This window comes from Perna viridis, chromosome 2 (genome assembly GCF_037379345.1).
Source record: "Perna viridis isolate PV_CMFRI_1.1 ecotype Kerala chromosome 2, ASM3737934v1, whole genome shotgun sequence".
NCBI classification, from domain to species: Eukaryota; Metazoa; Mollusca; class Bivalvia; order Mytilida; family Mytilidae; genus Perna; species Perna viridis.
Genome location: NC_142446.1, coordinates 52,526,070 through 52,670,030, shown reverse-complemented (window position 1 = coordinate 52,670,030; position 143,961 = coordinate 52,526,070). Strand labels below are relative to the sequence as shown.

Genomic DNA, 143,961 nt, shown 5'->3' with positions numbered 1-143,961 from the left:
ACTGTCATGGGAGCCACAAATGAATTAATTAGTGTAGGAAGGTATGTTTTTGTTCTGATCACGGAAGATATCAAGCTATGTCACATGTGAAAATCGGCTTTTAGTATGGTGAGTTTCAGGGGGTGGGGAAATATGTTTTCATAACATGTTTCTAAGCAACTACTAGTCGGAGCTTGGTATCCAGGATCAGATACGTGTCCCATATTGTTGGATTCGACTTCAGGCTTGTTGGACACAAGACATTGATATCAAAGAACAACCAAAATTACTTACAACATATGGCCCATCTATATGAAGCCAAACACAAAATTTGGAATCAAACCTCAACTTGGGAGCCAAGATTTTTGGGATGAAAATTTTCTCAACTATTCCAAATATTGAAAAAAAACTGGGCCAAAGTTGCTAATATTGTTCTCGTAATTTCAGTACTTTACATTCAATTTAACATGACATTTTATTCTACATTTTAAAGTAAAAACTGGTTTTATATGGCACCATGGAAGATTTAAATGGGAAACTGTCCATTTGTGATAATTTTTATCTCTAATTTGCAGTTTCCTTTTTAAGGGAGAAGTACCTGTGAATCCTATTGATATTATTCTCTCTGTCTTCCGGTGTTATTTCTGCTTCTTTATTTATTTCCTTCCTACTGTGTGTGGATTCAATATTGGTCAGTAATACCAGAGTCCTCCAACCAAAAATGGTCTTTTTTTCTTGAATTAGGAAAATGACTTTTTTTATCATTTATTTAAAGTCTATGCATCAGGTTTTTTTTTTTTTTTTTTTTAAATATATTCAATTTGGCTTATATTTGCTTTTTTCCAATGCCAATGGCCATATATGATATACTCCAGTTACCATGTACATGTATGGAATGAACTAAACCTAAGCAGAAATGACACATTGTATGATCAGCTGTGCATAAATCATCAAGTAATATCTTGTATAGTCCTCCTAGTGGTGGTGCCGGACAACATCTAGGTACATGTAATTTTCCATCAATGTTTCGTGGCAATATCATATCACTTGCTGCTCTGGGCTGGGTTTCATAAAAAAATCATGTTGAGAATTTCTTTATATCCTCATTGGTTGAAATTTTAGTTGAGGAAGGATTTGAGGAAAATCATAGTCTGAGATTCATTGTGAAACGGTACATTGAATTTATAGTTGTTGGTAATATTATGACTAGATGGCCAAAGATCATGCATTATATATATGTATGTTCCAATTAATACATTACCATAGACATGATTAAACATGTTTTTCTATTGTATTCAGAATGTTATTAGAAAGAAATCAAGATTATAGATTATTTAGAAAAGAAATTGATTTAATAAATTACATTTTAATCAGATTTTTTGATACCTAATGATTACAATAATTACTTGAAAAATATATTTGATTAAAGCTGACTGATTAATTGGTGACGGATTGATAACCGATGACCGATCTGTCCGCAGTTTTTGTTATGTAAAATGACGGATGATCGGTTCATGTAAAATTAAGAATTTCCACCAGAACGAATCCAATATACTACCATATTGATTTTACACTAATTCTAATATGTAAAATTCATATATTGTTTTTTCTTCTTACTAAAAATAAAACAAAGTTAAAATAAAAGTAATTAATGAATGTTTACACTCCTTGAGACATTTAGGTTTCCTGCACGCACGATACCCAAACGCTCACCAAACGCGCGATAAACAAACGCTTCTATCTTGCGTTTAAACAAACACTCTTATCATGCTTTTAAACGCATAATAAACGAACGTTCTCAGTGTGCGTTTAAACACACGATAAACAAACGCTCCTATCGTGCGTTTAAACGCATGATAGACTAACGACGGAAAATAATAATATTGACATATGATAAAGACAAAAAACAATTAAATTAATGAAGTTATATAAATTGCTAATAGCAAAAAAAATATCAGAATTTCAGTTAAATAAAGGAAATAATCAAAGTACAAATATAAACAAACGGTTCTATCGTGCGTTTAAACGAAAGCTTCTATCGTGCGTTGAAACGAACCCAAAAGGATGTGTAAGTGGTAAAATGGGAAACGTGTGAAAAAATGGAATCCGTAAAGTATATTGACCGCTCAGTGGTCACGTGATGTGATCACAGGTTTACTGATTGCAATTTTAGTCACACGTATCAGTTCAGGTACTGCACCACATTTAGATTTTAGATTTACTTGTTCCTACAGTTGCCATTTTTTAGCAGTTTATGCTCTCTATTACTTCAAGAAAGGTAAACGCACATTTGATAAGTGTTTATAAATATATTAAAAATTTATGTGCTGACAAACATGTGACAGTGATACAGGTCCAGGCATGTATTGGTCTTACTGGTGTTAAAAATGTTGATATATTGTAATTTGCACACATTTCTTGCCATGTATGTGTATCCAGTGTAAAGTTTTTGGTTAATTAATATCTATACCTTATAATAATGATTTTGCAAAAGTGTTCAATGGCATTTAACTTTTATATTTTTTCTAGTCAGTTTTATTTGTGTTCATTGAAGCATATTTTTCTGCTATCTCTTTGATAATTTTTAAAAAGGGAATTTTTTATACATGGAACTCTTTGTTAGACAAAAATTATTGGTTTTTGCATTTATTTATTTTATACTTTCGAATCACAATGATGTTAAGTTTTGTTATATTGATGGGTGCTTTTTTTAACCATAAAATTTGTAACATCGGCACCATTTACTTCATAATATTCATGCATAACATGAAAGCATTCCTTCATAAATAAAGTTACAGATTACATTGGGAAGATTTAGTTAGCATTTTAGATGCTACTGGGCACACCACACTCATGAAAATCATGAAATAATGCACATTTATTTTAGGCAAAGTTGTCACGCATGTATTAAGTATAATCTTTATTGGTTAAACTTAACATATTGATTATTTTAATAGCTCATCTGTACCTTGGTTGTTTATCTTTCCTCATTTTTTTATGATCAACTCCTCAGAAACTTCAACTAAGAATTTTATCAAACTTGTTCTGAATTGTAATGGAAAGTTTTCTTTAAATGCTACGCTTTTGTTCCTATGTCGGCTTCTGGTGTGCAAATGTAAAAAAAAACTCCTCTGAAACTGTAGGGGTCAATATTTGGAACATTTTACATCGGGAAACTCACATTGGCACTTTGCTTTGCTGAGGCAGTGGTATCCAAACTTGACAGAAATGTTAGACAGACTTACTCACATGATGTACATTTATAATTACTTCATCTTGGCAAGATGGCTAGATTTTGAAATTTTATGGAGTTGTAATTCTTAAGTATACCTCCAATGAACAAGTGAATAGTATGTTGGAATCACCCTATCCATCTGTCTCCATATTGTCTCATTAGTTACGACTTCTAATGGGTGGATTGATGACAAATTTAGTGTGTGCCTTTTTATTAATAGTGCATACGATGTAAGTGGTTTTGAGTGTTTTCCGATATCAGCCTCCTGTATAAGTTGAGATATACCTATCTGGATGTGTGCACCGTCATGTTCTTTCTACAAACTGTCTATTTTATGTGTAGCTCAGATAATTCAAAGAGTGGCTTTTTTCATTCCAAAGTTTCCAAAGAAACACTGATGAAACCTTTTTTGTCTTTACCTCAGGTAATACTGAGCCACTTGAATGAATCGAAATACTTTTGCGTTTCCTATTTTGAAGATCATATAAACATTTTGATGGCAATAGTTGCTTTTTCATGTGCTTAATTGTCTGAAAAATAAGTTGCTTGCTTGTCGTTTGAATTGTTTGAGTGATTTAGGTTTCCTGAGTCTTTCAGATAAAACTTGTTTGGAATGAGTAATCAAGGGAACCAAGGTTATAGCGGTTATCAAAATAATGTAATCCATGGACAAAGACCAGACAGGCATACACAATAAAGAACATAAAGTAACTAAATTCATACATACAAAGTAACAAAAGCAAATGAGCGACTCGGACTCCACTAAACACTGGGAGTATGGACCAGGTCCACCGGTAGGGTAAGCGTCCTCTGCTTTTCTAGAAACACCCGCCGAGTTGCTCATAAAAAGTCAAGTCCGGGATAGACAAACAGATGCCACAGATGAAAGGAAAGTTGACAATTCTGAATGAAAAGTCATCACGTTTGTCGTAAAGTTTCGTCCATAGTTTTCCTTTACCATCGATTTCAAGTGTAGGTCAAAATATGAGGTTGACTTCACAGTGTCTGTAGAATCCTTTATCTCAAGTTCTTTTGGATAGATGCGATGTATCAAATCCCCGAGAATTCGGATTGTTTAAAGATAATACGTCATCTATATAGCGGAAACTGAGATTGAAGGATCTAGCCAAACGATAGTCTTTCTTTCTGTCAGCCTCATAAGAGCGAAGGAATATGTCAGCAAGTAAAGGAGCACAATTTGTTCCCATTGGAATGACGACCGTTTGTTGAAAAACACGTTTACCACACTGGACAAATATGTTGTCGATTAAAAATTCCAGCATTTTGTAAACATCTTCGTCTCTATATTTGGAAGATGATTTGGAATTATTTCTTACAATGTATGAGGAATCTCTACCAAGAACTATATATTTGTATCTATGTACCATCTTTTTTGGAAAAAACATAGATGCATAATGTTTTTAAGTCGGGATTTTAACTGAGTGTGGGGAATAAAAGTATACAGTGTTGAAAAATCATAGGTTTTAATGCTATTATATTCAGATAATAGCCTTGAACTAATTGCTCAAAAAGATCTTTCGAATTTTTCAGGATCCACATTGAATTAATACTACTACGGGAGTAACAAGTATTGTGGTAGGACTGCAGACCCTCTCTGACAGTTGTGTGGTAGCAGTATAGGTCTTATCACTGCTATTATTTTCTACGTCTACCTCTGATAATAAACATTGGATGTAAAACGTTTTGCAGACAAAAACAATGTTGTTTTGGGCTAAACTCATTTAATAGTTTTGGGAGTCTGAAAGGGCATGTTTTTATTATTCACTTCTTCACTATTTATTTAAACACTAATCCAGATAGAATAAAGACATTGCTTGTAGTGGAGGTTATTCATTGTATAGAAAAATCCCACCATACAAAGGATGCAGTTTGCGTCTACATACGCTGCATTTCATCGTGACATTCCTTCCTATATTCCGATCTGTATTTTTGTGATAGTCATATAATTATGTCGGACTAAATTCAAATTTACCCTAGTAAAAAACAATAATATTAGCAGAGTACCAATTTCACACACAATCTATATAATTTTTATATCAAAAGTGCAACTACCAATTGAAAAACTATGAATGGTTGAATGGTTACGTGAATCAGCTACTGTTTCTGAATAAGAAATACGAGTGAGTTTGGTGGGTTTTTGACATGAATGATCACTTCCTGTCTGATCTTACAACGACTGCTATTTATATTTTGGGAATGTTATTACTGTGTTACATTGATGTTAGTGTGTTAAAAGGAGCAGATCTAGTTATACCAAAAATCTGTATCAGATGTAATATGTACATTTATGTGTGTTATAATGTTATTTATTTTTGCAAATGATTACATACCAATTTGTACAATAATGCTTAAAACTTGTTTTGGTATGCGTGTTTAAAAGCATGCTTAAAGGTTTTTTCTCTTCAATATTTTTATGAAAATGATATTTGGGTACATAAATATCTTAAAAAGGTCACTGTAATGCATGTACACATATTTATTATTTCATTATGCCAACATTATTATTTTACACCTATAAAAAGTATTACACATGTATTTTATGTAAGCTATTGTACTCCAATTTCAAGTATTACTCTGTCTAAGAAGCAGGCAAAATATGTGTATGGTGTACTGAAAAAAAAAAATTATTTTGCACTAACCAGGTATTTTTACCTCGTAACCTCCAGAGTGTTTGTCAAGTTAGCCTTTTAAAGATATTGGTAGGTCAAAAACAATATGGTTAAATGGCAAGGAAATTTTCTCACACTTTTCCCTATATAAGCAGTAAAAAATATCTTCGTCACAGATGCTTCTTGATTAATTTAAATAGCTTTTCAGTTGATTTTTAGATGCATTTGCAGCAAAAAAGAATTAATTGAGTAAAATGATGTGCCATCTGCCGGATTCTTACACACAATTGTACTTAAATCCTAGTACCCAGTTTGCCTTATGCTATTTTAATTATACACTGAGTTAATATATCAGGATTATGGAAGTTGACAGCTGCGGCTTCATTTGTACTCACCTATTTGACCAAATACTCCATCACCTCAGTTTTCTGCCCTGGACAACCACTTTACTTTTAGATATGAACAGGTTTTTCAGAGATATAATATTAACAGCCATTGTAACATAATCTTCAATATCAATGTCAGTGATGATAATGATGAAGTAAAAAATGTGCATAAGTTTTAGTTACGGTAAATCATACGTAATGTCATCTTGCAAAGTCTAACAGACTTATATATTTTTTTTATAAACTAATAATGTTTGAAACAATGTACAAATAAATTGTAATTATTTTAAATAATTTAACATAAACTCGAATGATAAAATTAAAGACATTTTTAAAAGCCTCTTTCAAGGGGAGATAATTTGCAGGAAATTGTTTTATTGAAGTGTAAAGGGAATTTTTAGGTTTTTTTAATATTGGAAGAAAAGAGTTCACTGACCCCATTTTTTGTTTTCAGATATGAAAGAAAATCAGTTGAGTGTTCTTAATATAAAGTTATAAGAATTTTTAGGAGTTCGTGAGATATTGAAAATTCCTTACAGTATTCATATGGAGTGTAAAAAATGCTTTAAGAAGTTCAGTTATTTCAGTTAAATTCAATCTATGTTTTCAAATTAATATTCTATGATTACTGGTGCAAAGAACGCTGGAGGATTGAACTCGTGCACAGAACAAGTTCTGCACGCTCGTCAAATCTAGTATTCCCCAGCACTCAAGAAAATATTTTTGTTATTTTGTTATTCCCTCTTTCCAATTAGTTATCCTATTATTATCTACTAGAAATAAAAGAAGTGATCTACCTCAATTCCTTGTCTTTGGTTGGAGTTAAACGGTTAATGTGGCTACTTTTAGATAAAAATCACCTGTACAAATCTAAATAAGAGTTTACATAAGACAGCTTGAGCTTGAGTTTAAAATGATATAGGCACACACATAAGATACAGATTGACGTTTAAGAGTTATCAAGGGAACCAAGCTTCTAGCAAAAATCAAGAGAACGCAATCCAAGGCAAATACCATGCAGACAGGGAAACCAGACACACAAAGAAAATAAAATAACCAAAATAATACGAACAAGTAAACAAAATTAAATGAGTAACTCTGAATTAATGTTCTTATAACATGATTATTTGAAGTGAAAACTGAATTGTCCAAATAAAATGAAATTATAAATAAAATTATGGACATGCAACAATGTAATATGAAACGAGAAGATGGTGTATTTCTATGTATTAACCAATTGATAACATTATGGGTACATTTGCCTGTTTTTTTTTATAACAAATACTGTGCATTATTTTCTTGCCATTCCATTGCATTGTAAGCAGGTTAACATTACTTATTATATCTTTCCAGTCCATTATGACTTACGCCATATTACATAATTTTGTAAACAAAAAGCAGGTGCAAATGTAGGTATATTAGTTTCAAAGTATAAATATAATTTCCTGTTAACGCATGGATTTTATAGTTATTACATGATATGGGAATAAACAAAAAATATGTTGCCATTACTTTTCGTTAGAAAATGTATTATCCGTGTACATGTCAAAAGACTGTCATCAATTTTTAAAACTGGTAAATAAATGTATTAAGAAATGTGTTTTTCTTCAAAATAGACCAGTTTTATCTCCTGGATCAGTTACATTGGCACTTGGAAGACTGTGATAGTCCTCACAGCATTGCCTTGGGCCATAACCATCTTTCTTTTGTCATTATTATAGAACTTGGATATATGAATGGTCCATTATAGAAAACACTTTCATAGGACTATAGTAAAAGAAATATATTGAAAGGACAGAAATGTTAATATAAATTCTTATTGTCTCTGTATTTTTCAACCTTGATGTTTGTACTTACTGCAGTGGTTGGTCATAGGCAGCTTTTTGTTAGGTTTATGTTGTGTTATGCGTGTTTTAGTTAAATAGTATGCAATGTATGTGTAATCCAATTAATACATTTAGCGAGAATGCGTACCTTTGTTTGCAATTAAAGGAATCTTCTTAAAGTGCTTTTATTTATTGATTACTTGTATCTTTCAATCACAATACTGCGTATACAAATCAAAAGAATAATATAATTTTCAATTTTTTAAAACCGACGAGCGAACCAATATTGACCAGTTTATGTTAAATCTTGATAACGTACGTACATTATGAATTACACACTTGATCCCATGCGACCTCGATGCTTAGATAAAACACATTTTTTTAAACTTCACAGCTTAAATTGATGTAACAAAGCTTTTAACCAACTTTTTAATTGACATATCATGAAAATATTGAAGATCTGGTTGATATCGCTTCAAAAAGCTAAAAATGAGTGAAATACAATATAGTCTTATAGATTGTGTAGGAACATTGTCTAATCTATTGGCTGGTTGTAAACGTTGTTGCAGTGATGAAGTTTTTTATCTAAAGGACCATCGTACGTAGATTTTATGCGTGTGCATTCTGCGTTCAAATTTTCAACCATCATACTCTCTCTTATCTCAGCGTAAACATCGCCAACTTCAGGATTAGATTGGGGTGAGGTATCGACCCCTATAATGAAATATTGCTACATTGTACCTATTATGTTATTGTTAGTGAAACAGTTCATTAGTGTGGAACTGATCAATATCAAAATATTAATAGCACCAATTTTTCTTTTCTTTAGGGCTTTATTACTACATGAAAAGGACACACAGAATCTTTTTAAACGTGTGATATTCGACCTGCAGATTTGATTTGGTTTGTTTAATAGCTTTTTTACTAATACAAAGTATTACTATTGGTGTTTTTTTACTAATACAAAGTATTACTATTGGTGTTTTTTTACTAATACAAAGTATTACTATTGGTGTTTTTTTTTTACTAATACAAAGTATTACTAATGATGTTTTTTTTACTAATACAAAGTATTACTATTGGTGTTTTTTTAAACAGTTACAAGATTTAATATCCACATGTCAAAGTGAGTTCTACAGTAGACATAAGTGCAATTACATACCAACATTTCTTTTTCTTGAAAGATTGCTGCTCTGACCGGCACGCTTTTTCCTAGAGAATAAACAATTGGTTGGTGCGTCAGTCAATTGCTTATGTCAGTTGGACTTGTTTAAGTAGCGGTGATGAGCATTATAACGAGAATGGATATACTGATTTTGCCTAATTCATCCTCGTTATGGGGATCATCAGCTCAAGTAACGAGAAACATGTGTGCTTGATTTCCCACAAACAAAAGCAATTACTAACTTTCCAACCGTTTATCTAATAAGTAATATAAGATAAATTATTGAAACAATGTTATCGTCTCCACTCGTGAATGTTACATAAAACGCGCATACACACATTCAGAATAAGTATATGATTTAGTAACTAATGAGCTATGACAATGCTAGATCGAATATAAGAATATATGCTGTTAGTATATAGCACTTATAATTTCGTATATGTGAAAGTATTGCAACTTTGAGGTAACTGAAATTTTGAGAAATGAGATTTATTGCAAAGTAACAAATTGTCCAAGTACATGTTAAGCTATTGCTAACGAATCGTAATGTCTCAGTTATGAAAAGTATGAACTGTTATACTTTTAATCTAGAAAACCTAGTTTTTTTGTTGTTTTTATGTATTGACATGGTTATTATAATACGTAATTCAAATTTCAAACCAAATAATAAGTCCTATGGCTGTCACTGTAAATATCAGCAGAATGGGCAACACTACAATCACTGCAATATTAGTATTATGAATACTTTGACCTCCATTTGTAGAGTCTAAAAATATATCACACTATTTATAAAATAATACCTTCAAAAGTTTTTCACATCGCCTTTAATATGTTTGTGTGCGTATGCACTCTTAGAGTCATTTACTGTCTGTACTTACATAATGCATTGATATATCGCTTTTATATTGGTTATGTAACATATCAAAGTAATTAAGGGAACTAGGATTCGAGCGGTAATCAAGAGAAGGAAAAACACAACACATGAAAAAAAGGGTAGGCGTCCTCTGCTTTTCTAGAAACATTTTCCGAGGTACAAATATAAGTATAAGCATTGACCAATTATGGCTTCATTGGCTTTGAGCCATTACCGAGCGGTATTAAAGTTACCCGAGGCCAACGCTTATAAATGACATGTTACCCCACAATTTTATTGATACTTTTATTAACAATTTCATCTTGCGTTCATTCTTAGTTCTTGTAAACAAAATATATAGTTCAACCATAGTTAAATAACAAAGTGAAGTATTTATCTAGAGTAGGAACAAAAAAGCCCGCATTGAAAGTCAACACAGAAATACTCATACCTCATACGATTTTTCACATACGGTTGGAAATAAAGTCTTTTGATAATGACCCTGAGAGGATGACATGCATTTTTTTACATTCGTATGGTGGTGATTCATAATGGCTGTAAGTTTACCCTATGAAGAGGTATCACCCGGTTAGCAAAGACTTTATTTTTTAAATAGCCTAAAAGGCCTAGTGGTCTAGGCATTGAACTTAGCCTGGACTATAGTGTCAATGGATAAACGAAAACCTTGCTTTGCATCACTGTAAACTTTCCAGACCCTTATATGCAAACGTTTCTTCTATGCATTATTAAATGATCCTATGGAGCAATGTAGCAAATATAGAGGTCAACATTCTGTAACGTATATGATAAAACGTGTACCTTTGTTAGGGCATCCAATTTTCCTGTTGCATCTGCAAAATAGTTTTGTTACTTTAAACCAATTAACAATGCAAAATGTGAAGATTGTTTCTGTAGTAAGAAACTAGCTTAAACAATAATTATTGGTTGGTGTATCAATCATATATAAACATGTATTTGTTGAACAAAATTTGATGTATTTCAAGTCAGATTAATTTTTTAAAACATGTGTATCTGTCATTCTGCTTCAAACGCTTAAAAAAAGGATATATTCAAGCAACAAATACTCTTTGAAGAAGTGTCTCACTACAGGCATTATTTGTGAACAATAAAATTTTACTTAACCACCAGCATATTGTCATATGTTTGCAATCGTGATAGTTAAACGTTTTGTTTAATACTGCAGTACTACCGATAAAAAATCCTTATTTCAACTCACTCCAGTGAAATAGATTTGTGATACATGATATTCAATCCTGTGGATTGAAAAATGTTGAAGACTGAAAGAAAACTGAGTCCAAATGTTTGGTGGAGATGTTCGATCGACGATAGGGAATATAAAATCAATTTTTTTTTCAATACATTGCATTTTAGTTCATGTTTAAGACGATTTACTTGTTTTCAGAATGTAATTATAAGTTTTTCTCTTGAGATGACATGATCAATTTGGACACCCAAATTAACCAAAAGCCATCTTGAAGACATGAAAAGGCGACTGACTATTAAGTAAATATAATTTAAGTTGCATATAATGAATTGTGTCTCATCGTTGAAAGTCAAAACCTACCATTTGGACCCGTAGAAACAAAATATGCAGATTATTTTTCTCTGGTTTTTAATTAAGTCACATGCATGTAAGATTAAACATTCTTATGTTGGAAACAATATTTGTAAAATCTCACTTGTCAGTGGTACAGTTGCACTTGTTACGACACATCTGTCCATAATATCCTTCTGTACAATTATTTTTGCAGTTTATACCATGGGTTCCATTAGGACATACTTTAACAAATTATGAAAATATCCGTCACGTCATACATTATGGTTAAAGATCAAACTAATTTATTTTGAAAAAAAAGTGAAATTTTCAAATCTATTATTGTTTCTTCATTCAAATTAGTCTTGATCATGCATGTGGTTTAAATCAGTCTAAAGGTGTTGACAGCTTTGTTTCCGCTTTTTATTCGTATTTTTCACCTTTTTATTATATTCATATATACACTATTTTTCGATGTTCCTAATATTTGCGAATTCTGCAAAGTGGACATATTCGGTATCAAAACTTAGCGTTAAATATGGTGAAAAATTTCACTGATACATTCTTTCATTATTCTGCCCAGGGATATATTCATTATCAGCTTATTCCTCCCGAATTGTAAGATATCACATGTCCCTTTTTCCTTCCTCTCCATCCCGTTATTATATTTTTTCAACGACGCAACCATGTTTGTAATTGGCACACCGAAAGTAAATTGTTACGAGAACATAAACTTCCGTAGAATTGCAAAGATGTCTTTACAGTTCATATCGTTTACAGGACCACTAGGTTCAACTAATGATAATTACCCAAATCCCTGTATTCCTCAAAGTGGGATCTAAAATACCAAAAAGGGGGGCAGTCTGTAAGTCACCGACATCCGGTCAATTCTGGTAGAATTGTCGTAAGAAGAAGTTGGTTCTGTTGAGCTTCATTTGACCACTGAGTGCCACCAGCTCACCGGGAGAAAAATCTAGCGACCCGTACTATATTTTTGGGGATTTCTGTTATATCTCGGGCTCAAAGAAGCTACGGATTGAATGTATTATATTGTGTTATTTATTAACACTTGCCAATTGAATATATTTATGTAGTACCTGAAATTCTTTTTGTTTGTGTAAAAAACAAATATGTTGATATTTTCGTTTAAAAGGCCTCGCTACCAATGCAACCAGTTGAAGTGAGGTACCCAATACCACGAATATTAACAATGCCCCTTGAAATATGTATTGGACGTCACAATACACAAATGGCCGCGTTCTAATGGACGAAATCATACATGTACCAGCCATTAGTTTATGGTAATTACCAACACTCATTATTACAAAACCAATACATATCTGGACCTACGTCACCGTCATATTTGTCAATGTCATTATGCATATAGACACTTAGCAAATCTAAAATTAAAAACCGTATTTGTTACAAATTACATGTACCATGTGTAATATCCTACTATATACTAGCGAAGAAATGGCAACATGCTAAAAAGTTAAAAAAATATAATGATAGGAGGTGAACATATTAATTATGTAAAAACTGTGAAAAGTTGAAATAATATTGGTTCAATACTTTTTAAGTTACAGATGACATCAAGTTGGCACCGTTCACAATTTAAAGTGAGAAATATTTGCAATTTCCACATGCCAAATGAAGGAAAAAATTAATAAAATTTCTCATAATAGGAGATGGCATCTTCAATATGTATATAACCAATGTGCAAGGTTTGAGTAATATTGTTTAACCGTTTTTTTTAGTTACAGATTACACAATGTAATTACCTTCACAACTAAAAGTGACAGAAATGGCTAAGTCAACATACTAAACACATTATATTTCTCAATGATAGGAGGTGAACATTATCTTAAGAAATAATCAAAATTTGGGATGATAAATATTGCCAAAGTAAAAATTATTTTCAAAATGTCAAATGCTTTTCTTCCTTGAGGCGGACGTTATGAAAATATTCCAAATAAATATATCCAAATAGTTAAGCTAGAAATATACAAATCATATCTTTATAACTTACTTGCCATATTGAAAAAAAATGAATTTCTTCATAAAAAGAGGTATACATCTTCAATATGTATATAATCACAGTGTAAAATTTATATAATACTGGTTAAATGCTTTTTTTTAATTACAAATTACACAAAGTATATACCACCAAGCGTGACAGAAGAACATATGCACTCACGCACGCACCCACGGACGGAGTCAAGCGGCTTATAGACCTGCTGTCACCGTTGGTGACGCAGGTAAAAGTACCAATAATAATAATCGTACACATACTTACTCCTACAATGGTCTTCTGAATCTATTTTCACTATGTGGTAATCTGCGCAGCATACTCTGATTTTTCTAAAGAAAAAAACAAAACAAAACAAAAAAACAAAAGCTAATTTCGACTATTTCTTAGGATAATCATAGTTCTTTTTTTTATATATACATTATTTCACATGTTTTAATTATTATTGAAAGAGAATCCAAATTACATCTATCAATAATGAAAAAAAACATACCCATCTTCATTGCTATGACAAACTCCTGTGTCGTTTACGTTCAAAGCTGTCAAACATGATACACATATAACAATTAACTTTCTACTGATAATATGTATCGCCATTCAACAAAAATTCTAATTGATTGTTATTGCGGACATTATAGAACTATTCCAAATAAATGTATCCAAATATTGTGGCTAGAATCTGTTAAATAAACATATTCTTCCTTTTTAAATTGACAAATTGACACCAACTACAGAATGTTATTCAAAAGTGTCGATGGTTTATGAATAACATAATTGGCTGAATTACTTCCCTAAACAATTTTTATATGCAGGATAGCAAAAATAATTCAATTTTTGATAAATATAATACACATATGTTAGTAATATATGCACTTCTAACAATATTTCAGTGATACCGTGTTCAGAACGTCAAGGACACTAACACCTCCAAAAAGGCAAGACGGTTCTTAAAATAGCTAAACAGCTAAAAGATATAAAATAAAGAAGAATATTTTGGTACAGAAGTACTTGGGATAATATGAAAATCCGTTATGTATTATCTTTTTGTCAGAAACTGGTATTTGAATATAGGATATAATTTTTTTCAGACATATTTCTCAGCTCAAGCAACCGCAACAATTAAAGAGTATAAGAGGATAAGTAATCGATGTAATGATTCATCCAATCAAAAGATGTGTGATACAAGACTACAAGGTTATGACATAAGTTGTCAGCTGCAACATCTTGTTGAAAACACAACCTAAAATTATAGTACCAATGGCATTGGAGATGCACAATGATGAGGTTACCGATAATTCTACAGTATGAAGATTATAGGAAGATGAACCAGAAACCAGTAAACTTGCATAAGCAAAAAATAAAAATAAAAAAGATAATCATTATAAACTTGATATATATCAAAGGACCGATCTAGATTCCAAAATTCAATATGATATTTGATTCGCCAGCACTGCATAATCACAAACAAAAGGAACGTTTAATGACTTTTTTGAGACTTATTAAGTGAACAATTAGATTTGGAAAACTCAGGTAGAAATAATACTTGACACACAGAAAACGCATTGATTTAGAAAAGGAGACGACGCTTACCCTACCAGTGCACCTGGTCCTTGTTCCCAGTTTTTAGTGGAGTCCGAGTTCCTTCTTTGTTTTTGTTACTTTGTATGTTTTATTTTAGTAACTTTATGTTCTTTTTGTGTATGTCTGTTTCCCATGTCTGGTCTTTGTCCCTGGATTGCATTCTTTTGATTTCCGCTAGAACCTTTGTTCCCTTGATTATACTTTAACATTATTTTGTCATAAATAATACCGCCAATATGTAACTAAAAATAAATACATGTTTATCCTATTGTATAATCGAAACTCAAGAACATGACAAATATTTTTCATGAACATTAGACGTTAATCAATATTTCCACAACTTTTTTTTTCGAGATATACCATCAGTATTTTTTAATGTGAATAGACATTTATAAACATGTAACTGGAGGGTGATGGCACGAACATTCATTAACAACATCCGCTAAATAAAGTAAAAACTTCCTCGTCGTCGAGTGGTCTTCAGGAAAACAAAAATTGATTTGAAATTGAATCGTGGAGGGAGTTTACATTATTGATTAGTACAAGCTAGCCAAAGATATGATAAGGAACAAAAACAAGTTATGGTAGTATCAAACAGAAATAACACTATTTCCACTTATTGTGAAAAAAATATTTTAAAAAGAGTCTTTTAAAATTAAAAAAAAACCTTTCCATGTCAAAATTTTTTATTTGATAAGTGCATTATTTGAAAAAAAGAATCAATTTGGCACAAAAAGCCCCCATACAGTTTTAAACATATAGGGCAAGCTTAAATTCAACAGACCTCTAGGGAATGTGGTACAAAATTCCTTAGATGTAATTTTACTGATAAGATTTGAAAGATTATCTCAATAATTAATAAGGCGGTTAGCAATATTGATGTTTTAGCAAGATCTTAGTCCAAAATATGATTGTATACAAGAAGTACTAAAAATCAATACTGTCGAAACTCAAATGTTTAATTTCATGTAATTAGGTTGACCTGCAAAATGGTTTAACCAAAAGCCCAATGCCAATTAAACCAGATGTATTTAGATGCAATATTCGCTTTGTCTAATAAAATGCCATTGTAACTTATGCCTTTGACCGTCTGGTGACGTATGGTAAAAAACAAGATCATTCAATTTTGTGGCATTCATAATGTTGTCCGGTGAGTCAGATACGAGTCTGATAGGTACCATCCCTAGTCATGATTGAAACATGTCAATGTTGTATATTCTGTTAAAAGACGTTATATTAAGCGACATTTTAATGTTATTTCGTATTATTTTCTAAAATTTCCTCACACATTTTAATAAGGCAACTCGGTTTTTGCTTTTCGCGATATGGGGAATTAAAATGTAATTAGTGAGGGGGAGACAGATTAAACAAACTTTAAATGAACAAATATATAATACACGGAAATAGTTGTCCCTTCATTGTATCTACATCTTTATATTTGTGGTAATATTTTTTCCCTTCTGAAGTTCTCATAGCTTATCTACCTTTGTAGTTACGAAATGTTATAATGTAAAAACCTAGTTCATTTGTTGTGTAAACGATAACCGATTTGTTGCTCCTTGGTGATAATTCGATATTTTCGTACTTTTTGAGTCTATTACATACAGCATGACTTTCTGAATCACAATTAACCTCCTCACTGGCATCTTGGTAGTGTGTTTTTCGGAAGATCGTTGGTTCAATCTGCGGCCGAGTGAAACTACTAAATTGAGAATTAGTATCAAAAGCTTCACCGCCAGGAACGCGGCATATTGTAAATAGAGTGGGCGACCCGTTGTCTGTGTGGGAAGATATTATTGCATGCATGAAGTTGCAACATAACAATCATCCCCTTGAACTAGTACTAACCAGGATTTGTTTGATTGCTTAAACGATCTTGTCCTAAAATGAATGAAATATCTGCCATAGGACGTAAAACACTAACTGATCAATCGCTCAATACCATTTCATTTTATCATTTTGGCTCCTAGCAATGCAAGTCTCTGTATAAATACTATAATCGCCTGTGTGTTGAATTAAAAAAAACCCTTCTAGGATTTTGCGTAGAAGACCAAAACAACAAGCCATATTCCTTCAAATTGGGTATAAAGCATCGAAGTTATGTTTATTTTTTTTTACAATATTATCTCCCTTTTAATGGGTCAAGAGTAAGTAAATATTTTGAAACTAAGTATTTATTTACTCTTTTTTCTGTATCAAATAATCAGTTCATATCTTAGTGAAAATTGCTTTGTCGTTCAAGTATAATGATAAATGTTTTGAAATTACTATTATTATACTAACTTAACCTATTTATTGAACCGTATTACTGAAGTTTGACACTATTTGTTAAAAGCAAACATACCGGGCGAATTATAAATGTCTTTGCCGTATGATTCTTTTGATCAAAAAGCGCCTTTTTTAACAAGCCCCTTTTCTTTTTTTTCACATAAATTTCGGTTGCAATACTGCTTTTAACTATCTCAAAATTACTCTTTTCATAAAAATGTTGTCCAGTCGTCAAAAATATCTGAAAAGCAGTCTTTTAGTCAGCTGCTCAAGTACATTTTATTCCTTTTATTCCTCTTTTGTCAAATATCTTATATTCGGTTACGTTTCAAACCAATATTAGTCCTAGTGTCATGTGGGAAAACATTGTTTCTCCTTGCCACTAGCAACATATGATAGTGATTGACGAGACGACAATTCTGTAAATTTTAGGATTGGTGTCTTCGAGAATATAGTGTGACAATATTTATTTTTTTAAAGACTTTCATAATGCTGCATTACAACAAAACAATTATTACAACATGTATCAAAGCCTATTTTTTAAATGTTTTCAGAGTGTGTATTACTTATAAACCTTATCTGACCAAATAACAGTCCAGATTACTATTATTATCAGCAGCACGATGAACACAACAGGGATTACACTACCAATAATATACCAACGTAAAACTAACACATTTCTATTTTGTACTGAAACTGTTCTGTTGTAATAACAGTATTGTCATTTGCAGTAATGCTACAGTACTGTCATTTCCAGTAATGTTACAGTACTGTCATTTACAGTACTGTTCCAACACAAAATTTTACAGTACTGTTCCATTACTAAATTTTACAGTACTGTTCCATTTCTGTCATTTACAGTACTGTTTCATTATTGAATTTCACAGTACTGTTCCATTACTGAATTTTACGGTACTGTCCCTTTACTGAATTCTACAGCACTGTTTCATTACTAAATTTTACAGTTCTGTTATATTACTGCATTTTACAGTATTGTGTCATTACTGAATTTTACAGTACTGATCCATTACTGAATTTTACAGTACATATTCAGTACTGTGTGTGCGTAACAGTATCGTTGTAGAAAGTTACATAATTCAGTACAAGTACGGCAATACATTTCACTAAGTTGTAGGTCTATCTATACACTGTGTATTTATCAGATCTATCAAACACTGACATAGTATATTTGAAGATCGCATAGACATTTTTAGAAATACATATTTGACTTTTTTAAAATGTGACGCCACAATGTTTGGAACGTCATCAACTCTTTGACGTAAACCATGAAAAGAGTTCAGGAAAGGAAATAGAAATAATTGTTTTGTGAAAAATGAGATTGTTTTATAACATCGGGAAAAGAAAAATAAATATATTTTTTTAGCATATCATAAGATATCCTTCGATATTTATATGCCAAAAAATGTGCACCGTTAGGGTAAGTGTCCACTGCTTTTCTGGAAACACCCGCCGAGTTGCCCATAAAAGTCAAGTCTGGTGCACACGAATGAGGAAAGGAAAACTGACACGTTAAAAACAAATCTGTTTTCATGACCCCATGATTCGGGAACTGGCTAATGTTCAATGCTAACCGATCATTTCATCTTTAAATGAAATGATCGGTTAGCATTGAACATTACCCAGTTTCCGATTCAGACACAGGGGCTCGTTACAATTGACTATACAAGTCATATACATTATCAGGGCCCCGATATCTATCTATCTATCTATCTATCTATCTATCTATCTATGAGGCCGAGCGTCAACTTAAAGACGACCGTTTTTATATCAAATTAACAACAGACCTCACTCAATCCTTTGCGGACGAAATAAACACTGAGTTAAACAAAATGTACGATAATAACCACATTGACATTAAAACTCTTGAATATCTCAAACCTGAAAATCATAAACCTGGTCGATTCTACCTACTCCCCAAAATTCACAAAGTTAACAACCCAGGTAGACCTATAGTCTCTGCTAACGGCCATCCAACAGAGAAAATTTCGGAATTCGTGGACTTAAATCTACGTCCACATGTTGAAAAACTTCCATCATTTATAAAAGATACGACTGATTACTTACAGAAGATGCAGGCTCTGAATCCCCTTCCACCAAACACCACTCTGGTCACTATGGACGTTACATCTCTCTATACCAACATTCCCCACTCTGATGGTATCGAGGCTTGCAGAGAAGTATGGGACTCTCGGGAGGTCAAAGTTCCACCTACTGACTGCCTAGTCACTTTGCTCACAGTGGTTTTAAAAAAGAACAATTTTACTTTTAATGGAGACCATTACTTACAAATAAATGGCACAGCTATGGGTACCAAAATGGCTCCGTCTTATGCCAACATTTTCATGGGAAAATTTGAAAAAGAACTACTTGAATCCTCTTTAGAAAGGCCTCTGTCCTGGTATAGGTTTATTGACGACGTGGATATGAAGTGGACACATGACGAAGAAGAACTAAGCAATTTTATCGCTCGTGCCAACAATCAACATCTTTCAATTAAGTTGACTCGCGAAACATCTGCTACTAGCATCTCGTTCCTCGATACCTCCAGCACCTTATCGGGGGAGAGCTCTCTAAGGACCTATACTCAAAACCAATTGACACACATCAATATCTTATGCCTAAGAGCTGTCATCCATCTCACCTGACTAAGAGTATACCATTCAGTCAAGCTATCAGGCTAAGACGCATTTGTTCAAATGACGAATCCTTAAAGAAACGTCTAGGTCAACTGAAGAACAATTTAAGAAGAAGGGGATATAGATACAAGACCATCATAGAAGGGTTCCAAAAAATTCACAATATCCCAAGAAGTAGTCTGTTACAATACAAGGCAAAGAAAAAATGTAAAAGAACCCCTTGTGTTCTAACATACCACCCCTGCCTTAAAAACAGCCAAAACACCATTCGTGAGCACTGGGCCTCTGTCGAGAGAATTTCAACATTATCCAAAGTCTTTCCCGAACCACCTATGATTGCTTTCAGACAGCCAGACAGTTTGCGTAGTCTACTTGTGAGGGCTGAAATATCTAAGCCCAACTTGACTCCAGGCGAGAGTCGCTCCTGTGGTGACAAAAGGTGTAAATGTTGCAACCAAATGCACCACTCGTCATCATTCACCAGCACAGTCACGGGGAAACGCTACAAAATATTTTGCAACGTGCACTGCAAGAGTGCTAATGTAATATATTTGCTCCACTGTCCCATTTGTGGCCTTCAATATGTTGGTGAATCTAAACAGCCTTTTCACAAGCGCTTGAATGGACACAGGAGCGACCTAACAAAAACGCCTTTACTCCCAGTCAGTCAACACTTCAGATTACCTAACCACTGCCTCGATGATTTCAACAAAATGAAAATCTTCATCGTGGAACAAAACACGATCGTTGTACAATCCTTTAGAGTTATATAATTCTTTTTGTGCTGCATCGTCATAACTGGACGATCCGATACCCATTAAGTTTGCTGGTTGGCAGATTCCATTAGACTTTATATATATATATATATATATATATATATATATATATATATATATATATATATATATATGAAACTGAGATAAAACAATCTAGCCAAACGATATTCCTTCTTTCAGGTCAGATCAGTTATAAAGTCAGCCTCATAAAAGTGAAGGAATAGGTCAGCTAGTGAAGGAGCACAATTTGTGTCCATTGGAATGCCGACCGTTTGTTGAAAAACACGTCCGGCACACTGGACAAATATGTTGTCAATTAAAAATTCAAGCATTTTCTAAACATCTTCCTCTGTACATATGGAAGATGATTTGGAATTATTTGTTTTCAATGAAGAACTATATATTTGTACCTAGGTGTACCATCATTTTTTGGGAAAAAAACAACGATGTATAAAGGTTTTAAGTCAGGATTTTAACTGATTATGGGGAATAGAAGTATACAGTGTTGAAAAATCATACGTTTTAATGCTATTATATTCAGATAATAGTTTTGAACTGATTGTCTCCGATCTTTGAGTAAATACCACTACGGAAGTAACAAGTGTTTTGGTAGGACTGCAGATCCCCATTGACAGTTGTGAGTACAGAATTTAAAAGTTTTGAAAAAAAAGGTTTGGTGGTACATTTTGCAGATCCATTTTGCAAATGAATTGCCAATTTTAATTGAAATAAGAATCTGTTTTCGATAAGTTACATGCGATATGTATACAGAGGATGTTTTTTTTATATTCAGTAAAAAAGAGATACATCGACAAAGTAATTTTAAGTGATACCTCATTGGTATCAATATAGAAAAAAAGAACCTCGTGCATATCTAAGTAATATACTCGCTGCCTAGATGCAACCAACTTTTAGATCATTAATTCAAATTAGTTGTACTTGTAATATTTGACCAAGAGACTGACTTTTGTCATATTTGATTATTCTTAATTAAAAAAAAACTTGATGTGAATATATATATATACTTCTGCAAATACCTTGTTGTCTGCCATTTTTTGTCAAAAGCTAATCAAAACTCCCTGCGTAATTATCCATGTACATATTACACACACTTTACTTTGATCCGTAAGGTATTTTGAATATATTTGTGTCATATAAATTATCTTGATGGAAGTTCTAGCCACACTTAGATATAGCACGAACAGTGTTGGGCAATCCGTGACACAGGTGTATATTTGGGATATAAAGACAGGTGTACATGTAGGATTTCATATTGTGCAACATGAATATACATTTATGTTATTAAGATCATAACACAAAATGCAAACAAAAATGAAACGACACGACATCGCATAAACACACGTGTCTTAAGAGAAAGTAGGCAAAGTTGATTTGTCGTACACAAAATATTTTCGGGGATTTCAGTAAAAAATATGATTTTCCAAAAAATACTCACAGGAAAATGTGAATTGCAAGACCATAACTCTCTATGTTAATTATTTTTATTTTTAATGATTGAGGACATGGGAAAAAAGGAAATGCTAACTGGATTTTCATATAATTGGATTTCCATTGTAGAATGTGTGCACCTGTATTTTTATAACACGATTCCGTAAATAAACGTCATCTTTAATTTACTAAACTCAGGTTGTAGACGAATTGACCCTCCAAAAATATATATACCATGATAATAAGATAAAATAATGCTAAAATAAATAATTTAATAAAGTTTAAAACTGCAAGGGTAATTTTTAACATAGTTATCACGAAAAAGTGCACGTAAAATATATTGGAGGTCAAAGGGAGATAACTAAATTAATATTTCTGTATACTGAACCATACTAAACAGACTCTTGTTTACAACCTAAAATAGATAATTTTATTCACTTAAAATTACTCAACGGCTACTTAACACACTGAACGTTTTACTGAAAACACAGAACTCGACTTGAAATAATCGCATTATATTTGCACTGAATTACTGAAAAATACATTAGATATTTGTGTTCAGTTAATTTCAGTTATGTTTAGAGCATTTTGGCCGTTTCAGTACATATTTGGCTTACAAGTGTAATATATCATTATTTTGCAATTGAAAATGACAACATACAACAAATCAACAGGAAGTGATGCTTTTTTTAAGAAATGCTCGTTGTTATTGAAAAAGAGATCAGAACGTATTTACGAACAACCAGGAACGCTGATGCATATAACAGAGACGAGCAGTGCGGAGATATTTACAAAAAATGATAGATATACATGTGATAAGATAACAATGAGTCTTATTATCTTTAGTTAATATGTAATGATCGGTATTACATACGATGCAGTTATCATAATCGTAGTGAAACTTTGACATGAAAAGTGAAATATACCCTTAGTCTATAGTATATATGCAACGAAATTTAATAACATTTGAACATTTTATACATCCTTATATAATGAAATATGTTGTTAACTATCAATCTTTGTCTAAGTGTGTAGAGCACCTTAATTCGGATTTCACAAAACATAAAGTTATATACAGCCAGTGTTATGATTCTGTTCTAGTAAAATTTATATTTAACATAAACACATTATTTCCATTAAAGTTGAAGGAGTTTCCAAAAGAAGCTTTGATGTAATTCATGCCAGATCTGGATCAAGTGTTCTGTTGCCCATTGGAAATAAACTTCAATACTGTGGGTACTTTTCAAACAAATAAATAGTTCATGGAATTATGCTGGAGTTGTTAGCACAGAGGGAGGATTTGCGATCTCCAATGTGACAGATGAACAAGAGGGATGTCATATGTTAAATTGTCCTCCGCATTTCAGAGGTTATGTCATCAAGTTATATGGTAAGAGTTGTTTGCCCGGTTAGTTTATTAAAACCATGGCAATAATGACTGAAGGCAAGAAAACTAAATCATTATAGAGTTTTTTTTTACGGCACAACAAGTCGTTGCAAACATTTATGTTTACTAAGTATTAAGTATATTATATGAGCAACTAGGCGGGTGTATCTAACAAGCATATGACGCTTACACAATCGCTGTAATTGGACTTTGTTCCCAAATTGCAGTTGAGTCCAAGTTGTTCATTTATTTTTGTAACTTTGCATTTTCTAATTTAGTTATTTTGTATTGTTTATTGGGAGTGTATGTTTTCCATGTCTGGTCTTGATATGGATTACATTTTTCTTACTAGTAATGCACATATGAAAATGGCATTTGTGATTTATATCTGTATGTAAAAAAAAGTGTATGAAACAAATAAAGCCGCAATATTATAAATGGAGAATATGTTAGTAAACAACAGATGCAATAAAATAAACATGGAATATCATTTTTTCCCTGTGAAAGATGATGATTACCTATACAGGATCGTTTTCACAAAAGATATATGAGAAAACTTCATACTTTAATTTCTTGAAATGGTCTATATATCAATATATCAGTAGACACAAAATAGTGGACGTATAAAAAAAAACAGATAAAACCCATAGTTGAAAAACAATAATATGGAAATACTTTTATCTCAAATATAAGAACCTGAAAAAAAGTATTGTTCAAGGATCGTAGTACAGAACATCATTAAGTAATAACGTAAATTAATATAGTTAAAAGAAAAAAAGATAATAAGTAAAAGAAAAAAATAATGTGAGGTAGATTTGGGTATAGCTTGTGAAGTTTAACGATGTAAAACTATTGAACCAGATGCAGGTAATTAGTAAGAATGGGAAAGAATTGACAAACACATTGTGATGTTTATGTAACTAATTGTAATACAGCAATAAAAACAATACAAATACATTGTAAGAAACAATTCCTTGATTAAAGTCTTGCAAGTCGTTATTGTAACGTTTTTGATAATTCAGTAAGTGGTAATTGGTAACATCATTTTCATTACATTTACACTACTGGCTAATGTAATGACTCTTTTTTGTGCCTGTAACAGTCGAATCCTTATTGTTAATGACAAACTGAAACTTCAATAAATTATTATTTTCAGATATAGAAATATTGATAGATCAATACGCAGTCATGTGCGTAGAAAAACCTACCGAATCTGGTTTAATCAAACGCCTTGAACACTGGTATGATGGTTACCTTGTCAGGCAGACTGAAGCGCTTGGGAATAAACCAGTCTCTTTACCATTGCAGCCAGTATCTTTCTGCAATAACGGTGTTTATCGGTGTATAAGTTATATAGACAACAATAAATCAGCAATATCACAGAACAAATCGCTTGTATATCAGTACAAAGGTTAGTATAACACTTGCTATTGAGTAATAAGGTTAGTTTTATTATTAACTAGTATTTCAAATGTGTTAAATTTTGTTTTGTCAAACAAAATGTTAATAGTACTTTGTCATTGCTTTCTCCAAAGTAACATATTGTAAATATCAAACGATAACAGTTGTAGGTCTTAACAAAAAACACGTTTCATATAGTAACATATTGTAAATATTGAACGATAAGAGTTGTAGGTTTTAACAAAGAACACGTTGTAAATAGTAACATATTGTAAACATTAAATGATAACAGTTGTAGGTCTTAACAAAGAACACATTGTTTTACGTATAGTGTAATTTGATAAAGTACCTTAATCAATAGTGTTATGTAATCACTTACACTACACCTTAATTGAATAATTTGCAGCATGTTTTGCCCCTTTTAAAGACATTACAATATTTCTTTTTACTGTCGTGTTCTGACTAAGACTTGTGCATTTAGTGCTGAGTTATTCATATTTCGTAGTGTAGGTGCATTCTCGTTATTAATGATATACAATATACCATTATATTTAAATGTCCTGTTGATTTATGTAAATATGTTTCTTTTTTTTTGTTATTGTTCTATTAGACATGAGTCATCAATGTTGTTTTGTTTTTGTTTATGTTTATGTTTTTTTTTGTTTTGTTTTTGTTAGATTGAATGGTATGTCTGTTTCAATTGTATTTCGTCCGTTTGATACCCAAATCAAATTGAAATGATATTTTCACAACAGAGACCAAATTATATTATCAAAGTATTGTTTAGTAAAGTAATATAGGTATGCCTTAATTCTTTCGGTATGAGTTTTGTATTATATCCAACACATATTTAACACTCATTTAACTTTACACGCTATCATCTTAAGTGTTAAAGCATTAGCTCTTTTAAAAGGAAAATCTTGGTAGACAAACTATACTATTTCTAAAATTTAAAGTCAATATAGAAAGCAGACCTATTGTAGAGATGATTCAGGGTGTAGATACACTCTAACAAATACGTTTTTTATCAGTCTAAACATTTCGTATTTTAATATAACAATCTTGCTTTCTGTAATCAGATCTATATTTTTAAAACACCATTTCCAACTCTTCTGCTAAAATAAAACAAATCTTTCCAAATCAAGATCGATAACTCTTGTACAATACAAATTTTACTTACAATATGTATATATATATATATGTTTTATCTAAGATTAAGAGCAAAAACTGAGTATAAGTATGGGGCTGGTTGTAAGGTATGGAACTGTTTGTGAATAAAAAATTATAGTGAATTTGGTGGGAATTTAACATTTATACATCAACTTAAATCAGCTACTTAAAAATTGAATGCAGTTGTATATCAATAGTTGTATATCTGAATTACCGAATACTCTGTATTAAAATTCGGTTATTTCTTAAGAACATTACATTATTTGCCTTAACTTCTCTTGTCCCATTTAATGTTTCTTGCAACATTGTCTTAAAATATCATATAAACGACACATTTAAATAATTTGGACAGTTTGTATCATTTTGCAGATCAACATGCATTTCTCTTCTGCAAGTAAATGTCGTTAGGATATTAACATATTAAATAAGTACACCAATATATGATTGATTGTGTTTATTTTATTTCAGAATTCAAGTGTAATAACACAACTGTCTAACCGATACAATTTAGGAAATAGTCAAAGGAATTAGTCAAAATGAAATTATGTGTATCAAGGAAAAGTTTAAGAATGTTATAAACAATCGCAACTGACTTGGTACAGGCTTTCTCCATTGAAATGATTGATTTATCAAGATTTTATCAGGAACTATTGTTAGATGAATTTTGCTTGCTAGAGAAAAACACATTTCAGCAAATTGAAACACTCGAATAAAAATCAAAAGAATTATTTTTCGCTGTGAAGAATATTTCGAAAAAAAAGTGATAAATGAAATAAAGGATACACAAGCTACAGCATCAGATTTTGATATAAATGATATAGTGATATCAAATCTCTTATACCAAGAGAAACATCTGATTTCAATTTCGTAGATTACATATAAACAACTTAAAAATCAATCATATATTGCGAGTAACTTATGGTTGGACTGTTCGCTTCTCGATTTTGTCGACATCATTGTGGTTCAGTGTAATGAAACACATATTTGTCGATTGGTTGGAAAATCGAAAATAATTTAATAACAATTGATACCTACTACAATTTTCGGCCGTTGTTTTAGGATAAAGTAGATAAAGTTACATCGGGATTATATTACATGGAAGGTTCACAGATTATTATATTATTATTTACATCTTATATTGTTTTCCATCTGAATGCCTTTATTAATTTATTAGGATTCTTATTTGATTTCTAAGACAGGGTACAATGTATCACTAAATGAGATGTGTCTTCATTTTATTGTAGTTTAATATTGATATCAATTAATTGTAGAGAAACAACAAAATCCAACTATCAACATGAACTCCTTACTCAGTATCATCTTGAGCTGGGTTGGAGCCGTGGTCATAATAATTGCAGCGATGTACTGCTGTAACCATCAGATGAAACATAGAACTAGATCTATAGTGACAGATGAAAGAAGAGACAACTTTTATGAATACGATGAAATCGGAACATTGGATTATCGTGTTATGACTGTTCCTCCGCAAATCAATGGACGACGAACTTCACCAATGAGGGACATTGGGGATTCTTTCGAAAGTCAAAGCGAATACGTCATGCCTATAGATAACAGGCAGCTGCAAAGACAACTACCTTACTTTTTGTCGTTGAGTGGTGAAATAGAATCAGTTGCTAGAAATAAAATTCTGTCCGAAAATGAAGGAACACAAAGTTGGTCTACTAGTAACAGAAGCCAAGGTGAAAATATAGGTACGCATAATTGGTCGCCTAGTCATGAAAGAAAAGGTGGAAACGCAATGTATGTAATGAAAGGGGGAAACGCAACGTATGTAATGTACGACAACCACAATTTTAAAGATGTTTATTTTCATCAACCAGACCAAGATGAAAGCTCTTCAGAATCCGAGGTTACTAGTGATATAATAGAAAACCTACTTCAGTGGAAATCAAATGTAAACATCTTCGAGTCTAATGAAGAACATAACGAGTCGCCGTTAAAAGAAACGAGCATTGGAGACATTACAAGCGTGGTTCCATCCCGAAAAATCACTGATGAAAATTTGGAAACTATTTTTGAAACATTGGTTTCGGATATGAATATCAGCGCTCTAAAGAAAACAGAACTAGATAATTTATATAACGACGACACTTCATCTAATGATGATATTTCATTAACGACCAATGGATGCGACGACAATCCTTACAATGGCATGCAATCAGAAAGACAATCAGAACATGTTTATAGGTCATGTGACTTTTCTGACAATGTTGAAGGCAATGATGACAAAATCAAATCAACGGAAAATCAATATATTAATCTACAAATATGGTAATGTTTTGACCCAGATTTCTATTAGTGCACATGATATTGAGGCAAGTGTTTTACTTTTAAATTGTGTACTAGCTGGGCAAAAATAAATTATCATTTGTTTATTTTTCTACAATGATGAGTGTTGGTTATAACTAGTGAAACGTTAGAAGAAATATGCGCAGAATTAACTGTTTTTCTTAATTACGAATAGAAATAAGATATACATGAACAGAGTAGTGTTTTAACTGTAAAACATGTTTCGTTTTATAATTCGTATGGGTACAAAAGATATACTGCACGGTTCCCACTTCATCTCGACAAGGTATATAGGAGATTTTTTTTTAAATTAAGTATTGTTTGCCGAAACCAAGTTTTTGTTAGCCATTTGTTATTTAAAATCATAACTATTTTTGTTCTTTTCCTCTGAAATATTTGCATTTCCTTCCATTTCCGGTAATGCGTAAATTAAGGGTTTCAATATAACAATGACATCGTCGCAGCTAATGTAAATGATATTTTACTATACCAAGCTTAAGTATCTGATTTTTTTTTCAGTTTTAATCTATAAACTTTAATCGAAAATATTAAATGATTAGTGGTTATTGTAAACACCTTTGTAATTGATCCTTAATCTTTTGCTAATTAAATGACAGAGGGCTTGAGGACAGCATGGTATCCCAGTTATTGTGTATGACAAGCTCTACCGCACAAATAGGTGAAGTAAATTTACGACCGCGTGTTTTGAGGGGATTTTTTAAAAATATTTTATGATATATATATATATATATAATAGTTTATATTTTTCATTACCTCCTCCAATCAGTCTCCTTAAAAAATATCCCAGCAAGCCGATTCGGTTTCTTAATTGATAACTCAGATAATTGTGAGTGTTTTATTTGTTATTACCGCATCGAATTGGTGAACGTTTTGGTTTAGACTAAACCATATTCCATTTGTCATTCACCGTTTTGTCATCCGTTTTATGTTCTTCGCCCGGGTATAGCGGAAATATTGCCCTTTGGAGTTAAACACCAATCGATCAGCCATCAATTTTGTTTTTGAAAATTCACACTACTGATCATAGTTCAATGTCTCTCTAGATGATTTGTTTGCTTGGTATCAGTTAGTTGGTTAATTATTCCAGTATAAGTAGTGGAGAGTTAGTTCTGGTTGACTGTGTGAATGAAATAACGCGTAAAGGTAATTGAAAAATACCCATTCATCTTGCGTCTTTTCCACAAAGCACGAACCCTGATAGAAGTAATAATTCATCTCAGGTCATTTTGATGTGGAATCAGTTTGTGTCTCACAAGGCACTCGCCTTCAAGCTTCTTTAAAAAAAAATACAAACACTACTATATTGTTTGCTCTTTTACAGTATGACGTTTTAAATGAATTAAAAAAAAACAATACTAACGAATCTTTTCTATGTGTTCAAGGGGCCGTACAATAAACCGAACCTTCCATGCAAAATCATCATTTCAATCGTCGTGAACTTGTTCTGTTTTATGAATTTTTGCACTGTCAATTTTGCGAAGCAAATATTTGTCGTTCCCTCCGCGGAACTCGAACTCATACCGCTGTGACATCTATGGCAACAACGCCTGCACTAAATCCAGCGCCCTAGACAACTCTGCCAGCTAGGCTATATATCTTTTTCAATGTACATACGAATGGTATACGATTATTGATCATTTTTGTTTTAATTCATTTTCATCATAAATGTCTTTTTTCTATTTGTTAATTCATATAAAAAAGGTCTTTATTTGGAAAAAAAATGCATTGTACATATGCATGTAATCGTAAACACACAAATAATGACAAAAAGTACAAACAACTATCATATATTTATCATCCTCAAGCCGAATACAACTTAATTTAAGTAGTATCCTAAATAGCCCGTTGGAACATCTTACGAATAGGGTATTCGACATAGAAAACAATGAAAAAGGAATACAATTGTTTGAAATATGGAATATTACCGTCTATTTATTTGAACAACGTTAAGACTAAAGTTTGGGATAAAATAGGTCGCGTGACAGAAGACTTGACCCTGATTTTTTATATATTATCTGTGTCAAGATTATAAAAGCACAATTATAGTACATCGAATTAATTAGGAAATACACCATGTTTCATTCCAGAATGGAATGCTTCATTATTGGTGTTTCATCGGCGTTTAATGTGTTGCTCATTTTCAATGAAGAGCGTGTTATGTAAAAAAGGCGCTTTATGTAAAACCTTGATTTAACCCACCATTTAGTTTGATTTGCCTGTACCAAGTGTGGGCCATTGCAGTACCAGCTGCTCCAATGGTGTAATGTATATTTTGCTAGATTTTATTTTGAACTTGGATTGATTATGAATCAAATTAGTGTTCGGTAACTTTGTTGTTACTTTTTTTTCTAATAATTACAATTTATATTTGTATCTCATTTTGTTTCTATAATATTTTAGGTGTACATAGAAATAGACAACTTATTGTGATCAATAAAAGTAGTATTCTTAGTTATGGGCGAGGTCTTTTTTAAATAGCTCCAAAATATGTTTCATTGACTCACGTAACATTCTTTGAAAATCACAATTGAAGCAGATTATTCTATGAGATAAGCTTATTATAAGGATATGCGCAGTATATTAAGGCATGGACGCCATATGTAAAGATATTTATTTTATTATTATCTGTCAAAAAAAAAATACTCCATCAAACGGACAGAATCGACAGAATTCCAAAATTGACAATGTAATAATAGGCAAAAGCATCATACATTACTTGCAAACAGACTGAAATTATTATTTCGAGAATTACAAGCAATTCACGCGCGTTATAGTACATCATCCGTGACACTATGTGAATGCCTTATAGTATTTATTAAATTTTAAAAATGTTCCTGTTTGATAGAAAATAATCTGGGAATAATATTTGCTTTGTTTTTGTTTTATTATTAAATTATTACAGGACAGATGTGTACATTCAAAACTATTATAGAGATCTAATTTGGAGCTCATTTATAACACAAGTAATAATTTTCCTTTATCATGACGACAAGTCGGAACCAATTGAAATTTGAATAGCACTTCAACAGTCAACTGTTTCCTTTTATGTTTGACATGAGTGATGCAATGAATTATATCAATACAAAATTAAAAATCAGATGAAATTATACTTACCACATTTGTGTCATATTACATCACTTCACGTTAATAACTAAAGGATCCTTGCGTTATTTTCGATTTACCACATTTACGGCTTGAGTCCGTCGAAAAAAGGGGCTTCTTTGTCATTGGATAACTACTTTCGCGTTGCTATCAGATTAAAAAAGAAGTCGACCCTTTCAGCCCATGTGCGGTTTACGGTCACGATGGTACAAGGGTTTACGTGCATACGGATTTTACCTAGATCGACTTTTTTGCCTTCAAGGCAATATATGTATCGACATCTATTGTTTGTATTATATTCTTTTGAAAAGCGCAATAACCTTGGTTCCCTTGATTACTCTTAATGCATTTTGTTTGTTGATGTCAAAAGAAAATATACAGGTTAAGCACAAATAGTAGAAATAATTCAAAGTAAAGGCATATTTCTACAGGGAAAAAACATTACGAAAATGACAGCTAGGGAAACGTTCAACCAATATAATAAAACAAAACCTTAAAATGTATGGTTACATATACATCTTCACGTAAATTACAATTGGATATTAACACTAAATTAATCATGCATATATTGTGAGCTACTTATGCAATAAACTGAGGTAGATTTCTACTTAGGTTGCTTGAGGTTTACATATCTAATAATTCAACCAAACACTATTCAATAAGTAAACATATATATAACCTCATTAACCACGTACAAAAAGGTGTAAAAGTGTAGAAAGAACCAAACGGTAGGTTATTACAGAACTTCACAAGGTCACCACAATGAAACTGATGATTTTCCATGGTAAGTTTTGTTTTTTGTATAGCCGTTTTAACAAAGATTTATTTATGTTTTTTTTTCAAATTACCCACCACCCGGGTATGCTGAAACGAACAAAAAGGCGTTCGTTTTGAAATAATCATCAAGAAGGGTGAAAAAGGCTCTCTTGTTAGACACACAAACTTCCTAATTTAAACAACTTGAGATCAACTATTGTTTGTTAATGCTTTTAGAAAAAAAGGTTCAAGAAGACTGATTTTTCCGGCAAAACGCTCTATTCTATTTACAAAGTTAATCAGCACTAACTCTCCGTATTCACAAGGTTAATGTTCACCACTTATAGAGCACACAGTCCAAATAACTGATGCCTACAGAGACCCTGAAGTATGTTCTGTATTTTTTGTGACATAAAAGCAAATTGACCAGTGTATGACGGATGAGTCCAACTAACTGATGCATATAGAGACCATGAAGTATGTTCTGTATTTTGAAAAAAACACAGAAAGCATATTGACCAGTGCATGACAGATGAGTCAAACTAACTGATGCCTATAGAGACCATGAAGTATGTTCTGTAATTTGAATAACACAGAAAGCATATTGACCAGTGTATGACAGATGACACATGTATAAATCCTAGAGGGTGGAACAAATCAAATATTTAAAGCAATGATAAATGTAAGCGGAAACCGAAAAAAAATCCAATAGTCTTAAATGTCAATGAATTAATCAAATTAGCTTCTGAGACATTTTTAAGCTCAATTATTAGAGAAGTTTAACATTTGTTCCCCATGCGCATAATTTTTCGAAAAAAAACTTGAAATACTACCTTAAATCTCATGTTGTACTTCTTATTACAAAACATGAATAAATAAATAAACAGTAAACTCTGCGCATATGTTCAACGTTCTACTGATCACAACCGAGACACTCATTATTATAGAAAAGGAAACAAAATGGAACATAACGTTCCCAATCTAGAACACCATTTAAAGGTAAAACCCTTGCCTAAACAGCACGTGTTCTCAATTGTTTGTACAAACACATCGTCATATTTGTAGATTAAAATATTGATTACCTGGTGAAAAGATGTTGTCAATACTGCATTCATCAGTGTCAGAAGTGTCACCTGACATGTAAACATGTTGTGGGGGACATTCAGACGGCATATCAGTGTTGTTGTTGTCGTATCCCTTGGTCGTTCATCGAACATCATCACTATATAAATTGTCGTCGCTATATGGATTGATCAGTTTTGAGTTTTTAAGATTGCTAACATTTAAATCAGAATTTAATGCTTCACAAATAATTTCTGAACTTTCATTGGTAATTTTGCGCTGTAGAACTTCGTTCATAACGTTTTCAATGGTATTATCTTTCACCGGTGAATCGTTTGGTTTTCATTTGACTCGAAGGTATTTACATTTGATTTCCATTGAACTCGGTTTTCTATTATATCACTAGTAAACACGGATTCTGAAAATATTTCAGTTTAGTTGAAGTCATCACTACAGCGGGCGTGGATCGTTATGGTGTATCCATCAGCACCATGAAAAATGATTTATTCAACGGGTCATAGTTTTCCTTTCCTCGTTTGTCTACGCCGAACTGGACTTTTTATCAGCAACTCGGCGGGTGTTTTTAGAAAAGCAGAGGACGCTTACCCTACCGATGCACCTGGTCCATGCTCCCAGTTTTTAGTGGAGTCCGAGTAAAATGTGGGTTATTTTCAGAAATGATAAATCAAGTTGTTAAAAACGATATTTTTACTCGAAATGAAAGGTGTTCTTCTTCATTGTGTTTTAGGCGGTTTGGCCGGAATCGATCCTTCAATACATGACCCTGGGAAGCAGAAAATGCACATGATCAATTTCAAACAGCACCCCATACACAGATATTATCTAGAAGAAATATATTGCAGACTTGTTACTGATGTGTATCTTTCACATCTTACGTTGATGCCAACTTGAACAACTGTCGCATAATAAAAAGATTATGACGTAATTCACACAAGTTTACATGGAACCCAGGATACACGCACTCATACAGTACTTGTCTGGTGAAAACGAAACATTCAATGTTATATAGAGGATGAAGAATTGGGGAAGTGGAATGCGAAAGAGGGATGGAGATGGTGTATGGGAGTATAAGGATTTTCAATTTGGAAAATGGGGGAATTATTTCTAAGCATTCATTGATATGAACGTAATTAAATCATTGATATGAACATGTGTATTATCTTTTAGTAAAACCAGGAAAATATTGAAAAAAAATGAAAATATAAAATTCAGTTTGATAATAAAAATATTCGATTAAAAAATATGCAATAGGATTCTATGAATGATGGATATTTTTCAATTGTGAATGGGGGATGACATATGACGTAACTGTAAAATTTGTGTCATTCAATAGCTTTATTCGTAAGAGTAATCAATGGAACCAATGTTATAGTGCTAACCAAAGGAATGTAATCCAGGGACAAAGACCAGACATGGAAAACAGACATATACAACACAGAACATAAAGTAACTACAATCATACATACAAAGTAACAAAAGCAAATGAGAAACTCGGACTTCACTAAAAACTGAATCTAATTTTTCATTGGGGAAGATGCTTTTAGAAATCTTTAGAATTTCGGTGAATATAAACTGATATTTAGAAAGAAAAAAAAAGACATCTCAGTTCCAAAATAAGTAGACTTTTAAGCCAGTGTCAGCAGTAAAGTAGACATTACTACTATAATCTGTTTTTCTTATATATGTCTGCATGTTAACGATTTAGTTTCTGATTTACATGAACATGCCAATCTCTGTCGTATTAAACCTGTCACAATTACAGGTTTATAATTACAGCTCTGCATATTGTTGTGTCTATTCGTACACTATATTTTTAAATCCTCACGAGGATATCAAGTTTTGATATTGAAGTAACAGTACACATTTGATACCGGCATACATCAAATCAGAAATGTACTGCTTTAAGTATGCATCATTTTAACAACATTATACAACTCGGGAATTTTTTTTTTCAAATAAACTTAACCTTAACAACACGTTCGGCATTTTTCCTGTTTAATGTTCATATACATAAATTTCAAGGTAGAAGGTAACTGGTTATGTCACAAATCCCAATTAATACATGATAAAAGCCATCCTGAAGACAAATAATGCCTTCCATGTCTCAATACGTCGTTTAAATTAGAGTTTCTCTCAACAAATATTTACCAAACCAAATTTCAGAATTGAAATGGTATCAGAATTGTGTAATCCGATACACATAACGTGAAATCTCTATCATTAACTTGCCAGGGTGTTCATTGGAAATATACCACAATCCCTCCTCAAATGGTTGATCTAAAAAATCAAGTTTATGTTTCCTGTTATGTATGAGTTTTATCTTTTTAACTTTCAAACATTTGTTTTGGTTAGTTTTTCAAATTCATTTTTTTAATTAAATTGCATTTCAGCTATAAGAAGTCTACAGTTTACTGGTGACGTACGTGTAAATACTTATTGATTTCAGATACGTCGTGTCATTGTCATATAGGAAGGTAATTTTATCAACTTGTTTCGTTCCTGTAGCAGCCTTCCTTGTAGGATTGTTATTGTTTGTTTGTTTGTTTGTTTTTTTTTTTGTTTGTTTGTTTGTTTGTTTTTTTTTTTTTGTTTTATTTTCATGTGTACCGTTGTGTTCTCGTTCCTATGTTTATAGCGTTTTATTTTCTTAAAAGGAAACTGAACTGCAAAAAAAAGGGAGATTAAGCTTAAATTATCGGGAACAATGAACAATTTCTGTGTCTTGCAAGCCATCCATATACGAATTTGAATAACCAATTATAGCTGCTTGATTTTTTATATTTGTTTGAAGGCCGAAGATAAAACTGCAAAGTGTCTATTTTTATAATTCTGAACTTTGTTTTAATAATTAGAATTTGTAAGGCTTGTGATAGGAAGTGGATTGACAAAACAAATGAATTATCGGAATTAAGTCATTCACATATTCACTTATAAATGTTGTTTTTTAAATGATGACATGAGTATGTACATCATTGATGTCATTTAAGCGCCATCCGAGCTGTCTTCATCGGCACCATTAAATGTGTTGAAACAGTACAATGTGTAACACTTCCTCTTTATCTGGAAAATATTTTTGTTTTGGGAAATTACTTCGGCTTGTATACTCTGCACTTTAATAAAAAAAAAGTATTACCTGAAACATATACTGTACAATGATGACTCTGTTGAAAGTTTTGTATTTTGATGTAATTATTAGAATATGATACTTTTCTTCTATGCACATTCCCCGTAAATATACTTTAAATTATTCGAATGACGTGTCGTAAAATTGGATCCTTTAGTTTTTATTACGCAATCAATACTTAACGGTACAAAAATACAGTCCCAGTATTAGATAACTTTGCACTTGCCGCATGCCCTATTTCCTCATCCCCTACGCCCAATTGCCCCATGTCCCATTCCTCGAAGCCACATTGCCCCATCCTTTCCTACCCCATTTCTCATAGCCCAATTCCCCTTTGCTCCATTCCCCTTTGCATCGACTTATTTCCTGTTGTCCAGGGCCTATTCCCAATTCCGAAAAGAAAATGCAAAGTAAATGTTGTACTACAAACATATAATACATTTGGATGTACACAATATTGTGCAATCAATAATGATATTTGAATCTCGCCGCCGGTTGGAAGTATCGAAATCACGCGATACTTGGATTGTGTTTATTCGCAACTCCAAGTCGCTTAAGAAACAATGATGCAAAATATTAACTACAGATGTATGTATAAAATGAGAAAGATTTTATTGTTTTAATGATTCTTCATAATGGATATTCTTGTTTTACTTCAAATTAAAAATAAGGAAACAATAATTTCCTATTTATACATATTCAGTCCCATTTCCACAAAATAACATATTTCTGTAAAAGATAGAGTTCAAACAAATTTAATTTCAATAATGGACAGATATGATTGCTTGAAAAGAAAAAACAAAATATCAAAATAAGCATCAAATGTGTGGCATGGACACTAGTATTTGTAACATTTCTCAAAAATGACATACATGTCATATTTCTGCAGATTGTGATCAGTTTTAATTTCAATACTGGTCCAAAGTGTTTAAAACATTAAAATAACAACATTAGTCTCCAGTTAGTGGTTGCGACACTCAAATTGCAATTCAAAAGATTTAAAATGAGATAATTTCTGCAGATTGTAAGGGTGCAAACAGTTATAATTTCAATAATGGTCCAAAATTACTGTTCAAAATATTACAAATGGCCATATTGGTATCCAGTTTGTGGTTTCGGCACAAATATTAAAAAAATAAAATATTTCTGCAGATTGTAAGGTTGCAAAACTTTATATTGCAATAGTGGTCAAAACTATTAAATATCGCAATATAAGTATTCAGTTGATTGGTGCCACACTCATATTTCAGTTCAAAAATTTTACACATAACATATTTCTGCAAATTGTAAGTTTTCGGCAATTTAATTTCAATAATGGTATAACAGAGTAAGCAAGGGAAACTCGGTTAAAGTGGTAATCAAAGAAGGTAATCCAGGGACAAAAAACAGACATTGAAAACAGACATACACAGCAAAAAAACATAAAGTAACTAAAACCATACATACAAAGTAACAAAAGCAAATGAGTGTAAGTGGTAACAACACTCATATTTCAGTCATAAATCTTCAGAATGACACGTTTCTGCAGATTGGAAGTTTGCAAACAGTTTTAATTTCAATAACGGTCCAAGATTATTGTTTGAAATATTGAGAAATGACAATATTATCTTCCTCTTCTTTGTTGCAACAACTGACATATTTCTGCCGATTGAAAGGTAATCAACATTTTTGTAAAATAATGGTTTTGTTATTATTGGTTAAGTTTGTTTTATTTATCAATATTAAAATCAGGCGTGTGTCTCCGACATACAATTATTTAAGTCCAATTTTCAAAAAATGACGTATGTTTAGAAATCGTACATTTGAAATCTATTATATTTATATTTACGAAAAAAACAGGAATCAAATAAAATCATTACGTGGCGCTGAATGTGTGTCATAGAAAATATCAAAGCTATACATAAATATATTTATGCGCATGCTTGATTTTGTATGTATTCATGCTTGATTTTGTATGTATTCATGCAATCGCGTTATTATTTCTGTATAAGCGTAAGTTTAGTATCGCGTAATTAATTCTGCATGTGCATAAATGTTAATAAACGGTTTTTGTGTATGTGAAAAAATAGCCGTGATAGTTTACTTTAAAAAAAGATCAATCAAATCAATATTGATCAAATAAAGCCTATCATCGCTACGGTAACGGAAAAGTTAGACCGAGAAGGAAACCCGTATCAAGCAAACAAAAAATAATAATAATATCTAACTTTCTATGATTCTAGACTCATTTACAAAAAAATACCTGGACACTTATAATGGTGATATATTGTATGCATGCATCATATATGTTGTCTACTCTATGGACATGAATCATATCGCGTAAATATATCATATAAATAGCATTTCCGTCCTTATTATCACATATCAAATATCACATGCTTTTAAAAATAAACAAACTAGGTCGAGAGGAAGGAAACATTGTGTCAATAAACAGGACAATTGCTATTTTTGCATTTTTGCTATTTCAATTTCCTTTCGACAAGAAACAAGCAGAATGTATCTAAATGGAATAAGTTTTTAATTCAGCTATATTTGTTGTAAAATGCCGCAAAGGATTATGTTTTTTCTTAAAAAAATATCAAGATCATTACTTGTCAAATGCACAGCAAATAGATTAATCTCTATTTCTTTTTTTTATAGTAATAAATATATTTTATATGTGATTGCTTTACTGTATTGATTCAACTCTGCCACTTGTTTGCACTAAAATGACAGGTATACGCATTTACTGATTTTTCGAGTTTACCGACTATTGTTATTACATGTAGAAACACTCATGGGTAAAACATTTTACCATTTCGTTAAATTTGCACAGGTATATAACGTAACATTAACACATTCCCTTCAATAGTTTGTTTGTGAAGAGAACCTTAAAATGTATATATTGTCAAGACAACTAGAGGACACAAATATTTTAGTGTTTCATGCTTTTCTTCTGTTTTCATCATATGTTGCTATTTATAAATGTTTGAAAGATTACGGGGTTTTATAATTCTTACGAACTGGTTTGTAATCGCACAGTCTTTGTTAGCAGATATTGTTTCTCTTTCGAAAATTTTGGTAATTTGGACCTTTTTCTGTGCTTCTTGCGGATAAATACTCAGTTGTATCAAACTGTCTAATGTGCGTTGTATTTTTGATATACAATCCCTTCAAATATAGTCTAAGAGCGTCTCCAGGAGAATGTTGGTTGGGAATCGCTTAATTTAGCGACTGCACTAAATGTAGTTAACATTTGCTATGTTCTATTTTATGTTTGGGCAGAACATGCAGCCAGTTACAAATACCTTATTTCTCCTTTTATGTTAATGTTCTATTTTTGTAGATTTTTGAATTGAATATGTTTTTATTCATGTGATATCATTTTTACCGTCGGTATGTCATTGTTGAAAACGCACACACTCACTTTAAACCAAAGTCAGGTTGTCCTGCGGGGGAATTGTTTTTATTCTCACGATGAAGTCAAAGATGAAATACCAGTTACAACCGAAGTTAATGATAAAGAACATATTGCTAACACAAAAAATATTTTTCCTTGTTATGACTCCAACATAACCACTAAACTGGAACCAGTTGAAATTTACAAATACGTCAAGTATAAACTGTGTTCGTTAGGATCAACATTAACATGTGTGCGTGTAATATATTCCGCATTGTGTACTTCATTGATTTTGAAACCAGACAAACACAACATAGGGCATCAAGCAAATATAATGCATACAAAGTAACACAAATAAATGAGCGACTCAAACTACACTAAAAACTGGCAGAATTGACCAGGTGTACCGTCATTATCTGAGGTGCCCGATAAAGTTGAAGAGTAATCAAGGGAACCAAGGTTACAGCGCTAATCAACATAATGTAATCCAGGGACAAGGTCAACCGGTAAGGTAAGGTTCCTCTGCTTTTCTAGAAACACTCGCCGAGTTACTCATGAAAAAAGTCAAGTCCGACAAACGAAGAAAAAAAAACCATGACCCGTGGAATAATTTAGTTTTCATGGTCCATATGGATACATCATGACGATCCACGAGTTCATGATGTCGACCATAAAACTTCTGTAGTGATGACTTTAATCTTCTGGCAATATAACCCTATCCCAGAAGCAATTTGTTTAGAGTTCTAGCGCGATACAAAGCCTATGTTGTTTCGGCAAGCTCTGACATAACGTATGAGTTGTGAAATGAACATTCCATATGCAGGTGGTGAAGAGATGTTGCCAAAGAGGAAAGTAAAGTTGACCATTCTGAATGAAAAGTCTACATGTTTGTAGTAAAGTTTGGTCAATAATTTTCCTTTAACATCGATAAGCGTATGTCATGATATGTGGCTGACTTCAAAGTATCCTTTATATTAAGTTCTTCGGGGTAGATGCAATGCGTCAAATCCCCGTAATTAGGATTGTTCAAAGATAATCATCTATATAGACGAAACTGATATTACAGGAATTAGCCAAACGATATGTTTTCTTTCGGAACAGATCAGTTATACAGTCAGCCTCATAAAGCCGAAGGAATAGGTGAGCAAGTAAAGGAATACACTTTGTTTCCATTGGAATGCCGACCGTTTGTTGAAACTATCATCTACGAAATCTTAAGTCGTTCTAAACATAACTTAAATTGCTTTCTGCATTAATGAATATTTCACTTAACAATTATAAGTACAACAAACCTAAAAAAATTACATACAATGCAATCACAAAACTGTTAACGTCGAGCAACACTTTTTTCTTCTCAATCCAATCAGATTTGGATCTGATGGTTGTGAAGTTTATATCTGAAAACTTTACATACAGGCCAACATATAATATATTCACTCACGGAACAAGTAATCAACTTGTAAAAGACATTAGATATACTTTGTTCCAGCTAAACTAGTACTTAAAAGTTAAATCTCAAACAGCTATATCGGTCTGAAGAAGTTTGACCTGTCTAAACAATTCGTTTTTAGATTAATTCAGTCGTTCAGTAGCTGTAAAGACTGTTATTGGCCGTAACCATTTTAGTCGTGTTCAGTCTTGTTTAGTTGGTTCAGTCTGTCATATCAAGTACCGGTTCAGACACTTTCAGACTATTCCAGACATGCGCCAAAAATGTTAAGGTGGTGTCAGTCTGTGATAAGCTGGTTGAAGTCTATGTTCCGAATAAATTACTATGTAATTAAAACAAAAGGCTTTAAACTGAGTTATCTCCGTTAAGATAGCATGATAATGTACGCTACTTTTTAATTTCCCTTGTCAAATAAATAAAACAAAAATACTAAAATATAGTAAATAATGTTTGGATATGAATATTGAGTTACCAAACAGAAGTGGTCGGAATGTCTCGTAAAGCTATATAAATTGCTGTGTAAATATATTCATCATGTTTTATTACAACAATTGGTAAATTGTGGGCCGATGGTGGACTGCGGGACCTTTTAGTTGCCTCTGACGTTTACGCTGGTTAACCGATTGCTTTTAAGCAATATAACTGAGCAGTTCGTGGTCTGACACTTATTCATGAAGTTATGATATCGTTATGTATGTCAAACTCACATTGACCTTTTCACATTCGAACTAAATTATGGGGCTACAAACAATCTCCAACTTATAAGTACTGGGACATGTTTTTGACAGCTGTTGAAAAAATGCTTGAAAATATAGTTTAGCTAAAAAATGCACGGAAGATCTGGATGGATAGACAACCGCGTGAATTCCCATCAGGAAACAAAGACATCAGCAATGAGTCTATACGAAAAGCAAGAAAATGTCCTGGTTGAGCATTTTGATCGACGATAGAAAAAAAAATGGTTGAGTCATTCATTGAAGGTGCCCTCTCTCTGAGGACAATTCTCAAAGTTTTTACGGGCTTATTTAGAGGTCGAAGCTAAAACATTTGAGGACATGACCAAAAAAAAATGAAGCTGAAATGTCAATCCGGGGAAAAACTCGATGTCCATATAAATTCGGAACTAGTTTTGAGGCATGCCGTGGTACTTGCAAATATATACAACGGGAAGGTGGAGTCTGTATTGTCATTTCCTATCGACTCCATTGGTACCTACAGCTTTGTTGCATGACTGATTTACTTCATAAACTTTAGAAGGATTGAGAAATTGTTTACAAATCTGCCAGGATGTGAACTAACCAAAATTGTTCATATTCGAGATGGCATGGCAATATTTATATCGTTAAAAACACAACACCTTAGGAGATCTTGGGAGATATCATGTTCGTTAACAGCTTGCGTGTCTGCAGCATGCTTGTACAGTTGTGGACATATTTGACCGGTATGATTTGAAAAAGTTAACTAAAGCTGCAGTACAGTATCTGTATATTCTGTCAATTCTTTTTTCAAGTAATCGAAGTGCTAGTCATTCCACATTGGAAAGAGTAATCAAGGGAACCAAGGTTATAGCGGTAATCAAAAGAATGTAATCCAGGGACAAAGACCAGACATGGAAAATAGACATACACAACAAAGAACATAAAGTAACTAAAATCATACATACAAAGTAACAAAAGTAAATGAGCAACTCTGACTCCACTGAGAACATAGACCAGTTGCATCAGTTGGGTAAGCGTCCTCTACTTTTCTAGAAACACCCGCCGAGTTGCTCATAAAAAGTCAAGTCCCTGGAAGACAAACGAGGAAAGATGAACTATGACCCGTTGAATAAATAAAAAAAATCCTTTGTTCAGGCGAAAATAAGAAGTAGTTGATACGATTTTCGGATGAGTTCATTGTCAACGAAGTACGAGAAAAAAATGTCCTTAATGATGAGAAAACAAAGATATTGTCCGAGTGGTTAAAGGTCGTGGGGTCTTTAAATTTAAAACGTATGAACATTTTAAGTAGGTCAATGCTACATGGATTGTCTTAGACTACGATGTAGCAAAAACATTGCCTACGTCTACTACACCTGACAAATATGTTGTCGTACCAGCAGACAAAGCTGAAAATGTGCTACATCCAATGTTTATTATTAGCGATAGACATAGAAAATAAAAGCAGTGATAAGACTTATACTGCCGCTACACTTTAATGTTCTTTGTTTATTTTGTTTATTTTTTTTGCCATATACATACTTTATTTATTTTGTTTTAATTATATTATATATATATATATATATACTGCCGCTACACTTTAATGTTCTTTGTTTATTTTTTTTATTTTTTTTGCCATATACATACTTTATTTATTTTGTTTTAATTATATATATATATATATATATATATATATATACGGGTCTGAAAAATTCCAAACGATGTTAGAACTGTCAAATTTGCGATGCAAATTTTTGGTCGTTCCCTCCGCGGGACTCGAACTCGTACCGCTGTGACATCTATGGCAACACCGCCTGCACTAAATCCAGCGCCCTAGACCACTCGGTCAGCTAGGCTATTTATTAATATAGCTTTCGTGGTCTAATTTGCATCGCAAATTTGACAGTTCTAACATCGTTGGGAATTTTCAGACCCTTCTATAAGTTTACGTTATCTTCCCTGTATCAATTTGATCCGATGGAGCAGTGTAGAGTCGTCACATTCTGAGATGTTGTATATATTTTTTTCCAGTTGTTTAATTGGTTCAATAGCGCACTTCCCGGTAACATGTTGTCAACATTCTAGAGGCATTTGGTACGGAATTTGAGCCTTCTGACAACCAGTCTAACACCGTAAAAAGTGCCGTTTCTGAGAGTGACAATGCGTTTCCTTCGATTTCGAATCCTGCTTTGAAGAGCTAGGAGAAGAGCATTGTCAGGTCAACAACTGCTATACTGCAGCTAGCGAACAAAAATTGCTAGCGAACAATTATATGATCATATCTGACAACCAAAAAATAAAAGTAAACCATAACGTACCATCAAATTCTTTTAAAACCTATAATAAATATATTTTAATTCAATATGGAAAGGTTATCTATCTAAAAAATCAAGAATTCTACGGAAAATTTAATGAAAAGCCAAGTTTTCCAACTATAAAACAGGGGGGACCTCACTTGGATCTAATGTTAAGGGCCTTATTTGAAATAGTGCCAGGGGTTATGGGGTATAGCGTTGTAGAGGAGACCCGCACCCACCATTCCGCGTCGGAAAAAGTAGGGGTCAAGTTCAATTTAGTGAAGTGCCAGTCGACGAAAATTTTCAAACTATAAAACATGGTAAACAGGTGTAATTTAAATGTAGAATGGTACCAAGAACGTTTCAGTCCCCTACCCTATAAGCTTCTCCCCTCATGATCAGATGGCTGATTTTCAAAATACATATGTACCTTATTTCGCACGAACTTTTGGAACTAAAATTGTGAGAGAATGAATAGAAAAGGGTCTTATTATTTTTACCCTTTTCCCACCTACTCCAAGCATTCTTTCATCCTGTGGTAGTGTCTAAGTGCCTGATACTTTATAAAACATAGTAATTGGCTGTTAGTTTTGGAAAGGCACCCTTTAGTTGTACTAAAACTCATATAATCAGTAATATTGTTTTCAGTATGTTACCATGGCCACTGGATTTTATAGCAATAATCACTAATCATTAATAAATTTCTTATAAATGACCTGAACCTCCACATACCAAGGATTTTTAAAATATGCACTTTTTTATGACAAAACACTAGAAATTTCTAGTGACGGCTAGCTCTCATAGTTGGTATTGACGGCTAGATTCACTTTAATCTTACTACCCCACTTTCTACCAAATTAAGTTTTATTCGTTCAGCTGTTTATAATACATTCGTTAAAAAAAGCATATATTGTTTTTTAATTTTCATAACATTCAGATGAATTGTATACTTTTTTCAATGAGGGCACCTTAATTTGGAAGGCGGCCCTTTCAATACAGAAACTGTTTTTGGTAATCCAAAATAAGAGTTCAATCTTGCTAAAAAAAGTCTAGATATCTGCTATTTTTAGAGTCAACTATAGGATGCCAGCGAAATCGCGGTCGATTGAGCAAAGTGTGGACACAGTAATAATTTGACGGATCCATGCAAAATGAGTAATCGTTGTAAAGGATTTACGATCATCTACCATACATCAACGATGTACAGTTTTGTTCAAATTGCTTTGGTGGTTGAAGAGGAGTTGATCATTAACCTTTCAGGGGACTAGCTTTTCTTTTTGACTCAGAATTGTGTTTTGCGCGCGCGCAATATGTACATTTCTAACGCATGAAGACGAATAATTTTGTTTTCTTCTTTTTTATTAACATGACGTATTCTTTAACCTTCCTTACCAAATTATCTTTTCATTTGGTGTTATTTGCTGGTTATCCTGAGGTTTCGCCCAAGTTTTCACTCAATGGCCTGTGGGGAGCAAGAGAGTAACCTTGATTTTCATGGTATCAGGAATTTCAATTATGTGCACGTTAAAGGAAGTCTTCTTGGTCTGATTTGAGAGTCCGGACTTTGGCCTTATCTTTGGGTACAGGTGTTTTAACACATAAAAAAGAGGAAGGTTCACTTCGAGACATTATAAATGTGTGAAAATGTTTGTTTGTGATTGATGATATAGGCGTTTTATTTTTGTTTTATTTTCTGTATTTTTGGGGGAGGGATGGGGTGGCAGGGAAGGAAGAGCTGTGCTGAACATCCTTTAATTTTCTGAAAGTTCTGCTCCACCCAGTTAAAAGGTGCATAATATACTCTTAAATTACTCAAAACAATGGGCAGGGGGTTTACCAGTCATGCCAGTTTACACATAAAAGGAGTAGGGTCCGCACTTCGGGCGCAGATGTTTACACATAGAAGGGGGAATATTTAATTCGGCACGTTCTACGCTTTTCCGGGTCTGGACAATTTTGCATACCAGAAAAATGGTGGATGTCGTCTAATTTAGCAAAATAATGAATAAGCAATACCCGTGTAACACACGTACAATGATCCAAGCAGTACGTCGATTGAGCATATTTTACATGTAACACACGGACCAATGACGGTCTTCGCATTCGGATATTTTCCCCCAAAAATAGCGTTTTCCGTAGAAAAAAAAGATTGCTTCAAAGACAAATTTAGGAAGTACACAACAATACATTTATACCTCATATCACAAATAAATTCGATCTTGTATGGTTTTGCGTGCTCAAAGAAATCGGTCTCTTCCTTTAGTAGTATAGATATTAAAAGGTTTTCCGATATTTGTAGGAAATCGGCTGATATTTTCGGGTTTTTTTGCTACCATGACAACCCTAAAATTATCGATTCAATTTTTACAAATATTTAAACGCTCATCAAACTTTACCAACATACATGTATTGACTTTCAGGTTCCTGGCTACCTAATTTCCCGAAATGCCACTATGTTCTATATTATGATGTACCTCCTTTTTGGCCAAAGCGCCCCACCTTTGAAGTTTTTTGACAGGATCACATCTATGTGATGTTTCTCAATTTCTGAGAAAGTTTCGTTTTAACCCTCTACCCCAAAAACATTTCCAAGAATAGGTGCGGACAAGTTCAGTGCGTGGGAAACAAAAAAAATAGTAATTAAAATTCACATTTCTTCGAATCATGGGGATCCATGCAAATGATTTATACTTTCTTATATTTTGTCATAAAAATCTGTATCTATGGTAACATAATGGGAAAAAAACATCTTTTTTAATGACAAATATTGGGTGCCTTCCTAAAATTAACTGTCAAAAGATAGGGTTTTTTTAATATAGTGCACTTGAAAACTGCTAGGAAAAGTAACATATGTGTACCCCTTTCTGCTCATTTTTTCCTGATTTTAATTCGTTAAGTTCGTACGAAAAAAAAATCAATTTTTTGAAAAAAACAGCCGTCTGGTACAAAGGAGAGAACCCACTGCGACAAAGACCTGAATATTTCCGGATAGCTTAAAACATGCATTTTACACCTTTTTATTTTCACAAGTATTGCATTTTATATTATACGATTGTTCTACTACCCGTAATAAATATTTCCAACAAGTTTCACCAAATTTCATCTTTCATTTCTAAGTTTTACTAAATTAGACCAGGTCAACTTTGAGTATGAAACAGTGCAACGCAATCGCATGTGTGTAAAGTGCAACCTAACTTTCTGTGAAGCTCCATCTCAATCAGATGAGCCCATTCCGATAAAACGAGGCAACCCTTCGAAGAATCATTCATCAGGAGAAGTAAAAAAATAACAGTTTACATTAATAATAATAGTTTATAGTTGTGCTTGCAAGCCAGCCACAAATGTCCCCTCACGTTCCCCCAAATTTTCACAGAATCAAAAATCTTGAATTCAGCACACCATTTAAAGCCGAAATACCAAGTTTCATAATTTTTTGATGTTTTTTAAGACCGTTTTTAATCAGGATACCTAAATTTGAATGACAGCCATTTTGAAATGGCGACCATCTTGGATATTCCAGAACAATTTTTTATCACGCTTGGAGGGTTTTATATGTGCTTAGTTAAATAAGGATATTCCAATTCCATTTTCTTACACTAAGGAAAATCTTTACCAAAACAAAACAAAAAACAAAAACAAAAAAACGCTAAAATACCATGGTAACACATAAAATATCGCCTCATCTTTTTTTTTTTTTGGCATAATAAGTTTTATGACAGGAGAATGAAAACAATATTAAGTTTTAAGTTGTGCTTGCAAGCAAGTCACATAAGTACCGCAACTTTCCCTCCAAATGGTCACAGAATCCAGAATTTTCAGTTCGCCTATTTAGGTTTAAATTCAGAGTTTCAAAAAAGACTGATTCTTTTAAACTATTTTCAGTCAGGTTTCCTATATTTGGATGGCGACCATCTTGGATACTCCAAAACAGGTGTTTAATCATATATGGGGGTTCTATATATCTACTAAATTAAGTAAAGATGTCCCCAGTCCTGAACTTTAACCTTAACTATAGAAAATATGCAAAAATCGGTCAAAATTTCTTGTTTTTCGTTACTATGGTAACACGTTAAATATCGATTGACTTTTTTGCATGATATTACAGAACTTACTAAACTCTACCATCATACCAATTTTCAAGTTCCTAGCTACCTAGATTTTCGAGATAACGCAATTTCCTTTATTATGACCTATTCCCCTTTTCGGTCGAATCGCCCCTCCTTTATTTTTTTTAGAAGAAGACATTCATATGTATGTGATGAGATCCAACCTCCGTGAAAGTTTCGTTTAAATCTCCCAAGCACTTGCAAGAAAACGTGCGGACAAGCTCGTCGATAAAAATAATAATAATTGAAATTTACGTTTCCAAGAAACGGGTAAAAGTCGCCTCCCGCTTCCGGATCTAATTTTGAGAAATATATAGTATAATAATAAAACTGCAAGTTATTAATCGGGAGAGCGTAAAGAACTTGAATCTCAAATTCCATCAAAATTGAACAACCTTGAATTTTTGACAGCAGTGGCGACCACTTTGAAAATGGCGGCTGATACGGAACTCAAATTGACAATTGACCCGCAGATTATTAATCAGGACTGTTTCAAGAACCTAGTCATTAATTTTTATCTAAATCGGACAATTTTCAATTTTTGACCGCGTTGGTGGCCATTTTGAAAATGGCGACCGAGACACACGCAATTTTTTTCGGGATTTTGTTTCGACAATTAAGCTTAATAAATATACCAAGTTTGGTCGAACTCTGACCAGCCGTTTTCAATATAAGAGTTCAAAAGTTCCGATAAAATGGTAACTTTCAGTACGGCGGTGGACATTTCTTTTAAATTTCTGCATCCTTCGAAGAGTAGTTCTAACTTCCTGAAAACTTCCATCTCAATCGGATGAGGCACTTTTGAGAAAAAGGGCGGACATTTTCAGCAAGTTTGATGACAGAAGAATTAAAGTAATAATTAAAATTTACGAATTTCCACGAAACGTAGAGAAGGCGCCTCCCGTTTCCGCATCAATTTTTGAGACGCAGATTGTTTAGTATTACACGAAATGGCCTAAAGAACCTAGCTATCAATTTTCTTCGAAATAAAACAACTTTGATTTTTGTTTTTGCCGAGATGAGATGTCAGATATTTTGATAATGGAGGCCCAGGCGTAACTTAAATTATCAATCGGGCCGCATATTAATAATCGGGACGACTCATAGAACCTAAAATTCTCTATGCATTCTCTACAACGCTATACCGCATGACCCCTGGCATTATTTCAAATAAAGGCCTTAAAATTGGGTCCAAGCGAGGTCCCCCTGTTTTGTAGTTGGAAAATTTTCCGTCGACTGGCATTTCAGTAAATTGAACTTGATCCCTACTTTTTCCGACGCAGAATGGTGGGTACGGGTCTAATCTACAACGCTATACCCCATGACCCCCTGGCATTATTTCAAATAAGGGCCTTAAAATTGGGTCCAAGTAAGGTCCCCCCGTTTTATAGTTGCAAAATTTTCCGTCGAATGGCACTTCAGTAAATTGAACTTTACCCCTACTTTTTCCGACGCAGAATGGTGGGTACGAGTCTCATCTACAACGCTATATCCCATGACCCCCTGGCACTATTTCAAACAAGCCCTTCACAATTTGGTCCAAGCGAGGGCCCCCTTTTTTGGGCGATACAGCGCTCTCGAACAGACCACAACACCAGCCAACAGCCAAAATGACACTTGAAACCTAGAACAAACGATTTGGTGCTCGCCCTTTGAGTACCCACCAGGCAGGTGCACTGCCGGGCTCTCTGTCTCGAAGGAGCCCAACCAATGCTACTGGAGGTAGCTTAGTTTCGTCTTGTGGAGTCAGGGGACAAACAAGAAGAGCTACTGACCATAGAAAGACCAAACCGAAAAGAAAAGATCAACCACATATTAACATCGTGCAGTGGAATGCAGAAGGGGTATCAAACAAGAAAGAAGAACTTCAACACTTTCTTCATGAAAACAATGTGAACATCTGCTGTATTGAAGAAACACATCTCCAAGAGGACAAACCTTTTAAGATCAGAGGATACCAAGTCTTCAGGAGTGATAGAAAGGAAAGAAAGAAAGGTGGTGTAATGACTCTTGTAAGAAACAACATTAATGCCTTAGAGACAACAAAGTTTATGGAGGAAGCAGAATACATTGAAATCAAAAGCAACTATTGGGAAAAGCTCGTATAACATCGTTAACTTCTACTGTCCCAATGATAATGAACTGCCACTAGACACCATGCAAATACCAGACAGTTCATTCCTCATAGTAGGTGATTTCAACAGCCAATCACAAAGTTGGGGATATAATACCATGGACAAAAGAGGGGAGACCATAAAAGACTGGCAGGATGAAAACCACCTTATCCTTGTCAACGACGCCACTGACGCGCCTACTTTTTATTCTCGTCGATGGTATACAACCACTACACCAGATCTAGGTTTCTGTACTGAAAATGTACACCAAACAACATCAGTAGAAAGGTATGTGACCAGCTAGGAGGCAGTGATCATCGATCTGTCATGATATCCATTGCAGAAACAACATGTATGCTCGGCTACCAAGATGGAATTACAGGCAAGTTGGTGTATGTTTCAAGTTAGAATAGATGAACTTACAAGGGACATGGAAGTATAGAAGTTGAGGGAAAGAATATTAACCATGTGGTGAAAGTATTCAACACTGTTGTATTAAGAGCAGCAAAAGAAAGTATCCCAAGAGGTCTAAGAAAGGACTATAAGCCATACTGGTCCAGTGAGACACAGGTAACACACGAGGCACTCACAAGGGCAAGGGATGATGCAGAATTAAATCCCCGTCAGGAAAACTTCAAACTCCAAAAGTGGAAGGCAAAAAATCTAGTAACAAAAATTGAATGTCAAAGGAAAGGGTGGAGTGAGAAAACATCATCTATGGATATGGAAAAAGATACAAAAAGGCATTGGAAGTTGACAAAGCACTTAATGATGAGGGAATCAAAGGCGAAAAGATCACGCTAGAAGTTGAAGGAGAAACAACCATAGGGAAACCGGCAGCAAATGAATTTGCTTAAGGCTATGAGAAAGAAAGCAACACTGATATACCACCATCACGGAAAAAAGAAGTAAGAACTGAATTGAGAGAAAGATCAAAGATGCCAACACATGAACTTATGCAGACAGATATCACCAGGTTTGAGATGAAGGCAGCCATCAGAAAAATGAAAATGAAAAAGGCACCAGGTCCAGATAACATCACCAATGAAATGCTTCATTACCTTGGCACCTTAGCATTAACAACTTTGCTAGAGATTCTCAACCGGAGCTGGAGACAAGGTCAAGTTCCTCAATGTTGGAAAGAAGCCATAATGATGCCAATACTGAAGAGGGGAAGGAACAAGTCGAAAGCTACCGCCCAATTAGCCTAACAAGCAGTTGCTGCAAATTAATCGAGCGTATAATCAACAAGCGCCTACAGACATACTTGGCATCGGAGAACATTCTTGATCATGAAAAAGCTGGTTTTAGACAGTACAAGGGCACAGAAGATCAGACAACACATTTATCTTAAGTAGTCGATGATGCATTTCAATCAAAGAAAGTAACGCTAGCTGTCTTTGTAGATCTTCAGAGAGCATTTGACAAAGTTTGGAAAGATGGCCTTCTTGTAAAACTTCTTAGATTTGGAATAAGTGGAAGAATGTACAAATGGACCAACTCATATCTGTACAATAGAAGGGCAAGAGTACTCGTAGATGGGAAGCATGGCCGAAAAATATTTCTAAAACAGGGTGTACCACAGGGAGGAGTATTGCCACCAACTCTCTCTATACTATATATGAATGACCTAGTTCCAGATATACCAAATGGTGTACAATCAGCACTCTACGCAGATGATCTTGTCCTCTGGTGCTCTGAAGAGTATGCAACTACTGCAAGATACAGGATACAAACAGCATTAGATATGGTAGTCAAATGGGCCAATGAGTGGTGTGTTACCATTAATAGAGAGAAAATTAAAGCAACCCTCTTTACACTCTCACTTAAAACCTAATCTGTCAAACTGACCATGGATGACATCAATATCAAAATAGAAGATCAGCAAACATACCTTGGCGTAATCGTCGATAAAAAAATTACATGGAAACAGCATATAATGACAGCAGAAGCCAAAGCCAAACGAAAACTAAAGATCATGAGAAAACGTGCTGGTACAAACTGGGGTGCTAATGAGAAAGTTTTGAAATCTGTCTACGAAGGAAATGTACACCCACATCTAGAATATGGCTCTAGTGCTTGCAGCTAAGTCTCACCATCAGTCTCTAGATAAAGTCCAGAATCAGGCACTCTGCATCATCACAGGAGCCGTGAAATCAACACATATTGCTAGTATGGAGGAAATTACAAACATACAACAATTAAGTAAGAAAAGAGAATGTAAATCTATGATGCAGTCCACCAAATATCAACGCTTACCAAACCATCCAATGAATGAGAGACTGAAACAACTATCCTCGGGCAAACCCAAAAGATCCAGCTTCAGTCTAGAAACAAGAGCATTGCAAAGAAAACACCAAGAACATCTACCTAAGCATGTCAAACCTATAGATTTTAAAATGAATGACAAACTATATGCAGAGAAGGAGGTCAATGTAACCGTTCAGACAACAGTTCCGTTACTCAGTGCCAAAGATGAACAATCAAACATCGTCAGAAAAAACGTAACAATGCCATGCTGGAAGAAGAGTATCCATCAGAATTGTTGAGTTTATACAGACGGTTCAGCCACAAATGCCACAACAAAAGAAGGGGCCGGTATCTACATGGAATACCCAAAATGGTGTACAACAGTCAATGGCAATACCAACAGGATTACATTGCTCCAACAAGGCTGAAGAATCACTCATCCATGCGGCAAATTACTTCAAGGAAAGTGCAGAAAATATGCAAGTAGTATTCCTAACAGATGCCCTCTCCGTAATACAAGCACTGACCAACAACAAACTACCACAACTTGAAAGAGCTATGTATTCCACCAAGGGCCTTAAAACAGTCATACAATGGATACCTTCACATTGTGGAATCAATGGAAATGAAAAAGAAGATAGCCTAGGGATGCGCTCAACAACAGCAAGATGAAAATCCTGTCTGCTACACAGAGATGAAGACCATCATCGAGTGTCTGCACAAAACCCCTCAGAAGCCAGATAGCTACCATCTTCTAAAAAGATTTGAGCAAACTACAATCTTCAGGCTTAGGATAGGACACAACCAACATCTGTACAGGGTTTTGAAGGTCATATCATCACCTATGTATCCCTGTGGAGAAGCAGAGCAGAATTCAGAACACTTTCAGACGTGCAAGTTTCACCAAGCACAGAGAGAGAAAATATGGGATCAACCAATCCCCATTACAGAGAAACTGTATAGACCTGTGGAAGACCTACAGAAGACGGCCAGATTTGTTGAGGAGACTGGCATTCAAGCGTAATGGCGAACGACAAGAAGAAGGCCCCCTTTTTTATAGCTGGAAAACTTTCGTCGACTGGCACAATGGTGGGTACGGGTCTCATCTGCAACGCTATGCCCCATGACCCCCTGGCACTATTTCAAATAAGGCCCTTAAAATTGGGTCCAAGTGAGATCCCCCTGTTTTATAGTTGGAAAATTTTCGATCGACTGGCTTTTTCATTAAATTTTGCGTGAAATCGCTGATTTTTAGATAGATGACCTTTCCATATTGAATTGAAATATATTTATTATAGGTTTTAAAAGAATTACAATTTGATGGTACGTTTTGGTTTACTTTGCTTTTTTTGGTTATCAGATATGACTATATAATTCTTCGCTAGCAATTACTAAAGTGTTTGATGATTCTATGAATGAATATAGTATGAGAGAAATTGTTAGTAAGTTAGCATCAAGTCGAAGACAGGGACACCTGTATTAATTGTAAGAAAGATTGTAAAAGAGTTGAAAGTGTAAGTGCAGAAAAATAAAAGTAATTCCAAGTGTCATATGTCAACAACTTGTAGCAATAAGTACAAATGTAAATAAATCATGCATGTGTTTTGTAAATATTCGTTTATCATTGTTAAGTCATTAAGTATGCATTAAATTAAAGCGTAATGTCATTCTGAAAATATTGTACTACATTTAGTTGAAATATTTTTTTTGCCATTTTTTGTACATGTCAAAGTATGTACAGGCAAAATTTGTACATGTTTAACTTTTTTTAGGGGGGGGGTCATACAAGTTAAACTATATACAGGGAAGTTTTGTATATGTTATAACATGTACAAAATTATAACTTGTACGAATCATATCAACCAAATTATTTCATTTTTTAAGTTTAACGAAATTTGACTTGGTCAATTTGGTCAGTGCAACAGTGCGTATAAATGCAACTGAAACCTTTTTTTGTTGTTAGAATGATTTCTGTTCATTCAGCAAGCTGTTCCTTGTCAACGAACGTAAATATTACCATGCACTACAGCATGTTTATAGATGCATGTTTATAGATGCATCATGCATATCAAAATTTCGATTTTTCTTTTTTTTACTGTTTAAAGAGTGGCTATCTAGCTAATGTTGTTCTGTATAAGTTTGGATGTGTTGTATTTTTCATTATTGACATACATGGTATTATGTACTAACTTGCTAAACACATACGTCAAAATGTTGCTCTTCGTATTTCTGAAAAATGATTTATCAAAATGATATACCTCTAACTACATATTATTTGAAAAAAATAATCATTTTGACAGACATCTTTGATTTTATGTGAATATCACAGTTTTGCTGAAATTGTCGAAAAAGTAATACAATTTGTGTTCACGATCCTAAACTTGCTCCATTGACAATCATGCAAGCTCCAATACGTAACATATATCATTGATCGATCTGTTTCCGATCATTTGTCTTAGTTGAGTGTGACGGGGATGATGTAGCGTTTCTTTATTATATATTGTAGTATATCATTCATATCTAAGATAACAGAAACCACTTAAACCCTTGAGTACATTGATATTTTGCCTATACTCCCTTTGAGGGCCAAGGATCGGCCAAGATGCTATTCACAAGAACACGGGACGTAGTCCTTTGTTTCCGTATTGTTTTTCATTGATGACGTCAGCTGTGTTACATACAGGTTTATTCGAAATCACCGCAACCCTTTCTTTTCAACTGAATTCCTATAATTCAGCCTATATAGTTCAGTATTTATCATTCCTTGTTTGCCAAATTGAAAGTAATGAAAATGAGGTGACGTCAAGTTGCTGATGATTTACAAATATTATTAAGACGTCGCATAAGACAACAAAGTCAGACATCTATTTTTGGAAATATCTATGCGATCTTCAAAGGTATACCAGCTGTTCATAGTAAACATTACTGTAATTATACTGAAAATGTAGTACTGAAACAATACTGTAAAAGACAATGCTGAAAACTTATTGAAACATACAGTACTGAAAAATATACTATTTAACACAGTACTGAAAATGCGTTGTAAAAGACAGTACTGAAAACTACTGTAAACTTCAGTAAAGAAAAAATACTGCGACATTAAGTAATGGAACAGTACTACGAAATTCAGTAATGAAACAGTACTGTAACATTACTGTAAATGACAGTACTGTAACGCCACTGTAAAAGACAGTATTGTTTCAGTAGTCAAAACAACAGTACAGTTTCAGTACAAAATCGGAATGTGTTAGTTTAACGTTGGTAAATTATTGGTAGTGTACCATGTTATGTTTTGAAATACTTTGACTTTCATCTGAAATGACATAAACAGTTACCATTTTCGAAAAGAAAATTCTGTGTAGTTTGTGATATTGACTAAATCTTGTACAAAAACGTATATTCATTAACAATTTTCTGACTTTACTACGGTTTTCATTGTGCCATTTTTATCATTAGTATTTCAATACAAATATTAAGACATATTTTCCTTTGTTTTGACAGCCTTTTAAATCTTCAAGTAAATGTTATTCCTACATAGCAGTTTGCTTATTGCATTTATACAAATAATGAGTAATGTTCATAAAGTCTTGTTATATTGATTTCTCTTCTTAAACAGATTCAAATGCCTATTTTGTGTAATGCTGTGTAATTGACTTAAACACCTAACAATATTTGTAAAAAATAAAACTTAGTTCAGCAATACCACTGTTAATGTTAACCAAAAAAAATGTTTCATGCATTATAAAGACAACGTATACGTCAAATACAGAAAGTTAACAAATAGCGTTGCATGTGTAAAGACATTCCCATAAATATGAAAAAAGGAAAGGGGGATTAATTCAATTTTTTCTGTGTTTGTATAACGTTTATACGTATATTAATTTCTGTATAAGTTTGACTTCGATAAATTAAAGCTTGAATAGTAGTTCACCATCCTGAAGTTAGAGGCTAATCTTAAAACTTTAGCAAAAACGTTTCAATGGTGTATAAATGAGACTAGAATCAGGTTGTCATAAATGAATAAGAAAACAAGGAAGGAAACAATCAGTCCACAGTTCAAACAGTACTCCAGCTAAGAACCATGCAAACTGTGATTCATTGTTGAAAAAAAAACATGTAGCTTTGATTTTAGGAGATGAAAAATATACAGAATATACTGTAGAATTCAGAAGAAAGGTATAACTCTGTAGATACCACTTAGATACAATAGAAACTATTGGATTTTCAATGTGAATTATATCCTAAGAAAAGACAGATTGGAATAAACAATATATATCGTTATGGTGTATCCATCAGCACCACGAAAACTGATTTATTCAGCGTGTCATAGTTTTCCGTTCCTCGTTTGTCTACCCCCGACTTGAATTTTTATGAGCAACTCGGCGGGTGTTTCTAGAAAAGCTGAGGACGCTTACCCTACCGGTACACCTTGTCCATGCACCCAGTTTTTAGTGGAGTCCGAGGTGCTCATTTGCTTTTAATTCTTTGTATGTATGATCTTAGTTACTTAATGTTCGTTGTTGTGTATGTCTGTTTTGCATGCCTGGTCTTTGTCCCTTGATTACATTCTTTTCATTACCGCTATAACCTTGGTTCCCTTGATTACTCTTTCACATATTGTAAAAAAATATTTAATTAGTCTTTAATTACTATTTCTATTTCGAGGACAAAATGTTGTTTCAAAAAGGGGGCAGTGTTGTGAATTCTGATCCCAAATGACGTTACAAAGTTTCCCGCATTTGGGGAATCTATGACGTTTTTGACAGATTTTTGAAAGTTAGGCTTAGAAGTAAAGAGCATTATACTGAGCTATATAGAAAATGCGTAAGTAGATGTAACTTTTTTTTTCAATATTTCCTTGAATATTGCATGAAATGAATAAAAACATGGCAGGAATAGCATATTTTTCTTAATAAAAATAAAGGGCTTATCAATTTTCGTTTTATGATTTCGAAACGTGTAAATATCTTAGTATCTTGCTGCGGCACTTAAATGTTCAGAGAGTGTTTCCGATGAATACAGACTTCTATTCAGTTAGACTGACTATTACTAGGGAGCATTTCAGAATGTTTTTACGCACAAACGTGTTGCTGTTGAGTTGGCTTTGAGCTTGTTAATACGTTAACACCAATATAGACCTACCAGTGCTCAACTATTACAACAAACTTTGAGGTTCAAAAATGTCCAGTTTTACAAAATCTTAACAATGTCAATACCATTAAATGAATTAATTGAACTTTTGAATAAACTTATTTTCATTATTTACACTAGTGATAAAGATATCAAGTCATTATTTATTGTTTTTTAATGAATAGTGATTTCGTCATGGTTGCTATGCATCTAAATTTAATGTTGACGTTGCACGATTTATGCAGGATTTATGATTTTTCTTCATAAGTTCCGACAATATAATGTTTACTTAAGAATTCTTATCTTAAGCTTGTCGCAATTTTTGTAAACAAAATTTAAACTGTAATTGATAATAGAGTGCCATATGTGGCGTAACGAAATATAATATTTGAACATGGTCACAAACGCTGACAAAATGTCTAGTAGCCGCTCCACTCTGTCCATCCGTGTGTTCGTACGTTCGGCCGTGTGTATGTCACTTGGATGGTAAATCACTATGTGTGATCTAGATCTGTAACTTAAAGAATTCTAGCAATAACTGTGCAAACTGATTGTGTATATATCAAAGATGTGTGCCTCCTATTCTAAGAAATTCAAGTAATTGTTACTCAATTTTGAGCACGCTGAACTGAACCAATTTTTGTCAATTTATGTTTTGAACGGTACCTTTTTTGTTCTTAAAAATTGTTAATGCAATATCAAGCTTTGTACAGTGTGTATATAAACATTGAAGATATGCACCTCCTATCATAGATATTTGAGAATTTGTATCTTATACTTTGTGTATGTTAAACTAAGCAATTTTCGTTACCTTATGTTCTGAATGAATGGTATCTACTTTGTGTAATCAGTAACTCAAATTAGTACAATATCAAACTTTGCACATTTATTATATGCATATTGAAGAAGTGCACATCTTATTAAAGAGGACAACTTAGTCATTTTTTCAGCTGTATATGGTATCAGTAGGACACTACGCATTGAAATATATAACCCACAATTTAGTTATTTTTATCTTTATAAGTGTTCATATGCACATGGAAGACACTAATGGGCTGGTAAATATAACACGATGATGCAGGTCCAGACACAAATTGGTCTTGTCGCTTGAACCGTAGTTGATCACTATTATTTATATAATCACGATAGTGATATCATACTAGATTTGGTTACATGTACATGTTTGACTTATGTGCAATATCGACCGCGAATCTCAATATAGGGATATTATGTTATAATAACATTTTTTACAGATTTCTTTTCTTTTTCAAAAATGTATCAAAATATAAGATTTACCTGGCGATACAAGATTTTATAAAAAGTACTATAGGATTTCAGTAGTAAATATTGAATCATTTACTTAAAGCTGATGGTAGATTTTGATTTGTTGACAGACTTAAATCTGTTTATTTTATTGCATTTATATAAATTTAAAATAACTCCAAGTGATATTGCTATTAGTAGATGGAAACAGACGGAAATAAAATTCAGTTTCCTATGCACTTTTTCAAAACTGATAAAATACACATTAAAATGAGATGAATATGATATTCCGAATTCTATATAATAACTTTTTTTAATTTGTTTTGGGATTTTATATTTTCAAAATAGATTGCTGTAGATATCTTTGATAATGATACGAAAGGTCATTTTTTTTATTGCGGTGAAGTCATCTTTTACAAAAAATTGTGATAGAGTTATCCTTCTTTATATGTATATGTATTCCTTAATTGCATGTTCACTAATTGTATATTGCATTGTATGGAGAGGATATATATACGCTTTAAGCATACTATCCAATCCAATTCAGCTTATTGAATATAATATGTTTTAAACGAAAAAAATGTACGATTTATTGCATCATATTTCAACAATAGTTTTGAAAGATCGTTGTACGAAGAAGAAAATAACGATTATAAAAAAAGCATTTACACTAACACAAAACCTTTTGTTAGCTGCGCAAAACGAGGAAACAGTTTTAAATATGGAACAGACTGTTTTATTTTATGACAGAAACAAATTCCAGAGGCATATATTCTTTGGGTGAAAATATTCTAACCCTCTCCGAAACAATTTGGAAAGAAATCACCGTCATGAATTAATATGTACTACTGAAATCCTTTAGTACTTTTTTTATAAAATCTTGTATCGTCGGGTAAATCGTACATTCACTAAGTCATTTCGTAAATATCCTTGCAAAGAAAAGGACGTTTCATTTCAGCATGACTCCTTCGAACATAGCCTTCTTGTACGAACGCTCTTGTAAATACTTGGAGATGTGAACGTTTTTTGCTTTAAATGATCTTTGGTGTCTTGCTTTTAAGCTTTACAAATCATGAACTTTATCTATTTCAATACCAGAATTTTCATTTATTTGTAGGTCAAAACTCATTACGTGTTTTAAAAATTGATCATTAAAGATAAAATTTGGCCAACATAACTAAACAACAGTTCTTTCAAATGTTGCTACTTTTTAATTTTTATGGAGTCCATTGCAACCATCAGACTCCACTCTTTTTTTTTCTATAATTTTCCTCTCTGAGTTTAACTTGGATGCCAAAAATAATTTAATGTTGAGGGTTGAAACTCCATTTTCCAGATTTCAAGGGGATACTTATCTGATATTTGCTGTCAACGGAAACCTTTCGAGCCAATATTAGTTATAGGGCCACACGTAAAATCATTGACTTTCCCTGCCCCTTCATATTACAGTGATTGGTTTATTGTCATTCATCCTCTCTTTTTAGACGGATGTTATAAACAAGGCGTTCTAAATAGTACATGACAACAAAAGCATATTTTCCGAGGTCTTCTTTTCAAAATATCAAAAGTTTGGCATTTAATGGGACATTAAATGATACCCTGCCACACGGTGTTGTATTTCGGGGAAGGAGTAAAACAACTAACAATGGCTGAAATTTTAATAATAATCCGATCAAATTTAAATTCGAACTTGATCTGTATTTTATAATATTCAAACTCTTTACAATTTTTGAAGAAAAAAAATTAATCAATATCTTCTTATAATATCCTATGTAAACAGTCCAAGGACGGAGGGACGAACGAAAAGACATGCAACTTTTCGGATGGTATCATATAGCACCTCCCAACTTGATGTGGCGGGAAATTAAAACAAATTTAACTCACCACAAATGATTCCTAAGTTTTTTTATATAGACATAAGGAGAGTGGATATGGTGTGTATGTAAAAGAGACAGTAGCCACACCGTGATGGGATGAAAAATGTCCGCTCAAGGCAACCCATGGGTCTTCATTGAACAACAAAGAAACCCTCACACCACTGGGCAGGCTGCGCTGATCGCAAAACATCATTATACACAAGTACAGTGAAATATGTGTCTCTATATATCAAACTAGATATGAATGCGTTATACTCATAAATGTTGTTCCCCGATATTAATTTGTTAATCAGTGAATAATATTCATCATTTATTTAATATATTAAGATGAAAAATATTAAAATATAATTTACCTTCCTTTTGACATCCATTTACCTTGTGACATCTACTAAGTAAACGCGTATTTTGCAACTGATCAATGATATATATTGAATTGATATTGTGCGAAGATAGGATTCTGCTACAAAAATTACATTTATGGTCGTCATCATGAACTCTTGGATCGTTACGATGTATCCATCTGCGTCGCCATCAAAACTGATTTGTTCAACGTGTCATAGTTGTCCTTTCCTCTGTCGTCTACCCCGGATTTGACTTTTTGTGAGCAACTCGGCGGGTGTTTCTAGAAAAGCAGAGGACGCTAATCCTACAGGTGCACCTGGTCCATGCTCTCAGTTTTTAGTGGAGTCCGAGGTGCTCATTTGCTTTTAATTCTTTGTATGTATGATTTTAGTTACTTTATTTTCTTTGTTGTGTATGTCTGTTTTCCATGTCTGGACTTTGTCTCTGGATTACATTCTTTTGATGACCGCTATAAACTTGGTTTCCTTGATTACTCTTAAAAAGTTAAACTTTTGGGAAATCATTTTCTTTTATTCCATTTTATTATCTTTATTATCCTGATGAAAAACAATGATTATTCGCAAACATAAAAGGACATAGTAGAAAAATAATTATTGGAAAGTTCATTTATTGTGTGATTATATTTTCGCATGCAACTTATCAAAGTAGTAAAACAATCATTAGACCCTGCTGTTTCTTTTCTTAACACACCACAGTTATAAAAATACATCCTAACATACAAGAAATAGTTTTGTCAGACAAATTCGTTGCAATCGTGTCAATCTGAATACTGCATTTACTTTGAAAATAGGTAAAGGATCATTAAATATCACATAAAAATTTTTAAAAAAGTAGAAGTGACATTGAAATGAGGTTACATTTATCTGAATTTACATACATGTAACTACAAAAGAAAATAAAGATAATTATTTCGCTAGTGTCGACTACTAACTAAAATCCAATAAAAGCGTACCCATGTCACAGTTAATAATAGGCTGTTAAATCAATCTTCACACACAGGTGATTTAATCGATTAACTCGAAGGTCTTTTAAACATTTATATTAAAACTACACACCCGCTTAAGTGTGCGTTATGAAATAAGTTACACAAATCAGTTTCATACAGAACTATCATGCCTTAATTATTGAGGGTAAGTAGTAGTATAACGTAAATGCAAAGTTTACAATACATTATTATAATAATAACACCACATTTAAACACCTGTATCATTTGTATTAATTCTGTGTAATCCTTCTGAACTTTTTAACGGACTAATTATGATTATTTTGGTTGTATATCAAAAGGTTATCTCTACAACAATTCAATATATCTAGAATGAATTTATGTTCACCTTACGAATATAATATTAGACCGATTTTTTTCATGTGCAGGCAGCAAACAAGGAACTAAAATGTACTTTCATAAAGAAGTGTAAATTGTGAAGTAAATCATTAAACATATAGATAACGTAGCCATATTTAAAAAGGTAAACAAAACACTAAATACAAATAAGGTGTAATGTGTTAAAACAAAAACTAATGAAGGGAATCAAGATTTTCGCAGGAATGAAAAAAGCGCGATCTAGGAACGAAGACCAGACAGGGAAAACAGATCAATATATGTTTCAATTTATTAAACTGGACAAAAGAAAATGAGAACTTTAACTCTTATTCCAGAAGAGAAAGGTCATTTTTCTAACAGTGCAGTGGTATCCCCCCTGACAGAGGTCCTGAGGCCAAAATATGGGCATTCCTTCTTTTAATTGTTTAAATAAGATTTTGTATTTACTTGCATAGCTACATGTACTCCTGTCTTTGGAAATTAACTTTTTTGTTGTAAATGTATAAGATAGCTTCAGTAACTTTTGCAGTATGAAAATAGACATTTGTATTGTATATCAGAAAACACTTATTTTTAATAATACTTTGTCCAGTTGTCTATATCTTGTAAAAAATGATATGTATGGTACACAATAATTAAGAATGAAGCACGCTGTAAACAACTCCAGCCCATTTGTATCTTCACATTTTTCATATAGTATTGGTCGATCAGTAAATATTTTTTTTTATATTCACCGCATGTAATTGGCCTTTCCATTGCCCCTGGTCCCCATTATTTGTTATTCTATAAGTAGATTTGATACATCATTCAATATATACCAACTGTCCTCTTCAAAATTTAATTAAAGAATATCCTTATTTATAAGGTTTATTGACTTTTTGTCAATAGAGATAACTACCTACACAAATTTAAGAGAAATGGGCCACACGAGTCGTTTTAATCGTCCATCGTCCCTTTTTTTTTACATTATAAGTGCATTGTATTAGAAATAGAAATTCCTCTAACGAAACGAACGAAAAACATTTACTTTCTTTAAGATACAATTTCATCATTTTTGTCGCTATGGTGGATGCTTTGAACGTTTCAACAATTCTGGTTGGGACCATTCATGTCTGTTATTTTTCTTTGAATTGTAAAACCTAAGTAAAATATTACCCGATCAATCGTAATGAAGTATTAAAATTTAGGAATTTGCTTGTATACTTCATTTTAATCAAATAGATTAAAACAAACCTTCAATTTTTTATTGTCTTACTATGGATATAGAAATTGCATTAATAGTTAAATCACAGAAACGAGTTCGTTTTACTGTAACATTGTTGCCCACTACATAGAATTTTTAAAATTGGAAGACACTAAATTATTTTGAATTATTTTTGTTGATTTATTACACAGAAATGAAAAGAAATAGCCTTCAACTTGTCTTAGTCTACCAAATGCTTGTAAGTATAAATAATAATAATAATAATAATAATAATAAAAATAATAATAATAATAATAATAACAAAACTTTAAACAGCAGGTTAAAGTCTCTGTTGGTTAAGATGTTTTAAGCAAAAAAACATAATGTACAATATACAGGTATTATTGTAGATTCGTTCATAAAACATGGAAGCATTTTTACTTTATCTATATTATGCATACAATTAATTATTGCTTTAGTCTATATTTCTTTAAATATTATTTTAAATTAGGAAATATGTTTGATGATGCCTTGTTTACTTTTTTCTTCAATCTTCAAAAGAATATTTCGGAAATGGAGGGCAATTAAAACAAACAAATGCGGAATTAAATTAGTGTATGGTGGCTTAACTTAATCTTATCATTCTATGTAGATCCGTACTGTTCAAGCAATTATGTTAGTTGAACATGAACAAAAAGCATTCAAATGTGTAATACTTCGTCAGCTGAGAACCAAGCTAATGCTATAATATTAATGAAATACCAATGAAATAAAATTTACAGACCAATGAATGAGTGAACAATATAACAAAATGTGGACTACTAAATGTTAGTGATATGGAAAAACTTGTATTGCTCGTCCCATAGGCGAGATGCAGTATAATTTGTTCCGGCCATAAGTAACTTTTTTGAGTATTGAATTAAGCAGCAATACAATTTCAGAACTAGTTTTGTTGGTTAACAATTTTATCAATGTAATTATTATACTTGTATACTTGTACATTGTGACATCTTCATAAATGATAATGTAGAACTAAAAATGCCACCACTATAAGTTGCTCAATATGCATTCACCCTGATACATGTAAAACAAAACTCAATATATGCTATTTCATATATGGTTACACAATTGTATTTTAGTCTATATTCACGGAGCTCACAAAAAGGTTTACGTCACAAATCTTAAAAAGTACACTGTCGATTGAGGGAGAGCTGGGGGCTTATGGTTCCTTTGAATAACTTTTCATAAAAGTTTTAAAGATAAGATACAATATTTCTTTCAAATCTTCTTATGTATAATTTTTGTGTGTGTTTTAAATTTTCGATTCTGAAGTATCAATTTGCTTTTCCCGCATCTATATAGATTTAAAGGCTAATTTTACTTTGAATTCAATTCTTCCCTGACCCATTTTTGCCATCAATACAAGAAAACTATATGCTATTTCATATATATTTAATACATCGGATTTCCACAGAACAGTGGATCAGCTTTTAAACAAAATATTAATAAAAAAGGATACATGCACTTTGAAATCAGCCTCATAGCTTGACCTTCTCTTAAAAATGGATGGAAATAGAAAGTATGACAAACAGATAACTTTCCGTTCCGTATCCTCTACTTCCCTTTTACCTGTGGCGAACCTACGCGGTCTGTACTATGCTTATATCACCAATACAAAAATCTTATGGCATTCTTTATGAATTTGTGTATCGTTATAGTGTATGCATCTATATGCAGTGTATCATGAGAACCGATTTTTTTACGAAGTCCTTCTTCTTTTGTCTACACCAGACATGACATTTTCTGAGAAACTCCACGGGTTTCTAAAAAAACAAAATCAGAGGATGCTTACCTCTACTTGTGTACCTGGTCAAGAATTCATTTTGCTTATTAACTTTTGATTCTATGTGTTTTTTTTTTTTTTATTCTTATGTGTACTCTTTTTTCAGGCACTATTTCTGGACTTTCAACCGTTTGAATCATAGTTCCCTTGAATTTACTTTCAAGATCAATGACTAAATAATTACATTAGCATCATTTGATATACATAATAAACTGAATCCGTACCCTTTATGATGGATATCAATGTCACATTATATAATCATCGACGATTATATAAATTATAGTTACTTTTATAGACTTTAAGCTTCCAATACGACCAAAGATGTCCCATTATGAAAGAGAAAGATTACATGAGCAAAGTTAGGTGTAAAGAGTACCATTGTTTAGCCAAAGACAGTAATGGGCCTAACATTTACAAAGAGGAATGTAGAGAAAGGAAATGGGTATCAGCAGGTAACACTATGTGATGTTTCAAAATATTTGGTCTAGTATTTTTAAAAATACTTTTGGTTGATTGGTCTATATTGCTGAAAATTATTCCGAGATATAGAGGTCAAATATTATGTTTCCCGAACTTGCGGATGCAATGTTATATTATGTAAAGGATCAATATAAATGGAAAACAACTTGTAGTGTATTCAATCGAAAGCAATCATAAATTGTTGAATAATTTAATTTTAAATTCGGTGACTTGAATCCATCACAAATGAGAAAACATAAAAAACTTCTGATAATTCTTGCATTAAATGGACAGAACAACTGCTTGAGGTTTACCAATATTCGGATATACTGTCAAATTTTGTTCCTTTTGGTCACTTTCTGGTCATATTTTTGGCATAAAAATAGTGTATATACCAACGAAACGGATGCATTCATTATTACATAGCTTATCATATGTTAAAATATGAAATTGGGTGTGGACATGATTTTCTGGATGTAAATATGTCCAAAAAAAAAAACAACAAAATTTACAATTTTCAGCAGTTTTTTTGCTAAATGATGTTAAATTATTGCACCATTATGAATTCATTATGATGAACTTATGCAACAAATTATTTTTTCCTTATACATGTGTATTTACATATTTTATTGTGTTATGAACAAATGTTATCTTACTTCACCAAAGTTGCTATCTTTAGCATTACTAGCACCATTCGAAGCATAATGCCACTACGCATTTGATATTGAAGTAGATAAGTTCTAGATTTGACTAGAACTTGGTATTCGAACTAGTTTTATTAATTTCATTTCTGATTTTTCCACTCAGCTATTAACTCTTGAATTGTTGTTAGTTAACAGTACTCTCGTTTGCCTTATATCTATCTGACAGTTTCAACAACAGATAAAATACATTTCTAAATGCGTGATATCCACTGTTTTGTGTAACTGCTTTTAATATACCATTCCAGGAAACTATCCAATTATTCGTGGTAGATACATAGATTATGAATCATGTCCAATCGATTCCTATCAACCAAAACGTGATTGGTCGAATGAAAGATACAAATGTATTTTTCTCAAATCCCTGTGTTCAGAAGTAGGTCAGAGGAGATGTGACACTGGAAATACAATAAATGACAGCACGTGCTGGTGTGATGCATCTAGAGGATACCATTTTATTACTCTACCTAATAATACGTGTTTCTGCAGTCCTATACAAGAAGATTGTAGCTGTTACCTCCGTCAGAAGATTAATCAAGGCTTTAAACCAAAAGGTACAGACATGTACAACTGTTTCTGTAGAGTTTTCATTCACCTATATACAACGAATACCTTATTTTGATAGGCATAGTAGTAGTTTCTTCCACTTATACACACAGTAAAAGAAATAATATAAACAACAGAAGTGTCAAGAGATAAAAAGGCCAAATATTTAAACACATATTAAAAAAAACAATAAAAAACCAGCCAACAAAATTCAACAAAAATAAATTATAGAATGGAGTGCTCGATCTTATTTTAAATAAATCTCAAATGCTTCTATCATGTTATGGGGTACCTAACGCCTTCTCTAAAATTTATTCGGCTGGTTTAAATATCTTGAAATTTACTTTAGTGTTTAACTTTGATTTCAAGAAATTTTAACCACATTTCTCATGGGAATATATTCAATGAACATATAGTAGCTTCACTAAGTATCACTTAGATGCTTTGAGTTTAACATAATAATGCCACAAAATGAAATGTTTTGCTGATTTTGACAGTGTTATTTCCCTTAGGTCTCGTGTACCCCCTTAATTTCTTCTTTTTTTTAAATTATTTCCAGAAGCCCAATGCAAAAACGACGATCAAGTTTACGACAAATGTAAATTAACGTAAGATGTTTTGTTCTTGTTCTTAGTAATAGTAATAGTTGGGAAACGAATCATCACAAAAATGAAAATAATGCAACACATTGAAGAGTGTTTTTTGTACGCTTACCCTACCGGTGCACCTGGTCCATGCTCCCAGTTTTTAGTGGAGTCCGAGTTGCTCATTTACTTTTGTTACTTTGTATGTATGATTTTAGTTACTTTATGTTCTTTGTTGTGTATGTCTGTTTTCCATGTCTGGTCTTTGTCCCTTGATTACATTATTTTGATTACCGTTATAACCTTGGTTCCCTTGATTACTCTTTGTACTTCATTATATCATATTTTCATAATTATTTCTGTGAATGTTCATTCCTACTCACTTGTTCGTATTTTACGAATCACTAATACCTATTTCGATACCTAGAATATTGATTACGCTTACATTTACATTTTAGAGTAGCTTAATTTGTTTTTGGTTGTTTATAATTTTTCATGATTTGGTAAGAACTATTCTTTAGTGATTTGTATAAAATATTTTAATCCATTACTTTTTGGTTTTTATTTATATCTTACTTCTTTACCAGCATGTGATGTTTGTACATATGTGAATTTTATGGAAGCTTTCAACTTCTCGCTGGACATCGTCAGTTCGATATACTACACATATATCAAATTTCAAACAATATAATATCGATATATAGTTCAAGGTTTGTGTTAGTTTGCATATAAAAGAAATGTGAAGTGATAAAATCTGTAACGGTATGTGGCATTTATCCCCTTTAGTACGAGAAACAACATTGGTTTTTTTTATGAGTTGAATGTTGTACAAAGAAATAATCTTTGATTTGTTTTCTATTTAGTAGGCAATCTTCTTCCAGTAGTGAATTAACAATTTCGAAAGATACACTTACCTCGTCTAATACTACTAATAACAAAAGAACAAGTAAGTCGTGGTATTTTCAAACTAGTTAAAACATTATACATTTGCGTTTTTTATTTTTTTAAATAAATCACAAAATCTGACCGCGAAAATTCGCTAATCAAGGTATGCTTAGTAATATTGAATAGTTTTCTGCCTTTGTTATATAAGTCTGCAAAGGAGAAGAAATAGTTATATTAAAATAAAATGAAGTAGTTCCATGCTTCGATCCTTAAGCAACAGATGTAGCAAACATTAATATTTAGAGAATTTATTCACGAAAAGATTAAACAATTGAGAATATACAACGTTTACAGTATATTTATTTTTTTTATTTACTTTTTCTGAACTAATAATGTGTAATTACTTTTCAAGCATGGTATTTCAAACTGCTCTATTATGACAGTAAGTTGTAATGGTGCAAAACTATATTTCTGTAAACTTTTTCACAGGAAAAAAATGCACCATGCTTTGTTTAAAGCATGTGTCGTTTTTCACATGTAATACACACGAACATATGCGTTTTACACCTGTTTTTAACACGCATGGGAACCATATGTCAAAATACATGCGTATTCCTCATCATGAATTAAACCCATACATAAAACAATACACATGTAAAACACATCAAGATACTTCTCATTTGTACATGATTGAAAAAATAGTCAATGAGGTAGGTATGACTTTCACTTTGCCTTGAGTAAGAGCTTTTTTTTATTACAGTATTACGTGCGTGACTTCCATTTCCATCATTTTTACAGGCGGACTTTTACTTCCTTCTGTAAAAATAGAAATTACAATTCTAATAGGAATAACTTTGGGTGAGTAAGCCTTTAAAATCCAAGTGTTTTCACCTCAAAGCAAAACCTTAGAATGAAAACTTGGATAAAACATACAGAAAAACATCTGTGAAAGGTGAAGATGAATCTTAAGGGGTCTTACATTGAACGTTTATTTTGCTTAATAAATTTCTTTTTACTTAAAATCTATTAAAATCTTTATTTTCATCGACGGTCACCAACCAGGAACAAAAATGTCTGTGCAATCACCAAATCCCGAAAACACTTGCCATTTTTTGCTTACCATATATAAATTTGTACGGTCGTGTCAATTTTCTAGTATTTATATATCCATATAAAAAGAAATCCGAAGCAATATTATGATTTATCATAGTTCTATACCTCTCTTTCAATTATAAGCGTTCATATGTGTCTCAATTCAATGGAAACAAGGCTAACGCTCAAAATTACGCCTACCAAGCCATGTATTAGTACGTCTTTCAAAGTCTGATCATTTATAGAAGTAAAAAATCTAATTAAGATATCATACCTCTATTGTCTTATGCATAACGTGGACACTTTAATTGGTATTATTCTATCAGCAGTATAAATATATGAAAAACAGTCTCACAAAAAATGAATAGCCGAAAGGGATCAGGAAAGCAATTAGAACTTAGTCTTTCTCAACTCGATTATCGCATGCGAATGTACGGCAATCGGGAAGAAACTTTTCTCCATGCACGAAACCTAATGTATACTCATAACAATGAATATAAAAAAATAGTGATTTACAATTTTTTTACAGCGTTTTTACTACCGATTATAGTAGTCTACATATTATCAGGTAATGTCTTGATGTGTTTTACTGATCAATTTCCGAATATAAGCATGCCTAAATTGATAGTATTCTAAGTGGTATGGTTAGTTTGTTGTTGAAAATTTGATGGTACAAATATGTGAAAAGTAAAAACCCAAAGTTCTTTCGGCCTAAAATGTTCATTCCCTTGGTTTTTGGGACAATTTTCTTTAACAAATCAAATTAGAAATATAAGACTACAATACGTTACAAAACAATATACACATAGACCAATAGTTGGCCTTGGACTGACAGTTTTTCCGGGTGGGGTTGTTGTCTCTATGATATATACACCATTTCTGCTAAGTTATATAAATTTGTTCGAATTAGAAACTATAATTAAAAGAAATGTGAAGTTACATTTGCTTTAATGCCGAATGTTACCGATATAACTAATAGTAAAACGCGTCTAAGCCCCGGACTCACTCGAGGATCGCTATTGTATATTTTCTGAAATAGAAACAACTTATTCAATCAACCACTTTTTTTTTCTGGGAATTCTCGATTTGTTACAAAATATTGATCCAGTTATTGTCGACAGTAAATTAGATTTCACATTACCTTACACAAGATTTTTATTTGAATGAATTAAGAAACAACGTTCACATTAAAAAAAAAATAAATGTCACTACCAAAAGCATTAATAAGTTAATGTTTTATGATTTGATTTGTAATTGTGTATAAGAATCGGGTGAAATTGGAAAAGTCAGAAACACCATTCTGACAATTTACTATCACTCAAGAATGCATTCCCTTTCTGAAAAAAAAACAAAACATATTTGATCTCTCCATCACTGGCTTTATATGATTTTTTTCAATGGAATCTCTTAAAAATGGGGTTTTTAACAGAATTACAGTCCCTGTGTGATAAACTTCCCATTTGCCCCATATCCCATTGCCAAATCCCCCATTCATCATTGCCCCATGCCCCTAGCCCCACCCCCATTGTCCCATCTCCCATTACCCCATAGCCCATTTCCAATAGCCCCATTCCCCCATTGCTCCATCCCCCATTGCATCGACTTATTTCGGAAAGAAAATCAATAAATGTTTCATTAAACATATATAATGAATGAGGATCCAAAAGGTTTAAATTTTGTGCAATCAATATTAATTTTAGAATCTCGCCGCCGAGTTCGAGATTCACCGAAGTCACGCGATATTTGCATTGTATACATGTATCGTCGCCATTCGAGCTGCATAAGAAATAACCATTAAAAATATTCTTAAAACTGTAGATATAAATATAAATTGTGCGTAAATCTAATTTCTAAAATGATTCTTAAAATGGATATTATTGTTTTATTTCAAATATAAAATAGGGAAACACTTTTCCAAATGTATACATATCCAGTCTAAGTTCAAGAAAGTAATATGTTTCTGTAAACAGTATGGATGCAAACAAATTAAATTTCAATGGTGGACTGATATAATTGTTTCAAATGTAAAAATTGTCGAAATAAGCATCATTTGTGTGGCTGCGACACATTATTTCAGACATAATTTGGCGGATTGTAAGGGTGCGAACAATTTTGATTTCAATAATGGTCCAAAATTATTCTAGAAAATATTAAAAATGGCAATATTAGTATCCATTTGGTGGTTATGACACCTATATTTCAGTCAAAAATCTTCAAAATGACATATTTTTGCGAAGTGTATGTTTGCGAAGACTTTTTATACTACCTGTTAGTCTAACATTATTGTAAAGAATGTTAAAATTGTAAATATCAGTATTATGTTGATGGCTCTGATAATTCAAAGCAAATTCTTGAAAATGAGATATTTTTGCAAATAAGATTAGTACGAACACTTGAAATTACCTTAATGGTCTTATATCATTGTTATAAAATTGTCAAAAAGTGAATAATATGTGTGACTGTGACGCATTAATTTCAGTCCAATTTCTCAAACATTCCATCTTTCTGCAGATTGTAAAGGTGCCAACAATTTTAATTTTAATAATGGCCCAAAATTATTGTTTAAAATATTAAAAATGGCAATATTAATATCCAGTTGGTGTTTGCGACACTAATATTTCAGTCAAGAATCTTCAAAATGACATGTTTTTGCAAAGTGTATGTATGCAAACACTTTTAATATACCTATTCGTCTAAATTTATTGTAAAGAATGTTAAAATTGTCAATATCACTTTTGTTGATGGCTGTGATACGTATATTTCGGATAGAGTTCTTGAAAATTAGGTGTTTTTTTTTTTTTTGCAAATTTAATGAGCGCAAACGCTTGAAATTACCTTTATGGTCTTACATTATCGTTCAAAATGTTAAAATTGTCAAAATAAGCATCATATGTGTGGCTGTGACACATTAATTTCAGTCCAATTTCTCAATAATGACATATTTATGCAGATTGTAAGGGCGGACAATTCTTATGTCAATAATTGTCCAATTCAAATTATTTTTTAAATAAGAATGACAATATTACTATCCTTTTCGAGGTTCTGACAAATGACTTATTTCTGTCAATTAAAAGGGAATCAACATTTTATATTTTGCTAATGGTCTTCTTATTATTGCTCAATATGTTCAATTTGTCATATAAAAATCATGTGAGTGTCTCCGACACAAAATTATTTCAATCCAGATTTGAAAAAAAATGATATATGTTTAGAAACGTATGAGCGCGACCATCTATAATGACTGGAAATTATATGTACTTCCGATAAATATTTTTAAAAAGTCAATGAATAATGAACTACGACACCTATGATCATTTAAAATTATTCTAAAACAAGATTAAGAAATAACAACAATCTTTAGATTGCTGACATTGAATTATGATAGGTACGTTGCTTGCGAGAAAAGGCAGAACAATTATTTTTGATTGACCAATCAGAATTATTCCATCGCCCCATTCCCAATTCCCCATTGCTCTATTCATATATCCCATTACCAATGCCCATTCCCCATTGCCCCATCCCCAATTCTCCATTGCTCCATTCCCATGCCCCATTCCCCGTAAGATGGGAAGTTTATACCGTACAGGTACTGTATCTGCACTTGAAATGTTCATTTTCGTTGCACTTTAATGGAATTGTAACTTAATGGTCCAGCATTATATGGAAAATATGTTTTCCGAGACTGACATTCAAAACTAATCGTTACCCTGCATAATCGATTGTTTCTTCAATTTTACTTTCTTAATGGCTCGAAGAAACAGAAAAGATTGAAAAGGAAAGCCTTCCAGCTAAAACATCCTCGACAGAAGATTCTCGAAAAAGTTCTAAACTTTCAGGTCTGTTAATTTGTTTAACTGCTGCTATTCTATTAGATAATCATTCCACAGCACAATTAAGAAATGACTATTATCATTTTTGCTCATAAAGAAATAACCGCACACTGATTTAGCAATGAGAGGTACTTTAGTATTTCTGTCGCAAAGGTATTTAATAAGCAAATGTTTGCGGTTCGAAGCAAAACTAAAGTAAAGCAAAACAATAAATAACGAACAACAAACAGAAACACAAATAAATGATAAAATAAAAATATGAAGCTTAAACTGTGATTAAAACGAAAAGTACGAACATTCTTTTGAAAACAGTAGCATACATACTACTGTTCGCGATAAAAGTAAACAGACTTGTTCATGTATTGAATAAATATTTTAATTATAAAAAGGAATAATCAAGAGAACCAAGATTTTAGTTGATATCAAACGAATGCACGCCTGTGATAAAAACTAGACAGGGAAACAGATACACACAATGAAGAACATTATATAACAATGTGTACTGGTAGGGTAAATGCCCTTTGCTTTTCTAGAAACATCCGCCAATGGCTAAGAACATTTCAATTTTACCTGGTTTTAGCTTAAATCGTTATTTTAAATCCGCCTGGAAAGTTTATTAATTAACATTACACACCATATATGTTAAGATGTATTCTTATTTCCTTTTTAGCAGAAAACACTATTCAGTCAGCTATAGGTAAATCCTACACCTGCAAAACATTAGCAAAACATTATCTTAAACAAATGAAGTGTACGACGTCTTATGATAATTATATCTAATTCAATTATTTATATATATATTATTATGTTTGTTAATGCTTGGAACAAAGTGTTTGCTTTCAGTATTAGAATTAGTTATACCTGTTTTGTACTTAAAGCTTTTCGGACGTCCATTTGTAGTTTTACTGTCTCAAATCTGGTTAACCCTTGCAACGCGTAGCGGAGGAAATTAACAGATATTTGCGACGGTAAAAACTACAGATGGACATCTGCAAAGCTCAAATACAAAATGATTATCTCTATTGTCATGAAATTATTCTAAATGAGCCGTGAAGCGTAAATCTTACAATTTACTTATTCAATAAGGGTACTCGTTGACTCATATTGACCGCTCTTCGAAATTTACAAAGATAATTACAGTTCGTTCAGAGATATCGATATTTGGACCTTACCTTAGTGTTTTTTCGTCTTGGTTCAAAAAGAATTACAATAAGCAAATTAGGTAGTGAAAAATTTGCTTAATAACATATATATAATATATAATATCTATATTAGTTTCTTGTCTCAAATTATTGCTTATTCAATTATATTGACATATTTTATCATGCCTGTTAACGTTTTGAGCAAAGTGCTAGCTCTCTAAATTGGAAGTATCATTTTCGTTGTATTTCAACAATAGATTTTATTTGAGTTTCTTGTCACAAATAATAATTACTACAATAAAAGCGGTACCGAGAGCTGTGAAGTGATCAAGGGAACCAAGGTTATAACGGTAATCAAAGAGTAATCAAGGGAACCAAGGTCATAGCGGTAATCAAGAGAATGTAATCCAGGGACAAAGACCAAACATGGGAAACAGAATACACAACAAAGAACATACAGTAACTAAAAGCATACATACAAAGTAACAAAAGCAAATGAGCAACTCGGAGTCCACTAAAAACTGGCAGCATGGACCAGGTGCACCCGTAGGGTAAGCGTCCTCTGTTTTCTAGAAACACCCGCTGAGTTGCTCATAAAAAGTCAAGTCCGGGGTAGACAAACGAGGAAAGGAAAACTATGACCCGTTGAATAAATCAGTTTTCATGGTGCAGATGGATACACCATACATTACTATATTAAGATAATGAATGATGGAATTTGTGTGGATTTTCTTATTGTCTTTCAGAAGAAAAAAGTCGGTCGTTTCAAAAAGAAACTCCTACAACAAATACAGCCCTTCCAACAAAGCAGGAATCTGCATTCGTTGATAAAATGTCAGGTATTAGTGTTGAACTATACATATTTCTTCTTATCTATGGTATCGAATTTAGTTGGTCTGATGCAATTTTAAAAAAGAAACGCTGAAACTTAATTTATCACAAAATTTAGTTAGGAAAAAAAGTACACATACCAAAACGAAGACCTTTATATACCAAAACTTTACAAATGGTTCAGTTAAGAAAGATGTTAGTTTGCCACGGTTCAAAATACATCTGAAGTCATAAACAATGACTTTTAAAGTTTATTTAGACACGTTTTCGGTTTGCGATTTAGGTACATTTCACCGTCACTGCATAAACATTTAAAAAATGACTTTACTTTTAAACACTTTTTCGAGGTATACTTTCTGTCTTATGGACCTTTTTTCACATGTCCATAGGAACTTGAAAATTAGTTTACTCTGAGAAAATTTGTTTTATGTAAATTCAACAATCTTAGGAAAGAGCGTTTAGCACTAATTTGTTTCACGTCATGGATCTCATCATTGTCTATGTTGATTGGTATCAAGTCAATTGCCTTTTTCACGTGTAATACCTTTTTGTAGATGAGCATCAGAAGATTGAGTCAACAAAAGAAACTACGAAAAAGGGTATGAACTATTCATTTGTCGAAGAGTTTTTATGTATAGAATCATGTCAAATCAAGTTTACCGAACGATATTTAAGACAGAATTCCAACAGTTGTCGAATCTTTACTTAATTTTAAATTTTAAGGCTTTCGGTTTTAGCAATAAGCAATTAGGGTTTGACATAAATTGAAGAGTATTTTAAACACATTTTGAAATGCATTTTTTCTGTTGTTTTTTTTTAAATACTAGTAGACTTTTATAGTGTGTACAAATCAAATCACGTGTTTGCTATTACCTTCTGTGACTGTAATTATTTAGGTACATAACTCATTTCTCACGTAATATGATATGATAATCTAATAAATGTAATATGCATTTTTAGGAATTAAAATAATGCGTTGTTGTTTTTGTTTACGTTGGTATGTAATTTCATTTTTAAATTTTGATAAAATGAATTAAATTTAGACAGACACTTTCCTCGCGCAGTCCCATTATGAAAAGATATTTCATTTTATCAGTTGGTTAATTCACGCAGCATATCAATTGATGACTCCTTTTCTGAATTTCTGTACAGTGTTTTAACATAAATTATTGGCATTCATCACTCACATAAAACGTTACCCTATATACTCATTTTATGGATGACAAAGCTAATGTGTGATATATCACAGAACTTTAATATCATTTAAATTATTACATGTTCTTTTATTAAGAAAACCGTTTAAGCAGTAAACAGCATACTTATAACTTCTTATACTGTATACTGTGTAAAATGACCGTAGATACATTAATTAGTATACTGCACTTTTGTGGTTGCAAAATATCAACTCAGATATAAATTGATGACACCTTAATTATACATTTGTTGATAGAGATTGCTGAAACAATAAAGCTTTTTAAAGTACTATTTTATTCCGTACCTTGGACACGATATGTACTTTGAAAATAGTTACACCAATCTTAATTTTAAACTTGTGACAATATTACTTAAAAAGCTATTTTCATTTGTTATGTTCTATTATTTGCTTATTTTTTTAGTCTGTGGGCTGGAAGGGTCAAACGTACATCCCCTTATTAATTTAATGGAAATTTCGAGACCTTTCTATCTCCCATTACCAAAGAAATAAATTTGTCGTTAAAAACATTGTCTACTCCTTTTTGGTATAACCCTACATTTCCACCAACCCATGTAAGTCAGAAAGCCAAGATTTTTGTGAGTGAATTGTCTTTCCGGGGTAAGTATGTGTAAAACTTTAAATGCATAAAAGTAGCATTATATAGCACAATGTCCCACAGCATTACAACAGAACGACGAAAAATGTGGTATCACTTAGACTTTTGAGTAAAAAAAGAGAAAAATGTATCCCTACCCCACCAAATATAGCTTAGAACAAATTCAAACAATCTTTCTGTATCAAACATAATTCTCATTCACAGCATACATACAATGTAAAATTTATATATTGTGTATCATAATTAATTGGACATTACATGTGAAGCAGAAGAAAATTTGAAATTCCGAAAATTACTGTTTTTTTTTAAACTCATTATTGTCAACTTGAAAACGGACAAATACTTGCATGAAATGAGCAAACATGTTGAATAAATCGATAATTAAAATACTTGTACTATTTTTTTTATAGATTCTATAAATTTCATGTTGAGATTTTTCCTTATGGATAGGGGTGGCAATTTTTCACCTAATTGGACTTGGAAAGTCAAATTTTGTAACTTAGGCTCCTAACAAGATACTACTCTATATAATTGTGTTTGAATATACAAAAACTTGTTTGAAGTGCGATATTTTCATTTACAGATGAAATAAAAGAAAGTATGAAATTTTTAAAAAAAATCATGAAATACTCATTTTTGTCACATTCAAACTGAAAAATACGCGCCTGATATGAGCAGATATAACTAATACATTGATAATCTACCAATAGTACCCAGAATGTCTATTGCTCACCGTTTATAAGCTAAAATTAACTTTTAGGCTCATGTTGTGGTATTTTTTGATAGGCAGGGGTGACATTTTTTTTTCCAAAACTTGAATTGGGAAAGTTCAAATATGTATTACTAGGACTCATCTGAAAGCTCAAGCATAATATTATTGTACTGCATCATACAAAAGTTTGTGCTGTTTTGGAAAAAATGCAATAAAGGATGAAATATAAGAAATTCTGATGTTCTAAAAATTCCTTTATTTTACAATTTGGTAGTAGTGTTAACCCCAAAAAGGAAATTTTGACTGCAAAAATCGCCACAGGTCATCAAAGAATCCCGGAAGTATTGATTTTGATAATCCTTAACATAACATACTAAAGTAGTCATTTGTACTGAAGCATGAGTACTCTAGGGGGTTTGACAATGTAACTATGTCAACTTAAATGATTTTTCGTAGGGTTGGGGTATGATTTCCCCATTTTACTCCGAAACTCTGTGTTACTGCAATTTTTTTTATAGCATTGTGAAGCTGAGACATTGGGCTATATGATGATACCTATTCATGTCTATTAAAAAAATTTAAAAAAAATGAGTTTTTGTTTCTATTAGGTATAAAACGTAACCAAAAACACCAGAATGCTTCAGTTTATTTATTTTTATTCGTACATTTGAGATACAAGGTTAGCTGAAAATCCTATTTGGTTGATGAGTGGGGTGCACACTATCATATCAACCAACTTATATATTTTATTATCATTGAATAATAATCTGTTTTTATTCATCAATTCATACTTATTACAGCCATATCCATTGTACACGTAGAGGAAAACACAGTGAATGTATCCCTGTTCAAAAAGACCTTGATTAAAAGTTTAAAATTATCTGATGATTCAGTGGATATAAATGATCCTGGCCTATTAAATAGAGAAAAAGAAGTCACCATGGATGATCTGTTGAACTACAGTGAATTTATATTTCTTTTTCTTTCAAGAGACTTCACAATGGAAAATTTGAAAAAAAAAGGGTACGACTGTGGTGATATTCTAGAAAATAGAAATCATTTCAAAGTAATAAAGGTTGATGGTTTTGCATCGGATAGGAAGGTGAAAGACCAGTTCAGAATCGATCTTTCTTATTATAATAATACTAACTTCAATCATGACGTACAGGTTTTATGGGGAAAGTTATACAGTCAAAGTCTTGAAGTCTTGTCCTAGTTACTATAGCAAAAGTCGCCGAGTTTCTTGAAATCGGAGTAATGATCATAATTTCATAAAGAAAAGCATTAGAGGAGAGAGTCTAAACATTGTATACACTGTAATGTTATTACAGTTACTCACCAACACAACAGTACATGTAGCACAAGAATGCTGTAAATTGGAAATAATGTAAATGGTGCATTATATGATGTTCAACGTATACTTCCTTTATGTATGATTATGTGTGTATGTGTGTGTGTGTTTGTAATTTATATTTTCATGTAATAATCTGCTTAATTAAACTCTATTTTAAATGTTTGTATTTCTTATTTATTTAATTGTTGATAATTAGACGCACAGTATATGTTTACAAAGTGTCACATATTTCCGTTTATAGTATTGTAGTTGCGACATTAGCGATAAAACAACATAGCGATTCATTATCAACAATGTCAGTTGAGTACAAATATTTTCGTCAACTTTGAGCAAAATCAATACGAATTGTGACTAAACACGTTAATTTATCCCTATAGTTAAATAACACCATAACAATAAAGTTGAAAATGGTAGCACTTTCCGTATATTCGTTAAACCCTTCATTTTGTTCATTATATAGCCATGATAATGTAGCTTAAAGGATATAATTTGACTGTCTTTGTGGTTATAAAAATACTTTGCACTTATATATGGTATTTGTGATATATGATAATGACCGACTAAGGGATTTCTTTACGTCCTTTGCTATTATTGTTCATGAAATTCATTTATGTACTATAGTATGCGAATCGCTTTTATATAATTAGCAACTTATTTTAATACAGATAAAATGCGCCCCCCCCCCCCGCGGTAATTCCTCCCTCGATTTCGTAGAGCAGTATTCGCAAGAGAGGTTAATTTTTTGGCGAGGTTTTATTTCAATACCTTTGGTGACAGAGTTTTCATGAAAATCATGTCTGTACATTTAAAAGTAAGTGAAACCTTAAGTGAATGTAATACATCTGTGTACTATTTACAACACATTAGTCACCATTTGTTTCTATTAAATGAAAAGTTGGGACCCCGCAGTCCATCTCAATTGGAAGAGTTTGAAACAATTCTGCTGAGGGGCTATTTAATTTTGCACTCTGTGTAAATATCCTTTAAAAAGTTCTGTTTTTATGTTAATATATATTATATGTATATATTAGTATTTTATCTTCTAATATTTCGTGTGGTGACCGATTTAAAGACAGAAACTAGATTTGTTAAACAATCAATCTAAATATAGTCCCTCGGACACCTGCGTATTAGAATATTCCATTTTTTCACGTTCAGTTGATAATTGTAGTTTCTCCGGATCAATATAAATGTGTCTAAAATAATTTTAATAGAGGAGTTGATCATTCATTACAATCGAATTGATGGTTATGTGTGTTTCATTTCTTTTTATTTCATCAAAAATTTTCTAAAAAATAATTTAAAGATAAAATTAGCAATAAAGTGTTCAACGAACAGTGCAAATGCAGTTTAGATTGTTAAGTCATTGTAAGTCACCTGTATATGTTAGACTAACCCGAACTTACACGGGAAAGTAGTGCGTCATTGCCCGGGAAGAAGGTTTTACGGAAAAATTCTGTAAGTAATTTTATTATTGTAAATGTGTCTAGCTTTTTGAATGTTTGTAATATTTTCTTACAGTTTTTACTATTTTATTGTATATTGAAACCTGTTCATCATTTGGAAGCTTTATACTTATTAGGATTTCCCGTTTCCCGGCTTTAAAAAACTCAAAATCCTATTCAGCAATATATTGCAATGAAATTTTGGTGAATATGTTTCAATTTTAGAATTTGTGATTTTACAACTTAGAGTTTTGGGACTTCATACATAAAAATGGAGTGGGGGTCAGTTTTCAGACCTAAACTCACTAGCGGTTACAACTTTTTTCGTGAATCTTTTTTAATCTTTCATTCTGGCGGATTAGAGCTTCCTTTAATTTTTTATATCGTAGGTCCTTTGATAATTTTTAGTGATATGTCGGAATGCTTGGTTTGTAATATCGAAAAAAAGTTCCAAGGATGCACACTAATGTAGGAGCTACGTTTTCATACAGTACTAATAGGGGGCAATATAGGGACCATTTTTTTATAGATACATATATGTTATTGTATTGTTTAAGTCATATTGTAGGAATTGTTAACATGTACATGTACATTTATGTATGGATTTATGATATGCATGCAGGGGCGGATTCAGGAGGGGTGTTCAACGCATGGGTTGTCAGGAGATTTAGGCGGTTTTAGGTTGAAACTTACCCCAAGAGATATCGACATTGCACCCACTCTAGAAGATTTTGAAAATTTAACCGTATCACTTGTCTGTCTGTGCAGTTGTGTTTCCCGTAACCCGACTGACCCTGATTTGTTTTATGGTGTCTGACAGAAAAACATTAAAACTGGATTTTCTGCGTTTTTATCATTTAATTTTTCCTTGAATTGCTTTTCTCCCTGATGTGGAGTTTCAAAATTCATGGAATCAGCAATGCTGCAGCATTTTAAATAATCTGATGTAGAAAATTTTTGCAAGTTGCACATGAAAATATATAGTTCAACGGTGTATTACTCTGGCCGAAAAAAGCTGTAGGTTTCGATGACCTGCAAATAAAAAAAAATTCCCCCATAAAACACAACAAAAGAACAAAAAAACCTTTCTACCGACCCTAGTTTTAAAGATATTACAGAAAACACAGAATTCTTTTTTAGGCCTTATTGTCCCGACGTGTCTTTGAATATGAATGAATATAGTTGTAAAGGATGGATTCTAGATACCACAACATGACATAGTAGTATCATATAATTTCCACATAAGTATCAATTTTCTCTTTCTTTATTAGTAACTCTAAATATCCATTGTGCCGATCAAGAACTATGTTTCGTGTATAATATTTTTTTTATAAAGGTTATTAGTATTCATACATTATATGGATCGGATGTGAAGGTAATGTACATGTGACCCCCATATTTTTTGGTGAAAACATGCAGTCGTTTACTTTGTCCGCCACTCTTTAGTAAGCCCAAAGTTATGACGTTATGTCTTATGTACAATGTAGTGCCTATTCTCTGTGATTTATGATCCATTGCATTGTGTGGGAGTTACACCCCTTTCATCTCAGAAAAGGAGAAAGTATATACTTTTGGCGGCAAAACGAAATGTTTTATCTTTTGTTCTGAGATACAATTATTGGTGAGAAAAAGACATGGAAATACCGGGCGTCCATGTGTCCGTCCGTCCGCGTTTTATGCATTCTTTTATGTAATGCTGCTATCAAATAAGTTTGTTTTTGGTATGAAGCCTTATTATAAAAAGTTACAGATTAAGGTCGACTAACAGTTTATTGATTTTTATGGAAGTTATGGCCCTTGGACTTTGGAGTTTTTTTTATACTTTTTTGTAATGCTTTTACCAATTGATTTTATATTGTGCATGTAGTCTTACTATAAAAAGTTTGACTTTGGGTATGGTTGAATGAATTTTACCGGAGATAGGCCCTTGGACTTAGAAAATCTCAGTGAATTTACAGTCATCTACACTTTTTTGTAATGCTTTTACCAATTGATTCGATCTGTGGAATGTAGTCTGACTATACGAAGTTACAGATTACGTTTGCATAATTATTGTTGAATGAAATTTACAGAAGTTACGGCTCTTGCACTTAGAATTTCTATGAATTTAAAGTTTTCTACACCTTTTATTTTCTGCGAGGATATTTGAACGCTGTTCTTATAATAATATATGGCATGCATGTTGACACAGTGCATACATTCACTGAATTTTATTTACAGATAGTTAAAGCCATTGTGAAACCCCTTTTATTCTTTTTTTTTATCAAGACATTTACGGACAAGTGTTGTACGAAGATATGTTACTTATTGTAAGAACTATTTACGATTATTGGTCAGTGGAGATGCATTGTACAAAAGTATATTTGTATGCTGCTCATTGCTTAAAAAAATGTATAAAATTATTGAACCTCTTAATTTTACTATAATATAACAATTTCTTATATGTGATACCCTTCACAAAGTTGCATGTCTGTCTGTCTGTCCATCCGTTTGACTGTTGTTATAAGAATACTTAAGTATATATTGTATGATCTTCAAACTCAACAATAAAATTATTGTCTGTCTCTGCATACCCTAAGGGCTTCCAGATATAAACTTAAGAATTTAGTAGGTTTTTTCCTAACTTAGTAGTAGAATCGCTTTTATAAAATATTGATCAAGTATGCATTTTAGTGAGTTCGAATTATTTACATTGAAAACTAAGTTATTATAACCCATAACAATTTTTTTCTATGAACTTATAATTATGAAGAGTATTGTGGAGGCTAGACACAATATTGCAGAATATCATTTAACTTCCATTTAGATCCCCAATTTCAGTTTCTTTGCAGGTAATTCTAAATATGCATTGGCTATCACGTAACTGTCTAAAATATATTTTACATATAGGTTAGTCTACATTTGTTTTCAATCCATTTTTGAATGTCCCGTTTCAATTTTTACACTCTAAACAGTCAAAATTAGGGAGTATGTGTATGCAGAAATCACAATATCAATCGATTTAATTTGATACCTGTGTTTTTGAAAACATCTAATTTATCTGACCAGTTCCATTCCAGCTGAAACTAGGATTGTTTAACACATAATTCACAATCAAAATAAAAAGCTGTGCTCAACTAGACTGTTGTTGTTTCAATATGTTCCCAATTGTTTAAGGTATTGCATTTTCTAATACCTTAAATCTGCACCATGCAAAACAATTTTTTTTATTTTTCTAATTATTCAGTTTAATTGTTTGTGAAGCATTTTTGTATACGCAGGAAAATTGTTAAAGTTGTGCGACCCCCTTTTTTTATTGTTGTTAACACATGCAATGTTTAACTGTAAACCACTCATTTGTAAGATATCACATGTCATGTACAATTTAGTTTAGCATATACCAGGGAATTTTGAGGGAGTTATACCCCTGAATCTCAGATTAGGAAGCCAAAAACCTTTAGTTTTGTTTTGAGAGTCAACTGTAGGGGGGAAATATAACTAGAAATATATCAAGACTTCATAGAGTCAGGTCTAGGGAATTTTCTAAAACTTTTATACAAATGTATTACTTGCATGTTAATACTAACAGTATATGGATTAATTGAATTTATTTGTAGATAGTTCAAGCCATTGTGAAACCAGTGTTATTATTTTTGTACAAGTCATTCAGTGACAAGAGTTGAACAAAGATATGTTCCTTATTACAAAAGAGCTATTTAAGTAAAATGGATGTGCATTGTAAGAAAGTACACTATAATAATCTTATTTGATTAAAATTATTCAAATTTCTTAATTTTTACAGTTAATACAATTCAAGTCTATTGATGTTTTTGTTTGTGTTTTGAATTAAGGATTACATGTTCATTCTTTTTTTTCTTTTCTTTCCTTTGTTTTGTTTTGTTTTTTTTTTAATTGAAGGAATTACTTTAGATGTAATTTACCAAATATTCATCATACTTTTTACATCCCCCACACACGAATTAGAGGTACGATGTGATACCTTCCAAAAAGAAATTTCAAAGAAAATGTTAAAGTATATTGTAGGATCATTTTCTAACTTTGTATGGATTAAATTAGAATTTCAGTTTGATTGATATTAACAAATAATGTACCAATATTGCATTGAATATTCATGAGTGGGTGTACATGTATAACAAATGTTGTGTGTTTCTGTTTGCCTCTTTACCGACTAATGGTTTGTCAAAAGATATGAACATTGACTTATAAAATAGAGCAAACATCATACTATAAGATGACAAACTGTTTGTTGAGAAACGTTAACATTATAACATAAAAATCTTCCAATGAAAAGGTTGCTGTAAGAAGTGCAAGTAAGTCAAAGTAGAGAAAATGGCTATTTCTAGGTCAAGACTTTTTTGTGGGAAATATTTTTACATGTCCTCAGAAATGATACATAAGTGAAAATTTTATTGAATCTATTCACATATTTTTTAATCATAAAAACAGTGTTAGAAATTTAATTTTTGGTCAACGTAGACCCATCATGATTTTATGTAGACCACGCTGTAGATTTCAAAAGAACCAATTTTTATTGTAGACCTACTTGATTTAAAAAAAAAAACACTCGGTCCGTGGATCTACTGCTAATTTCTTACACTGTATTTCAAGGCTATGAGAATATCATTGTGATACTGAGACCATGAGATACCGCCATTAAATTGACTATAATTATGATGAATTGGAGTTATATTTCTTTGAATATTTTGGAGAAAGCATCTGAATTACCAAAGTGTTTTCATCGATTTCTTACTTCTGTTTTAACTTCAGTTGGAGGGGGTTAAATACAGAGGTTATGAATTTGTAGCGTTTGATTAATTCATTATCCATCTTTATTTTTATTTAGAAGTAAATCCAAATGTGCAACGGCAATGATGCACCTATCTAAGTACATGTATGTCAATAGCTTGAATGCATTATTCATTTCGTTATATATCTATATTTTAATTTGATGAGAATCCTGCCATTTGATTGGTTTGTTGACAAAAATCAACATTATTTCAATTGTATAAACCAACTTGCTATTTAGGCCACGCTCATCTTTTACGGAACTACTTTTTGTTTGTCAACATCACAAAAACGAGGCATCCGTCCGTAGTTACAATCGCGATACCATTGCCGAAGTTGTTACACCAACCACATTTTCATAAAATGAATCTGAAAACAGTTTGGTACCTCTTCCTCTCCAGAATGACACACGTGTTGCATAAAACTCAAACCATGATGATCAGACACACGTAACTGGGGATCCGATTGGATATGGTAATTTTGAACTCACTTCTGCTAACTTAATGTCAGCCGAGTTCATGTCAAATTCCTGCTTTAATAACTGTCTTCAATTTTGGAAAATAACTGAACATTTCCCAGTGATGAAATGACAGCGTCTTGCCGCTGATTTTAAAATGGCGGCCTATTTGTTTACTAGAATTACTACACGGCGGGAAAATTAAAGTTGCTCTCTACTCAGTGTTAATAAAAGTGATGGATATATCATTTTTTTATTTTTAATTAAAATATAATGAATGTATTCAGTTTCTGATTAGTTTATACGCTATAACTATTACTTTTACCTAATTACTCATACAAAAAATATGGATATTTTATAAGTTGAAATTTAATAAAAGAAGATTTTTTTCATTATCCTATAGATATCAAATGGACTATTATTAAGAGTGAACTCAATTACTTCAAAAAGAAGATATATACATTTAACAATGCTTGTGAAAACAATGAGTTGCTATAATTGTTGGACATTTCTTTTTATCATTAGGAAAGAACACAAAGAAACCTAAAAGAAGTGGGGACACATTGTTTTTCACATTGTTATTTTTATTTATTAACTGAAATTAACATGTTGTATTTCATATTACACCTGTTTTCAGGAGATATAAATTCTAAAGAATGTTCTACACAGGCAACTGTTTTTTCATGTGAAATCAATGTTCATCGAGCTTAACATGAAATTAACCTGAACTTCGCATTAATTTATTGTGATTTACACATGCATTTCACTTAACACGAATTTCATGGGAACATTTCAGGTGAGCTTCCCATGAAAGCTTGATTTACCTGAATTACACGTAAACTCACTATGTCATCACTCAATTCAGGTGGAAATCGTGTGATATAATTTTGCCAGTTTACATAATTCAAATTAATAGAATTCAAATTGAAGGGAGATAAATGCAAATGACAATAGAATCTATTGAATATTTGATGTAAATAATATCCAAATTATCTCTTAATCACAAAAATAATAATGCCTACCTTATAGAGGGTGTTTTACATATTATAGAATTTGTATGATTCTTACAGAGACTGCCATTCAAACTGCTGGGAAACACCTTATCTCAGTGTTGTCTTTTTTAATATACAACCGGAACAACTGTACATATATCACAGGAGAGCTACTAGTAGGAAATTTTCAACTGAATTTAAAACTATTTAGCTTTTTTTTTATTATGTATAATTTGAATGTTGAGTGGATGTCAGAGGTAACGGTATGGTTCAGTGAATAAGATAAAATTAGTTATAGTTTTTCCTTTCAAATGGAGTCTATTCATGTATGATGTAGGAGATTTGAAGACAACACTGATGATTCAAATGACTTAGACTGATTTATTAAGTAAAAGCGTAATCAAGGGAACCAAGAATCCAGCGGAAATCAAAAGAATGTAATCCACGGGCAAAGACTAGACTTGGAGTTGTGACAAACACAACAAAGAACATTAAATAACCAGAATAAAACATACAAAGTAACAAAAGTAAATAAGCAACCAGATGCACCTGTTGGATAAGCATCCTCTAATTTTCTTGAAACACCCGCTTAATTGCTTAGACTGCCGTAGACCTAGGAGACTCGGGGATGCCCTAGTGGGAGCAGAGATTTCGTCTCAGCCCAGGCAAGATACAGCGGGCCAGTTTCAACCATGTACAGATAAAATATGTAAGACCCGTGCCCAGATGTTGCGCACCCGGGCGTTTGAAAGCTACTACACTGGAAAAGAATTTACCATTTTTTGCAACGTGACTTGTAAAACCGAAAACAGCATATACATTCTCAATGGCGAAACAGAACAACCTTCAGCGGGCACATGAATGGTCATCGCAGTGACTACACACGTAAACCAAGCCCCCCTCTATGTCGCCATCTTGGAAATGATAAATGTATAATCAACCACAGTTTTAACCAATCAACCTTGGTAAAACAATGATTTATTGATTATTGGGGTTTAACCCCCGAACAGCAATGTTTCCGCTACATGTATATTCAGGCGATGAATACGAAATAGGTCCATGAAATGAACATGAAATGATGATGAAATGAAAAAAAGGATGGGACACAAGGATGATAAGGTCGACAAAGTTTTATTTCCACCAGAAAAAGAGACGGATAGGTATGGTCGGGCAATTAAGCCTCCAGTGGCGGAGCGCAAAGGTTCATACTCCAATCGAATACCACAGCAGGCTTATTTAACGTGGCATCTTTCCCAACACGGTGCACCACTATGGTTTGCGGTCAGGTTTTCCGAATTATAGCCTAACAACCCCAGCATGTAACCCCAGTCCACCACCTGGGGCACATAACCCAGTTGCTCTGTGGGCAGAGCGCCTTGCTCCCTGGCTAGGTTTCTGAGAACTATTTAGTCGCCACTCAATGTAGAGTGGAATATCTTCTCTTCAGTGCTATCCAAGAGGCGATCAGACTACATAGTGAGCAACAAAAACATCAATATATCTATCAATACAGAAGGCAGTAATCCAAGGTTCCTCAGACTGTATGGAACACATCAGTATTCTGAGCTAACGTTTTAAGAAGGGAACAGTGGGCAAGAAAGATCTTACAGACGTTTGACTTGATATAGCCAATGTGTATGGTTCAGTTCCGCTTAGGTTCATATAGGTAGAAATAGACACTAAATGTGTAACTCAGGACATTATATATAATATTGAATAGTTTTCTGCCTTTGTTATATAAGTCTGCAAAGGAGAAGAAATAGTCGTATTAAAATAAAATGAAGTAGTTCCATGCTTCGATCCTTAAGCAACAGATGTAGCAAACATTAATATTTAGAGAATTTATTCACGAAAAGATTAAACAATTGAGAATATACAACGTTTACAGTATATTTATTTTTTTTATTTACTTTTTCTGAACTAATAATGTGTAATTACTTTTCAAGCATGGTATTTCAAACTGCTCTATTATGACAGTAAGTTGTAATGGTGCAAAACTATATTTCTGTAAACTTTTTCACAGGAAAAAAATGCACCATGCTTTGTTTAAAGCATGTGTCGTTTTTCACATGTAATACACACGAACATATGCGTTTTACACCTGTTTTTAACACGCATGGGAACCATATGTCAAAATACATGCGTATTCCTCATCATGAATTAAACCCATACATAAAACAATACACATATAAAACACATCAAGATACTTTTCATTTGTACAGGATTGAAAAAATAGTCAATGAGGTAGGTATGACTTTCACTTTGCCTTGAGTAAGAGCTTTTTTTATTACAGTATTACGTGCGTGACTTCCATTTCCATCATTTTTACAGGCGGACTTTTACTTCCTTCTGTAAAAATAGAAATTACAATTCTAATAGGAATAACTTTGGGTGAGTAAGCCTTTAAAATCCAAGTGTTTTCACCTCAAAGCAAAACCTTAGAATGAAAACTTGGATAAAACATACAGAAAAACATCTGTGAAAGGTGAAGATGAATCTTAAGGGGTCTTACATTGAACGTTTATTTTGCTTAATAAATTTCTTTTTACTTAAAATCTATTAAAATCTTTATTTTCATCGACGGTCACCAACCAGGAACAAAAATGTCTGTGCAATCACCAAATCCCGAAAACACTTGCCATTTTTTGCTTACCATATATAAATTTGTACGGTCGTGTCAATTTTCTAGTATTTATATATCCATATAAAAAGAAATCCGAAGCAATATTATGATTTATCATAGTTCTATACCTCTCTTTCAATTATAAGCGTTCATATGTGTCTCAATTCAATGGAAACAAGGCTAACGCTCAAAATTACGCCTACCAAGCCATGTATTAGTACGTCTTTCAAAGTCTGATCATTTATAGAAGTAAAAAATCTAATTAAGATATCATACCTCTATTGTCTTATGCATAACGTGGACACTTTAATTGGTATTATTCTATCAGCAGTATAAATATATGAAAAACAGTCTCACAAAAAATGAATAGCCGAAAGGGATCAGGAAAGCAATTAGAACTTAGTCTTTCTCAACTCGATTATCGCATGCGAATGTACGGCAATCGGGAAGAAACTTTTCTCCATGCACGAAACCTAATGTATACTCATAACAATGAATATAAAAAAATAGTGATTTACAATTTTTTTACAGCGTTTTTACTACCGATTATAGTAGTCTACATATTATCAGGTAATGTCTTGATGTGTTTTACTGATCAATTTCCGAATATAAGCATGCCTAAATTGATAGTATTCTAAGTGGTATGGTTAGTTTGTTGTTGAAAATTTGATGGTACAAATATGTGAAAAGTAAAAACCCAAAGTTCTTTCGGCCTACAATGTTCATTCCCTTGGTTTTTGGGACAATTTTCTTTAACAAATCAAATTAGAAATATAAGACTACAATACGTTACAAAACAATATACACATAGACCAATAGTTGGCCTTGGACTGACAGTTTTTCCGGGTGGGGTTGTTGTCTCTATGATATATACACCATTTCTGCTAAGTTATATAAATTTGTTCGAATTAGAAACTATAATTAAAAGAAATGTGAAGTTACATTTGCTTTAATGCCGAATGTTACCGATATAACTAATAGTAAAACGCGTCTAAGCCCCGGACTCACTCGAGGATCGCTATTGTATATTTTCTGAAATAGAAACAACTTATTCAATCAACCACTTTTTTTTCTGGGAATTCTCGATTTGTTACAAAATATTGATCCAGTTATTGTCGACAGTAAATTAGATTTCACATTACCTTACACAAGATTTTTATTTGAATGAATTAAGAAACAACGTTCACATTAAAAAAAAAATAAATGTCACTACCAAAAGCATTAATAAGTTAATGTTTTATGATTTGATTTGTAATTGTGTATAAGAATCGGGTGAAATTGGAAAAGTCAGAAACACCATTCTGACAATTTACTATCACTCAAGAATGCATTCCCTTTCTGAAAAAAAAACAAAACATATTTGATCTCTCCATCACTGGCTTTATATGATTTTTTTCAATGGAATCTCTTAAAAATGGGGTTTTTAACAGAATTACAGTCCCTGTGTGATAAACTTCCCATTTGCCCCATATCCCATTGCCAAATCCCCCATTCATCATTGCCCCATGCCCCTAGCCCCACCCCCATTGTCCCATCTCCCATTACCCCATAGCCCATTTCCAATAGCCCCATTCCCCCATTGCTCCATCCCCCATTGCATCGACTTATTTCGGAAAGAAAATCAATAAATGTTTCATTAAACATATATAATGAATGAGGATCCAAAAGGTTTAAATTTTGTGCAATCAATATTAATTTTAGAATCTCGCCGCCGAGTTCGAGATTCACCGAAGTCACGCGATATTTGCATTGTATACATGTATCGTCGCCATTCGAGCTGCATAAGAAATAACCATTAAAAATATTCTTAAAACTGTAGATATAAATATAAATTGTGCGTAAATCTAATTTCTAAAATGATTCTTAAAATGGATATTATTGTTTTATTTCAAATATAAAATAGGGAAACACTTTTCCAAATGTATACATATCCAGTCTAAGTTCAAGAAAGTAATATGTTTCTGTAAACAGTATGGATGCAAACAAATTTAATTTCAATGGTGGACTGATATAATTGTTTCAAATGTAAAAATTGTCGAAATAAGCATCATTTGTGTGGCTGCGACACATTATTTCAGACATAATTTGGCGGATTGTAAGGGTGCGAACAATTTTGATTTCAATAATGGTCCAAAATTATTCTAGAAAATATTAAAAATGGCAATATTAGTATCCATTTGGTGGTTATGACACCTATATTTCAGTCAAAAATCTTCAAAATGACATATTTTTGCGAAGTGTATGTTTGCGAAGACTTTTTATACTACCTGTTAGTCTAACATTATTGTAAAGAATGTTAAAATTGTAAATATCAGTATTATGTTGATGGCTCTGATACATATAATTCAAAGCAAATTCTTGAAAATGAGATATTTTTGCAAATAAGAATAGTACGAACACTTGAAATTACCTTAATGGTCTTATATCATTGTTATAAAATTGTCAAAAAGTGAATAATATGTGTGACTGTGACGCATTAATTTCAGTCCAATTTCTCAAACATTCCATCTTTCTGCAGATTGTAAAGGTGCCAACAATTTTAATTTTAATAATGGCCCAAAATTATTGTTTAAAATATTAAAAATGGCAATATTAATATCCAGTTGGTGTTTGCGACACTAATATTTCAGTCAAGAATCTTCAAAATGACATGTTTTTGCAAAGTGTATGTATGCAAACACTTTTAATATACCTATTCGTCTAAATTTATTGTAAAGAATGTTAAAATTGTCAATATCACTTTTGTTGATGGCTGTGATACGTATATTTCAGATAGAGTTCTTGAAAATTAGGTGTTTTTTTTTTTTGCAAATTTAATGAGCGCAAACGCTTGAAATTACCTTTATGGTCTTACATTATCGTTCAAAATGTTAAAATTGTCAAAATAAGCATCATATGTGTGGCTGTGACACATTAATTTCAGTCCAATTTCTCAATAATGACATATTTATGCAGATTGTAAGGGCGGACAATTCTTATGTCAATAATTGTCCAATTCAAATTATTTTTTAAATAAGAATGACAATATTACTATCCTTTTCGAGGTTCTGACAAATGACTTATTTCTGTCAATTGAAAGGGAATCAACATTTTATATTTTGCTAATGGTCTTCTTATTATTGCTCAATATGTTCAATTTGTCATATAAAAATCATGTGAGTGTCTCCGACACAAAATTATTTCAATCCAGATTTGAAAAAAAATGATATATGTTTAGAAACGTATGAGCGCGACCATCTATAATGACTGGAAATTATATGTACTTCCGATAAATATTTTTAAAAAGTCAATGAATAATGAACTACGACACCTATGATCATTTAAAATTATTCTAAAACAAGATTAAGAAATAACAACAATCTTTAGATTGCTGACATTGAATTATGATAGGTACGTTGCTTGCGGGAAAAGGCAGAACAATTATTTTTGATTGACCAATCAGAATTATTCCATCGCCCCATTCCCAATTCCCCATTGCTCTATTCATATATCCCATTACCAATGCCCATTCCCCATTGCCCCATCCCCAATTCTCCATTGCTCCATTCCCATGCCCCATTCCCCGTAAGATGGGAAGTTTATACCGTACAGGTACTGTATCTGCACTTGAAATGTTCATTTTCGTTGCACTTTAATGGAATTGTAACTTAATGGTCCAGCATTATATGGAAAATATGTTTTCCGAGACTGACATTCAAAACTAATCGTTACCCTGCATAATCGATTGTTTCTTCAATTTTACTTTCTTAATGGCTCGAAGAAACAGAAAAGATTGAAAAGGAAAGCCTTCCAGCTAAAACATCCTCGACAGAAGATTCTCGAAAAAGTTCTAAACTTTCAGGTCTGTTAATTTGTTTAACTGCTGCTATTCTATTAGATAATCATTCCACAGCACAATTAAGAAATGACTATTATCATTTTTGCTCATAAAGAAATAACCGCACACTGATTTAGCAATGAGAGGTACTTTAGTATTTCTGTCGCAAAGGTATTTAATAAGCAAATGTTTGCGGTTCGAAGCAAAACTAAAGTAAAGCAAAACAATAAATAACGAACAACAAACAGAAACACAAATAAATGATAAAATAAAAATATGAAGCTTAAACTGTGATTAAAACGAAAAGTACGAACATTCTTTTGAAAACAGTAGCATACATACTACTGTTCGCGATAAAAGTAAACAGACTTGTTCATGTATTGAATAAATATTTTAATTATAAAAAGGAATAATCAAGAGAACCAAGATTTTAGTTGATATCAAACGAATGCACGCCTGTGATAAAAACTAGACAGGGAAACAGATACACACAATGAAGAACATTATATAACAATGTGTACTGGTAGGGTAAATGCCCTTTGCTTTTCTAGAAACATCCGCCAATGGCTAAGAACATTTCAATTTTACCTGGTTTTAGCTTAAATCGTTATTTTAAATCCGCCTGGAAAGTTTATTAATTAACATTACACACCATATATGTTAAGATGTATTCTTATTTCCTTTTTAGCAGAAAACACTATTCAGTCAGCTATAGGTAAATCCTACACCTGCAAAACATTAGCAAAACATTATCTTAAACAAATGAAGTGTACGACGTCTTATGATAATTATATCTAATTCAATTATTTATATATATATTATTATGTTTGTTAATGCTTGGAACAAAGTGTTTGCTTTCAGTATTAGAATTAGTTATACCTGTTTTGTACTTAAAGCTTTTCGGACGTCCATTTGTAGTTTTACTGTCTCAAATCTGGTTAACCCTTGCAACGCGTAGCGGAGGAAATTAACGGATATTTGCGACGGTAAAAACTACAGATGGACATCTGCAAAGCTCAAATACAAAACGATTATCTCTATTGTCATGAAATTATTCTAAAGGAGCCGTGAAGCGTAAATCTTACAATTTACTTATTCAATAAGGGTACTCGTTGACTCATATTGACCGCTCTTCGAAATTTACAAAGATAATTACAGTTCGTTCAGAGATATCGATATTTGGACCTTACCTTAGTGTTTTTTCGTCTTGGTTCAAAAAGAATTACAATAAGCAAATTAGGTAGTGAAAAATTTGCTTAATAACATATATATAATATATAATATCTATATTAGTTTCTTGTCTCAAATTATTGCTTATTCAATTATATTGACATATTTTATCATGCCTGTTAACGTTTTGAGCAAAGTGCTAGCTCTCTAAATTGGAAGTATCATTTTCGTTGTATTTCAACAATAGATTTTATTTGAGTTTCTTGTCACAAATAATAATTACTACAATAAAAGCGGTACCGAGAGCTGTGAAGTGATCAAGGGAACCAAGGTTATAACGGTAATCAAAGAGTAATCAAGGGAACCAAGGTCATAGCGGTAATCAAGAGAATGTAATCCAGGGACAAAGACCAAACATGGGAAACAGAATACACAACAAAGAACATACAGTAACTAAAAGCATACATACAAAGTAACAAAAGCAAATGAGCAACTCGGAGTCCACTAAAAACTGGCAGCATGGACCAGGTGCACCGGTAGGGTAAGCGTCCTCTGTTTTCTAGAAACACCCGCTGAGTTGCTCATAAAAAGGCAAGTCCGGGGTAGACAAACGAGGAAAGGAAAACTATGACCCGTTGAATAAATCAGTTTTCATGGTGCAGATGGATACACCATACATTACTATATTAAGATAATGAATGATGGAATTTGTGTGGATTTTCTTATTGTCTTTCAGAAGAAAAAAGTCGGTCGTTTCAAAAAGAAACTCCTACAACAAATACAGCCCTTCCAACAAAGCAGGAATCTGCATTCGTTGATAAAATGTCAGGTATTAGTGTTGAACTATACATATTTCTTCTTATCTGTGGTATCGAATTTAGTTGGTCTGATGCAATTTTAAAAAAGAAACGCTGAAACTTAATTTATCACAAAATTCAGTTAGGAAAAAAAGTACACATACCAAAACGAAGACCTTTATATACCAAAACTTTACAAATGATTCAGTTAAGAAAGATGTTAGGTTTGCCACGGTTCAAAATACATCTGAAGTCATAAACAATGACTTTTAAAGTTTATTTAGACACGTTTTCGGTGTGCGATTTAGGTACATTTCACCGTCACTGCATAAACATTTAAAAAATGACTTCACTTTTAAACACTTTTTCGAGGTATACTTTCTGTCTTATGGACTTTTTTTCACATGTCCATAGGAACTTGAAAATTAGTTTACTCTGAGAAAATTTGTTTTATGTAAATTCAACAATCTTAGGAAAGAGCGTTTAGCACTAATTTGTTTCACGTCATGGATCTCATCATTGTCTATGTTGATTGGTATCAAGTCAATTGCCTTTTTCACGTGTAATACCTTTTTGTAGATGAGCATCAGAAGATTGAGTCAACAAAAGAAACTACGAAAAAGGGTATGAACTATTCATTTGTCGAAGAGTTTTTATGTATAGAATCATGTCAAATCAAGTTTACCGAACGATATTTAAGACAGAATTCCAACAGTTGTCGAATCATTACTTAATTTTAAATTTTAAGGCTTTTGGTTTTAGCAATAAGCAATTAGGGTTTGACATAAATTGAAGAGTATTTTAAACACATTTTGAAATGCATTTTTTCTGTTGTTTTTTTTTTTAAATACTAGTAGACTTTTATAGTGTGTACAAATCAAATCACGTGTTTGCTATTACCTTCTGTGACTGTAATTATTTAGGTACATAACTCATGTTTCACGTAATATGATATGATAATCTAATAAATGTAATATGCATTTTTAGGAATTAAAATAATGCGTTGTTGTTTTTGTTTACGTTGGTATGTAATTTCATTTTTAAATTTTGATAAAATGAATTAAATTTAGACAGACACTTTCCTCGCGCAGTCCCATTATGAAAAGATATTTCATTTTATCAGTTGGTTAATTCACGCAGCATATTAATTGATGACTCCTTTTCTGAATTTCTGTACAGTGTTTTAACATAAATTATTGGCATTCATCACTCACATAAAACGTTACCCTATATACTCATTTTATGGATGACAAAGCTAATGTGTGATATATCACAGAACTTTAATATCATTTAAATTATTACATGTTCTTTTATTAAGAAAACCGTTTAAGCAGTAAACAGCATACTTATAACTTCTTATACTGTATACTGTGTAAAATGACCGTAGATACATTAATTAGTATACTGCACTTTTGTGGTTGCAAAATATCAACTCAGATATAAATTGATGACACCTAAATTATACATTTGTTGATAGAGATTGCTGAAACAATAAAGCTTTTTAAAGTACTATTTTATTCCGTACCTTGGACACGATATGTACTTTGAAAATAGTTACACCAATCTTAATTTTAAACTTGTGACAATATTACTTAAAAAGTTATTTTCATTTGTTATGTTCTATTATTTGCTTATTTTTTTAGTCTGTGGGCTGGAAGGGACAAACGTACATACCCTTATTAATTTAATGGAAATTTCGAGACCTTTCTATCTCCCATTACCAAAGAAATAAATTTGTCGTTAAAAACATTGTCTACTCCTTTTTGGTATAACCCTACATTTCCACCAACCCATGTAAGTCAGAAAGCCAAGATTTTTGTGAGTGAATTGTCTTTCCGGGGTAAGTATGTGTAAAACTTTAAATGCATAAAAGTAGCATTATATAGCACAATGTCCCACAGCATTACAACAGAACGACGAAAGATGTGGTATCACTTAGACTTTTGAGTAAAAAAGAGAAAAATGTACCCCTACCCCACCAAATATAGCTTAGAACAAATTCAAACAATCTTTCTGTATCAAACATAATTCTCATTCACAGCATACATACAATGTAAAATTTATATATTGTGTATCATAATTTATTGGACATTACATGTGAAGCAGAAGAAAATTTGAAATTCCGAAAATTACTGTTTTTTTTTTTTAAACTCATTATTGTCAACTTGAAAACTGACAAATACTTGCATGGAATGAGCAAACATGTTGAATAAATCGATAATTAAAATACTTGTACTATTTTTTTTATAGATTCTATAAATTTCATGTTGAGATTTTTCCTTATGGATAGGGGTGGCAATTTTTCACCTAATTGGACTTGGAAAAGTCAAATTTTGTAACTTAGGCTCCTAACAAGATACTACTCTATATAATTGTGTTTGAATATACAAAATCTTGTTTGAAGTGCGATATTTTCATTTACAGATGAAATAAAAGAAAGTATGAAATTTAAAAAAAAATCATGAAATACTCATTTTTGTCACATTCAAACTGAAAAATACGCGCCTGATATGAGCAGATATAACGAATACATTGATAATCTACCAATAGTACCCAGAATGTCTATTGCTCACCGTTTATAAGCTAAAATTAACTTTTAGGCTCATGTTGTGGTATTTTTTGATAGGCAGGGGTGACATTTTTTTCCAAAACTTGAATTGGGAAAGTTCAAATATGTATTACTAGGACTCATCTGAAAGCTCAAGCATAATATGATTGTACTGCATCATACAAAGGTTTGTGCTGTTTTGGAAAAAATGCAATAACGGATGAAATATAAGAAATTCTGATGTTCTAAAAATTCCTTTATTTTACGATTTGGTAGTAGTGTTAACCCCAAAAAGGAAATTTTGACTGCAAAAATCGCCACAGGTCATCAAAGAATCCCGGAAGTATTGATTTTGATAATCCTAAACATAACATACTAAAGTAGTCATTTGTACTGAAGCATGAGTACTCTAGGGGGTTTGACAATGTAACTATGTCAACTTAAATGATTTTTCGTAGGGTTGGGGTATGATTTCCCCATTTTACTCCGAAACTCTGTGTTTCTGCAATTTTTTTTATAGCATTGTGAAGCTGAGACATTGGGCTATATGATGATACCTATTCATGTCTATTAAAAAAATAAAAAAAATGAGTTTTTGTTTCTATTAGGTATAAAACGTAACCAAAAACACCAGAATGCTTCAGTTTATTTATTTTTTATTCGTACATTTGAGATACAAGGTTAGCTGAAAATCCTATTTGGTTGATGAGTGGGGTGCACACTATCATATCAACCAACTTTTATTTTATTATCATTGAATAATAATCTGTTTTTATTCATCAATTCATATTTATTACAGCCATATCCATTGTACACGTAGAGGAAAACACAGTGAATGTATCCCTGTTCAAAAAGACCTTGATTAAAAGTTTAAAATTATCTGATGATTCAGTGGATATAAATGATCCTGGCCTATTAAATAGAGAAAAAGAAGTCACCATGGATGATCTGTTGAACTACAGTGAATTTATATTTCTTTTTCTTTCAAAAGACTTCACAATGGAAAATTTGAAAAAAAAAAGGGTACGACTGTGGTGATATTCTAGAAAATAGAAATCATTTCAAAGTAATAAAGGTTGATGGTTTTGCATCGGATAGGAAGGTGAAAGACCAGTTCAGAATCGATCTTTCTTATTATAATAATACTAACTTCAATCATGACGTACAGGTTTTATGGGGAAAGTTCTACAGTCAAAGGCTATTACTGTAAAAAAAATGTTGAGCCAACACTGCAAAAATTAAAAAAAAACATTCATCTGGAACGTAATAGGAAAAATATGAATCTTATTGAAAAGTGTTAATGATATTAACTTGCATACGTGAACAAAATATAATGGTGAAACACCTGTTTAAGAAAACTAAGTAGTTACGAACCGTAAGTGCATATAAAGTAAAATATGTAAATGATACATCAGAGGTATCATAAAAGCCATGAAGTCGAGCTTATTAGTCTTATCGGAAATGAAAGAGCATGTGCAATCAGCCCATGATAACTTTAATTTTTTTTCTAAATGACGAGTCTGACCATTGAAGTCTTGTCCTAGTTACTATAGCAAAAGTCGCCGAGTTTCTTGAAATCGGAGTAATGATCATAATTTCATAAAGAAAAGCATTAGAGGAGAGAGTCTAAACATTGTATACACTGTAATGTTATTACAGTTACTCACCAACACAACAGTACATGTAGCACAAGAATGTTGTAAATTGGAAATATTGTAAATGGTGCATTATATGATGTTCAACGTATACTTCCTTTATGTATGATTATGTGTGTGTGTGTGTGTGTGTGTGTAATTTATATTTTCATGAAATAATCTGCTTAATTAAACTCTATTTTAAATGTTTGTATTTCTTATTTATTTAATTGTTGATAATTAGACGCACAGTATATGTTTACAAAGTGTCACATATTTCCGTTTATAGTATTGTAGTTGCGACATTAGTGATAAAACAACATAGCGATTCATTATCAACAATGTCAGTTGAGTACAAATATTTTCGTCAACTTTGAGCAAAATCAATACGAATTGTGACTAAACACGTTAATTTATCCCTATAGTTAAATAATACTATAACAATAAAGTTGAAAATGGTAGCACTTTCCGTATATTCGTTAAACCCTTCATTTTGTTCATTATATAGCTATGATAATGTAGCTTAAAGGATATAATTTGACTGTCTTTGTGGTTATAAACCACAAAAATGCCCCGCAATCTTTCGTCGCGCAGTGTTAACTAATCAAACACATGCTATGAGAGACGCTGACGATCAGCTGACTGTTCTTTTACTTGGTGCTAAGAATATATATTCAATACTTTGCACTTATATATGGTATTTGTGATATATGATAATGACCGACTAAGGGATTTCTTTACGTCCTGTGCTATTATTGTTCATGAAATTCATTTATGTACTATAGTATGCGAATCGCTTTTATATAATTAGCAACTTATTTTAATACATATAAATTGCGCCCCCCCCCCCCCCCGCGGTAATTCCTCCCTCGATTTCGTAGAGCAGTATTCGGAAGAGAGGTTAATATATTGGCAAAGTTTTATTTCAATACCTTTGGTGGCATAGTTTTCATTAAAATCATGTCTGTACATTTAAAAGTAAGTGAAACCTTTAAGTGAATGTAATGCATCTGTGTACTAGTTACATCTGTGTACTATTTACAACACGTAAGTCAGCATTTTTTCTATTAAATGAAAAGTTGGGACCCCGCAGTCCATCTCAATTGGAAGAGTTTGAAACAATTCTGCTGAGGGGCTATTTAATTTTGCACTCTGTGTAAATATCCTTTAAAAAGTTCTGTTTTTATGTTAATATATATTATATGTATATATTAGTATTTTATCTTCTAATATTTCGTGTGGTGACCGATTTAAAGACAGAAACTAGATTTGTTAAACAATCAATCTAAATATAGTCCCTCGGACACCTGCGTATTAGAATATTCCATTTTTTCACGTTCAGTTGATAATTGTAGTTTCTCCGGATCAATATAAATGTGTCTAAAATAATTTTAATAGAGGAGTTGATCATTCATTACAATCGAATTGATGGTTATGTGTGTTTCATTTCTTTTTATTTCATCAAAAATTTTCTAAAAAATAATTTAAAGATAAAATTAGCAATAAAGTGTTCAACGAACAGTGCAAATGCAGTTTAGATTGTTAAGTCATTGTAAGTCACCTGTATATGTTAGACTAACCCGAACTCACACGGGAAAGTAGTGCGTCATTGCCCGGGAAGAAGGTTTTACGGAAAAATTCTGTAAGTAATTTTATTATTGTAAATGTGTCTAGCTTTTTGAATGTTTGTAATATTTTCTTACAGTTTTTACTATTTTATTGTATATTGAAACCTGTTCATCATTTGGAAGCTTTATACTTATTAGGATTTCCCGTTTCCCGGCTTTAAAAAACTCAAAATCCTATTCAGCAATATATTGCAATGAAATTTTGGTGAATATTTTTCAATTTTAGAATTTGTGATTTTATAACTTAGAGTTTTGGGACTTCATACATAAAAATGGAGTGGGGGTCAGTTTTCAGACCTAAACTCACTAGCGGTTACAACTTTTTTCGTGAATCTTTTTTAATCTTTCATTCTGGCGGATTAGAGCTTCCTTTAATTTTTTATATCGTAGGTCCTTTGATAATTTTTAGTGATATGTCGGAATGCTTGGTTTGTAATATCGAAAAAAAGTTCCAAGGATGCACACTAATGTAGGAGCTACGTTTTCATACAGTACTAATATGGCGCAATATAGGGACCATTTTTTTATAGATACATATATGTTATTGTATTGTTTAAGTCATATTGTAGGAATTGTTAACATGTACATGTACATTTATGTATGGATTTATGATATGCATGCAGGGGCGGATTCAGGAGGGGTGTTCAACGCATGGGTTGTCAGGAGATTTAGGCGGTTTTAGGTTGAAACTTACCCCAAGAGATATCGACATTGCACCCACTCTAGAAGATTTTGAAAATTTAACCGTATTACTTGTCTGTCTGTGCAGTTGTGTTTCCCGTAACCCGACTGACCCTGATTTGTTTTATGGTGTCTGACAGAAAAACATTAAAACTGGATTTTCTGCGTTTTTATCATTTAATTTGTCCTTGAATTGCTTTTCTCCCTGATGTGGAGTTTCAAAATTCATGGAATCAGCAATGCTGCAGCATTTTAAATAATCTGATGTAGAAAATTTTTGCAAGTTGCACATGAAAATATATAGTTCAACGGTGTATTACTCTGGCCGAAAAAAGATGTAGGTTTCGATGACCTGCAAATAAAAAAAAATCCCCCCATAAAACACAACAAAAGAACAAAAAAACCTTTCTACCGACCCTAGTTTTAAAGATATTACAGAAAACACAGAATTCTTTTTTAGGCATAATTGTCCCGACGTGTCTTTGAATATGAATGAATATAGTTGTAAAGGATGGATTCTAGATACCACAACATGACATAGTAGTATCATATAATTTCCACATAAGTATCAATTTTCTCTTTCTTTATTAGTAACTCTAAATATCCATTGTGCCGATCAAGAACTATGTTTCGTGTATAATATTTTTTTTATACAGGTCATTAGTTTTCATACATTATATGGACCGGATGTGAAGGAAATGTGTACGTGACCCCCATATGTTTTGGTGAGAACATGCTATTCTTTACTTTGTCCGCCACTCTTTAGTAAGCCCGAAGGTATGACGTGATGTCTTGTGTACAATGTAGTGCATATTCTCTGTAATTTATGAACCATTGCATTTTGTGGGAGTTAGACCCCTTTGATCTCAGAACAAGGGACAGTGTATACTTTTTGCGGCAAATAGAAATGTTTTTTTTCTTTCGTTTTGAGATTCAGTGATTGGTGGTAAAAACGACATGGAAATGGCGGGGCATCCGTGTGTCCGTTCGTCTGTGTTTTATGCATTTTTTTATGTAATACTCCTCTCAAATAAGTTTGTTTTTGGTACTAAGCCTTATTATGAAAAGTTACAGATCGAGGTCGACTAACAGTTTATTGATTTTTATTGAAGTTATGGCCCTTGGACTTTGGAGTTTTTTTGTACTTTTTTGTAATGCTTTTACCAATTGATTTTATATTGTGCATGTAGTCTTACTATAAAAAGTTTGACTTTGGGTATGGTTGAATGAATTTTACCGGAGATAGGCCCTTGGACTTAGAAAATCTCAGTGAATTAACAGTCATCTACACTTTTTTGTAATGCTTTTACCAATTGATTCGATCTGTGGAATGTAGTCTGACTATACGAAGTTACAGATTACGTTTGCCTAATTATTGTTGAATGAAATTTACAGAAGTTACGGCTCTTGCACTTAGAATTTCTATGAATTTAAAGTTTTCTACACCTTTTATTTTCTGCGAGGATATTTGAACGCTGTTCTTATATTAATATATGGCATGCATGTTGACACAGTGCATACATTCACTGAATTTTATTTACAGATAGTTAAAGCCATTGTGAAACCCCTTTTATTCTTTTTTTTTATCAAGACATTTACGGACAAGTGTTGTACGAAGGTATGTTACTTATTGTAAGAACTATTTACGATTATTGGTCAGTGGAGATGCATTGTACAAAAGTATATTTGTATGCTGCTCATTGCTTAAAAAAAATGTATAAAATTATTGAACCTCTTAATTTTACTATAATATAACAATTTCTTATATGTGATACCCTTCACAAAGTTGCATGTCTGTCTGTCTGTCCATCCGTTTGACTGTTGTTATACGAATACTTAAGTATATATTGTATGATCTTCAAACTCAACAATAAAATTATTGTCTGTCTCTGCATACCCTAAGGGCTTCCATGTATAAACTTAAGAATTTAGTAGGTTTTTTCCTAACTTAGTAGTAGAATCGCTTTTATAAAATATTGATCAAGTATGCATTTTAGTGAGTTCGAATTATTTACATTGAAAACTAAGTTATTATAACCCATAACAATTTTTTTCTATGAACTTATAATTATGAAGAGTATTGTGGAGGCTAGACACAATATTGCAGAATATCATTAAACTTCCATTTAGATCCCCAATTTCAGTTTCTTTGCAGGTAATTCTAAATATGCATTGGCTATCACGAAACTGTCTAAAATATATTTTACATATAGGTTAGTCTACATTTGTTTTCAATCCATTTTTGAATGTACCGTTTCAATTTTTACACTCTAAACAGTCAAAATTAGGGAGTATGTGTATGCAGAAATCACAATATCAATCGATTTAATTTGATACCTGTGTTTTTGAAAACATCTAATTTATCTGACCAGTTCCATTCCAGCTGAAACTAGGATTGTTTAACACATAATTCACAATCAAAATAAAAAGCTGTGCTCAACTAGACTGTTGTTGTTTCAATATGTTCCCAATTGTTTAAGGTATTGCATTTTCTAATACCTTAAAGCTGCACCATGCAAAACATTTTTTTTTATTTTTTTAATTATTCAGTTTAATTGTTTGTGAAGCATTTTTGTATACGCAGGAAAATTGTTAAAGTTGTGCGACCCCCTTTTTATATTGTTGTTAACACATGCAATGTTTAACTGTAAACCACTCATTTGTAAGATATCACATGTCATGTACAATTTAGTTTAGCATATACCAGGGAATTTTGAGGGAGTTATACCCCTGAATCTCAGATTAGGAAGCCAAAAACCTTTAGTTTTGTTTTGAGAGTCAACTGTAGGGGGAAATATAACTAGAAATATATCAAGACTTCATAGAGTCAGGTCTAGGGAATTTTCTAAAACTTTTATACAAATGTATTACTTGCATGTTAATACTAACAGTATATGGATTAATTGAATTTATTTGTAGATAGTTCAAGCCATTGTGAAACCAGTGTTATTATTTTTGTACAAGTCATTCAGTGACAAGAGTTGAACAAAGATATGTTCCTTATTACAAAAGAGCTATTTAAGTAAAATGGATGTGCATTGTAAGAAAGTACACTATAATAATCTTATTCGATTAAAATTATTCAAATTTCTTAATTTTTACAGTTAATACAATTCAAGTCTATTGATGTTTTTGTTTGTGTTTTGAATTAAGGATTACATGTTCATTCTTTTTTTTTTCTTTTCTTTCCTTTCTTTTGTTTTGTTTTTTTTTAATTGAAGGAATTACTTTAGATGTAATTTACCAAATATTCATCATACTTTTTACATCCCCCACACACGAATTAGAGGTACGATGTGATACCTTCCAAAAAGAAATTTCAAAGAAAATGTTAAAGTATATTGTAGGATCATTTTCAAACTTTGTATGGATTAAATTAGAATTTCAGTTTGATTGATATTAACAAATAATGTACCAATATTGCATTGAATATTCATGAGTGGGTGTACATGTATAACAAATGTTGTGTGTTTCTGTTTGCCTCTTTACCGACTACTGGTTTGTCAAAAGATATGAACATTGACTTATAAAATAGAGCAAACATCATACTATAAGATGACAAACTGTTTGTTGAGAAACGTTAACATTATAACATAAAAATCTTCCAATGAAAAGGTTGCTTTAAGAAGTGCAAGTAAGTCAAAGTAGAGAAAATGGCTATTTATAGATCAAGACTTTTTGTGGGAAATATTTTTACATGTCCTCAGAAATGATACATAAGTGAAAATTTTATTGAATCTATTCACATATTTTTTTAATCATAAAAACAGTGTTAGAAATTTAATTTTTGGTCAACGTAGACCCATCATGATTTTATGTAGACCACGCTGTAGATTTCAAAAGAACCAATTTTTATTGTAGACCTACTTGATTTAAAAAAAAAACACTCGGTCCGTGGATCTACTGCTAATTTCTTACACTGTATTTCAAGGCTATGGGAATATCATTGTGATACTGAGACCATGAGATACCGCCATTAAATTGACTATAATTATGATGAATTGGAGTTATATTTCTTTGAATATTTTGGAGAAAGCATCTGAATTACCAAAGTGTTTTCATCGATTTCTTACTTCTGTTTTAACTTCAGTTGGAGGGGGGTTAAATACAGAGGTTATGAATTTGTAGCGTTTGATTAATTCATTATCCATCTTTATTTTTATTTAGAAGTAAATCCAAATGTGCAACGGCAATGATGCACCTATCTAAGTACATGTATGTCAATAGCTTGAATGCATTATTCATTTCGTTATATATCTATATTTTAATTTGATGAGAATCCTGCCATTTGATTGGTTTGTTGACAAAAATCAACATTATTTCAATTGTATAAACCAACTTGCTATTTAGGCCACGCTCATCTTTTACGGAACTACTTTTTGTTTGTCAACATCACAAAAACGAGGCATCCGTCCGTAGTTACAATCGCGATACCATTGCCGAAGTTGTTACACCAACCACATTTTCATAAAATGAATCTGAAAACAGTTTGGTACCTCTTCCTCTCCAGAATGACACACGTGTTGCATAAAACTCAAACCATGATGATCAGACACACGTAACTGGGGATCCGATTGGATATGGTAATTTTGAACTCACTTCTGCTAACTTAATGTCAGCCGAGTTCATGTCAAATTCCTGCTTTAATAACTGTGTCTTCAATTTTGGAAAATAACTGAACATTTCCCAGTGATGAAATGACAGCGTCTTGCCGCTGATTTTAAAATGGCGGCCTATTTGTTTACTAGAATTACTACACGGCGGGAAAATTAAAGTTGCTCTCTACTCAGTGTTAATAAAAGTGATGGATATATCATTTTTTTATTTTTAATTAAAATATAATGAATGTATTCAGTTTCTGATTAGTTTATACGCTATAACTATTACTTTTACCTAATTACTCATACAAAAAATATGGATATTTTATAAGTTGAAATTTAATAAAAGAAGATTTTTTTCATTATCCTATAGATATCAAATGGACTATTATTAAGAGTGAACTCAATTACTTCAAAAAGAAGATATATACATTTAACAATGCTTGTGAAAACAATGAGTTGCTATAATTGTTGGACATTTCTTTTTATCATTAGGAAAGAACACAAAGAAACCTAAAAGAAGTGGGGACACATTGTTTTTCACATTGTTATTTTTATTTATTAACTGAAATGAACATGTATTTCATATTACACCTGTTTTCAGGAGATATAAATTCTAAAGAATGTTCTACACAGGCAACTGTTTTTTCATGTGAAATCAATGTTCATCGAGCTTAACATGAAATTAACCTGAACTTCGCATTAATTTATTGTGATTTACACATGCATTTCACTTAACACGAATTTCATGGGAACATTTCAGGTGAGCTTCCCATGAAAGCTTGATTTACCTGAATTACACGTAAACTCACTATGTCATCACTCAATTCAGGTGGAAATCGTGTGATATAATTTTGCCAGTTTATATAATTCAAATTAATAGAATTCAAATTGAAGGGAGATAAATGCAAATGACAATAGAATCTATTGAATATTTGATGTAAATAATATCCAAATTATCTCTTAATCACAAAAATAATAATGCCCACCTTATAGAGGGTGTTTTATATATTATAGAATTTGTATGATTCTTACAGAGACTGCCATTCAAACTGCTGGGAAACACCTTATCTCAGTGTTGTCTTTTTTTAATATACAACCGGAACAACTGTACATATATCACAGGAGAGCTACTAGTAGGAAATTTTCAACTGAATTTAAAACTATTTAGCTTTTTTTTATTATGTATAATTTGAATGTTGAGTGGATGTCAGAGGTAACGGTATGTTTCAGTGAATAAGATAAAATTAGTTATAGTTTTTCCTTTCAAATGGAGTCTATTCATGTATGATGTAGGAGATTTGAAGACAACACTGATGATTCAAATGACTTAGACTGATTTATTAAGTAAAAGCGTAATCAAGGGAACCAAGAATCCAGCGGAAATCAAAAGAATGTAATCCACGGGCAAAGACTAGACTTGGAGTTGTGACAAACACAACAAAGAACATTAAATAACCAAAATAAAACATACAAAGTAACAAAAGTAAATGAGCAACCAGATGCACCTGTTGGATAAGCATCCTCTAATTTTCTTGAAACACCCGCTTAATTGCTTCGACTGCCGTAGACCTAGGAAACTCGGGGATGCCCTAGTGGGAGCAGAGATTTCGTCTCAGCCCAGGCAAGATACAGCGGGCCAGTTTCAACCATGTACAGATAAAAGATGTAAGACCCGTGCCCAGATGTTGCGCACACGGACCCCCCTCTATGTCGCCATCTTGGAAATGATAAATGTATAATCAACCACAGTTTTAACCAATCAACCTTGGTAAAACAATGATTTATTGATTATTGGGGATTAACCCCCGAACAGCAATATTTCCGCTACATGTATATTCAGGCGATGAATACGAAATAGGTCCATGAAATGAACATGAAATGATGATGAAATGAAAAAAAGGATGGGACACAAGGATGATAAGGTCGACAAAGTTTTATTTCCACCAGAAAAAGAGACGGATAGGTATGGTTTGCGGTCAGGTCTTCCGAATTATAGCCTAAAAACCCCAGCATGTAACCCCAGTCCACCACCTGGGGCACATAACCCAGTTGCTCTGTGGGCAGAGCACCTTGCCCCCTGGCTAAGTTTCTGAGAACTATTTAGTCGCCACTCAATGTAGAGTGGAATATCTTCTCTTCAGTGCTATCCAAGAGGCGATCAGACTACATAGTGAGCAACAAAAACATCAATATATCTATCAATACAGAAGGCAGTAATCCAAGTTTCCTCAGACTGTATGGAACACATCAGTATTCTGAGCTAACGTTTTAAGAAGGGAACAGTGGGCAAGAAAGATCTTACAGACGTTTGACTTGATATAGCCAATGTGTATGGTTCAGTTCCGCTTAGGTTCATATAGGTAGAAATAGACACTAAATGTGTAACTCAGGACATAAAAAAAATGTCAAAGAATACTTTGGTGGAATTTAGACTACATTTGTCGTACCAGCAGACAAAGCCCAAAACAACATTGTTTTTGACTGCAAAATGTTTATTATCAGAGGTAGACGTAGAAAATAATAGCAGTGATAAGACCTACACTGCTACCAATCTTTCCAAAGAAGAGATTTTGGAAAACCATAAATCTGTACTATCCTCTTTTGGTCTCTCTACCAAGGACGATGATTGTGATTTACCGTCTATGTACTGGATTCCTAAACTTCACAAGAATCCATACAAACAACGTTTCATAGCTGGATCTGCAAAATGTACCACCAAACCTTTTTCAAGACTTTTAACTTCTATACTCACAACTGTCTACAGGCCTACCACAACACTTGTTACTCCCGTAGTGGTATTAATTCAATGTGGATCCTGAAAAATTCGAAAGACCTTTTGGAGACAATCAGTTCAAGACTATTATCTGAATATAATAGCATTAAAACCTATGATTTTTTCAACACTGTATACTTCTATTCCCCATACTCAGTTAAAATCCCGACTTAAAAACATTATACATCGTTGTTTTTCCCAAAAAGATGATACACCTAGATACAAATATATAGTTCTTGGTAGAGATTCCTCATACTTTGTAAGAAATAATTCCAAATCATCTCCCAAATATACAGAGGAAGGTGTTTACAAAATGCTGGAATTTTTAATCTACAACATATTTGTCCAATGTGGTGGACGTGTTTTTCAACAAACGGTCGGTATCCCAATGAAACCAAATTGTGCTCCTTTACTAGCTGACCTATTCCTTCACTCTTATAAGGCTGACTTTATAGCTGATCTGATCAGAAAAAAAGAATATTATTTAGCTAGATCCTTCAACCTCAGTTTCCGCTATATAGATGACGTGTTATCTTTAAACAATCCTAATTTCGGGGATTTGATACATCGCATCTACCCAAAAGAACTTGAGATAAAGGATACTACAGACACTTTGAAGTCGGCCTCATATCTTGACCTACACTTAGAAATCGATGGTAAAGGAAAACTATTGACCAAACTTTACGATAAACGTGATGACATTTCATTCAGAATGGTCAACTTTCCTTTCATCTGTGGCAACATCCCTTCGGCTCCTGTGTATGGAGTGTTCATACCACAACTCATACGTTATGCAGAGCTTGTCGAAACTACGCATACTTTTTGTATCGCGCTAGAACTCTAACAAATAGGCTTCTGGAACAGGGTTATGTTGTACAAGATTGAAGTCATCACTATAGAAGTTTTATGGTCGTCATCATGAACTCGTGGATCGTTATGGTGTATCCATCAGCACCATGAAAACTGATTTATTCAACGGGGCATACTTTTTCTTTCCTCGTTTGTCTACCCCGGACTTGACTTTTTATGAGCAACTCGGCGGGTGTTTCTAGAAAAGCAGAGGACTCTCACCCTACCGGTGCACCTGGTCCATGCTCCCAGTTTTTAGTGGAGTCCGAGTTTTTAGTTACTTTATGTTCTTTGTTGTGTATGTCTGTTTTCCATGTCTGGTCTTTGTCCCTGGATTACATTCTTTTGATTACCGCTATAACCTTGGTTCCTTTGATTACTCTTTACAATTAGAGAGGTTACAACATATTATCAACAGCAGAAGGAATGATTTACAGTGCACGATCTCACCAATACTGTTTGTAAAGGGGATGCATCTGATGACAACTGCTACAGATAGAGAAATTATAGGACCAAAGATAAATACTGGTGCACATTAACCGCCACTATTATGCTTCATGAAAAACCTTATAGTGAAAACACGCACAGGGAAGATGGTTATTAGCATCACTAGCGGATACTAGAGGATAGAGTACTTTTGGCGCTCAAGAAGTTCAAAATAAAGAATCAAAATGTATTGTCCTAAAGCAGATAAAAATTAATCAGCTCACTGCGAAGACATTCCAACAATTGATAACAATCTGATAAAATGCCTTGAAAATTGTTTGATTCCTCCATTACATACAATGACCGGACAAAGGATTAATTCATTGATTGTTGGGGTTTAACGTCCGAGCAGCAATATTTCAGCTATATTCAGACGATGAATATGAAGATGAAATGGATGATAAAATGAACATGAAATGATGATGAAATGAAAAATGGGATGGGACACAAGGACAGTAGAGTCGACAAATTTTGATTGCCACTAGAAAAAGGGAGGGATGGGTAAGATCGGGCAATTTAGCCTCCTGTGGCGGAGCGCAAAGGTTCCTACTCCTATCGAATACCACAGCAGGGTTCTTTAACGTGCGACGAACGTGGCATCTTTCCCAACACAGTGCACCACTATGGTGTGCGGTCAGGTTTTCCGTATTATAGCCTGACAACCCCAGCATGTAACATGCCAGGGGTACCCCATTCCACCACCTGGAGCACACATCCAGGTTGCCCCAGGCTATTTAGTCGTCTTATACGACAAGCTTAGCGCTGCTGCAGGCCTATTCTTTTGACACCCGGACCTGCACGGGGCACCGGACAAAGCGCAAGTTTACAGTAACATTGTGGCTGAACTGAGTGGACAAGAGAATGCTACCAGGAAAGTACAAATCTTTGTTTTGTCAGTATGGACTCATCGCAAGATTGATGTGGATAGATGCTAGTGAATAACAGTGGCAGAGGGTTTATAAAGAGCGGTCAACAGTTATGTTAGAAGATGGTTAGGCATCCACTAAGCTTTTCTTCAATTAAAAATCACAGTTCTACTTACTCTTATCATTGTTGATTGAATAATTTAAATTGGCTAAGTGCATAGTGGTGGTGACATTGAAAGATTCATCAAATCAAAGGTCCGTGATGCTGGAGTGCAGACAAGGTCAGAGCTAAAGTTGTCAGCAGCTACAGCAGTTGACCAAGCAGAACTCCAGGTATGATTTGGGGATATAATCAGAAATATATGCAGATGCAGAAAAGGACTTTCACAGACCAATAATGGGTCAAAACGGACAAAACAGAAAAGAGATTCAACGTGAGATGGGAAGAGAAGTTGAAGAGATCAGTAAGTCAAAGACGGCAGGAATCGGTCATTAAAGCGCTTTCATCAGACAGTACTAGACAAAATAACGACTGATATGACCATCAACAATCATTTTGTGACTAATACAGACACAAATTGTCACAGACAACGCTTTATCTGTCTATGAGAAATATATTATGTCTACTACGACGGCACCAAGTGTTGTATTAGTCATTTGTTACATTTGCTTTGATGTTTTAAGATGTCTGCAAACTGCAAGAGGCTAGAGATAAGTTTTATTAAGGAGTTGGCAAAACCAAAGAACTTGAAAGGATTTAAAGCATCGGACTGAGACACAAGAGGATACTGAGACCTTAGAGTGAATCTAGATAGGGAGCAAGTATTTTCGGAGAATGTTGACATACCATGACGACCAGATATTGTGTTGCTATCTTAGCAAGCAGGCAAATACCATCATAGCCATAGAGTTGACAATGCCATTGGAAAAACACTGCGATATGATGAGGCACACCGAAGAAAGTTTGAAGTATGCAGATCTAATAGCAGACTGCAGGGAGGCTGAATGGTGGCCTATAGTACTTCCTGTAGAGGTCTGTTGAAGGAGCTTTCCAGCACTGTCAATGTGGAAGCTGTTTAAGACTTATGACTGATGTCATCACTGATGAACGCAGCTGTTCGAAAACTGGCAGATGCAGCAAGAAGGCTTCGTCCTGGCTATGGAGAAGATGGGGGAGCTTGGGAGGAGTGGTTTGTCTACTACAGTTGACCTGCAAACTTAAGGATGTCATGGTGTAGGGCCAAAACAATGGAGGAAAGGTGGCGACCATCAGAAGACGTTGGAACCTGGCAAACATTGTGGCGAACTCAAGTCAGGCATAAACATGATGCTAGGGTTTCAAAGCAGAATAGCATCTTCGGTACGTTTACTTCTAGTCGCACTTTTACGTAAAATGTAAAATTCTTGTTTCATAGATGTGAATTAGAAATATTGCGTACAAGCTCAGAAAGAGAATAACCCGCTTCAAATGGTTATAAACTAAAACCGCTTGTTGGATTATCCTTCTTTGTCAACAGTAATTTTATTCCTTCATGCATATCTACATATTATACCCAACTTCCTATCAAATTTCATCAAAACCCTGAGAGGTTTAGGAGGAGTTGTGCTTAGAAGAAATGTGGACAGACAGACGGACAAACAGTCAAAAATACAAACGGACGGACAGACAAGGTAATTTCTATACTTCTTTAAACTTTATTTGCTGGAGGGTAAAACTAACCATATTGTCCTGCAGTGTTAGATTTGTATGTTTTATATAAAAGTTGAAGGTTTAGCAATAATATGTATTTTAAGAATTGACCATATTTTCAATAAATTTCCGTTTACAATATATTCAATATTGATCAGAAAAAGGAAGGACATAACCATTTTTGATATGTCTATGGATATATAATGCACAGATTTGTGTGTAAATGATTGTTTTATACTAGATAGAAAATCAATGAAACGCAAGTAAAACGTTATAAAATGAGGCCCAAATATTCAGACTTCGGTTAAGATTAAGATTACTCATAATTTTGGATGAGAGAAGCTATTTCAAAATCTTTTCAGTCGACCATTTATAGCTCAGTAACCTAATAAACAATTAAGTCCAATTGAAATATAGTAAAGATATCATTTGGTGTTTTGACATATACCACTGTAATTATTTTTAAAAAAAAATTTTCTTCGATCGACCACATCTTGTTATATTAAGTTGGAATATAATTTAAAGGCTGAAGTCAATGGCATTGTTCTGAGTAAATGGGACTGGGACATGTATTTATGCAATCATGATTTGAATAATATTATGGCTAATTATACTTTTGACTGCATGAAACGGCTAGGAATCGGCCAAATAAGATCCGTATAGTGGTTTTTGCATATATGTCCTGCAACAATACATCATTCAGGTTGGAGTCCTTCACTTTGAACACTGTGCTGGTTGTAGAAATGAAGTAAATATGTAAACTTATAAGTTTACAATTTAATTTATAGTATTAATATTATTTGATAGTTTTCGTGTCTAATTTGTAGAATTTGGCAAAAACAAAACCAAAATAAATGAATATGACACACAAATATTTTCAAAATGATTGCAACGCCAAAATAAATGTATAATGGTAGCAGGTAGTAGGTAGTGGACTTTAATATCATATTTATTTTTGGCCTCAGTGAATATAAGTGTATTTCCCGTTTGTTTAAAACATTCTTCGTACATCTAGAAAGCATTTAAAGTAGACACCTTAAGCAACTTATAGAAAATATACTGTTTGTTACTCATACACTTAAACCTATTTTCTTGCCAAAGTCGTTTACAAATTATTGCATAGAAAAACAATTCAAGTACATTAGTTTAATCAATTAATAAAGTATATAGAATGGAAACTGTATTATTAATAATAATAACACTTTATTTCAAGAGGGTAACACAGTTAGTTTACATTTAATCTTCCCTGAGGCCCACACACTAAAACAAAAAATACAAGTTTAATTTATATGCCACAAAATGAATTCTAGTAATAATACATAAATATATGCAAGCAAAGGTATCATTTAACATAATAGTACATTTAACTACATTTTAATTCTTTTTTTTGTTGTTGTTTCATTAGAAAAAAAAATCTGCTTAAAAAGACTGATTCCTTTAGCATTTCTCATTTCATTTGGGAGGGTATGCAAATCAGTTGGGCAATACATTTTGTTATACTACAATTTGATAAACATTTTATTTCCACTACATCAATTTTGTAATTCATTCTAGTCTTCCTGAACTTTCGGTTGAACATTATTAATTCTCTTACCAGAACAATTAATAGTTAAGTTAACAGCATAAAAATCACAGTTACAGTTTTTGAGACATAGTGGAAGGTCATTTAGATAAAGCCCCGTGCAGGTCCGGGTGTTAAAAGAAAAGGCCTGCAGCAGCGCTAAGCTTGTCGTATAAGGCGACTTAATAGTGCTCAGAAACCTAGCCGGGGGCTAGGCGCTCTGCCCACAGAGCAACTGGGATGTGTGCCCCAGGTGGTGGAATGGGGTACCCCTGGCGTGTTACATGCTGGGATTGTCAGGCTATAATACGGAAAACCTGACCGCAAACCATAGTGGTGCACCGTGTTGGGAAAGATGTCACGTTCCTCGCACGTTAAAGAATCCTGCTGTGGTATTCGATAGGAGTAGGAACCTTTGCGCTCCGCCACAGGAGGCTAAATTGCCCGATCTTACCCATCCCCCCTTTTTCCAGTGGCAATCAAAATTTGTTGACCCTATTATCCTTGTGACCCATCCTTTTTTTTTTCATTTCATGTTCATTATATCATCCATTTCATTTGCATTGTCTGGATATAGCTGAAATATTGCTGCTCGGACGTTAAACCCCAACAAACAAACAAAACAAACAAACATTTAGATAAACAATAACAGCCCAACATCTTTGAAGAACACCATAATTAATAGGTAATTCATCAAATAAAGTACACCCAATTTGAACAATCTGAGTCATACTTTGTAAATATGATTGAAAAACATTCAAAGCCATTTCATTGCAACCATAAATTTCTAATTTGTGCACAGAATTTCAAGATGAACGACGTCGAATGCTTTTTGAAGTCTTAAAATACTAAAATGTTTAATTTCACCTCATTCATTTCTTCTAAAAAATATCAATTATGTTTATAAGATATGTTTGACATGAATGACCTGGTCTAAAACCAGACTGTGCTGGGTGTAAATATTTATAAAATTGCATTTGCACATGTCTTTCAATTAGTTTTGAAATGGTTTGTAAGACTGAAATGGGTCTGTAATTTGATGAGCTGGTAAAACAGTTTTTAATATTGAGGACATCTTTTGGAACATCAGGAAAAACTCCATGGTGTATTATTTTGTTATGTTATCAATTATAAAAATGTTATAACAGTTAACTGTTTCGAATTAAATAAGGCAGTGCGCGAACAATTTAGTATCATGCTTGAATACGATAAGGTGAATGTTACTAACTTTAAACGTAACGTAAGTGCTTTATGGGAATCATTACATAGCGCATAGACTATATGACAAGCAGTGGGAAAAAAATAACAACGCGAATGTACAAGGGCAAAAAACAGCTTATAAAAATTTGACAGTAAAATTAAACAACAAATTGAAACCAGAAGAAGAATTAAAACAAAAGGTACGTGCAAAGGCGAGGCCTTGAAAAAGACATCACAATGAATACCCAAAAAAGGTAGGATTTAAAAACAATTTATATTCATAAAAACGAAAACGTGTGCACAAAAAAAGATGAACATTATCGAACCCATTAAAACAAGGAATGAGCAAATATGGTTTCTCCGGCCTTGCTGATTGTTCAAGATAAAGCCCAATGAAAAGAATTATAAGGTTGTTGGTTGTATTAGAAATATACATTCCATTAAGGGCCAAACAGGCCATTACGATGACAAAGGCAGCAGTGTTTAACATAAATACAAAATTAAGCACTTTCGGGGTCACCAAAAGGTATTTAACACATTTAAATACACTTGCAAACAAACAGTGGAAGACCCCGATGACATAGTGATAATTAAAATGGTAATTGACCATTGTTCTAAATTAAAAATTCTATAACGACACAGAGACACATTAATGAGCAACATCTCCTGACACAACATGAAGTTCACTCAATAATACATCAATTCTCTTCATGGATATCCCAATATACACAATATGGACAAAATAAGATATCCACTTAAAAACATTTGTAGTTACTAAAAGCTAGCTCAAAACATATTTAGGAATGACAATACAATCAAAATAAAGACCAATTTATATAAAATAAGAAAAACACAACCTCAAGATCAGTGAGATAACATTTAGAATAAAATGGGCAAAGAAACAATGTAAAACCAAAAATGAAAACCAAATGATTCATAATTAAATAAAATATTTTTATAGAAACACCTGCACTACAATCATGTTGAACGGTACTGGTTCTCAGATATATCCTGTTAGATAGTATATATCTGAAAACCAGTACCGTATAACATGTGTATCTGGAGTGCTATCTGAGATTTTTTAGATGTGCGTGAATACAAACACAAGTTTCATTAAAATGTAGTCCTGAATTTACACACCCTGATTTATACACCGTAGTCATCGTTTTTAAAGGAGAATTGACTTAGTAAAGTGTTTATTAACTGCACCGCAAAAGAAACTATAATGAACATTTGATTGAAAAATATGAAAAACTAATTTCCTAACCGGCGCTAAAAAAATCATTGGCATACAAACATGTTCATTCGACATCCGTATCAAAAATGGTCATTTCCTTCCTTTTTTCTGATCAACATTTGGATTTGCTGTAAACAAAACTAAATCTCACGCATTCTACTGAAAGAATAATTAATTTTTAACATTGATGTTAATGCTAAACCGGTTACCTTTAAATAAAAAGTAGAAATGTTTCACTGCAGCATCTATAAAATTCTTCAGGCAAGAATGAGGACTAATTATGTGTCTGTTTCTGTAAGAATCAGGCAGTGGGTGAAACATGGTATGAAAATAAAATTCAAAGTTTAATGCACAAGGAAAAAAAACAGGTTTTACATAAGATTTTGGCTAAATGAAATTATTATTTATTTGGTTTACACTAAAAATGAATATTTCAGGGGCAAATAGCTCATTCAAAAACATCCTTTTCCAGCATTCTATTGAATTGAGCAAATCTTGTGATGCAGAGATCAAATAATGGTCTTTTCAAAAAGAGAAAGCACCACTGAGTGCAAATAATGTCGGATCGATGGGTTTTTGACATTAATGTTTCTGATTTGCTCCAATTTTGCCTGATTCTACCAAAAACCTACACTTAACACGTGTATTGTTACCCCTATGATAGCCAACAGTTTCAACCAATAATGTACTTAGTCTCAGCTTACATGTAGAGTACATGTATCCCGTGTGACTGGCGGATTAATATGAAGGACAGCCTTATGTGAATAGCCAAATCACAATGTAATATAAATATCATTTGGCATTTTTATGTATGCAATTTAGAATATTCTACAAAAGTAAAATTGTTCCAGAGACAATCATCTGTAAAATCAAGTAGGGCTATCAATAGCGGAAGTTAATGACATTGTTCTGAATAAGTGGGTCATATAGATTCTACTTCAGTCTCGAGTAGATTCAAATATTGACTACACTTGAGATAATTAAAATCAAAATTGTTATACGAGCTTCAGCTAGACTATGCGGTGTAGGTCTCTTTTAGTCTTGCATATTTAAGTTACAAATAACAGGAAAGTAATGCAACTATTATTCATATTTTAAAATGTTTCCTCATATTACTAATCACGCAAAAACTAGTTCTAGTCTTGTCAAGCACAAGAATTGCAGAAACTATGGAAGCGTTTTGTTTCGTATTTTTTTCATTACTAAAAATGATACTTGCACTTAAGAAAAATGACACCGGAGTATGCATTAAGTAAGTATTGCAAATGCATTATTAAAATAATTGATTGATATTATATTTACTTGTCATACGTAGTTTTTTACAATTGAGAAATTAGGATTGTTGAAGATAATGCGTCATCTGTATAGCGGAAACTGAACATGCCCGAGTATTATATGTTTTATGTCACAAATGATTGTTTCAAGTTGGAACCATAAGAAGATGCATCGGACTTAATTTGATACATTAACATTTTTTTCAGGTTTTGAAATGTACTTACTTTTCATTTTGTAAACATGTTGGCAACAACAAATATATATGTTATAGAACGTAAATAAACAAAAACGGATCGCAGTTACAACGATCTTTTTTTTAAATTTTTGCGTGTCTTAAACGTTTATAATTAACTACATACATAGAAATAGATAAAAATATCCTTTTATATATACAGACACTATTTTTCATTGTTGATTTATAGGGATGGCTATTTAAGTTGTTGTGCAGGCTTTCGAGAGGTTAGCAACCTTGAAAGATGTGAAGGTATTATGTTTTGTTCCCTTGATGTATTTTGCAGTGTACATGTATTTATTTATACGCAATATTTCACGTATTGTTTTCAAATATGAAAGAGGGTTCAAAATAAGAAGAACAAATGTCTTAATACATTTTTCACTGTTTTAATTGGAGGCAATAAATATATATCAGTAATACCTATTTGAGACAGTTATACAGTAACCGTATTTTATACTAACAGGGCATACCATATTTTTTTATCCTCTCACCTTTAAAATAATCACGATTTTTTGTAGGCAGTGATCAAAACATCCCGAAATTTTACGAAATTTGAATTATTTTCATGCCAAAGTATTTAGCAATTTTGTCTCCATCATTATAGTTTGTCCTAATGGAACTTTTGGTGCTGACTGTGTGGAGACATGCCCACAAGGACATTATGGATTAGGATGCAAGCAGCTTTGTCAATGTAGACAAAATGAAATGCTAGTATTTATATACAAAACAATTAATAAAATAACCCAAAAGATAAACAGTTTACATACCTAAGAATCAGTTGAAGCGACAATAACAATCTGATACCGGCGTAGTTTTTTTTCTTTTTTTTCGGCTCACTCATAACTTCTTGCAAGATGAAATCAAATATGTGTAAATTTCATATTACGTGTGTACAGTCAACATGAGCTACCGTTTATTTATTCAGACTCTTTGTGTAGTTGATATATCTCTAATAAAAATCTTTTATGCTACAAAAAATCTTAATAGGCAAGAGTCATTTCTGATTAAACAAGCAAATCACAGACAAAAGCTTGAGAGAAAAAGAGTAGAAATGCAAAATACTCCCCTCTTTATTTGTATGTATCATTTGTGTACATAAAGTTACTGTGTTAAAATAATGCTTCATCAAGATCTGTCTATTTTAGATGTAACAAAGAATTAGGATGTCTGAATAAAGGTAAGGAAACACGACTTCTCTTTTCTGACATGGCACATTAGTAAACTGAACTCTACTTAATTTTCCGTTAAAAAAAACGGTATAAAGGACAAGTAACTGTGGCAAGCTTTCTCTTGAAAAGAATATTAAATATTAAATATAATTCCTTAAAAAATTATGGTAAATATGAAGGTTTCTTCGAAATTTTAAGTGAATCTGTATGCATATGTACTGTTAAACTTTTTTGACAAGTGTTTTATACGTTTTAAACATATAAAAACTAGAATTTATGTTCGATAATCAAATTCAGTATTTTATATTGTAATATTAAGTGCCCCAGAGTTAATTTAGGGATATAAATTCTCTTTATGGAATCTTTATGATAAAGAATTTTTTCACAACAGATTGTCCCCCTGGCATGTATGGAACTAACTGTGAACTAAATTGCCCGAATCTTTATTATGGGCCTGGTTGTATCAAAAAGTGTGAGTGTAGTAGTTTGGAAATGTAAGTTGTTTCTGAAATTGTTTAAACAAAACTAGTTTGATTTATTAAGTAAATTATAATGTAATGCTTTATCTATACGATTCAAAAATATCAAAAAATGAAAGAAAAGTAACAACCAATAGCAAATGTCGAATATAAGATTAAAAGAATAAATAGTCATTGACAGGTACTTTATCATATTAACGAAAAACATATATTCTGACAATATCTGCTTTTCAACACACCATATCGTCAGAATGGCAAGCTAGTTTTAAGATGATCGAAAATAAATAAGCAAGTTTTTTCAGTACAATTTACTTGTTTTAAGATTTTCTAACGTATATAAATCTGGAAAAAGGTAAAGTAAATTAAGTTTAAATTGAAAATGTTCACAGAACTATGCTTCAGTAACAAACCTGTGATGTAAGTAAAAAAAGGAGATGTGATATGAATTCCAATGGAACAGTCATCCACCGGAAGCGAAGTAACAAACAAATAAACTTTTAAAGGACACCACGCGGGTTTCAATGATGGACAAAACTTATACCATAAAGCAAGCTGTAAAAAGCCCAAAATAAATGAAGTGAAACTATTAATAAAGGACAAAAATCGACATAATATTCAGAAAAAAAACGTAGAACATACTAGAAATCATTGAGATGGAACCTATCTCTCTGGGCCCCGCCATAGCAATTAAGCTATACATACCTAAAGGTTAAAGTTAAAGGTCATAGGCCACTATTTATGATACATGACACATTGTCTTTAGATGATCTATCAACACACCAAATATCAAAAGTCTACATCGGAAGACAAATAAATTATAGCCCGGACACGAGTTTTTGTCACCGGAAAAAACAGAACTTTGACATTGAGGTCAAAGTTCAAAGTCATAGGCCACTTACCATGGTAGGCAACACCTTCTCTTTAGGTGAAAAAAGTTACAGTCCGGACACGAGTTTGAAAATAAAGGACGGATAGTGAGTGGTCAATATATGGCAATTGCAACTTTTCATGGTGGGGCTATAATAACAATGAACATAAAAAACTACGACAACCAATGGATTACAGGTTCATATAGCTAGTTAGGGATAGGCACATAAAGTATATGGCGGGGCTAAACATGTCAGTAAGCGATTCCCTAAACTGGGACAGTGGTAGGAAAATACAACTTAAAACCTTTAAAAACCTGTTGAATTTGGATTGTTCTCTTGAGATCGGTACAGAATACAAACTTTCATAGAGAGGATTGAATGATCTTGTTGATTAAAGTGTTGATAAGTTGTCGGGAATTTGGTGACCGCACGTTCTTTTGTTTAATAGTTCTTGTGTTTCTCCGACATATACTAAACCACATAAGTTGCATTCTAATCCATATAGTAAATTCCTTGATTTGCATTTTATGTCATCGTGACTTCCTGTGTGGAAGGTTTTGTTTGTAAGGGAACTAGAGAATTAAGAGTCGGTTATAAGAATGTTGCATGTTTTGTAAGTGTTAATACCTCATTCAAATTCGGTTTAAATTCTAAAAGCAACTTTTCAGGACACTTTTTTCTACTCAAACAAATATGTATATTTGCAATTGTTCTTTCTAAATAGTTGCCACAGATTAGAAGGTTGCATTATTCTGAACAGAGGTATGTCTTTAGAAGCACAAACTTGTAAGTATTTTTTTTCGGCCATCCTTGAGAAAATTTTGCTTTTCGTCTATGTTTCATTTTTTTTTCGTGACAATCTGTTAGACTCATTGAATGCAAATATTCAATATGATATTTAAATACAAATTGTATCTGCTGCAAAAAAAGAGAGACAAAACAGTTCATGTACCATTAATAAATTATGAGTAGAACACAAAGAAAACAATGCTGAGTGCATGAGCTGATGTATCGTCTACGTGAAGAGAAAAATAATTATATCAAATGTTTTTTTTTCTACATTGTCATGATATCACTGTAAATATGTTAATAAAATTCACAGAGAAACCTTTTTTTCAGTTAGACAAGATGCCTTCACTTGTAATGCTTAAAACACTCTTATCTTAAAAATAATTCATAATTCTCTTTATGTCGCGCAAATGAATTTTTCCCCAATACATTGTCCTAAATATCTTATTTGAGAACTAAATAAAATTCAACATTATTTTAATGGCGTTCTATTCTTTTTCTCACAGATAAGGGAAGTGCTATTGGAAATCAAGCGTTTTCCGCTTTCTCTTCAATAACAATTGTGGTTTTGATAGGCCTATTAGTTTGGAATCAAAGAAAAAAACTTTGCAACCGCTTTCATAAATCCAATCCCATTCCTGCAATAAACAATATTGCCTCTCCGGAATATCCAAACATGTCTGAAATCCATCAAGTAAGAGAAATAGAAGAGATGGAAGGAGGCAATTCCTACCAAGACGACCCAACAATAATCCTCAGAGAACAAGGATCTCGTCTACGCGCACGTGACTCTTCAATTTACTGTTCTATAGATGAAAAATTTATGCTAACTTCTGTATGTTTGCCAAGTGCAATTCCTCCTTATGCTGTTGTAAATAAAGGTAATAGTTGTAAAGCTGGTGATGCTAAAACAGAGGAGACGATTTTGAAAGATCTCACTGAAACAGACAACACACATCAGACCGGAGAAATTGAGGAAATTGCAACAAAAAGAGGCTATTCTCCTCAAGAATGTTTCTCTCATATTTCAATAGACTCTTCAACATACAGTTTAATTGATGAGAATAAAATGCTTCCACGCGTTTCTGAGAAAGAGCAAAACGTTACATCCTTTTCTCTCATTCCTGATCAAATAATTTCAAATTTCAAATTTCCAAATTCAGGACCTCCTGATCTAAGTAGAAGACAGAAAAGTACAGTCAGAAATAAACTTCATGTGAGCTCTCGTGAACAAGATCACTCAATTTACATAGATAAACTGTCAAAATGGAAATTATTACTAGTTGAGCGCCCATACTCTCTTGCTAAATCAATATTACCAGAATCCAAACCTTTTGGAGAAAATAATGACGTTCGGGAAGAGGTAAACACTGCAATAAATGATGCTTTGAAGTATGGTGCACAAAGTTTGACCGTTGAAGCAAGTTTAGAGCAACCAACGTTCAAATCTTCAGGGGAATCCCTAGCTGATCTTCCTATAACGCTCCATCGAAAATTAAAGGACGATTCGGAACGGTATTTATGTGGACAATCCAGTGGCTTTACAATGATGACTAAACAACTGTTGTTGCAATTTCTTAACTATTCAAGCAACCGCCTAATGCCTAAAAAAGAGCCTTCTGCTGATTCGTGGAATCCAGAGAACGACAAGGAATCCAAGTTTATTAGAACAAGTAGTGATATTGAAGAATACTCTTTTGAAAAAGCTGATGTATCTGACGAAGTGCTTGATAATTTTTCATTAAAAGAGGGACTTATGCAGGAAAATAAAGGTTCCATGCTTGAATCCGAAAGAGAGGAAGAAATAAATATAAAAAACAGAAATTCACAGGAATTCTTCATGACCAGCCAGCACCATTTTACATCATGTGTAATCAGCCATGCAAAAAAATCATTTGAATATGAAGAAGATCCTGTCGTTGAATCACTGATGGACAAAGAATTCATTGCTTTGGAACCACAAACTTTTGTTGCAAGCAAAAACGAAACAGACTGTTTTGAAAACAGCAAATTAGAAGATGCAATAGAATACGAAGTTAGTCCCGAATCTGTAACAGAAAACAAAATGGAATTTGAAATTCACAATGTATATGAAGCACTGGACAAATCTGAAGACGAAGAATACAGCACATTTTGAATTTATGTAATATGAGTAACCATAGAAAGACCGATCTTACATAACTCCAAAATGAAACAATTTTAAAATCAATTTCATATTTTTTTTTCGTATTTTCTTGGAATAAAATTTGTTGTTTTCATTTTTTTAGAGTAAAGTAAGATTGGTATTTGTTCATTTGCTTTTGATTTGATACATGGTGATATGCGCACTGCCATCGTGACTCTTGAAACATTTAAAACGTACTTAAAAAAGGATTAAGTCCTCGGGAGTCTCTAGACAGACCTTAAAACAAAGTGTTGTTTCATTTCCAACAGATTTTCAAGAGAAGTATAAAACTTTAGAATGATGTATAATACTATTCAACTTAAAGATGATTGTAATACAATTATTTTATACTACTTTGAGTTTAGATGATTAGAGGCGAACAATTAACAATTAAAAGTGTTAAGTTACTTGATAGACCCACAAGGTTCTACTAGCTCTTTTGATATGAAAATGGCAAAGTATTTACTTTTCCTAACAAATAGTTGACAAACATTATTTCTTTTCTTGTTCTTGTTACAATTAAGTTAAACAACCGTTTTCGAATGAACTGTCCTGACAAAATATTGAAGCATATATAACTTTTTGGCCGGTTTATAACCGATATGACATTTTATGAAAAATTTTGTTTTTCCAATTTTCAAATTTCTGTGGGAATACTGTGATATGATTTACTTGATGATTTTAATATTTAGCAATGTCGCTTTTTCATTTCCTAACAGGAAAGCATTGCTGTAAGCATCCGTTTGATAAATATAGCATTTTGACTTTTCTGTGAAAGAATTTTAAAAATACCCATATAAAGTATGCTTTTCTATCAACACTGATTCCAATGTATAGGTAGTATCGATTTCCTTTATGTAAATTCAAAACTATTTTAATCAATGATTTAGTACATTTAACAAGTAATTCTAATTTTCATGACAGCTGTTTTGCATGTGATACGTAAGAGGCTGTCCATTTGGAAACCAGACATTTCCTTTGATACGGATGGCACATGGTATCCGACACAATGTTTTGTTTCGATGTAATGTTAATATCATATACATATATGCCAAATAGTGCAAAGATATTCTTAACTAAAGAGATGGCTCAGAAAATGATTGTAAAGTTCCCTTAGAAAACAGCCAAATTTTGCACAAAATGAAAGACTTATCTCTCTTTTTTCAATAAATTTCGATATTTTCTGTGATTAATTTCTTTTTAATTGTTGCAGTTGATAAAAAAAAAACATTAATTTTCGAGAAAGGGTGCATTTGTGATATGAAATAGATGAGCATTTGTTTAAATGATAATCATGTACAATGCACTGTCTGGTTTTGGATGGAACCCGCTTTTAAAGTAGCACCCCGTCTAAGAATTATGCAAAATGTGATTTATGGTTGGAAAGCCAAAATATATTTATTTTTGATATTTTGTTTAGAATGCTGTAGTAAACAGGAATAAGTTGGTACTTGGATGTCACTTCATATGTCTTATATAATTTCAGATCTTTCTTAGAAAATACTACATACACAATGTATTCTGATTTTGTTATGAAAAAAAAACACTTTCTTTTTTTATGTTTCTGAGGCAGATATCAAATTAAATCTTTTATTATTTATTGGCAAATAGTCAATATTCAAATACAAATTGGAAGAAAAACTGCCTACATGTAACATTGTCGGTTTAAACCAAAGAATTCGACATTACTATCGCATTGAACATTTCATTGCCAAGAAAAATAATATTTTGTATACATTTGAGAAGATATGGGCCCCTATTAGAAATATTTCAGATATTTGATAATTAAAAATGTGTTTATTGGACTTTAAAACACAAGACAGTATATTTTGTCTTTTTTATTTCAAATTGTAAATCGAAATGTATGTATGATAGAATGATTGTCTTTTGAGAATGAGAGAGTGTGAGAGTGAGAGTGAATAAGGGTGATAAGTGCAGTTTTTCAAATTAATATAATATAGTGAGGATTATATACATGTTTACAAAACCCCATTACACTATAGTCGGGTAGTGATGTAGGGGGGTGTTGTAAAACCCTGACTTTATTCAAAAAGAAATAAAAAAATAAAAAAAGGTTGGTACTTCGAGTAAAATAATGAATCCTTAGGAAAAGTGGTGACTGTTTTTTCAAGTAAGCATTACACCATTCCTTTGTTTAAATGTTATTTTATTAATTAGCAAATTATTCGAATATCGGAAATAATTATTGAAGATTGGGACAATTTATGATCAGAATATCCGTTCTTTCGTTTGCCCGTTACACTTTGAATTCGACCTTATTTAATTTATGTTCTTCATCCCAAGTTAGACAAAATACAGTCTGACACATACAGCATTGGTATTTTATTACTGAAGAAGATGTGTATTTTGGTATATGCCAGTGTTGACTTGAAGATTAAATTTCATAGACGTTATATGCGGTAAACATTTTTTAAGCTGAGTAAACATTGTTCCCATGCAGACCTGTCTTCGGATTTCAATATGTTCCGGTAAGGAAAATGAAACTAGAACGAGACTTACAGAAATTATACCATAATACCCCGATATTTACCTCAGGGTTCACTGTACATGCTGTCAAATGCCTTCTGATCAATAAAGTTGATGAGTTAAGGCATGTCTCATTTAATATTTCGCTTAATGATTGTAAAAATCTGATCAACGCATCCTCGTTCTTTCTGAAAGCCATCATCAATTTTACCATGAAGGATCTTGCAAAATGATATAATTTTAGATTTTAACCTACGAGCTTTAACTATTGAGAGTGCAGAAATCCTTTAATCCCCGAGAAAAATGAGGGAAAATCTGTTTCTCCCATGAATAAAATCCAAAAAAAAATAAATTAAACAACACCCAAAATTATCTCAACATCAATTACGTCATCAAGGACATCCCCTCCTGTCATCAAGTCATTGTGTCATCAATATCACTACCATTATGATTAGTTGATACACTACCAACTAATCTTTTAAAATATGAATAACATTCGTAAATCAACAAGATTTAAATTAATATGAATAACAACTGTACATATGGTTAACATGGTAATCGTGGTAAGCGTGAAAATCTTCACGCGACATTTTAATTTCCCTGCACGTGGCGAGAAACTATATATTTTAAATCACTCGCACGTGCCGTGTGAATGAATCTTATGTATGGGGGGAAAAGGAAAACTAATTTGCCTATTTTATTAATCAATATTTCCACATTTCAATCAGCAAAAAAATGTAATTCAACAAACGTGTGTAAAGTTTCATTACACACATAGGCCGTGGTGCTTTATTTCATTTTTCTTATTTATTTCTCTATTTTTAGATATTTGTTGTTGTTGTTGTTGTTTCATTTTTTATATTTCTGATCTTGTTTTGCTTGTTTGTTTGTTTGCGTTGTGTGTTTTCCTTTTGTTTAATTGAATTAACTGAATACAATATGTCTCCATTACTGTTTGCTAAGAGTCTTTATTGGAGAAACTTGTTGGCAAAATGTTTGTTTTAATTTTAAAAGTGTTTATTCCATCATTATAAAAAATGAAAATCCATGAGTTACAGAATAGTTCTTACAAAAATATTTAATGAATATACAAACCAATTACATGTTTATGTTTATAGGAATAAATTAAGTAAGTAAACTACTATTGCTTTCAATGCAACCCCATCTTTTAAGTTATGCCCTTTGTGAATTAAACTTTAGAAATCAAGAAGCTTTCCGTATTATTCATTAAGGCTCATTAATCTAGATGTCTTTTGCAACTTTCAAAACGTAGGGTCATGCGGCATCTTTGGCCATTTAATGGCTTGTTTACATACAATGTGAAAATGTGCTAAATTTTGACCCTAGCCCCCACCACCGTATAAAGTGCTGTAAAAAATCTTGGGAGCAAAAAAAAAAAAAATCGCATATTTAAAGCAAAAATGCACAAAAAAAAATATTAAATATGTCCGTTAAAGGTAAACAACAAATATACATTTTTAATCAAATATATCCATATTTAAGAAAATATCCTTTGTTTGTTTTTTGTTTTTTGTTTTCTTTCTTTTTTTTGTGGGGGGGGGGGGGTTAAATTATTTTCTTGAGTACCAATCTACTGACAAGAAAAGCAGTTAAGTTTTTCAAAAACAAGTTTTGATACTGTAGTTTCGTTTATTCCATTATAGTTCTACAATTTATTTACAGCCGTTTTATTTTCGCAATTCAAGAATATGTTAACCGCATATATAATGCGAACATATCACATTTGTACTACAATATATCACCCAAAACGTTTACTTACACAAATACTGTAGTGTGTGTGTATGTATATTTCTTTAAAGTGAACATTAAAGTGAAACGAACATAAGGCCTGTATTCATAACAACAAACGTCAACACTTAACAACTCATCTCATGTTTCCCGCCAGCCTTTCCTAGGTACACTAGAGCATCAAACTATTTACATTACATTTACCTCCAGCCTTTCATAGTCAAACTAGAATACCGAACAACTGATCCGATATTTACCAATAGCCTTTCTTAGTCGAAATAGGACACTCAACAACTAACTTATCGCTAGCCTTTTTTTGGCAAACTAGAACATCAAACAACTTACCCCATATAAACCACCAGCATTCCTGAGGCAATAATCGCTGTAAATGTTGTGAAATCCCATCAAATCGGTATCAGCCTTCGTGTTCAGGGACCCAACTTTTATCAATGTCCTGGGTCTACCAGTTTTATTGAAGCTGCTTGCCAATTAACGAGTCTGTAACCACGTGGTTACAAAATATTTGAAGTATAACAGAAGTATTCTTCAGTGGAATAGAGAGTTAAATTTATAAAATTATTTAACTGATACAATATTTGAATCCCACTTGATAAAAAGGCAATAACAGATGTAAAAAGATATATAGATTTGAGGGATAACATTAAAATTTAACACTGTTATATATAAAAAATATCGATTTAAATCTAGTTATATGACCCATAAGAAAAAAAATGATCAATTGTAATTTTTTAATCTGATACATATATATAACATGGGTCCAAATGAACTTCTGCATTATGGCGGACAGAGGCTTTCGACATTTGATTTAATCAAATCCCGAGACGTCTTGACGTCAAAACGTCGGACAAAGATTCGATAAGACCAAGCTGTTCGAGACTAATTGGTGATATTCACTATTATTTCTTCGGGTGCGTTCAAAGTTCCTGCTTCCTCATCAACAAAGCGTTTTTGTGCATGTTTCATTTCAGTTTCTTCTCTTATTTATGTAAATGACAAAACATTGTATTCGTAAATTTAAAGAGTACACTGAATGCTTTAACATAAATGCATGACTAACCGTGCGATTTCCTGTGGTATATACAACTTTCTAGTCCATCCTACCCCAGAATCACTCAGGTGTTTTGCTTTAAAACACGGCCTTAATCTCTCCTTCCAGTTGGTGTATGATTTCCAATCCAAAAAAGAGCTTTCTCGTCTTTGAGAACATTCGCCATTGATTTAAGGTCGTAATCAATGTATGACTGTCGTTTTCTGGTTACTACCATCGACCCATGTAGTCTGTAGTGAAAATTTTGTTTACAGCACCGTTCCATAGGCAGAAGAAAACAAAGATGTTGAAGTTTTGAGCAACATGAAGGAGGTATGTTCTCATATCGCTGATTAATGTGTTGTCTATTCAAGTTACATAACCATTGCTATCAAAATCTGGTGTTGACGCGCCTTCAATATGTTGCCAGACCCCTTTAATATTTAAAGATGTTAGATGTTGTATTATGATATACTGAATGAAAACCTTTGCAAATTAGTCATACGAAATTGTTATCCCAAATACACAAATGATTGATTCAGTGCATTTATAGAACATCTTCTCTGGTGTCTGGAATTAAAATTATGCTTAAAGTTTTATATTATTCGTGTTCAAATACTTGCACCGTACAAATATATTAGTCACACCGTTATGATACATTTCAAGCTTATCGCACTATCTTTTCGTTGAGGAATTCGTAATGCCACTCAACATTATTGATAGAATTAATTATTTTGCTTTTTTTTTTTTCTTTTGGTTTTGGTGTTTGTTCCGTTTTTTTTTTTTCTTTATTGTAATTTGGTTTTACTTTTGTGTTTACTTTAAAGACTAATGAAGGGTACCAAGATTCAAAAATCAAAACAATGTATTCTAAGAATAAAGACGAAACAGTGCATATAGACAATGGAATAATGAATTAGTGAACAATATAAAAGTAGACATACAGTACAAAGAACATAAAATAACTAAATTAACGCGTCCAAAAAAACCAGAAGTATTTGAGAAATCTGGACTTCACTAAAATCTGACAGAAAGGACAAGGTGCACTGGTAGGGTGCATTTTTAAATATCCTTTCTGAAACTTTGAAAAAAAAACTCAAGAGAATTAGTTGTCATTATACCACACTTATTTAAACCGTCTATACTGTATTTAATGTTTTAGGATACCAAGAAAGGGTACCGCAAACCAATCTTATGCTTGCTTTATTGTTTTAGATGAATGCCAATGCTCAGTATTTTCTAAACTTCAAAAGGAAATTCTTGTCTAGAACACCCACTGAGAGAGTAAAGAAAATTATGACACGTTAACAAAATCGGTTCTTATGGTGCAAATGGAGACATCCGCTGAACTACTCGTTAAAGGTCAAATATGACGCAAGAGAAAATATATCTTTTAGAAATTAAAGACATATTGGACATACTGGACATGAACTGTCAATCAATCCTTCAAAATGATTTAAAAAAAAACGAGTTTAAAATATAAGAATTAAACTTTGTCTTTGTATTATTTGTAATGATCAGAACGTCTCGAAAAGAAAGGTAAATGACCAGAGAGTTTAAACATCTTTATGTACAGGTCTTTTTTGAATGTTATAACAATTACTCACAAAAAAACAATAATACTACATGTTCCACAGAAATGTTGTTGAGGATGTTCGGTGGTCAATTTGAAAGCCACAGAGATTTCAAAGCGTTGTGAAAGCTTTTACGATCTCAGTGCTCAATGAATATAAGAAGAAAACAATAGATGGGTTTGCTATAATCTTGGTTCCCTTGATTACTCTTTCACACCACTAGATCGATACCTCTGCTAGTTAATTTTGTCCCCGAGGGTATCATCAACCCAGTAATACAATTTTTAAAATAAATGGTTCCAACAAGAGGAATTATAGAAAAACTCGGACGTAGCAGAGTATAAAAAGGTCCGAACCTGACAGCAGATCAGACACTCTGTTGTTTTGTGGTATTAAAAAATGCAAAAACATGCAACATTCTTATAACCGACTCTTACTTTTCCAGTTCCTTTACAAACAAAACCTTCCATACAAGAAGTCACGATGACTTAAGTTGCAAATCAACAAAATATATGGAATAGAATGCAACTTATGTGGTTTAGTATATGTCGGAGAAACGCAAGAACGATTAAACAAATGTGCGGTCATCGTTCGGGAATTAACACCACCCAATTCCCGACAGTTTATCAACACTTCAATCACCAAGATCACTCAATCCTCTCTATGAAAGTTCGTATTTTAAAAAAAAAATCCTACGAACAGTTCCATTTTAAGTAAAAACTATCGTAGGGAAAGAGAGGAGTACAGGATACGCAGACTAGGTACTGCAATACCTTACGGATACAATGACAACATCAAAAGTAAAGGAAACCTTTCAAGCCAATATAACAATAGCATAAATGTGATGAATTTATTTGACAAAAATCCAAGACGGGATAGGAGTCATGGCCATCGCCACTATACGTCACCTAAGTTACATGATGTCTTCATAGATGGTCTCCTTCCTTTCAAGCAAAAACCTCTTTGACTTCACCACATTAGTACCAAGGTTTATTCTATACCACTCACTCTAGTACACTCCCTTTACAAAACGAGTCTTAACACTCCTGTTTCTGATCCCACTTCATCATTATACAGACTTGTTGCCATCATTTTGAATATTGATTTCCACAGACTCTTAAAACCAGTTTGTGTAAAAAGTAAAGATGAAAAAACTACCATTTCTTCCACTACCGTGTGTCAATAAAGGTATAGATGCAATTAATTTGGCTGACATCCTCCATCACAAAAAAGTTACCAACAAAATTCCTCCATATTTCAAAGACAAATCTATACCAATAATTCATATTCCTATACTTCACCCATTGCATCCAAAATTTTCAATTATAAAAGGCTTTTGCAGAACCTCGAGATTTAGGACTTCAAGGCTAAACCACCTGATTGGTCTTGCAAAAACTCTCCATTTAAATATGGTCCTTCTGGTTACGTCGTTACGGGAGATTTAACCATCATCGAAAACGAATTTCATCTGTGCGTAATATCCTACAGGTCCCAAGTACCGTGAACCACTCTCCATAAATTAGAATTATAACTTTAAGGTTCTTATGAATGCCGTCAAGGACTATGCAAGAAAATAAAACGAGAACAAGAAGACACTGATTCTCTGTCAGAGTGGTTAAAGGCCGTTAGGTCTTTAATTTTGAAACGAATGAAAGTTTTAAGTAGATAAATGAGCGCCAAGGCTACATCTGTTTTCAGAGACCCGATACAAAAACATTGTCTACGATTTTAATCGACAACATATTTGTCCAGTGTGGTGGACGTGTTTTTCAACAAACGGTTGGCATTCCAATGGGAACAAAATGTGCTCCTTTACTTGCTGACCTATTCCTTTACTCTCATGAGGCTGACTTTATAGCTGATCTGATCAGAAAGAAAGAATATCTTTTGGCTAGATCCTTCAACCTCAGTTTCCGCTATATAGATGACGTATTATCTTTAAACAATCCTAATTTCGAGGATTTGATACATCGCATCTACCCAAAAGAACTTGAGATAAAGGATACTACAGACACTTTGAAGTCAGCCTCATATCTTGACATACACTTAAAAATCGATGGTAAAGGAAAACTATTGACCAAACTTTACGACAAACGTGATGACATTTCATTCAAAATTGTCAACTTTCCTTTCATCTGTGGCAACATCCCTTCAGCACCTGCGTATGGAGTGTTCATATCACCACTCATACGTTATGCCAGAACTTGCTGAAACTACGCAGACTACGCAGACGCTAGAACGCTAACAAATACGCTTCTGGAACAGGGTTATGTTGCAACAAGATTGAAGTCATCACTACAGAAGTTTTATAGTCGTCATCATGGATCTTTATGGTGTATCCATCTGCACCATGAAAACCGATTTATTTAACGGATCATAGTTTTTCTTTCCTCGTTCGTCTATCCCGGACCACTTTTTTGAACAACTCAGTGGGTGTTCCTAGAAAAGCAGAGAACGCTTACCGTACCGTTGCACCTGATCCATACTCCCAGTTTATAGTGGAGTCCGAGTTGCTCCTTTTCTTTTGTTACTCTGTATGTATGATTTTAGTTTCTTTATGTTCTTTTTTGTGTATGTTTGTTTTCCATGTCTTTGTCCCTGGATTACATTCGTTTGATTTCCGCTATAACCTTGATTCCATTGATTACTCTTTTCCCTTTTTTGAGATATAATTTTGACGGGAAAAGGGTTTCTGTATATTGTTCTTAGGTTTTTTTTTATCTAAGTAGGTTTTATCTACTAAATAAACAATGCAAAAATAACAAAGATTTCAGGAGAACTTCCCGATTGATATTTTAAGGTGTTTTCAAGGAAATTGTGAAAAGAGGAAGTCACAGGGCTAATATTAATAGATTGTATGAAACTGATACAATCATAGGAGTCAGAAATAAATGACTGAACATGACAAACAAACATCCTTAATGGAAATATCGAAAAAAAGTCTCCTTATTCTGTCTGTCTTCTTAGTATGCATATCTAATTTGTTGAATTGTTGATAATAAGATAAACATTGTGTGTTATTGGAAGTGTCACACAATCCCGAAAACCGAGTCATCAGCAATATAAAACATAGTGTTACATCATTAACAATGTCGAATGTGTACCAATAGCGTTGTGCCTGATATGTAAACCCTCAAAACCCTGATATTAGTGAAGATACACCCAGTATGTTTCTTAAAAAATTAATAACTTTTGCATAATTCTTGAATAAACAAGTACTATGATATTAATATTAAGTTTTTTTTTTCTTCTTTTTCTGTTTCATTAACATTTTAGGTTTTCTTATCGTTCATTAGATTTTTTGTCTACGTAAGTTGTGCTGAATCATTAAAGTAATATGTGAAAAAAATTATGTTTTAACATTATATAAACAAAATTCAATGTGTAGTGCGGTGCATAATTGTAGTATTGAGTAATTACATTAAAATTAATTACTCTCGAAAATTCGAACAGCAGTAATTGGAGTTTCGGCATAATATCACTATACATGTAGTCGTTATTTAGAGAAATGTAATACAATGTGATACATTGTAGGCCAGCTGAATGTACATTTTTGGTAAATTTTCAACTAATTGTTGTAAATAGTTATATTTTAATTTTTGTGACATTCCTAATAGTTCAGCGTTATCGAGGAACAGTTCACCATGTTGTAAAATCTAATGTGGTATTTTCGCCACACACTTTGACAACGGAAACTACTTAAATGGGTTATCACAATACACTAAAATAATGCATGTAAATTACAAATGGTGCAATCTATTGACAGTTAACAGTATTGATCAATCAAAACATGAATAATGTGTGAATTTGAACGATTTTTAATTTAATCGTAGTTTGTTTAGTGCTAGCCAACACCCTAAATGAGTGTAATTAATTATTAGTTAAGTAAGTCTGCAAAAATTAAACTAATTAGAATTAAGTGAAATAGTCAAATACTTTTATTCTTAGTACAAGTTAGCGTTGGTATTTTATTGATGATTTTTACTCGTTTACATGAAGCATTGTAATAAATGACGTATAAGTTGATAGTTTGACTATAATTGCATGCAAAATAAAAATGTTCTTCCAATCTTTTGAATGTTCAAACCTACTTTAAAAAAAAAACAACAAAAGACTTGTTTGGTTTTCTACTTAAATCTAATTATCTAAGGCTCAAATGTTTATTCATTACTTGTTTTAGCCGGACCATATTTTCGCCAATCACCATCGGTGATAGTCTATGTGATTGTTTAGCTTAGTTTTACATCGGTAAATGTGGTTCACTAATCGTAAAGTCTCGTTTACACGCAATGCATACAACACGTGAAATACAGTTAATGTAATCATTGGTAAGCTGTTCTACAGTTTATTTATAGTTTACAAAGATAACCTCATTGATAAACTAGCTTTCACGTGGTAAACTAGTTTTATCAGACGCTACTGATACTATTGAAATCAGGTGTGGTTTTGATAAGCTATCAAAATACAAATGTTTAAATAAAGATATACATGTATCATAGGGCAGAGAGAATTTTCAACATCAAATCAAATCAGATTTAAAAGTTTAATGTAAATACGTCTTTAAAGATGTCAATAGTAGGCATTTAATTTCTTTATTCCATTCTCATAAATACAAAAATACCACTCGTATATATTGAACGGCTGAATGAACCATGTAAAAATAAAACAAAAATACCAGCTTGGCTAAATTTAATAAAAATGTTCGACAGACTTAAAATAAGATAAAAAATAAATGGGCTATGGCTTTATGTATTGGACACATTTTATGTGAGCAACTTGGCGGGTGTTTCTGAAAAATGTAGAGGGCACTCACCCTACTCATGCACCTAGTCCATATTTCAAGGTTATAGCGGTAATCAAAAGAATGTATTCCAGGAACAAAGACCAGACATGGAAAACAGACATAAACAACAAAGAATATAAAATAACTAAAATCATACATACAAAGTAACAAAAGTAAATGAGCAACTCGGACTCCACTAAAAATAGGAGCATGGACCAGGTGCACTGGTAGGGCAAGCTTATGATAATATTTTTCAATTAATTAAATCAAAGAAGCAATATCAAATTAATAACAAAGTAATATAAAACGTCAACATGTAACTTTCTTTAACCACAATACTTTCTATTGTTTTCATTCTATCGAATTATTTGAAACAAATATGTAAAAATCATACTGATCTGTCGTGTATAATTCAGAACTTGGGATTTTGTAATTCACATGAATCATGTTTTGCGAGCAGTCACAGTATATATTAAACTAACTGTAATTATTTCCCTTTGTTACATCGTAGATTTTGATTATTAAAATGCAACCAAAAAACGTTTGAATTTCGAGTTAATCCAGTACTTGCACTTACATCTATTTTTTGTTTGTTTTCGTTTTTGTTTTTGTTTTTTTTATTATTATTATCTTTTTTAATTACTATTTTTACGTTATATTGTTGGTTGTTCATGTAAAATTAGTCCATGTAACGAGTCGAGTAACATTACAAATGTCAATTATCCTTATGTTTTCTACAAATATAATCATATGCGCTGCAGCGGAACATTTCTTCCTTTTTGTATAAAGTTGGAAGATTAACTTGTATACTAACAACCGCCCATATTTGGTAAATATGCAGTCTGAGTGTACATTTTGTTTATAATGAATTATACATTTTATCAGAAAAAGGAAGGAAATGATCATTTTCGACATCATATGATTACAGACATAGAATGATTGTTTCAGCATCCGTTAGGAAATCAGTATTCTAAATGAAATTCCTGTGAATTTGTAGGAATCCTATTTTCCAATAAATTATACAAAATTAAATATTTTGAAATGTTGTTTAGTGCACTACCTCTTACCTAAGTCCATTCTATTGTATAAGGAGGCTATGTTGTATAAAAGTGTAAAGGTGTTCAAATTCAGGACTATATTTTAGTGAGAATCACGTAGCTCCCAGATATCTTAATATAAAAATTACTTACAATTTTAATTGATAGCAGCAACTCTTTTATTATATTTTTCCTCGACCATTCAAACTATTTTACTTGATAAATAAGTGAAAAATCCAATTACAATATTGTATAAATACTATTTGGCGTTTTGATTTTTGCTTTATAACTATTTAACAAAAGTAACCTTTTCCGACCGACCATGTTCTTTTAATTAATCGTGGTTATGATATAAGAGCTACACCAATTAAATTATTCCTCATAAGTAGGACATATATTTAAGCATTCATAATTTGTATGAGCTTGTTGCTGGATTACAAGATACGGTCCGACATCGACTGATCAGTTAAGGGTTGTTGTCTATTTGACCTATTACAAAATTTAATATTTAGTTTACATGGACTGTGTACTAAATATACGTTGTACTAACTGAAAAAAGTAATATTCATTCTTTTAGTAATAAATTGTGTCGAAAATAAAAGTATAAAGTGCAATTTAAGAGTTTCCTTTATAACGTGGTTATTTTCTGTGCTTTAATTAGAAGAATAATTACCTTTTTACGCACCTTACACGGCCATTCCATCACAAAAAAATCTTTCTACCGACCCTAGTTTTAAAGATATTACAGAAAACACAAAATTCTTTTTTAGGCATAATTGTCCCGACGTGTCTTTGAATATGAAAGAATATAGTTGTAAAGGATAGATTCTAGATAATACATCATGACATAGTATCATGTAATTTCCATATAGGTACCAATTTTCTCTTTCTTTATTAGTAACTCTAAATATCCGTTGTGCCGATCAAGAACTATGTTTCGTGTATAATATTTTTTTTATAAAGGTTATTAGTTTTCATGTATTATATGGATCATATCTGAAGGTAATGTACATGTGACCCCCATATTTTTTGGTGAAAACATGCAGTCGTTTACTTTGTCCGCCACTCTTTAGTAAGCCCAAAGTTATGACGTTATGTCTTATGTACAATGTAGTGCCTATTCTCTGTAATTTATGATCCATTGCATTGTGTGGGAGTTACACCCCTTTCATCTCAGAACAGGAGAAAGTGTATACTTTTGGCGGCGAAAAGAAATGTTTATCTTTTGTACTGAGATACAATTATTGGTGAGAAAAAGACATGGAAATACCGGGCGTCCATGTGTCCGTCCGTCCGCGTTTTATGCATTCTTTTATGTAATGCTGCTATCAAATAAGTTTGTTTTTGGTATGAAGCCTTATTATGAAAAGTTACAGATTAAGGTTGACTAACACTTTATTGATTTTTATGGAAGTTATGGCCCTTGGACTTGGAAAATTTCAGTGAATTTACAGTTTTTTTTTGTACTTTTTTGTAATGCTTTTGCCAATTGATTTTATATTGTGCATGTAATCTTAGTATAAAAAGTTTGACTTTGGGTATGATTGAATGATTTTTACCGAAGATAGGCCCTTGGACTTAGAAAATCTCGGTGAATTTACAGTTATCCACACTTTTTTGTAATGCTTTTACCAATTGATTCGATCTGTTGAATGTAGTCTGACTATGAGAAGTTACAGATTACGTTTGCCTAATTAATGTTGAATGAAATTTACAGAAGTTACGGCTCTTGCACTTAAAAAATTTCTATGAATTTTCTACACCTTTTATTTTCCGCGAGGATATTTGAACGCTGTTCTTATATTAATATATGCCATGCATGTTGACACAGTGCTTACATTCACAGAATTTTATTTGCAGATAGTTAAAGCCATTGTGAAACCACTTTTATTATTTATTATCAAGACATTTACGGACAAGAGTTGTACAAAGATATGTTACTTATTGTAAGAACTATTTACGATTATTGGTCAGTGGAGATGCATTGTACAAAAGTATATTTGTATGCTGCTCATTGCTTAAAAAATTGTATAAAATTATTGAACATCTTAATTTTACTATAATATAACAATTTATTATATGTGATACCCTCCACAAAGTTGCATGTCTGTCTGTCTGTCCATCCGTTTGACTGTTGTTATAAGAATACTTTAGTATATATTGTAGGATCTTCAAACACAACAATAAATTTATTGTCTGTCTCTGCATACCCTAAGGGCTTCCAGATATAAACTTAAGAATTTAGTAGATTTTTTCCTAACTTAGTAGTAGAATCGCTTTTTATAAAATATTGATCAAGTTTGCATTTCAGTGAGTTCGAATTATTTATATTGAAAACCAAGTTATTATTACCCCTAACAATTTTTTTTCTATGAACTTATAATTATGAAGGGTATTGTGGAGTCTAGACACAACATGGCAGAGTATCATTTAACTTCCATTTAGATCCCCATTTTCAGTTTTCACCTATCTAAGTACATGTAAGTACATGTATGTCAATAGCTTGAATGCACTATTCATTTCGTTATATATGTATATTTTAATTTGATGAGAATCCTGCCATTTGATTGGTTTGTTGACAAAAATCAACATTGTTACAATTGTATAAACTAACTTGCTATTTAGGCCACGCCCACCTTTTACGGAACTACTTTTTGTTTGTCAACATCACCGAAACGAGGCATCCGTCCGTAGTTACAATCGCCATTGCTCAACTATGCAGAAAAAAACAATGAGCGTTACCATCGCCTAACTTGTTACACCAACCACATTATCATAAAATGAATCTGAAAACAGTTTGGTACCTCTTCCTCTCCAGAATGACACACGTGTTGCACAAAACTTAAACCATGATGATTAGACACACGTGACTGGGGGTCCGATTGGGTGTGGTAATTTAGAATTCACTTCTGCTAACTTAATGTCAGCCGGGTTCATGTGAAATTCCTGCTTTAATAACTGTCTTCAATTTTGGAAAATAACTGAACATTTCCCAGTAATAAAATGACAGCGTGTTGCCGCTGATTTTAAAATGGCGGCCAATTCACTTACTAGAATTACTACACGGCGGAAAAATTAAAGTTGCTCTCTACTCAGTGTTAATAAAAGTAATTGATATATCATTTGTTTTATTTTTAATTAAAATATAATAAATGTATTCAATTTCTGATAAGTTTATACGCTATAACCTAATCAGAAATTGAATACATTCATTAAATATATCGAGGGATATTTCACCCTACAATGATATTTTTTCTTTAATTTCTAGTGCCTGAAGATCCTGTATTGATGATATGGAATTGATAAAAAGAAATGTCCAACAAATATAGCAACTCATTGTTTTCACAAGCATTGTTAAATGTATATATCTTCTTTTTGAAGTAATTGAGTTCACTCTTAATAATAGTCCATTTGATATCAATAGGATAATGAAAAAAATCTTCTTTTATTAAAATTCAACCTATAAAATATCCATATTTTTTTGTATGAGTAATTAGGTAAAAGCAATAATCAATTGGTTTAAATAAAAACAAATGAAAAAAAAATATGTCCTATTTTGAACATCAAATACCCCACGTGTCACGCTAAAACATACCAAAAGCACATGGTTTCTATTTTTGTTTGCATTTACTCGAGCTAGTCCTTTAACGTGACCACTCCTACACTCAATATTGTAATATTACAGTGAAAGAAATTAGCAGTAGATCTACGGACCGAGTCTATGATGAAATTGGCTCATATTCCTTTAAAATCCACCGTGCGGTCTACATAAAATTATGATTGGTCTATGTTGACCAAAAATTAAGTATCTAACACTGATATTAGTCCAAACGACTTTTCTATCTATACATAACGTTGCCCTACTGTCATCGTTAATTCTTATCGCCCAAGATAACGAAAAATGATGGAACTCTGAAATTGTTCCAAGGTGCAATACTACAATAGAAAGACTGGGATTAATTTTAAAAATAGCCATGCTGTTTTCAAGACGACCTCTTGCAATACCAGTCCTTCTCTGCACTTCACCTCATGCAATACCTGTCTTTGTCCACACTTATCCCTCAGGCAATACCAGTCTGTGTCCACACTTATTTATATATAAACAAATATTTATCAATGTGATGCACCAATGTCTAGTGACATTTAAATGATATGTATCATACACATTTTCTAATCAGTATTTAATACAATTGTCAGTGGTTGTTTATTTTGATAAAGCATGACGTCATGGTGGTAGACTTACACGTTTCGAGTTATACAAGTGCATAAAATAAAAGTAAACATTTATTAGACTGTCGAATTGGACGATTTTGAAATACGACTTTTAAATAGCTCTCCAGTTAAAAATCATGCAAAATATTATACATGGTTGGAATATCTACATATTTTTATTTATTAAAATTTGGTTTAAAATGTTTCAGTAAACAGAAATGAACATGTTGTATTTCATATTACACATGTTTTCAGCTGATATAAATTCTAAAGAATGTTCTACACAGGCAACTGTTTTGTCATGTGAAATCAATGTTCATCGAGCTTAACATGAAATTAACCTGAACTTCGCATTAATTTATCGTGATATACACATGCATTTCACTTAACACGAATTTCATGGGAACATTTCAGGTGAGCTTCCCATGAAAGCTTGATTTACCTGAATTACACGTAAACTCTGTCACTAAGTCATCACTCAATTCAGGTGGAAATCGTGTGATACAATTTTGCCAGTGTATATAATTCAAATTAATAGAATTCAAATTAAAGGGAGATAAATGCAAATGAAAATAGAATCTATTGAATATTTGATGTAAATAATATCCAAATTATCTCTTAATCACAAAAATAATAATGCCTACCTTATAGAGGGTGTTTTACATATTATAGAATTTGTATGATTCTTACAGAGACTGCCATTCAAACTGCTGGGAAACACCCTATATCAGTGTTGTCTTTTTTAATATACAACCGGAACAATTGTACATATATCACAGGAGAGCTACTAGTAGGAAATGTTCAACTGAATTTAAAACTATTTAGCTTTTTATTATCATGCATTATTTAAATGTTGAGTGGATGTCAGAGGTAACGGTATGTTTCAGTAGATAAGATAAAATTAGTTATAGTTTTTCCTTTCAAATGGAGTCTATTCATGTATGATGTAGGAGATTTGAAGACAACACTGATGATTCAAATGACTTAGACTGATTTTATTAAGTAAAAGCGTAATCAAGGGAACCAAGAATCCAGCGGAAATCAAAAGAATGTAATCCACGGGCAAAGACTAGACTTGGAGTTATGACAAACACAACAAAGAACATTAAATAACCAAAATAAAACATACAAAGTAACAAAAGTAAATAAGCAACCAGATGCACTTGTTGGATAAGCATCCTTTAATTTTCTTGAAACACCCGCCTAATTGCTTAGACTGCCGTAGACCTAGGAGACTCGGGGATGCCCTAGTGGGAGCAGAAGTTTCGTCTCAGCCCAGGCAAGATACAGCGGGCCAGTTTCAACCATGTACAGATAAAAGATGTAAGACCCGTGCCCAGATGTTGCGCACACGGGCGTTTGAAAGCTACTGCACTGGAAAAGAATTTACCATTTTTTGCAACGTGACTTGTAAAACCGAAATCAGCATATACATTCTCAATGGCGAAAGAGAACAACCTTCAGCGGGCACATGAATGGTCATCGCAGTGACTACACACGTAAACCAGACCCCCCTCTATGCCGCCATCTTGGAAATGATAAATGTATAATCAACCACAGTTTTAACCAATCAACCTTGGTAAAACAATGATTTATTGATTATTGGGGTTTAACCCCCGAACAGCAATATTTCAGCTACATATTCAGTATATTCAGGCGATGAATACGTAATAGGTCCATGAAATGAACATGAAGTGATGATGAAATGAAAAAAAGGATGGGACACAAGGATGATAAGGTCAACAAAGTTTGATTTCCACCAGAAAAAGGGACGGATGGGTATGGTCAGGCAATTAAGCCTCCAGTGTCGGAGCGCAAAGGTTCCTACTCCAATCGAATACCACAGCAGGGTTATTTAACGTGGCATTTTTTCCCAACACGGTGCACCACTATGGTTTGCGGTCAGGTTTTCTGAATTATAGCCTAACAACCCCAGCATGTAACCCCAGTCCACCACCTGGGGCACATAACCCAGTTGCTCTGTGGGCAGAGCGCCTTGCCCCCTGGCTAGGTTTCTGAGAACTATTTAGTCGCCACTCAATGTAGAGTGGAATATCTTCTCTTCAGTGCTATCCAAGAGGCGATCAGACTACATGGTGAGCAACAAAAACATCAATACATCTATCAATACAGAAGGCAGTAATCCAAGGTTCCTCAGACTGTGTGGAACACATCAGTATTCTGAGCTAACGTTTTAAGAAGGGAACAGTGGGCAAGAAAGATCTTACAGACGTTTGGCTTGATATAGCCAATGTGTATGGTTCAGTTCCGCAACGGTTCATAGAGG

At 32.6% G+C, this 143,961-nt stretch overlaps 5 protein-coding genes across 16 annotated transcripts; 4 read left to right on the top strand and 1 right to left on the bottom strand.

The window, feature by feature from the left end:
- Positions 1-8,225: 8,225 nt before the first annotated feature.
- LOC148625981 (uncharacterized) lies at positions 8,226-14,752 on the bottom strand. Its single transcript, XM_088569493.1, has 7 exons — positions 14,152-14,752; positions 13,926-13,990; positions 11,775-11,874; positions 10,894-10,925; positions 9,882-9,987; positions 9,219-9,268; positions 8,226-8,770 (listed from the first exon to the last, which is right to left on the bottom strand). The coding sequence occupies exons 1-7, from the start codon at positions 14,253-14,255 to the stop codon at positions 8,592-8,594; spliced, it is 636 nt and encodes a 211-aa protein (XP_088425619.1). The 5' UTR covers positions 14,256-14,752; the 3' UTR covers positions 8,226-8,591.
- Positions 14,753-22,978: 8,226 nt separating this feature from the next.
- LOC148625980 (uncharacterized) lies at positions 22,979-29,390 on the top strand. Its single transcript, XM_088569476.1, has 3 exons — positions 22,979-23,779; positions 24,933-25,187; positions 27,619-29,390. Exons 1-3 carry the CDS (start codon positions 23,731-23,733, stop codon positions 28,641-28,643), a joined length of 1,329 nt encoding a protein of 442 aa, XP_088425602.1. The 5' UTR covers positions 22,979-23,730; the 3' UTR covers positions 28,644-29,390.
- Positions 29,391-62,672: 33,282 nt separating this feature from the next.
- On the top strand, positions 62,673-80,126 carry LOC148625979 (uncharacterized). Of its 12 annotated transcripts, none has more exons than XM_088569466.1 (13): positions 62,673-62,800; positions 64,387-64,433; positions 66,313-66,469; positions 67,426-67,731; positions 68,283-68,331; positions 69,174-69,253; positions 69,991-70,050; positions 70,814-70,852; positions 74,040-74,120; positions 74,785-74,811; positions 76,003-76,095; positions 76,642-76,686; positions 79,411-80,126. In XM_088569466.1, exons 2-13 carry the CDS (start codon positions 64,389-64,391, stop codon positions 79,824-79,826), a joined length of 1,398 nt encoding a protein of 465 aa, XP_088425592.1. In that variant the 5' UTR covers positions 62,673-62,800; positions 64,387-64,388; the 3' UTR covers positions 79,827-80,126. The 12 variants fall into 12 exon arrangements, with proteins under 12 accessions (XP_088425592.1, XP_088425591.1, XP_088425589.1 ...); XM_088569465.1 differs by having other exon boundaries at positions 69,171-69,253; positions 74,788-74,811; XM_088569463.1 differs by having other exon boundaries at positions 69,171-69,253.
- An 8,628-nt stretch (positions 80,127-88,754) lies between these two features.
- On the top strand, positions 88,755-100,442 carry LOC148625978 (uncharacterized). The gene is made up of 8 exons (XM_088571073.1): positions 88,755-88,803; positions 89,888-90,034; positions 90,798-90,836; positions 94,027-94,107; positions 94,772-94,798; positions 95,990-96,082; positions 96,630-96,674; positions 99,398-100,442. The coding sequence occupies exons 1-8, from the start codon at positions 88,755-88,757 to the stop codon at positions 99,634-99,636; spliced, it is 720 nt and encodes a 239-aa protein (XP_088427199.1). The 3' UTR covers positions 99,637-100,442.
- Positions 100,443-118,929: 18,487 nt separating this feature from the next.
- LOC148625977 (uncharacterized) lies at positions 118,930-125,585 on the top strand. Its single transcript, XM_088569462.1, has 7 exons — positions 118,930-119,056; positions 119,502-119,563; positions 119,919-120,021; positions 120,460-120,491; positions 120,875-120,977; positions 122,556-122,593; positions 123,127-125,585. Exons 1-7 carry the CDS (start codon positions 118,974-118,976, stop codon positions 124,755-124,757), a joined length of 2,052 nt encoding a protein of 683 aa, XP_088425588.1. The 5' UTR covers positions 118,930-118,973; the 3' UTR covers positions 124,758-125,585.
- The last annotated feature ends 18,376 nt before the right edge of the window (positions 125,586-143,961 follow it).

Excerpts from the sequence above, each read along its gene's own strand:
- LOC148625979 (XM_088569463.1), top strand. The coding sequence starts at position 64,389 with ATGAAAAGAAATAGCCTTCAACTTGTCTTAGTCTACCAAATGCTT. Across the intron at positions 66,470-67,425 it reads AAGGAAATGGGTATCAGCAG|GAAACTATCCAATTATTCGT; the intron begins GTAACACTATGT and ends ATACCATTCCAG. Across the intron at positions 70,853-74,039 it reads AGTAGTCTACATATTATCAG|AAACAGAAAAGATTGAAAAG; the intron begins GTAATGTCTTGA and ends AATGGCTCGAAG.
- LOC148625978 (XM_088571073.1), top strand. The coding sequence starts at position 88,755 with ATGATAAGGTCGACAAAGTTTTATTTCCACCAGAAAAAGAGACGGATA. Across the intron at positions 88,804-89,887 it reads CCAGAAAAAGAGACGGATAG|GTAGGTATGACTTTCACTTT; the intron begins GTATGGTCGGGC and ends ATAGTCAATGAG. Across the intron at positions 96,083-96,629 it reads ATTCGTTGATAAAATGTCAG|ATGAGCATCAGAAGATTGAG; the intron begins GTATTAGTGTTG and ends ACCTTTTTGTAG.
- LOC148625977 (XM_088569462.1), top strand. The coding sequence starts at position 118,974 with ATGGAAGCGTTTTGTTTCGTATTTTTTTCATTACTAAAAATGATACTT. Across the intron at positions 120,492-120,874 it reads ATTAGGATGTCTGAATAAAG|ATTGTCCCCCTGGCATGTAT; the intron begins GTAAGGAAACAC and ends TTTTCACAACAG. Across the intron at positions 122,594-123,126 it reads TTGCATTATTCTGAACAGAG|ATAAGGGAAGTGCTATTGGA; the intron begins GTATGTCTTTAG and ends TTTTTCTCACAG.
- LOC148625980 (XM_088569476.1), top strand. The coding sequence starts at position 23,731 with ATGTTAAATTGTCCTCCGCATTTCAGAGGTTATGTCATCAAGTTATAT. Across the intron at positions 23,780-24,932 it reads TTATGTCATCAAGTTATATG|ATATAGAAATATTGATAGAT; the intron begins GTAAGAGTTGTT and ends TATTATTTTCAG. Across the intron at positions 25,188-27,618 it reads GCTTGTATATCAGTACAAAG|AGAAACAACAAAATCCAACT; the intron begins GTTAGTATAACA and ends AATTAATTGTAG.
- LOC148625981 (XM_088569493.1), bottom strand. The coding sequence starts at position 14,255 with ATGGCGATACATATTATCAGTAGAAAGTTAATTGTTATATGTGTATCA. Across the intron at positions 11,875-13,925 it reads TTCAGAAGACCATTGTAGGA|TATGTCCTAATGGAACCCAT; the intron begins GTAAGTATGTGT and ends AATTTGTTAAAG. Across the intron at positions 9,988-10,893 it reads AATTGGATGCCCTAACAAAG|ACTCTACAAATGGAGGTCAA; the intron begins GTACACGTTTTA and ends ATATATTTTTAG.